The sequence below is a fragment of the Protomyctophum parallelum genome (genome assembly GCF_964188405.1).
Source record: "Protomyctophum parallelum genome assembly, chromosome: 9".
In the NCBI taxonomy this organism is placed as follows: domain Eukaryota; kingdom Metazoa; phylum Chordata; class Actinopteri; order Myctophiformes; family Myctophidae; genus Protomyctophum; species Protomyctophum parallelum.
In genome coordinates this window covers 14,726,783-14,870,961 of record NC_139706.1, presented here as the reverse complement: position 1 = coordinate 14,870,961, position 144,179 = coordinate 14,726,783, and the positions used below count along the sequence as shown (strand labels likewise).

The window sequence follows — 144,179 nt, the reverse complement described above, 5'->3', positions numbered from 1 at the left end:
CACCTATATGCTTTCTATGGCATATAAGCAGCCTCCGGCAGGATCCGCCTGGGGAGACACTACACGCAGCTGCAGGACATGAGACTAATTAGAGCGACAGAGAGAGAGAGAGAGAGAGAGAGAGAGATGAGTGTGCGTGTGTACGTCAATTTAACGAAGGTGCAGACGATCAGAAATCAGCAGGGAGTGAGCAACGTTTGCACTATGTCTGCCAAAATGACACTGTCTCCCTGGAAATAAAATCGTCTGGGTTTCCGAAGGCTAGGTGTATATACCAACCGGACACACTTGGACCTCTGTGTGCACGGTTCTCATTGGGCGAGAATGGAAGAAAATGGCGTTCAGCCCTGAGTGGGGCCTTTATAGAGTATATATTAATAGAGATGTCACCGAGAGGAAACACTGATTTAGCGCAATGGACATGGTGGTGGTGGCCCCGGAAGTGCTATTGCAGCTTCGAGCGGCATTGGGCCATCCGTGAACGTGCTGGCTCGCGACCGCGAGCCAATTACACAACCGGCTGCGCTCGTTTTATTACACGCTCGCACACGCACACACGCGTGGTATACACGTATGGCCCAATTCCATCCCAGAATGCACTCTGTTCAGTTCCATGGGAAGAAGGGGTGAAATGGCCTCATTCGCTGAGGTGAGCAACTCATTGCAAGTGGATCGTGGGAGGAGAAATCCAGTGACCTCTCTATTATATATATATACTCTTAAGAGTGGGGCGGCAGTGGCTCCATCTTGGAATCGTAAGGATCTCGGTTCCACCCCTGGCTCCTCCTGACTTCATGTTCAACTAAAATTGATAATATCATACTAGAAAGAGTTTTTGATAATCTGTTTTTAGGAGTAATAATAGATCATAAGTTCTCTTGGAAACCCCACATTAATTATATCCGGTCTAAATTAGCGAGAAATATTGGTGTCATGGGCAAAACAAGACATGTCCTTGAGTCTAAATCACTATACACTCTCTATTGCACCCTTATAACACCATATCTCACCTACTGTGTGGAAGTGTGGGGCAACACATACAAAAGCAACCTTCAGCAATATATTTACTGCAGAAAAAAGCAATAAGAATAGTCAATAAAGTAAATTACTATGAACACACAAATCCACTGTTTCTAAATTCACATACATTAAAGGTTTTTGATTTAGTTGATTTTAAAACAGCACAATTATTATATAAAGCAAGACCTAACCCTAAAGAGCATGTGTGTTTCTGTTCATGGAGTTAAGCTGTGGAACAGCTTGTCTGAGCCAATAAAGCAAAGCAACAACCTAAAACAATTGAAAAAGAGGCTCAAACAGGAAGTATTGCATAGATATAACCTGGAATGAGCGGGGAGCTGAGCCATGTTTATGCCATGTAGTGTTGGACTAAGGTATAACACTGTAGCTTTGTCTGTTTTTGTCTTTTTTTCCCTCCTTGTTTTGTTTTTCTTGTTGTCTGTTTTGTTTTTTGTTTGTTTAATTTTCTATTCTTCTTCGTTAAATGGCATTTGTTTGTTTTGTTTATATGTTGATTGTATATTCAACAGTATTTTGGAATACGTTGAGATAAGGATAGGCACTAATAAGCTTTAAGCTTCTGCCTATGCCTTTTCCATCACCTAAAAGTAAACAGTTTTTGTGTAATATCTCCCTCTCTAAAGATCGAAATAAACTATTCATTCATTCATTGTACCTGGAAGTTATGCGGGAACGCCCACTGAGTTGCAAAAAACTACTTTCTGGCCTTGACAGCCCATTCATCCAAACAGAAAAGTCCTGTCTGAATACATTAAACAATGTTGCAGCTATACGAAAAGCTTGAATTATCCTCTTTCTATCTGCAAAGTTTCTGTTTAATAAAAATCCACCATAGAAACGTTATGAGCTACTTTCTGTCAAGAAATGCCCTGCATTTGATTATTTTTGTAAGTGTCAGAGTTTGGAAGTGCTTGTTTTCTAAAATACAACATTTTGCTGCCTCCTGCATTATGTGACATTCAGAAACAGGTGGTACGCAGGTTGGTTGAGTGATTTCCAACGAGCGCTTCCAAACTCCAACACTCCATGCTGCTCAATGTTTTGCCACTCAGTCTAGATAAGGGGGGCGTGTCCTGATGGGAAAATCATGCATGTGCATATACTCTCTATATGTCAGAAGGCCATTCTGAAAAGTATACTGAAAATATTTTCTTTATGTCATTTATCTTGTGACGAAGGCTCTGACTCTCCTTCCTCCTCTACGCCAGAAGAAGGGGACACTGAGGATGACGGTCAAGCTGTGAGTATCTTAGTCTTACCACTTCACTGTTTGAAGCTATATACAATTCTGGACTTATTTGAAGTTACATAAGTAGCCTTGGGAAACAGCGATTATACTGCATGAGCCATGTGGCCCACAGGTGAGAAGCCTTATCAGGCAGCTTGATGTAGAAGTGTACACACCCCCTTGGAAATGACGCTCGTCTGTCGCAAGGACCTCCGACGTCTGGCTTTAAGAAATGATGTCATATGTAGTAGCCAAGTTTATGGACTTTTATATCATTTTTATCCCACGGTTTTGTAACCCATTTTCCACCCCTGTGTCAATTATCTAATGTGATCCTGGGCTCTACACACCCTCCGCCAACCTAGTCCCCATATATGGGGGACATGGCGAGAGCAACGGACTTGAACTCAAGCTTCCTTCATGCCTGAGTGTCCAAGTTGCTCCTTTGCACCTGACAGGGGGGAGTTTCCCTGGTTGGACGTAGCGCGTGGAAGGAACACGTTATTCCAACCAGTTCCTTTCCCCTCCATCAGGCGCCCCGGCTGGCCAGGGGGAGGCAGTTTAGAGACCAGGATTACTGCATGTTTTTTGTGAGGGTACCTACCCTAGGGGACACGGCAAACGAGCGGGAATCGAACCCTTCTAGCTGTGAGGCGACAGCACTACCAACTGTGCCCCCAGTCTATATGGACTTTTAATGATGTTAAAAAGAACGGGGGGCACGCGTTAGTCCGAATTCCTGTTAGTCTGACTATGTGGCCGGTTAAGACTCACCCGTAGCTACTGTGTGCGATTAGGGTTAGTCTATGGATAGGGTTAGTTATGGGGCTCTATGGATAGGGTTAGTTATGGGGCTCTATGGATAGGGTTAGTTATGGGGCTCTATGGATAGGGTTAGTTATGGGGCTCTATGGATAGGGTTAGTTATGGGGCTCTATGGATAGGGTTAGTTATGGGGCTCTATGGATAGGGTTAGTTATGGGGCTCTATGGATAGGGTTAGTTATGGGGCTCTATGGATAGGGTTAGTTATGGGGCTCTATGGATAGGGTTAGTTATGGGGCTCTATGGATAGGGTTAGTTATGGGGCTCTATGGATAGGGTTAGTTATGGGGCTCTATGGTCGGAATATTGGGTATAGTCGGATTTATGGGTGTCGGATTATTGGGACGTCACACAAGTGTCTCAATCTCAGGGCGGGACAGTCTAACCACAAGACCACTGATTTCATCCCGGCCAATCACAATTTGCGTCCTCACTTATGTTGGTTTTTATGCAATGTTTGTGTTAGGGTTAGGGTGCGCCGCGCTCGGGACTCATTAGTTGATTTGACCCCCCCCCGATCCAAGCCTTGATGCTGAGTGCCAAGCAGGGAGGCATTGGACCCCATTTTTACAGTCTTTGGTATGACCCGGCCGGCCGGGGATCGAACCCCCGACCTCCCAGTTTCAGGGCGGACACTCTATAACCACACAAGGCCACTGTCTGTCTGGTGGGCCACAGAGGTGAAAGGGAGAGAAAGAGAGGGGAAGGGGGGTGAACTCTGCATGCACTGCACATACTTGGGGTATCATGTCATATCCATGAACGGCGTTGAACGCGTATATATGGACCTAGTCATGGATACTAATGTAAAATGTCTGAATCCTTTAAAAGAGCTGGTTTGTGCAGATGTGGTCCAGTAAGTGACGTTGAAGTCTTATAGGCTTGTGTTATGATATATGTATAGACTATATGGCAGACTCCATTGGCAATGTCAGCTGTCACCTGCAGCAGGCGATCATATGCCACACACATACCCAGACTGAAGAGAGTGTCAATTAGCCCTCTATTGTGTGTGACAGCATGGACTTTCATTGCCACATACAGAGGAAGTGGAGTTTCACGGTTACGGTTGTGACGTACTGTACCTGATGACTTTTCTGCTTGTGTATGTTTGACACTGTTGAAAACCAACAGCTGTGAGATTGAAAGAGCAGCGGTAGAAGTTCCTTTTTCCAGAAGCTGAGTCTGGTGTTTCATCCAGGATCATGTTCACCAAGGCCAAAAGAGATGTAGGTACAGACTCCTTCTGACAGTTAGGATGGAATGAGCCATCAAAGTTTAACTTCTTGGAAAACATCTCTCTCCGTACCACTTGTGCTGCTCTCACTAAATGCATGGCATCACGGTTGTGATCACAGGCCTTCTTGAGAGCATCTCCGATATCATCCTGAAATGTTAATAGTGTGTCCCTTCCTTGTGTACAAGCCGTTAAATCAGGTAACTGAGACATAAGCCGGTTCTTCAGTCTGGTTGTGTGGACACGATAATCTACTGTAGCACCGAGCTGTTTAAGTCGTTCTTGGTACAGTTTACCCAGGTTTGCCAGTTTGAATACTGGGGCGCAGTCATCACCTTATACTTTCCTCCATAAAGGCCAATAACTCTGCGAAAGCAATACCATGCACCTGAGTCTCTTCCTCATGTCCATCCTTTGAATGAGCCTGTCTTGATTTGTTGTAGAGCATCCGGAGGCAGTTTCGATGATACTTTGCCTCGAGGGCTATCATGTCCCCAGGTGCAAGTTTGCCTAGTAACTCAGTGTCTTCCGTTTCCAAAGCAGCTTGTCTAACATTGAAGTCCAACTGTTTTGTTGAAGCCTCATGTACGTAGCACTTTTCTGAGTTTTTATTTTTTGAGAGCCTGCTAACTTGTTGCAGAAGAAGCACACCCTGTCCTTAGTACAGACATGGCTGTCAGTGTCAGTAGACTGAGTGTGAACTTTGGGTACTACAGACTGTTTCACCTCTTCTGGCAACTTCCGCCGTCGCTGCAGTTTGGTTTGATTGTATCTTACTCGAGAGGACTTGTGCCACTGTGCCCTGTTGGTCATCAATGTGGCTTCTATGCCATTCCCTTCATCCAGCCTAGCCCTTCTGATTGGGGTGAAAGAAGAATTGGGATGGCAGCCACTGTGGACCACCCTTCCAGAAGCCTCACAGAGCTGCTATGAACTGATACATTGTGGTTGTAAGAAAGGGTGCACGAAGCGATGCAAGTGCAAAAAGTCTGCCCTTTGTTCATGCTCAGGAGACTGTTAGGCCTCTCTAATAATGTCATTGCATGGTAGACACTCTTTTCTGCAAATAGAATATGTTAAGAAGAGATGTCAAATGCTCAATCCAATTGAACACAAATGGTTGAAAATCCGATTTTTGTGTCTGTGTTTATGTGAGGTGTTTGTGTGACCTAATGACCCATGAAACCCAATTGACATATCTTCTACTGTTAATTTAACCTATTAAAGCAATTTGATGATGACTAGTGGGTTCCAGAACTCTTCTTATTGATATATTGTCTTTGTGCCTGCAAAAAAGGGAAAAATGCATGTTTTTGACAACCCGATATGTGTACAGCCTCTAACGAGTTACAGACATCAACTCAGAACATCAACTCAGAAGTGGTTCCACGTCTGAAAACAAACTTCATAGTATATAGAAACACTGTAGAAAGTTTCATGCTTTAGTCATAAAATGCACAATAGGTTAACTGCCGTACTAAAGCTGTCTGCTAAAGCAACTAACTCCACCACCCTTCTCATGGAAGTAATTGACAATGTCTAAAGTCACAACACCAACTTTGATGAGGCAGTATTGCATCTTTTAAAAAATATAAGGTTTTATTAATTTCCTTTAAAACGTATATTTGAGTGCTGCAACCACTCCCTTACGGAGCTATGTGTGTGGCTGGGTTAGGTGGCTTGGTGGGTATGAGCACGAAAACAGCATGGTTGTTTTTCACCACCTATGCGCAACCTAACACACACACAAACACACACGCACATATTAACTGTATATATGAGGATTTCAGGTGTGCCAGTACAGTACCGTGACAGTACAGCACAGTACACTATAGAGGGTACAGTAGAGGGACCCCCACACGGTAACTCTGTCATTTCTCAACCGCTTCGGACATGGGGCGGCTTGCTGGAATCGGCCTGGCTCCCTGGGCGCGCGTTCCTGGGGGTTTGGATGTTCCCCGGGGACCCCCCGGGGTCCCCCGGAGACCCCCATTGGTAACTCTCTCATTTCTCTACCGTTTCGGACGCGGGGCGACTCACAGTCGGAGACGAGGCCCCCTGAGCGCAGTGGTTCCCAAACTTTGTCTTGTCAATGTTAATTTTGTACAAATGGAACCTGACAGGGTCCATTTACACTCTCAGAGTTACAGACCCATAAGGGTCCATTTGGTTCCAAACTATCATTTAGCTCTGGACCCCCTGGAACTCCCTCAGGTACGCCTGGGGGTCCCCGGACCCCACTTTGGGAGCCACTGCCCTAGCGGGTGGAGGCCTGGAGGAAATGCTCAGCAGTAATGTCAAGTATAACATTGACATTACAACAAGTGAAACCCATTTTTTTTTTTTTTTTAAGATATTTTTTTTTGCGGCTTACGCCTTTTATTGATTTTTGAAGGGACAGACAGTAGGCTGACAGGAAACGGGAGAGAGATGGGGGGATGACATGCAGTAAAGGCCGTGTCGGGTCCGGGAGTCGAACCCGCGGCACACTGCGACTGGATTACCAGTCCGGTGCCCAGACCGTTACGCTACGGCCTGGGCCAAGTGAAACCCATTTGAGCCATGTTTCTTATTTTGCCGATTTGCCGATGTCACTGCAGGGCTTGGTCAAGGCCATGGTTGCATGCAGGTGTTGCCATAGTTGCCAGAGGCCAAACCAGTTTTTCACTGTTTTCCTAGAGCTGTGGTATATCTGTATGGTATTATTTATTGTACTAGACTTGTACGTGCCCGTCGGCCACCGGCCTATACTGTACTTGAGCAAGATGCAACTTGGGAACCTAATAGCCTAATACCCGTTGTGAACTTGTCATAGCACCCGTTTTAAGTATGTGTCTGTGTCCCACATGGAGATCTCTGTATCTGTCTGTCTGCCTGTGCCTGTGTGTGAAGAGTGTAAACTTGACTGTGAAAAGTGTACTGGTTAAGTAATCAATTTGCAGCTGTGGGGTTGCCATGGCAATCAATTGGCTGAGGCAGAGGCTGGGAATTGCACAGGTGAGGGGATTTAGGCTGATTAGGCCCACTGGCAGAGGCTGACCAGAGCCTTTTGGGGTGGTTCTGGAGAACCGCGGGTCCGACCGACTCGATACCGGGAACTGCACTCCCTGCGGGGGTGTGGAACGCGTGTGTCGAATGTGAAGTCGGGGGGGTCTGCGTGCACGCACGCACGCACGCAGACACGTAGAGATGTGGTGCATTTATAGTAGGATGTAGCGATTTAGTCCTATCCTTTAGCTGCTACTCTTTGCCGAGGAAGTTTAGAAGTGTGTTCAAAACGTGAGTCCAAAACGTTTCCATAGAGTGGATAAATGATACGTAGCTTGTGGAGTTAGTTCAGTCAGATATACTCGAGGGGTTTCATGCTGTGCTCAATGGCGCATTCATATACTCAAGGGGTTAATATGCTGCATTACTATGTGGATGTATAGAGCGTCAAGTCCCGCCCCCTCGAGAGACCCGGAAAATAAATCCCTGTTCATTTTCCTCATAGACTTTTCAGAAAGTATTTATTTAAAGACGTTTACGCCGCGGACAAAGCCAACTCTTGTCGTGACAAATCATGACAACAAACAATTTTTTTTGGGCCAAACAAAGAATTTGAAAGTAGAAGAAATCGGCAGGTTACAACACTTTTGTTGTTGTTTTTCTTCTTTTTAATTATTTGTTTGGTCCAAAATATTGTGTTTGTTGTCATGATTTGTCACGACAAGAGTTGGCATTGTACGACGCTTAAAATGTATTTAAATAAATACGTTTTAAAATGTCTATGGGGAAAAATGCATTGGAAACTATTTCCTGGGCCTGGCGTCGTCACGAAAGGGGGCGGGACTGCGACGCTCTATTCAGTGTGTGCAAGACCCACATGTCATTCGCTGATGTGGCAGTCAGCTGACCAATTGGGCGGGCTACTTAAGCTCACTAGACTCTTCCTGCCTTCCTTCCAGGACAAATAAAGAGGATAGAGCACAGAGGCTCCTGCGGGAGGTTTGCACATGCTCAGTGTAAACAGGAACTGTGATGATGGAGTGTTCCAGCAGAGGTGCTAGATAGAAAGCTCATAACTTGTGTTGTAAATAATGAGATCCAGAACAGTTGATAATTAAACAGCAGTCACCCTTCCCCTTTCAAATGTTTTATATCATCCACAGCACTTGAATGAACAGTATCCATGTTTAGTAAATGTACTTGTCCTTTATCTTTCGTTTGTTATACACAAAATTTTTTCCATAGTTGAAATTGATATACTTTTTAAAATAAAAACAAAATCAACTTTGTACTATTCTCTTTTTTGATATCCTTTTTATTATTTCAGTTCAGGGTCAGCAACTCTCATGCACCTCTAGCACCTCTGCTGGAACACTCCATCATCGCAGTTCCTGTTTACACTGCACATGTGCAAACCTCCCGCAGGAGCCCTGGCCGCACCTCCGTGCTCTATCCTCTTTATTTGTCCTAGGTTGTTATGTGATGTTTGCTCCCACCACCACCCCAGCACCACCGGTGGGCTCTGTTATTTATGTTCCCCGTTGTTATTGTATATCTATCTCCTTAATGTCTTAATGTTTAACGACGGTGTTTGATTGTGCCGAGCAGGGAGAAAAATGTAGCAGAGCCGAATGCCAAGATAAAATATTTTATGACCACTTGTATTCTCATACCATAATAAATATTGGTTAAATCTGTTCGTGAGTTGTCTGACTGAAATTATATTTATTCTCTCTGTAGCTGCTGTCCAAACTTCAAGATGGAGTGTGTGATTTTTCAACTTTTTCTGTTTTGTGGTTTTGTTTTGTGGACCACGTGTGTCAAATTTGAAGTTGGTAGGGCGACCGGTTCTCAAGCTATACGTGGATTACAGACGTACACACATACGTACAGAGACATTTATAGATTTATTATTATACTATGTTACCCTCTATCCTCACCATTGTTTAATGCATTTGTGGTTTTACTTCGCCTTATACTTTTGTTTTAGTTTATTTCCAGAATATATTTTTATTTCATGGCTATTTTTTATCTGGGCCCACGTTAAAAAGATTATTAATTTTGTGCAGCTCTAATGACATACAGCCTGTGTCAGTCTCATACAGGAAGTGAGTCGTCGTCCAACAGCAGGAAGGAAATGCTTCCGAAACCCGTCACCATAGTGACCAGCGAGTCATCCTCCGCCTGCTTCGTGCGACCCGAAGAGTTCAGTTTTGCATCCGGCCATGCTGTCACCACTCAGACACCTGCCCAGGTACTAGACCACGCTGTCACCACTCAGACACCTGCCCAGGTACTAGACCATGCCGTCACCACTCAGACACCTGCCCAGGTACTAGACCACGCTGTCACCACTCAGACACCTGCCCAGGTACTAGACCACGCCGTCACCACTCAGACACCTGCCCAGGTACTAGACCATGCCGTCACCACTCAGACACCTGCCCAGGTACTAGACCACGCTGTCACCACTCAGACACCTGCCCAGGTACTAGACCACGCCGTCACCACTCAGACACCTGCCCAGGTACTAGACCATGCCGTCACCACTCAGACACCTGCCCAGGTACTAGACCACACCGTCACCACTCAGACACCTGCCCAGGTACTAGACCACGCTGTCACCACTCAGACACCTGCCAAGGTACTAACTAGACCATGGGTTCCCAAACTTTGAGATTCACAGATAATTTGGGGACCCAAATCCAAAATCACATCTCGCTGGTACTTCACACAAGTTCACAGAGACCACGATCCATTTTTCTTTTTTATGATTAGTTTTTTTTGGCTTTTGTGCCTTCATTGATAGTTACAGTGGAGACAGACAGGGAAGAGGGGAAGAGACATGCAGCAAAGGTCGCCATGAACGGGACTCAAACACGCGGCGCGCTGTCAGGCCAGAGCCCTATACATGGCACGCACTGTAGACAACTAGGCCAGCAGGCGCCCCAACCAAGACCACATCAATTTTAAAGTGAGCGACACAATGTAATGAATTACATTCATCTATCTGTTCCCAAGTTTGACTTGATTGTATAACTGCAGTGGTTCTGACCTCCGGGCCGGTGTTTCCAGACTACTAGTTCTATTCTACCAGCCAGATAATTATACTAGACCTGTACGTGCCCGTCGGCCAGCGGCCTACTTGGGAACGATGCAACTTGGGAACCTAATAATACCAGTTGTCAACTTGTCATAGCACCCATTTTTACTGTCTGTCTGTGTCCCACATGGAGATCACTGTATCTGTCTGTCTGTCTGTGTGTGAAGAGTGCAAACTAAGTGAAAAGTGGACTGATTAAGAAATCAATTGGCAGGTGTGTGGTTGCCATGGCAATCAATTGGCTGAGGCAGAGGCTGGAAATTGCACAGGTATGGGGATTTAGGCTGATTATAGGCCCACTGGCAGAGCCTGACCAGAGCCTTTTGTTGCTGTCCTGGAGAACCGTGGGTCCGACCGACTCGATATCATTCATCCATTCATATAGGTTATAAGGAATGAATTTGCGCTCATAGCTCATAGCGCACCACCGAGTGGCGCGCTATACGAGCTTGTAGGTCTGCTATTTTGGAAAAAAAAAGCTCCCGGTGTGTACAGACCAACTTCCTATAGTCTCACTGACACCCTGCTATCCATCCCCCCCCCCCTATTTCCAGTGTTGGCAAAATATTACTTTAACACTAATATACTAGGCTACTTATTACGTATTACTTAAAAAAAAGGAATAAAGTTACACTACTTATTACTCCCTGAGAAAAGTAACTAGTTACTTATTACTTTACTTATTAATTTTTTTCTCGCCCCCAGTAATTGAAGTGAAAATAGTAATAATATTACTTTTGGAAAAAAGTTAATGTAATATTATTACTCAAAATGTGAAAGTAACTAGTTAAGTTACATATTACTGGAAAAAAGTAAAAATATTACTGAAAGTAGTATATTACTTAAGTTACTTGCCAACACTGCCTATTTCCTCGTTCTCTCCCCCCCCCCAGATCCACGCCAGGCCCAGCATGCAGCACCACCATCTCACGCAACAAGCGACGGCCGCGTCGAGTCCCCCGACGGCGGCTCCCCTGTCGCCTGCCGCGCCTCCCCCCCCCACCGCCCCTCCTCCGCCCAGCAGCCCTCCCCCCGCCGCCTCGACGTCTCCCCGCTCCCCCCTGTCGCCGCCCACCTCCATCTCCCTGCTGGAGGAAGGGGACCTGCGCAGCCTGGACCCGTGCAAGGACCTGTGGGGCTCGCGGGGCTACGAGGACTACCGGCGCGCGGGCGGCGGGTCCACCGGCCGGACCATGGTGGGCGGCCTGACGGGCGGCGTGGTGGTGCCCGACAAGCACACGGAGCTCTGCGTGGTGCGCTTTATCGAGAAGGACCTGGGCGGCACGGGCACTGCGGGCTTATGTGAGGTGACGCTGAGCCTGGACGGCAAGGGCTCCTCGCGGCGCCTCTCCTCCTCCGCGTCGCCCACCTGCGTCGTCAGGTCGGGGTCGGGGTCGCCGCAGTCGGGAGGGGGCGCCGGCTCGCCCCGCGGCGAGGAGTCGACGGGGGGGAAGGGCGGCTCGCTCTCCTCCCCCTGCTGCATCCACTCCACGCTGGCCATGACGCCCCGCTCGCGGACTCGGAAGAGAGGAGGAGGGGGAGGAGGGGCCAGTGCCGGCGACGCGGGGGCCATCTCCCCGGACGACGACGACCACCACGGCGGCCCCTGTCCCATGACGCAGGGGGGGTCGTCGTGCTCGTCGACGCACCGCTGCGTCTACTGCCGCTCCGTCTTCAGCGCGGCGGAGAACGGCCGCGGCCGCTGCCGGGACGCCCCCGACCCGGCGCTGCGCTGCCTGCGCCAGTGGACGTGCGTGTGGTGCGCCGAGTCGCTCCTCTACCACTGCATGTCGGACTCCGAGGGCGACTTCTGGGAGCCCTGCTCGTGCGGCGACGAGGACTCGTCGTTTCAGCACGACGAGGGGGGAGGGGGGGGCGGGGGGGGCCCGGGGGGGTACCGCCCCGGGTCGCGCTACTCCACCCTCTGCTGCGCCCGCTGGCTGGCGCTGCTGGCCCTGTCGCTCTGCGTGCCCTGCATGTGCTGCTACCTGCCGCTGCGCGCCTGCCTGCAGTGCGGGGAGCGCTGCGGCTGCTGCGGCGGGAAGCACAAGGCGGTCCGGTGATATGAGGGGAGGGGGGGGGGGGGGGGGGGGGGGTTATCACTCTGACTGGTGGGGGGGGGGGACTGGGGGGGGGGTTGGGCGGCGAGAGCAGAGAGAGAGAGAGGCGGTACACCTGTAAGGAATGAGGATCGCAGTGCTTTAGATGTTGGGGGGGAGCTCTGACGTGGCCCTTTGAAGCCCCACATAATGGCCTTCCACTGCTTTCCGGTCTTTCTCTCTGTTGGCTCTTTTGGACTCTGAATAGGGTATAACGTGTGGAACCTTCCAGAACCTGACAGTTTTCTTTCCTCCCGAACCTGAAAGTGGCTTGAATTTTCTTATACCGGAACTACCCAGAGATTTAAATTAAATTAGGGATACCTCCTCATGCATGGCCTCCATTTCGGGTCAAAACCCCCCAAAAAACGTGCGGTTATGGTTTGAGGTCGGACTAATGAGCAGTCAGACCAGTGCCACGCTATACCCAAAACCCCCCGAAATGCATGGAAAACATTTATTATTATTATTATTATTATTATTAATTACCTGTGCTTGCTGGTGGTCCTGCTGTCAGCCGGCGTATGGTCATTTCCCTCCCGTTTGTATTTTATTTTTTATTTTTTACAAAAGACACGTGACTGTGATTTGAACCAATCGTAACTAACTGTGATAACTGACAGTCTGTCAGCCAACCAGAAACATGTTTTGAATTTAATTCGTCGTAGCCTACTGTATCCGGTATTTGTTTTTTGCACACACCATATAGGCAGTTGTCCGTATCCGGTCTAAACCGGAACTGAGCCCAGGCTGGTTCGTTGCGCATCGCACGAGTGGTGGTATATTCTCTCCGTTGAATAAATAAACACCGAACGCATGGATAATATGCCACCACTGACACAAACACACTGGAACAATTCAGAAGCACCTTATTTGAAAACTCAACTAATAACACTTTGTGTGTATTAATCTGGCGTTTAGTAGATTGTTTTCTTCTTGGACTTGGCGTTTGTGAAAGGAACTGGTCGGAATAACGTGTCCCTTCCACGCGCTACATCCGGCCGGGGAAATTCCCCTCTGTCAGGTGAAAAGAAGCAGCTTGGACTCCTCATGCATAGAAGGAGGCATGAGGTCAGTCCGCTGCCCCCCCAGGTTGGCAGAGGAAGTGTAGCGCCCAGGATTACATTAGATAATTGGCACTGGGTGAAAAGAAAACTGGGTTACAAAATCGTGGGATAAAAATTTAAATAAAGGATTTGGCGTTTGTGGCACTGTGGCAGGTTATATTTAAGATGGGATTTTGAGAGCTGTCGGCCCCTTTTCCTCAACGGAATAGCGTTCCGCCACTGAAACTTTTACCCGAACGGCGTAAATACCAAATACCCGTTCTGGCCCAAAGTTCGGTTCTGTCCCTGTTCTTTTTTCCCCAAGTTAATTGGTTTAGATCCCTAAAAAAAACGACTTCTTCCTCTTCTTCTTCTTCTTCTTGCCCCGAAGTGGGAACCAAAGTAGGCGTGTCTCTATTCAGGTTGGATCCATCATAATAAATAAAAAACAGAGAACAGAACCAGTTCTAGATAAGCTCTTTAAGTTCTTTTGGTGGCAAAAGGGGCTTGGTTCCCACACGTTTTCATGCCAAGGACCCCTAAATTGTCACTAATTAGCCCGCGGACCCCCCATTTGAAATGATATGCCAGGGACCCCCCCCCCCCCCCATAAGAGAAGACCTTTATAGCTCTATGTATATTGTAAAAACCCATTTTGGGCGGGAACCCCTTTTGGTGTTTAGCTATTGAAAAATAGCAGATCTACAAGCTCATAGCGCGCCACCGAGTGGCGCGCTATGAGCTTGTAGGTCTGCTATTTTTTTTTTAATCGGTAAAAAATGCGGCACAAATCTTTGAATAGCTATATATATATTCTTTCAGGGGGAACTTCTTTTTTAATTTCGACGTCAGGCCTAAATGGGTTCATTTAAAATGGACTCGTTAGGGAACCATTTGGTTCCATGTGTACACTCTCTGAAGTTACAGACCCATAAGGGTCCATTTGGTTCCTAAATATCGTTTAACTGCAGGGAGACCCCCTGGAACTCCCTCAAGGACCCCCTATAGGGGCCCCTGGACCCCACTGTGGGAACCACTGAGTGGCACGGCATATATAAGGTTCACTTATTTGTTCAGCCATGACAGTCCAAAAGAGCCAAGAGAGACGGCACCTGTATAAGAACTACAAAGTAGTAAAAGAACTACAATGCAGTAAACTACAAAGGAGCATTGCTTATAGCTGTTGAGGGGGGGGGGGGGGGAATATAGGCGGCGTCTGGGGGAAGAAGACCCGTATCTCTGCTATACCATGTGGCCCTTTGAAGCCGCACACACACAACATGGCCTTCCACTGCGAATTCCCGCTCTCTCTTTCTCTTCCTCTCTTCCTGCACCCGGTGGGCCTCTATAGCTTCCCTCCGCTGGTCCACGCCTGCTTTGCAGAGGGCACTTATATAAGACCATGCGGCTCTGTGGCGATTCACCTGGAGCCTTCATGATACAACCACGGATGTTATGCCGGAAAGGGTCAGCCAAAGGGAGCCTTTATAGGGCGGCGGGGGGCAGAGACATTAAAGTGATAGTTCAGATTTTTTTTAACTTAAGTTGTATGAAATACTTGCCATTAATATAGTGGTTGCAACTGTATTAATTGATTGCCCGAGTCCCGTGGTGGGAGTTCTGCTCTGGTTTTGGTGAAATATTAAGTACTTCCGGTCATTTTGTGGGGGGCACAGGGGGCCACGCAGGAAAAATAAATGAATCCACAAAACTAACGTCATTTGTATTGTTGACCTAGGCTATTTCTGAAATATTAGTGCAACTTTCGTTCTTTTTTTACCCCTCTATCACACGGAACTATGTTTCTTTGTGTCCATATCACTACGCCGAAAAAATAGTTCCATGTGATAGAGGGGTCAAAGTTCAACGAAAGTCGCGCTAATATTTTAGAAATAGGTCAACAATACAAATTACGTTCGTTTTGTGGATTAATTAACTTTTACTGCGTGGCCCCAGTGCCCCCCACAAAATGACCGGAACTACTTTATATTCACCAAAACAGAGCAGAACTCCCGCCACGGGACTCGGGCAATCAATTAATACAGTTGCAACCACTATATTAATGGCAAGTATTTCATACAACTTAAGTTAAAAAAAATCTGAACTATCCCTTTAACTAAAACCACATAGACGGAGAGAGGCAACGACGACAATGATGTGTATACACTGTTTCAAGATGTGTTTTTTTTGTTTTTGATTTGTTTTGTTTTATTATTGATTTTTTTCAATGATGATTTAGAGAGAGAGAGAGAGAGAAAAAAAAACTTAAACTTAAAAAAGATGTTTATATATATGATTGTTATCATTTTAACTGGTATATTTTAGTAGATGTAAAACTCTTGACTTAACTGCCCCCCCCCCCCTCCCAAAACGGCACACACAGCTCATACACACCACAGACAGACACGAGAGATTCTGCAGTTTCTTTTAAATGGTTTTGTTTTTCGTGTTTGTTTGACCTGACCTGACCCTCCCACCTAACCTAAACCACCACATGCACAGACGGATGTGTCACATCGTGTTATTATACCTCTAAATTTACCTCGGTTGTTATATATTCAAGCACTGGCTCAGGAGGACAGAGAAAGTATGTGAGCAAGAAGAGAGGAAGTTATACCTGAAAACACCGTTGTCTTTATTGCTTCAGGAAGTAATGTGTGCAGGCGCTGAAGGTTAGGAACTATCTGGCAGCGGAGACCGATATCATAATACATATAGGGGACACTTAATCATTAGGGAAGGTGCAATGACAACCACAAACACTTCATATAACTACGATTCTCTGAGGCTTTTGCATACCAACCAAACACGGTTATATACTCCACGTATTATACAAATTTGAGATTTTCACTTATACTACATTTGATTGGATAACCAATAGGCACCTCATATCTCAGTGCTCTCACCTTGCGGAATCAGTGTAGAGGCGTTTGACATTACAATTGCAATGACGTGCACTGCACACACAAATATGGGCCTCATTTATCAATTTTGATACGAATTTCGTGTGAACTTCAGCCACCGCGTTGTATAATGTATAGCCATGGTTCACCATGACACTCGTGTATACCTCACGAGCATCATGGCGAAACCTCAGCCTGTTTTTCCGCGGCTGCTACATTGTACAGAGCAATAACGTGTAAATAAAATGTTCAGATTTCAAATATAAAAGTGCTCACCAAAGGTGCCGAAGGATGTTACAATTTTTCTTGGTCTTGGCCTATAAAGCACCCGTGCATTCCGCGTTGTTCAATGAGATGCATTTTTATCAGAGCGCCGGCACTTAATCAGTTTTTTAAGCATTATGTTATGCTTTAGCTATTGAAAAATAGCAGATCTACAAGCTCATCTACGAGCTTGTAGGTCTGCTACTTTTGAAAATTCGTGAAAATGTGGCGCAAATCTTTGAATATATTCTTTCAGAGCGAGTGTTTTTAACTCAAATCTTTGCTTCTGGGGGGATCCCTGGAACTACATATTTTCAGTTGGGGGTCGGCGGCCAATTACATATAATTTCTGGGGTCCTTGACATGAAATATTATATTGAGCACCCCTGATATAGAAACATAGGTATTTCAGAAAACTGTCGACGCCAGGCCTAAATGGGTTAAACAACACACAGTGCATGGGTGCTATAATTAATAGCCGACCCAGCAAAATTCTAACATCCGTGGCACCTTGTTAAACGCTTTATATTTGAAACACGTTTGCTCTGTAAATGTATAGCAGCCTCGAAAAACAGGCTGCATGACATGAGTCTTCACGACAGCAATGTTCCAGTGATAGATAAATTGTCAATGGATAAATCCATTTGGCATTTCAGTAGGTCAATGGGCTCCTAGTTAAGTCCGGGTATACATGGTTAAAATGGTTGTGTTTAGGAATTAGCTTATTGATGGTTATAATAAGTTCAGGTATACAGTTAAAACGGTTAAAATGGCTATGTTTAAGCATAGTTTACGGATGGTTAAGTTCTATAGTATACCGTCAAAATGGCTGTTTAGTTCGATTAAAGTCATACTGTGTATGTTTTTCCAAAGTAATTTTTTTGCAAAAATACATAATGTCTATTAATGTCTATTTAGTCACCAGTGTCTGCCCCGTAGCAGGGTTGTTTTCGTCGACTAACTTTTTTCACTGACAAAAACTAAATGGAAACTAAATGAAAACTAAGCTAACATGGCGACTAAAACTAAGACTAAATATACTTTGACAATTTCGTCAACAAATAAAAACTAGACTAAAATGTTAGAAAGGGACTCAGATTCAGTATAAGTCATTTTACTATTAGTTGCATGCTGAAAATAGACAATCTACAAGTCATTACGTCGGCATCAAGGCCCGCCGAAATACATTTTGTTCGACCAAATCAACTGTCGATTTAGTCGACTAAAATCTTATGAGATTTAGTCGACTAAAACTAGACTAACACTAAAACATACCAGGTGACTAAATTGTGACTAAAACTAAATGAAAACTATTCAAGAGACTATGACTAAAACTAAAATAGAAATGTGCTGCCAAAAACAACACTGCTATAAACCAACATATTCAGGATGCCAAATCACTTCTAAGTATATCCGAAGAAAGCTTAGCAGGCACTAAATACTAGTACACGAGATGCATACTAGCTTTGCCACCAAATGAGGTATACTTTCCTAAAACCCTATACTGCATAATATAGGTACGAAACAGTAGGCTGAAAATACCATACATTATAGTGTGTGGCTTCTTCAGACACCAGATATATTACTTACTATAGTGAAGCCAGCAGCAAAAACCAAGCTATGAACAGATGATGTAAATGACACGAAAAATACTAAAAAAACAAACAAACAAAGGTATCAGTTGTGTGGTTAAGGTCAGGGTACGGATCTGGGAGGGCGTCTCATTGGTCGGTAACCAATGAGATAGTGCGACCTCAAACTCCTGGACTCAGTCAGAGCTTGTAGAAATTGTGTATAGTAGCCAGCTTTTAATTAACATACATTATGTTAAAGCAAAATTTCAGAAATATCATATAAGGTATAAGGAACTGCTGTGCATGATAGAAGTGAAAATAAAACATCTTTTATCATTGGCCATAAACAACTTATTACTTGAATGAAAAGATCCTGCTACTCCTGTGTAAATACCTGTAGTCGGGACATTATTTGTATCTAACTTGATAGATGAGGCCCATTGACAATTAGGCAGCCCCAAGGAAAGACAAAGAGTCCCCCATGCTGACCAATCAGTCAACCTGCAAGTCTTTGCATTTGAACGAGACACCACCGAAAATAATGCAATGTGCAATGAACAAAGTGTTAAAAGTACCACACGATGACCCCTAAAATGATGATAAGCAGTAACTGAAAATGTAGTGAACGGTAATAAGGTTGTGACACGAAAGACACAACAACATGTCTCGTGGGGCAGCACCGCTGAAGTGGTAGAAATTATACCATCGGTAAAACCACCTGTGTCCATTTCTATCCATTTGTTCCTTATTTCCCGGAGTCATGGAACATTTGTATAACTCTGAGAGTCACACGTGGATAGATTTATACACAGAGGAGTTTGCTTCGTATGGCGTTTTGAATTCTCGTTTGGAAAGAATGCTGACCCATGCGATGACCGAGAGACGCGTTAACTCGACGGCGAATGGGCCGAAAGGTATCTTGTTTTGTTGGAACCTCAACAGTCGCTTGTTTACTGAATGTTGCTTTAAATATGAAAAGCTGCTACTTTCCTTCCCACTACCTCTGAGTAATCAGTGAGGTGACCACGGGAGAACCGGAGACATTCCTTCTAGCACTGGCGTCACATTAACAGCCCAATTTATCACAATACTTTTTTTTCCTTCTTTTTTGTTGCTGAGAATGAGTTATTTTTTGTCAAATGACATGGTCACGCCACCAAAGTATCCCTCCTCCAAAAATATCTAACCCCCTTTGACCTTGCGCGTCCCTGTTTTTGCACGACACCGTTAAAAGTGCAACAATGGCCTTATAACTCCTGTGACGTTTCCTTCACTACCAAGAAGAGCCCCGCATAGTTCATAGTTTCTTATCACTCGAATGCAATGGAGCCAGGACGGGACCGGGAGGGTCGCCTGGAGCTGGCTGCGATTAGGAAACGTGTGGGAACGCAGAGACGACGGTCACGTTGTCCGTCTAAACCCTATAAATACAACCCTAACACGAACCCTAACCTCGGTCTTGTAAGTCAGTCATTTCCACGATGTTTTTGCTTCGCAGTAATTTCACTATCTGTGTTTCCTAAGCGTATAGCCATTATATACATGCAGTTATAGGCCTATAGCAGGCTCCACTATAGGCGAGCCTGCTGGCTTCATTGCATTCAAGTGATTAAGTAACCTACTGGCGATTATATCGGTTGATACAATTCGAAGCAGGAAAAAAGAATGTGTTGCAAAAATGGAGAATCAGGATGTCAGGAAGGCTGTTGAGACATGCCCCCACCGGGCGGTCGTTTATAACACCTCATCACCACTGCAGGACGCCAACCTGCCAACCAACCAACCAACCAACCGCTGACTCAGTCAGTTACTAGGCTACAGTGTCTCTCAACCCTTTTCAGGCCGTGACCATACCGCAATCATATTTGCAATCATATACCCTGACAATTAAGCACTTGTAGGAATGTAGGAGATGTTTGACTCGGTTCCACTGATAAATATTGTGAAAATAGCAGATCTATACAAGCTCGCGATGCTTCGCAAAACACGAGGCACTATAGTGAGCTTGTGGATTGTAGCTATTCTAAATTTTGTTTTTGCGTCTTAAGTTATTTGAAAGATTTGTCCAATGTTTGACCATTTTATAGTATAGTTTGTTCACTTTTGATGCAGTGATGCTTTTTGTTTCACTTCACTGTCATCTGTGTAAACTTGAACTTATGTGGACCCCCCCCCCAAAAAAAAAGACGTGGTGGTTCCCGACTCACAGGTTGTGAACCACTGAGTTACTAGACTGCTATACCCTCCCATCACACTCAGACACACGCACGCACGCACGCACACACACAACTCGCTAGTGCTGATTCAGAAACCATGTTGAGAGTACAGTACAGAGTCATGAGATCACATTCAAAGGCCCCCCCCCCCATTCTTAATCTTAATAAATGTGCCTTTTGATTTGATTAATCAATAACTATATGATTTCTGATGTAACTCTGTGTTAAGTACCATTTTACTTTTTGGTTATTGATTTTCTGCCGATGTGCATATTTTTAACAAACCGAGAAAAAAAGATGTACGTATTTATTATTAGTTCATTTCAAAGTAATTGATGAAAATATGACCTGTTAATTTATTTATTGAGATATTTATTCTGATTCCTTATTTATTTTTTTGGAGAGCGGTTTTTAATCTTCCGTGCTGTCTTACTTCTGACTTTGTGCCAACGTGCTGCTTTCAAGTGTTACATATCGTGGGTTTGTATTATTATTAAACCCTCACTCTATATTTTAAATGGATGTTAGTTTTCTCTTTATCGTGTGTGTAGTCAGTGTATGTTATTCGTTCAGTAACCATGTCGTTCAGCCCTGAGCTGTTAACCCATTTAGACAGTTTTCTGAAAAAAACAATGTTTCTATATTAGTGGTTCTCAAACTATTTCATGTCAAGGACCCCCAAAAAGTATTTGTAATTGGAAAATATTTGAGTTAACAATTAACGTTCGCTCTGAAAGAATATATATTCAAAGATTTGAGCGCATGCACATTTTCAAGATTTTTCAAAAATAGCAGATCTACAAGCTCGTAGCTTGTAGATCTGCTATTTCAATAGCTAAAGTATATCATAATGCGTAAAACCCCAAAAGGGGTTCACGTCCTGAATGTGTTGTCTGAAAACAATGTTCAGTGACAACTTCGATTTTATTCATTAACGCGTTGATTTGGACGGGAAAGCGCATATTGATAAACATTACATTATTTTGTAAAATGTAGTACACGGAAGAAGAAGAAGAAGAAGAAGAAGAAGAAGGTACAATTACAATAAGGGATGGACCATAGGCCATTTGGGCTTTTTCCCTTAAAAAAGGTACAATAACAATAAGGGTTCCTGATCCCATTTTCGAGATGTATCTGTCATGTCAGATTATTCAAACTCCTTTCCGATTGACTACAATTGGTTTTCAAAATTTGAGGGAGGGGCCTGTTTTGCACAAGAAAACACTGCCAGACTGATCAGTGAAGAAACGTTGCATTCCCACACTCCCAGTAGACCAAGAAAGAACCTCCATCCAATTATCTTTTCTCCAAATCACTCTGTGATAGCGCCGCCATGAGGCCGATTCTTTGCTAATATTGCCGCAGAGTTTGTCCAACTGTCACATCTCTGTCATATATAATATATTCCATCCTGATTCAATGGCTAAGATTTACTTCCAAAGTGGGAGTGGGCCATTTTGCACAAAATGCCACAAATCCTGTACGCAGTGGCTGATTGCTGTCAAACTTTTCACATGCACTCACAGTAGGCCAAGGAAGAACACCAAATATATCAGCCTACAACAAACCATATCATTGTCAGTATCATGGTCAGTATAATGTCAGCATCATTGTGAATGAATGAATGAAATTTTTATTTCCGTGTCATGCCACTTTGGCCCATCCGGATTATATGACACATTAAAGAATACACTGAATACAACTGACACTTCCAGTATCATATGGTCATTCACTCGCGTGTAATGATTAGCTAAAAGTTTGGCATGGCATAGCGTGCAACCGTATACACGCCACTGATGGTCAGTAGTGTCATGGTCAGTAGCCTACCATGTCAGTTACTGGACGTTCAAGTTCAAACATGCCGCGTTCCACTTCCAACAACTTGAGTTCTACTTAAAACAAATAGCACGTTCCACTTCAAAACGGTTACGTTCCACTTCAAATATGTATCGTTCCACTGACAAAAGGTTGTGTTCACGTTAGGTTCCACTTAAAAAAAAAAAGTGGAAAGATTTGTAGGTCTTGTATGAAGAAAGGTTGAAGGTCCAGACGAAGATATATTCTTCAAGTCAATGTATTGGTATAGGAGCAGATTACACGGCTTGTGGAGTTCTCCTATACCAGCCTGCCGACCAGGCCGTGGCACACACTGACTGAACATGACAAGCTTACAGTTGACCTACAGTATACTGTGGATGTTATATGCATGTAGGGTGAAGAAGAGAGGCCTGCCTCATCTGGACCAGAGACCAGCTGTGCTGGTGCTCCGAGGAAAAAGTGCTCCGAGGAGCACTTTTTCCAAGTTGGTTTCACTTGTCACGGTCCTGATGTGGCCCCCAACTTAGTATTTGAGGCAGGCTGGCAAGGTGTTTACATGTGTTTACATACATGTTCGTATGAATGAAAGGTTTTGTGAGTCACCACAGGCGACCATATAAGCTTAGGGATATTTTCCGCTAATTAGTCCAAAAGCACCACATTTTGCATACATGTAGATGTAGCCCAGGGCATGCTCTAGTGCGCTAATAATAACCAGGGCTGGACTGGGTCAATAATTATTCTGACCTGACATTTGGCACGGACAGGCCCACCACAACCAGCACACAGATAGATACTCTACCCGGTAGACTAGTATCTATCTGTCGACGAAGCAAGGCGGTAGATAGTCTATAGCCTACCGCCTTGCTTTGTCGAGGCTCAAACAAACAAACAAGCCCTAATACCACTGCTTTTATACTGAAAGTGCAGAAAATAAATGGAGCGGCCCATTCATTGGGCGGCCCACTCATTGGGTGGCCCACCGGGCATAGTACATCAAGTGGCCAGTCCAGGCCTGCTAATAACGTTGGAGCCGGGTCCGTCTAGAGTTTGAATGTACAGGTATCAGTCGAAAGGGAGACATCGAAGAGGAAGGACGGGTGGGGGAGGATCAACATATGGAATGTCAGAACAGATCAGCTCCATATATGGAGATCTAAGGGTTTGAGGTCAGATCATGTAGAGTTGCTGGCCAGCTCCATATGCAGATAGGTGATGATCCATGTATCGCTATCCAGGGTTTGATGAGGTCAGTGTCATGATCTTCATATATGGAGACGGTCATATAATGGAGCATGTCACAAGGCGTGACGCACTGACAGCCATACATGGAGTGTGTCACCAGGCATGACAGACGGACGGACTGACTGACAAGTTTTGCAGGTTTTCATATAGTAATCTGCGACCTATACGGTCTCAAAAAAGTACACTATTAGTGTTTAAATTGGAGTCAATATTTTGTGTTGTGCTCACAACACAGCTTTTTTCAAATAGCCAAAGTATTAAGTGATTAATTGACGTTTTGTATTAATAAACAAGAAAAGTGAGTAACGTGCACGTTTCTCTGTCAGAACCTCGCGGCCGTTCGGGGCGTTTGTTTCCGACGTTCTGTTCGTGGTTCAGTCATTGTGTTTTGTTGTGGCTCTTGCCTCTGATGCAGTTAGCTCATAACATTATCTGTGAATTGTCTGTTTCACCCGCGATATTTGCCGTTGCTTGCTGTCTCATTGGCCAGAGCCAGCCAATCAGGACGTCACTACTATGATGGGCAACCAATCACGAGGAGGTCGCTACTATGTGGATTAGGTCGTCTACATGTCATGACCTTTCATTAGTCAGGTTTCACCTGACAAAAAGCAAAGTAAAAATAAACTCAAGCTCTCAATGTTGTGGAGTAGAAAAGTAACAAAAATGGAAAGTAAAGTAAATTACCACAATGTTGTAGGCCTACTCTGCAGGAAGGGAACACACTGCCACTGGAGGGAGAAAAGAAAGAAAGAAAGAAAGAAAGAAAGAAAGAAAGAAAGAAAGAAAGAAAGAAAGAAAGAAAGACAGAAAGAAAGAATCACAAAGATGTAGACTAAAAACTAGAATAGCTATAGCTGCAAGCAGCGACAATAGGGGCCAAGGAATGCAGCAATAAAAATAAAGACTAGGCCAGTGGTCCTCAACAGGCGGACCGCGGTCCACAACCGGACCGCTGCACACCTCTCTGCGGACCCTGGAGAAATGATAGAATAAAGAGAAAAGGCCTGCATGGGCCGTGGCTCAGTGGGAGTGACCCCCCATCTCTCTCCCCATTTCCTGTCAGCCTACTGTCTGTCCCTCCATAAAAAATATAAAATAAAGGCGAAAGCCACAAAAAAAACATTTTTTTTTAAAAAGAAGAAAGAGAAGAAGAAAAGTCACCGCAACCGCGAGTTGAATTCTCCGTTGTATTCGATCAATGCCGAGTGTGTATTATGGGCCGTATGGGCCGGCATGTCATGATGACAATGTCTCGCTGACTGGCTCACTAGCAGACAGTGACACGTTCACACATTCAGTTGAATGAACAAAATTTTATTTTTGGAGGTGTGAATAATGAATATTTGTTAAAGTGAAAAAATATATTTTCATCCCACCCCAGTGTTGGTTGGGATGGGACCCGGTTTGTAGCCTATAGCTTGGTTTGACTGTACTAAACAGGCATAGTTGTTTCTAGGGGTGGGGGGCGAGGAGGGCAGCCCCACCCCGTGGGGCCTACGTGGCCCGCGGGCCGCGACCCGCAACTTTATTTGCGTGAGCATGAGACTGGACCATATTTGTGGACCTTCAACATTTCTAGTTGAGGACCCCTGGACTAGGCTATATGAAAATGCAATAGAGCGTCACAGTCCCGCCCCCTTTCATGACGACGCTAGAACCAGAAGTGAATTTCTCATTCATTTTCCTCATAGACTTTTCAAAAAGTATTTATTTAAAGATGTCGTGGACAAAGCCAACTCAAGTTGTGACCATAGACTGTAAAAAATATGGACAAAGCGTTCCCCGGGTCTAACATGGACGTAAAATTAAGCCTGTTATTCCTGCACTGTAAGTCGCCATCTTTCTAGATCCGTTTGGGCCCAGCTGGCCATTGGCTGGCTCCGTTTGGGCAGCTGGCCATTGGCTGCCCAGACAACGAGGCGGGACTTCCCCCCTTCTTCTCTGTTGGTTTTTATTTTGACTCGAGTGGGTGGGGACTCCCGATCATAGACTGTAACCGTAGCCACGCCCCTCAGAACATACGCGACTTTATGGTCATTTATTTTATAAATGGGACCATAATTTTCCAAAAAGAATATTATGACATTAGAAATGAGACTTTAAACTAGTGACTGGAAGAAATGTAGTAGAAGAAAGTATTCATGACCATGTTTATTAAGGTAATACAGTCTAGGTGAAGTTGGGCCCAAATACATGGACTTCTATGGGGCTATGGGTTTTTTTGGGTCCAGTGACAGCGCCACAACAGGCCATTATATGAACTTTCAGGAGTTTCAGGATTCACAAAATATCTGTCTGACTGCCCCCCTGGTTGTGACACATGCCATGACAATAAACACAATGTTTTTCGCTGATCAAATCATTTGTAAGAAGAAAAACAAAACAAAAAGTGTTGTATCCTGCTGTCTATCTGTCTCTGCCTCTGTCTGTCTCTCTCCATTAGGGCTAATGTCGCGCGGATCTAATGTCGGCGATCCATGTTTTTGGGGAACCTTTAAGAAACGCACCGGAAAAGGTCCCGTCGTGTTATTGTTCCGGGCTCCGTCTTTTGAGCTAATTTAGAACTTCCTGTCTGAGAGCTAGCTAATTTAAGACATCCGGTTGCCTTCAGAATAAAATAAGGTTATTTAATTAATAATTATTACATTACATTATTAGTATTATTATTACATTACAGTTATTGTAAAGACACACATTATGTTTCTGTGTAAAAATAAGTAATTAAATAACATCAAAAAGTTATCTAAATGGATAAATGCTATTCACTGGAGTGAATATTCTATTATATTCTAAAAACGACTTATAAATCCTAAAGCCTTGTCTATACTTCACTGTGCAACGGTCCTATGCTGGACAATAGCAGATATGCAAACTCACAGCACATCTCATTCAAGACACTGAACTTGCAGATCTGCCATTTTTGAACACACTATAAAGTTAACCATTTATCATGCTGCTCTACGTGGCACTGCATTCTGTGACATTAAACCAAATGGCATTTTCCACTCTATGACACTACTGTTCTACATTTTTGTCTAATAAAATAGGCTATTAATTGAATCAATCAAACTGCATTAACTAACAGAGATACTACTAACCAAGCTATCCATGTCAACATGCTCTATAGGAGTCTCAATAACAGGTATAAGTAACGTTTAATGTTTAGTAATTTTAATGTAGCAGAAGAGGCCATTCATTGAACAGAGTTTTGCACAATTTTAACATCCCAGATCGATTGAAATATGAATCTACTGTGCTGTGCTACACCATGATATATTAAGAGTACAATAACATTCCATTGTGAATAAAAACGTATTAACCACAGTGTAATGCTAAAGGTTTCATCACAGGGCTGTCTGCTTCATGTAATATCATTAAAAGTGTTGTTGGTGACAGTTATATGAGTTGGAAGCATTAAGACCCATTTTAACCCTCAATGGCTTCCTTTCTGACAAATAACGTTATTGTAAAAAAAAAAAAAAGATTCACGCGTTCATATGTAGCTATTTTGCATTTGAAGCGGATGGGACCAAGGGACCCGGATGTAACGTAGGGGCAATATGACTACAATAATTATGACTACAATAGATTCGCGGTTAAATCTCGCGGGCGTGGCCTCACACCGGAAGGAAGTGCCGCCGCCCTCAAATCAAGAAAGCTTAGAGAAGGAAAAGACACCACCGTCATGGTGTCACGTGACTGGACGCCAGGGCTGCGCCATGACACCCCACCACGCCCCCATGTGCAAGAACTCGCAGCGGAAGTTCGATGAATACATTGGAGTGGATGGGAGCCCGCTGGACATCTTGTAAAGAAACATTATTTATGAACGATAGCGACCTTTGTCATATAATCGGTCCAGGAATATAATAGAAGACATATCACAGATTGTTTTCCGACTGGGTGTTTTTCGACTTGCTAACTGTTTCATTTTATTCAGAAATTTAAAGAGCACAGGGTACGTTTCTGGGCTGCATGGGCTTAGCCTGCTGGTGGCAGTATTGGGTTCACATCACAATCCTGCCTTCAAAAGCCTATATTGTTTTTAATTCATCAACATTACAAACTAAATAACGCTTTAAAAATGTTGAGAATAAAGGATTTTGCAATATTACAAGTCAGTGGTGTTTGATGAAATACTTTTTTTCACTAAAGTAAAAGTTGCCTAGCAGTATCACAATGTAATATGCTCTACAAGTGGTTAAGTTTCAGAATAAATACGCAAATTAACAGTAGCCTTGGGACCAACCCACCTAGTATAATACAACAGTAGTTTTAAGTAGTACAATACAACTTAATAGTAGTCCAGTAATAACTAATAATTGTAGTGAAAGTATAATATTTGCATGTGAAATGTAGAGGTAATTAAACGATTTAAGAGTCATGTGTCCCTCAAAATATAGTAGGCATAGGCATACCTTAAAGAAGTTAATGCTTGCTCTATCAACTCCAGACATTGCCTTATTCAGTTTCAAGTTAAATATGAATGAATGACTGGATAAATGAAATTGTACTGGTACCACGGAACGTGACGCGCACGCACGCACGCACGCATCGCGGCATGCACACAGAACAGCTGTAGGCTATAGCCTAAGCCTAAAACACAAAAGTAGACTTAAAATGGTCAGACAAACATCCTTACTGGACACTAGCGAAACTAAAAGGTTTGCTTTGGACGAATATATCTGTAACTGTTATTTGATGGAGGAGAACACCACACAGCAGCAGTAGCCTACTGGAGCCATAGCAGTCACACTCCTGTAACTTAAGTCAAGTGTGCATGGCATGCTTACCGGCTACGTGCGCTCACAGTCAGCTCAGGTATATAAACAGTTAAAGCTGTTGTTATGCAAAGTAGTGGCTATTTGAATTCGGCACGGTACTTTACACGGTGTGAAAATAGGGGGAGGTGGGCGGGTTGGTCCTAAGGCTACTGTTAATATGAAAAAAAGTATTTCATCAAACACCACTGACTTGTAATATTGCAAAATCCTTTATTCTCAACATTTTTAAAGCGTTATTTAGTTTGTAATGTTGATGAATTAAAAACAATATAGGCTTTTGAAGGCAGGATTGTGATGTGAACCCAATACTGCCACCAGCAGGCTAAGCCCATGCAGCCCAGAAACGTACCCTGTGCTCTTTAAATTTCTGAATAAAATGAAACAGTTAGCAAGTCGAAAAACACCCAGTCGGAAAACAATCTGTGATATGTCTTCTATTATATTCCTGGACCGATTATATGACAAAGGTCCCTATCGTTCATAAATAATGTTTCTTTACAAGATGTCCAGCGGGCTCCCATCCACTCCAATGTATTCATCGAACTTCCGCTGCGAGTTCTTGCACATGGGGGCGTGGTGGGGTGTCATGGCGCAGCCCTGGCGTCCAGTCACGTGACACCATGACGGTGGTGTCTTTTCCTTCTCTAAGCTTTCTTGCCTCAAATACGGAAGAGACGGGTGGAGGTAGGTTTGGTCAGTGTTTGTTTGGAAGTGCGGAAGTGCCACGTCACCATCGGTCTTCGGAGCAAGTAAGTGATAAATGTTATTTAATACTTAACGCTGGTGTTGTTTGTGTGTTCAAACGTCTATCACTTGAAGTTACTTGTTATGATGTTTATATATGATGTTTGTACGAAACTGTAAAACAGTGTTTCAGTAGCCGAATGGTTAGTGTCGAAGGTTTATAAACAACTATGCCCGGCCTCAATGTTTACTAACCGTCGACAGTACCCACTCGACTACCGAAACACGGCTTTAAAGAGTAGTATTTACATATCTAAACACAACAAGTAACTTCAAAAGTGATAACATGTTTGAGCCACGGACCACCATTTCACATTAATAGACTCTCACAATGGTGGTCAGTGGCTCAAATGGGTCTGAGAGACTAGATGGCCTCAAATGTTGGTCCGTGGCTCAAACGCTGAATAAATAATCGACTAGAGGTGAGAAGAGTATTGTCTGGTAGGTAAAAGGACAAACATTCTGTGAAAATTGGCACGAAGCAACAAACATTCTTTGAAATTGGTGGGAAACGATCCCGGGCACTCATGTTAACAAAGCTGTCACTAACCACTATCGCTATGCTACAATCAGCATTATAAAATCCAAGGATCAAAAGTAGCAATCTTCTACATTCTCTAATTGTGTAGTTTTTTGGAAATTAAGCAGATGCTTAACAACAATTGAACTATTGAGAGTGTAAAGATCTACTATTGGGGTCAATTTGGTTACCTAAATTAAATTGCTCTGTATTGTGACAGTAATCATTGCTATAGAGTGTGTGTTCAGTAACAGTGTTAAATAGCTCTATAGTGTGACAGTAATCATTGCTATAGTGTGTGTTCAGTAACAGTGTTAAATAGCTCTATAGTGTGACAGTAATCATTGCTATAGTGTGTGTTCAGTAACAGTGTTAAATAGCTCTATAGTGTGACAGTAATCATTGCTATAGTGTGTGTTCAGTAACAGTGTTAAATAGCTCTATAGTGTGACAGTAATCATTGCTATAGTGTGTGTTCAGTAACAGTGTTAAATAGCTCTATAGTGTGACAGTAATCATTGCTATAGTGTGTGTTCAGTAACAGTGTTAAATAGCTCTATATTGTGACAAAATCATTGCTATAGTGTTTGTTCAGTAACAGAGGTCTCCCGGTCTCTCCAGTTTTTTGTTAAACACAGTCCCATAGTAACGGTACCTCTCATTCAGTCCCATTCACTCCCATTCACTTTTATTCACTCCCATTCAGTCACATAGTAACAGTACACCCCATTCAGTCCCATTCACTCTCATCGTATCAGTCCCATAGTAACAGTACCTCCCATTCACTCCCATTCACTCAAATAGTATCAGTCCCATAGTAACAATACCTCCCATTCACTCCCATCCACTCCCATGCACTCCCATAGTATCAGTCCCATAGTAACAGTACCTCCCTTTCACTCCCATTCACTCCCATAGTATCAGTAACTCCCATTATCTTGCAACACAGCAGCCAAGTATATGCAGAACACATATACACGCATTTGACACAAACAACAAGACAATTTACATACATAAAGACATGAAGACAAGAGCAATATCCACCGCTTAGATTATCCTGTGGCTACTACAACTCCTGATTAAACCCTTTTCTATTTATTAAAGAGCTGGAGAGACAGGAATATTCCTGTTACTGAACACACACTATAGCAATTATTACTGTCACAATAACTTTGTACTTTTGCTACTGATGTTTGTGTGCAACATTTGAGCTGGTGTCAAGTCACCTTAATTCAAGTGATAGATTATATACAGGGGCATGCCATATGGTCTACCTGCACAGCCTTTGTGATTACTGGTAGATCACGATGTACCTTTTGGGCACCCCTGCAATACAGGATTCCTGTCCAGAATTGTTTTTTATTAAATATAGAGGGTTTAAGTGTAGGGTTTGTCATGTTGGTGTTCTCTATATCTTTTCGTCCTGGGCATGACGTTAAACTGTCCAGTGTAACTCCAAGTTACATGGGGTGGTTATGGTTTGAGAGTTTGTGATGCTCAGTTCTTTTTTTGCGTCTCGGTTCCTCAGGTGGAAGCTGCATAGTTGGGTTTTTGATGGGTTGGGTTTCAAGTGGCTGGTCGTTTGTTTAGATATTGAAAAGGAGGGGGGCGAGCGCGCTACCTTGTGGGAGGCCGTTCTTTTCGGCTTTCCATTTACTCCTCTGGTCATTTAACTGAACATAGAAGCGCCTGTTGTTGAGGAGGCTTTTCCTGACCATTGTGCGGTGTTGGACAGTGTCGTAGGCAGCAGAGAGATCTCTGAATGCTGCTCCAGTTATTTGTTTCCCCTCAAACCCATCCTCAATGTGTTGGGTGAGGTTGAGCTCTGTCCAGCACAGGAGCGGCTGGGACGGAAACCAGCTTGGTCTTTAGTCAGCTTGGTATCTATGAGTGGCAACAAGGCGTTGGAGTAGCAGCTTCTCATATAGCCTTGTAGGTGATGCAGAGGGAAATGGGTCGGTAGCTCTTTGTGGATAATGGGTCTATGCCAGGTTTAGGGATTGCAACCACGTTGGCCTTTTCCCAGACAGAAGGGATGGTTTTCTGTGCTATGCATGTGTTCAGCATCCCCACAAGCCAGGTCTTTGCGTTGGGTCCCAGGTGCTGTAACATTTCTGCCAGTAGGTCATCAATCCCTGCTGCTTTTCCGGGTTTCAACTTTCCCATTGCAGTTTCAAGTTCTTCTAGGTCGAAGGGTTTGGTTTGAGGGCTGGCTGATTGTGGTTGGTCTGATACCACTGTGCGATGGTATTCTCCTGTGGGTCGGTGGCGGTCTTGGTCACAACTGGTGGCCAACAGTTGTAACCAACACCGCCACCGACCCACATAGAATACCATCGCACAGTGGTATCAGACCAACCACAATCAGCCAGCCCTCAAACCAAACCCTTCGACTTAGAAGAACGTGAAACTGCAATGGGAAAGTTGAAACCCGGAAAAGCAGCAGGGATTGATGGCATACTGGCAGAAATGATACAGCACCTGGGACCTATCGCAAGGACCTGGCTTGTGGGGATGCTGAACACATGCATAGCACAGAAAACCATCCCTTCTGTTTGGAAAAAGGCTGGAGTAGTTGCAATCCCTAAACCTGGCAAAGACCCATTATCCCCGAAGAGCTACCGACCCATTTCCCTCCTCTGCATCACCTACAAGCTCTATGAGAGGCACTACAATTTCTGAACAGACTATATTTACATCAATATGTCTGGGTCCCCACCTACTCACTCAGGGTTGACGTGTCACACCTGCAGTGATGGGAGGGGCACCAAAATGTGGTATTTTGATTGTTTAATGGGGGCACTCCCTTAGTATAAAAGTGTATGTTTTGTGTACACATGACCTGATGAAGATCAAATGGATCGAAACGCTGTCAGTATTTCAACAAAGAACGTCTTTCTTATACCTGTGGTGTGCAGGGTCCATCCAATACCTACACCAGTTGTGATGCAACAGAGTTTGCTGTGACCGTTGTGAATTATGGGTGGTGTGGTTTTTGCCAAGACGGTGGATTGTGGCCCATGCCTTCCTGCTGTTATTTGACATGTTGGTGTTCTCTATATCTTTTCGTCCTGGGCATGACGTTAAACTGTTCCGTTCGAGAGGACCAGCGACCCTCGAATGTAAACGGCCACGAAAGGAAATTATGTGTGTGTGAGGTGTTCTCTATAGGTTGGGTTTCAGGTGGTTGTATTGTAGTAGCTTGACATTTCTTGGAGGGCACTTTCAAGGACAGACTCAATCTTCTGGAAGTCTGCTTGTTGGGTCGTAATGCAGAGGTTGTCGGCGTAGATGAAACGCTGGCATTAGGCATTGGGTAGTGGCTGGTCGTTTGTGTAGATATTGAAAAGGAGGGGGGCGAGCACGCTACCTTGTTGGAGGCCGTTCTTTTGGGCTTTCCATTTACTCCTCTGGTCATTTAACTGGACATAGAAGCGCCTGTTGTTGAGGAGGCTTTTCTTGACCATTGTGCGGTGTTGGACAGTGTCGTAGGCAGCAGAGAGATCTCTGAATGCTGCTCCAGTTATTTGTTTCCCCTCAAACCCATCCTCAATGTGTTGGGTGAGGTTGAGCTCTGTCCAGCACAGGAGCGGCTGGGACGGAAACCAGCTTGGTCTTTAGTCAGCTTGGTATCTATGAGTGGCAACAAGGCGTTGGAGTAGCAGCTTCTCATATAGCCTTGTAGGTGATGCAGAGGGAAATGGGTCGGTAGCTCTTTGTGGATAATGGGTCTTTGCCAGGTTTAGGGATTGCAACCACTTTGGCCTTTTCCCAGACAGAAGTGATGGTTTTCTGTGCTATGCATGTGTTCAGCATCCCCACAAGCCAGGTCTTTGCGTTGGGTCCCAGGTGCTGTAACATTTCTGCCAGTAGGTCATCAATCCCTGCTGCTTTTCCGGGTTTCAACTTTCCCATTGCAGTTTCAAGTTCTTCTAGGTCGAAGGGTTTGGTTTGAGGGCTGGCTGATTGTGGTTGGTCTGATACCACTGTGCGATGGTATTCTCCTGTGGGTCGGTGGCGGTCTTGGTCACAACTGGTGGCCAACAGTTGTAACCAACACCGCCACCGACCCACATAGAATACCATCGCACAGTGGTATCAGACCAACCACAATCAGCCAGCCCTCAAACCAAACCCTTCGACTTAGAAGAACGTGAAACTGCAATGGGAAAGTTGAAACCCGGAAAAGCAGCAGGGATTGATGGCATACTGGCAGAAATGATACAGCACCTGGGACCTATCGCAAGGACCTGGCTTGTGGGGATGCTGAACACATGCATAGCACAGAAAACCATCCCTTCTGTTTGGAAAAAGGCTGGAGTAGTTGCAATCCCTAAACCTGGCAAAGACCCATTATCCCCGAAGAGCTACCGACCCATTTCCCTCCTCTGCATCACGTCTTTCTTATACCTGTGGTGTGCGGGCTCCATCCAATACCTACACCAGTTGTGATGCAACAGAGTTTGCTGTGACCGTTGTGAATTATGGGTGGTGTGGTCTTTGCCAAGACGGTGGATTGTGGCCCATGCCTTCCTGCTGTTATTTGTCATTATGGTGTTCTCTATATCTTTTCGTCCTGGGCATGACGTTAAACTGTTCCGTTCGAGAGGACCGGCGACCCTCGAATGTAAACGGCCACGAAAGGAAACTGTGTGTGTGAGGTGTTCTCTATCATTTCATTCCAGACTTCACTGTCTATCTCCTGTGTTTTCCATTCATCTTGAGCGTTACACAGTCGTCTGATGTGCGGGGGGAGGTGCCGGCTAGCGCATAAAGGCACGGACGGGACAGGTGTTTTCTTGACCCATCCCGTGATGATGCGACAGGTGTCATTTAGGGCTGTGTCGACCAATTTGGTGTGACGTGATCGGCTCCAGCTTGAGCAGGAATACTCTGCTGTAGAGAAAGACAGGGCCATGGCAGTTGCACGGATTGTTTGTGGGTCTGCGCCCCACTTGGGAGTTCACTAGTTTTCACAGGATGTTATTGTGGGTGTTGACCGTGGCTTTTGTGTTCTCCAGGTGTTTTTTTTGAAGAAGAGTGTCCTGTCCAGTGTAACTCCAAGATACATGGGGTGGGTATGGTTGGAGAGTTTGTGACCATCCCAAGTGACGCTCAGTTCTTTTCTTGCGTCTCGGTTCCTCAGGTGGAAGCTGCATAATTGGGTTTGTGTGTGTCTTTCTTTTTCTGTCTTTCTTTCTTAGGACGGAGATCAAGGTAGACGCCATAGGAAGGCTCAACACTAGCCGATGCCCCTAGAGATCCATCCCAAAGCTTCCCTCAGGGAGCACAGCAAGCCAGCTAGCCAGCAAGCCTGCCCAGTCAGCCAACGCAGCCAGTCAGCTCCGCCAGTCAGCCAGTGTAGAAAGTCAGGCTGCCAAGCCAGAGCATATCAGCCCTTGCAGTCAGCCATTGCAGCCATACCAGCCTTGCTCAGTAAGCTCAGCCAGTCCTCTCTTGAGGCCTGGCTCTCTGTCTGCCTGGCCCGGTCTGCCCTGCCCTGCCTTGCAGCAACAGAACCAGCCTTTCTGGAAAGCCAGCCAGCTCAGAATGCGAGCTGAGCAAGCCAGTGCAGCAGCAAGCCCAGACTAGGTTACCGCAGCCTTACTGTGCAGCCACAGCCACTCAGTCTAGACCAGCAGGAGCTGGCCAGGCTCCAACCCTTGCAGCGCAGCCTTAGGCCGGACAGTCCCCCTGCCTGCACTTTGTTGCCTTCCTGGCCTGTCTGCCTGCCTAGGCGCCTCGGTCTTCCTGTCTGTCTGCCTTGGCCTGCCAGTCTGAAACTGGTTTAGACTAACTGCGTGCTTGCCAGCTGCGCTGGCTTGCTGAGCTCGTATTCTGAGCTGGCTGGCTTGCCAGCAAGGCTGGTTCTGTTGCTGCAAGGCAGGGCGGGGCAGACCGGGCCAGGCAGACAGAGAGCCAGGCCTCGAGAGAGGCCTGGCTGAGCTGACTGAGCAAGGCTGGTATGGCTACAATGGTTGACTGCAAGGGCTGATGTGCGCTGGCTTGGCAGCCTGACTTTCTACACTGGCTGACTGGCGGAGCTGGCTGGCTGCGTTGGCTGACTGGGCGGGCTTGCTGGCTAGCTGGCTTGCTGGACTCCCTGAGGGAAGCTTTGGGATGGATCTCTAGGGGCATCGGCTTGTGTTGAGCCTTCCAACGGCGTCTACCTTGATCTTCGTCCTAAGAAAGAAAGACAGAAAAAGAAAGACACACACAAACTCAACTACGCAGCTTCCACATGAGGAAGGCAGGCAGGCACGCACGCACGCAGGCAGGCAGGCACAAGCTGCCTGCGTGCTTGCTTCGCCCTCCAGTTGCTGCTCCAGTTATTTGTTTTCCCTCAAACCCATCCTCAATGTGTTGGGTGAGGTTGAGCTCTGTCCAGCACAGGAGCGGCCGGGACGGAAACCAGCTTGGTCTTTAGTCAGTTTGGTGTCTATGAGTGGCATGAGGCGTTGGAGTAGCAGCCTCTCTTGTAGGTGATGCAGAGGAGGGAAATGGGTCGGTAGCTCTTTGGGGATGATGGGTCTTTGCCAGGTTTAGGGATTGCAACCACTTTGGCCGTTCTCCAGACAGAAGGGATGGTTTTCTGTGCCATGCATGTATTCAGCATCCCTACGAGCCAGGTCTTTGCGTTAGGTTCCAGGTGCTGTATAATTTCTGCCAGTATGTCATCAATCCCTGCTGCTTTTCCGGGTTTCAACTTTCCCATTGCAGTTTCGAGTTCTTCTAGGTCGAAGGGTTTGGTTTGAGGGCTGGCTGATTGTGGTTGGTCTGATACCACTGTGCGATGGTATTCTCCTGTGGGTCGGTGGCGGTGTTGGTTACGACTGTTGGCCACCAGTTGTGATGCAACAGAGTTCGCTGTGACCGTTGTGAATTATGGGTGGCTCCCTGAGGTCCTTGATCCCCATGGGGTCCAACAGTGGTCATTGAAGCGTGCACAGACATGCACAAATGCACCTACACACGCACAGGCGCACATGCGTATGCACACCTGGACCTGTAAATGAACAACAACACAAAAACTAAGGCACTGGTGTCGGACTTCTGGTTTACCGGAACGGGGTTCAACTCCCTGCAGTGCCCTGCTCAATGTGTTATATTTACATGGTTCATTGGTCCATGGTCTCAGGTCATTGAGCGGCGCGCTATTGTGTGCGATTCTTCATCATTGTTGAGGATTTAAAAAAAAGGTGAAAATCAAGGAAAAGCGAAAGGCTATAGTCCATGGTCACGGACCGCATACTGGTCAAGGTAATTCATACTGGTGAAGATCATTTACTAGTCTTATGAAGGTCATTTATACTGGTCAAGGTCATTTACTAGTCTCATGAAGGTAATTTATACTGGTCAGTCATATACTGGTCACGGTCATTTATACTGGTCAAGGTCATTTGTACTTGTCAAGGTCATTTATACTGGTCAAGGTCATTTACTAGTCTTATTGAAGGTCATTTATACTGCTCAAGGTTATTGATCAATATCAATGACCTTGATGACCCCAAGGTCATTAAGTGGCATGCTATAGTGCGCGATTCTTCATCATTGTTCACGATTTGAAAAAAGGTTAAATCGCGGAAAAGCGAAAGGCTATAGTCCATAGTCTCGGAGGGCATACAAAAATGTGTGGTGCTATACAGGCCGTTCTGGAAAATTTGGGACAGAGGTTCATCGTTGGCATCCAGGGAGTGTGTGTGCAAAATTTGGCATCGACCGGGTTAATGGTGCTGGAGATTAGCTGTTAACAAACTGACGGACACACACACACACACACACACTCACTCAGAGTGCAAAGCATACTCTATCCCCATGGCTTTGGCCTGGTGCCATACCGTTATTAATTATTGCCTACAATGTCAATTGTGAAATTACTTTACCGTTGCAATGCAACATTTACATTTCAACGAATGGACCTCGTAAAACAAAACAAAAACCAAGGCACTGGTTGTGGTACTTCTGGTTTACCGGAATGGGGTTCAACTCCCTGCAGTGCTCTGCTCAATTTGTTGTATTTACATGGTTCATTTTTATTTTCTGCTCATTGTGTTGCCTTTTCATAGATGATAACCCCCAGGTTCTTTAATGTGTTTGCACTCCCTACAGTTAGGTTACCAAGTCTATTTATTTATTATTTCTGTTCACTAGAACTAGAACCAATTACCAAAGTAGGCTTTCTAATGACACAACTCGCCTTTGTTTTTATGTGTAGCAAAAACGTTCTTTTTATTTACGCCAAAGAGTAGAGGCTGGTCTGCATTCATGCGAGCGGGGAAGTTTAGAGTAACATAGCTCTAAATGAAACGCATTAGAGCTATGGACCAGAGCTAGTAGTCATAGCACTTCATGGTATATGCATAGTTTATATAGTTTCATTATAGATATATTAAACAGAGAGGACTGGAGTCAATTGGGTTATATTATGTTTAACACTAATTTGAAGCTGTCAAAATCTGACAGACTTCTGGCGGCCATGGCCACGCCCACCTTTTGGTAACGCCCACTTTCGGCCAAGCCCACAAAAAGGACCCCCCATGTAATTTGCCAGGCAGGCTCCACTCTCAGACAGATATTTGGCTCCGTCTTATGAGCTAATTTAGAATTTCCTGTCTGAGAGCTAGCTAATTTAAGACATCCGGTTGCCTTCAGAATAAAATAAGGTTATTTAATTCGTTAATTAAATAATTGTCAATGCCCCAAGGCACAGCACTTTTTTGAGCGTTGACCTCAGTAGAAGGTCTGCTGCCGTGAATTTTACACCTCTCCCACTTAGCGGAGAGTGGGGTGTGGTACAGGACATCTCCCCGAACGCGTGGGTATACTGCATCTACAAGTAGTACAAGATAAATTGAAACCATTGACACCTACTTCGATGGTTCAGTTGTCATCTATGCCGGGGAATTTAGCAGCTCTCATTCAAGCGTTTTTTCAAAATCCAGGTCACACATTTGATTGCAAAACAATCTGTGGTGTCACTCAACAACTAGTGAATAGCATCTTACTTGGCCTTAGGAATGCACAATGACCCATTAGATTTTATACACAAACTAGTAGTTTGGTTGAGTATGTGTGGTGTCCACACAGTTGTTCAAGCAAAACATACAGACATCTGTACATTCTGTGCCTGGACAGTTGAAAGCAATTAACAGAACAATAACGGAGGACAATTTGGAAGAAGATGATGATGATGTGGTTTTATGCAATGAAAGTCTAAATGACAATATGTGTGAAGCTATACCATTACCAATTCTAACATTTCTACAACAGACATCTGCTATCAAAAAATGTCACACACGGCTTGAAGAAGCAGCAGCGCAGGACTCAACATTTAGACGGAAACTTGAGAAATTCAATCTAGCCAACACATCAGTGTCATTAGTGTCTCAGAAATGTTCTAGGACAGAAGAATGCACCATATTAAACAGCTTTGTAGAATACACACTTCGGTCTCCTTTCCTTGGAGATGACCTGCTTTGCCTGAAAAGTCTTAGTCTGTATAGTTGTACTCAATGTGGTGACAAGGCCTTACCATCTACAAAGAACATGTCACAATTCATAGTGCAGCCACTTGACGTGTCACAAAAAGGCATCTTAGACACTATTGCACAAATATTACCTGCTCAATCTGAACAATGTGAAACATGTCAGCAGGAAAAGAGCTTATCAACATATGAAGTAATTAACAGCCCACAGACTTTACTTCTCCTGTTAAGAGCTGGCACAAAAATTCCAAAAACGTTCAATTTATCCTGTCTGTACCACCAAAATGAGTATGCTTTGACCAGTATGTGTGTATTTTTCGACAGGCCACCATATGCGTCATTGTACATCCTTAAAGATCATAAATGGCATATCTGGACAAATGAATCGAATGACACAGCAGGCTATACCTTTGATGCAAAGAACATCCGCTCGACAGCACACAAAGACAGTAGTCACAAGTAGTTTCTATGTCGTGTCATACGAGAAAATAAACAGTCGAGAAATAATCAAGTTTCGTCAGGACAAACAAATGCATAAATGCACAGACAGATGCAATCAACGCACACAAGTGACACCCATTCCAAAGCTAGAGGTAACTCCTTGACCTGACTTAGCTTGCGTAGAGAAAGTGATTTCATGTCAATGCCCCAAGGCACAGCACTTTTTTGAGCGTTGACCCCAGTAGAAGGTCTGCTGCTGTGAATTTTACACCTCTCCCGCTTAGCGGAGAGTGTGGTGTGGTAGAGGACATCTCCCCGAACGCGTGGGTATGTCCAGATAGTTGCCTCGCGGAGGCCTCTTTGTCCAGTGTCCATTCTGGGTCCGGAAACGGTACTTTTTTCAGCGTTGACCACAGTAGAAGGTCTGCTGCTGTGAATTTTACACCTCTCCCGCTTAGCGGAGAGTGGGGTGTGGTACAGGACATCTCCCCGAACGCGTGGGTATGTCCAGATAGTTGCCTCGCGGAGCCGTCTTTTGTCCAGTGTCCATTCTGGGTCCGGAAACGGTACTTTTTGTCAGCCTTGACCCCAGTAGAAGGTCTGCTGCTGTGAATTTTACACCTCTCCCGCTTAGCGGAGAGTGTGGTGTGGTAGAGGACATCTCCCCGAACGTGTGGGTATGTCCAGATAGTTGCCTCGCGGAGGCCTCTTTGTCCAGTGTCCATTCTGGGTCCGGAAACGGTACTTTTTGTCAGCATTGACCCCAGTAGAAGGTCTGCTGCTGTGAATTTTACACCTCTCCCGCTTAGCGGAGAGTGTGGTGTGGTAGAGGACATCTCCCCGAACGTGTGGGTATGTCCAGATAGTTGCCTCGCGGAGGCCTCTTTGTCCAGTGTCCATTCTGGGTCCGGAAACGGTACTTTTTTCAGCGTTGACCACAGTAGAAGGTCTGCTGCTGTGAATTTTACACCTCTCCCGCTTAGCGGAGAGTGGGGTGTGGTACAGGACATCTCCCCGAACGTGTGGGTATGTCCAGATAGTTGCCTCGCGGAGCCGTCTTTTGTCCAGTGTCCATTCTGGGTCCGGAAACGGTACTTTTTGTCAGCCTTGACCCCAGTAGAAGGTCTGCTGCTGTGAATTTTACACCTCTCCCGCTTAGCGGAGAGTGGGGTGTGGTACAGGACATCTCCCCGAACGCGTGGGTATGTCCAGATAGTTGCCTCGCGGAGCCGTCTTTTGTCCAGTGTCCATTCTGGGTCCGGAAACGGTACTTTTTGTCAGCCTTGACCCCAGTAGAAGGTCTGCTGCTGTGAATTTTACACCTCTCCCGCTTAGCGGAGAGTGTGGTGTGGTAGAGGACATCTCCCCGAACGTGTGGGTATGTCCAGATAGTTGCCTCGCGGAGGCCTCTTTGTCCAGTGTCCATTCTGGGTCCGGAAACGGTACTTTTTGTCAGCATTGACCCCAGTAGAAGGTCTGCTGCTGTGAATTTTACACCTCTCCCGCTTAGCGGAGAGTGTGGTGTGGTAGAGGACATCTCCCCGAACGTGTGGGTATACACTGACACGAAACAAGACAGGAACGCCCAAAAACGTCACAGCCGGTTTTTTAACAAGACAGGAACGCCCAAAAACATCACATCCGTTGTTTTACCCCGGGCAGAATTTTCTATGGCTGCCAATGCAACTTTTTCCAATCCTTAATCACATACGGCAAACACCTATGCCGATAATATCTAACTTGCGGAGGTAACGTGCCTTGTCCGCGGGCAACAGATCTTTCAACGTATGGCATTGCAAATACGTTAGATAATCGCTACTCTGCGCAATATTGTTTTGAAAATGCCGCAAATTGCATTGCAGTGAACGAGAGCAAATCACAAATCACAAATCTTACCCCGTGGGGTGGGCGGAGCCGCGGAGTCGCAGCTGACGCCCCTCCCTCCGCTCTGATGACGCGTTGTTATGTCAATGTATGTCCAGATAGTTGCCTCGCGGAGGCCTCTTTGTCCAGTGTCCATTCTGGGTCCGGAAACGGTACTTTTTTCAGCGTTGACCACAGTAGAAGGTCTGCTGCTGTGAATTTTACACCTCTCCCGCTTAGCGGAGAGTGGGGTGTGGTACAGGACATCTCCCCGAACGCGTGGGTATGTCCAGATAGTTGCCTCGCGGAGCCGTCTTTTGTCCAGTGTCCATTCTGGGTCCGGAAACGGTACTTTTTGTCAGCCTTGACCCCAGTAGAAGGTCTGCTGCTGTGAATTTTACACCTCTCCCGCTTAGCGGAGAGTGGGGTGTGGTATAGGACATCTCCCCGAACGCGTGGGTATGTCCAGATAGTTGCCTTGCGGAGCCGTCTTTTGTCCAGTGTCCACTTTATAAAGTCCATGCACTCCAGTGAATAGCATTTATCCATTTAGATAACTTTATTATTATTATTATAAGGATTTAATTACTTATTCTTACACAGAAACATAATGTGTGTCTTATAGCATCATATAGCATCATTTAAATGCTTAATTTGTAGTTTTAATGTGCAAATTAAACTTTTTTTCAATACTCTAGAGGGTACTCTTATTTTGAAGAGATCGTCCACCGGAAGTCTTAAATTAGCTCACTAGATTAGCTCACTAGACGCTGCCATTGTTCCGCCAGTAGTCTTTTTGGATGTATTGAACAGGCATTGCACGCATTTAACTGCAGAACGCTGCTGCTCTAGCATAAAAAAACCCCGAAACGAAACCAAACTGAACTGACCTAAACTAATCTACAACAATTAATAACTTCGATATGGAACACGTACACGGTTAAGTTTTGAATAGACATTGTTTGTAATAATATGGAATGGGACTGGGACAGTGCACAGTGTCGTGCTCAGCTGAATGAGATATTTTTCCGTCAACATGATTATATTCAAGCAGGTAAGTTAAAGTTACCTAAACTCACCTGTCACCACTGCTGGATTTATAAAAACTACTGATGTGTTAGCTGCAATTTGCAACTCTAAATTTAATAATGGGAATTAATCTAGAGTTGCAATACCCTCCATTGACTCCCCACTCATTTGCTTTTGCGATCTGCTTGTATTAAACGACGTTTAACAAACAACTCACCAACATTGCAGCTGTAGGGCAAGCTTGTTGTTATCTTCTTTCAATCTGCCAAGCGTTTGTTTCATAAAAATCCACCGTAGACATGTTGTGAGGTACATTTAAAAAATAAACTGTTACTTTGTGATAAAGCACTAAGACTTGTTTACAACTATAGTGTCCACCTTTTTCATTTCATCAGAACAGAGACGTACAAATATACACTTCTATAGAAATACAGGACATTATCATATAAAGAAAGTAAAACAGGGGAAAAACATGAACAGTATGGGGAAGTGTGTGTGTGTGTGGCTGTGGCTACACTAGGCAGGCGTGAAGCGTCAGAAGTCCGTCGCGTCAGGTCTCACTTTAAATCCTTCCGGGGCTTTGGGCGGTTCCTAGAGGAGACGCACACGGAAGCCTATTTAAACGCCTGTAGTCCTCTATTTCTTCGTTAGCGAAGTGGGCGTGAGAGGGACGTTTGAGTGACAAGATGTTGACACAGACAAAGGCGCATTCTAGTGTAGGCTGTATGGTGCTGTGTTGCTACTTGGCTATGGACTTATGACTGTCTAGTCGACTGGTTAACATACGTGCCTTTGGAACGGGGGACCCGGGTACGCCTCCCGGCCGAGGAGTTTTAAAACTAGTTTTGTTTTCGCCGACGACTTGCGGACGGACAACTTACATCTGACGCTCTCCTCCGCGCGGCGTCAGATGTAAGCTGCCGACAAGCGTGTGTCACCCGGCGGTGAGAAGGAGAAGGAGATTTTTGATTGATTGATTTAAATATTTATTAACAGTTTGCAGAATTACAATACATTTCAAGCACAAACTCAATACAAAGACTGCATGTTAACTGTGAGTGGACGAACCAATTAAGCATTACACTTGTTTACAACAGGGTCCACATTGTTCAATTCATCAAAACATTAAAGACGTACAAATAGACACTTCTATATAGTTAAAGAACAGAACAGGAATTCATCATAAAACAGTGTTCCCTGACCGGGAATCGAACCCGGGCCGCGGCGGTGAGAGCGCCGCACCTTATCCACTAGACCACCACGGAGACGGATAATGATGATGAGAAGAGCAGCACATGATGAAGAGAACGGGCTATTTTATAAAGTATAAAAAAAAGTTATTTTCAATGTCATGGATCAGGGTTACAGTAAATGACAATGTAATTCAGCCAGGGGTGCCATGGATGAAAAGATTACAGGGGTGATCTGAAGCAAACATGAGAACCAATGCTTTACTTTATTTCTTCAGACGATTTTTCAATGTTTTGTTAATAATTTGGACATAATGTTACTTCGAGCAGTTCGAGCTGCCCACTGCCCAGATGTCTTCCTGTATCCCTTGACATGGCTTCACAATTCCCTCCCAGGGGGCGTTTGACAGCGTGAAAGAAGACAACTACAAGTATAACTCCTCCCAGTGGACGGGCTGCAGGCTGCATCTGTTCCATTGGCTAGTGCCTATCACTGCCGGGTGACGCGCTTCATTTTCACGCTTGTGCGCGGCTTCCATTTGAGTCTGTCCGTCGCGTCCATTTGAGACTGTCCGTAGCGTCCGTCGGACGCGGAGGTGGAGCTTATTTTCCATCCACCAGCTGTCTAAAAAACCCACGAAGAAGAAAAGTTGAGCTTCAAGTTCACGCCTGCTGATGGCTAGATGTGCTCACAGGGTGTGTGTGTGTGTGTGTGTGTGGGGTGATCATAGTCTAATATTTTCAGTGGTGAGGTGACCACCGAAAATATTGAGAGGGCCTATTCATAGTCTGGTAAAAACAGAGAGAAGGGCTGGGGAGAGCGGTGGTTTGCTCTTTACCGCGGCTCCGTATCAGTCAAAAGGGAGACATCGAAGAGGAAGGACGGGTGGGGAAGGATCGACATGTGGAATGTCAGAACCGATCCATATATGCAGATCTAGGTGATGATCCAGTCTTCTCCATGTATGGCTATCCATAGGGTCAGTGTCGTGGTCTTCATATATGGAGAAGGCCCATATATGGAGCGTGTCAGGAGGTGTGACGGACTGGCCGCGCTAAGACGCACTAGGCACAAGAATTGTCATACATATCTAAATATGTATGACATTTTCCCAATTCCATAGCAACCATATTTAGCCCTAGTTGCTATCGTGATCAATTTACCATATTAGGGAGGTCAGCACGCATCGACATCCTTGATTGGTCAAACCAAACCATCTTCACGGATTGGCCAACAATTTATACGATTTAAAAAGATTGCAGATCTACAAGCAAAATATTGCAGATCTACGAGCTCGTAGCGAGCTCATGCGCTATGAGCTTGTATATCTGCTATTTTTGAAGAGCCAACATATAAAATAATGGTTAAAGTGGTTAAAAAATAGCTCAATTCTAACATGACACAGGTGCTTTCCCGGTCTTAAAATGGGTTAAGTGACCTGACGTTGAACCTTCCATGTTTCCAGGTAGTCCAGAACACCGGGAGTTCTGGAACTTCTTCGAACGCTTCCAGCGGTTCAAGACGAAGAGGGACAGCTCCGGGCACGGAGCACCGGCCGACGGGAGAGAGGAAGAAGAGGGTGGAAGAAAGACGGGCGGAGAACGGGTCGACCTCGGCCTTCCGGACGAATACGACGCCCGCTACCGCATCAACGTGTCGCTGTGCACCCGGGACGTGGAGGAACGCCTCGGCAGGTACAAGAGTACAGCATCTTGCAATGGGTCTGGTCCACAAGATTCGATACACCACCAAGATACCTATGTATACCTGTCTACATACTTCCTTAATGTTAACGAAGTCCACACCCACAACACCAGAGGGAGTGCAACAAACCATGTACAACCCAGATTCGGCACAAACAAGGGACTAAATTATTTTCCTATGCCACCAAAATGTGGAACGCCCTACCAACAGTCATTAAGACATGTGAATCCCTTGACTCCTTCAAAACTGCTCTCAAAGGGCACCTACGGACGGCTGCAATTCGAAACTGGCCCACGTAAAATCTGAATCCCCCCCCCCCCCTTTTTCCCCTCACTGTATATGTTTCTTTTCCCTTTTTGCTTCCTTTATGATGAATTCCTGTTCTGTTCTTTAACTATATAGAAGTGTCTATTTGTACGTCTCTAAATGTTTTGATGAATTGAACATGGTGGACCCTGTTGTAAACAAGTGTACTGCTCAATTGGGTCGTCCACTCACAGTTAACAGTCTTTGTATTGAGTTTGTGATTGAAATGTGCTGTAATTCCGCAAACTGTTAATGAATATTTCAATCAATCAATCAAAAGGTCAACAGAACAACAGCACAGACCCGACAGGCGACGCTCCTCCTCGTCGGGACCTCCACCTCCGGGGCCCCAGGAGGTGGCGGACTGTCGCCTGGCCCTCCTCCACTTCCTGGACTTCAGCCAGAGGCAGAGCTTCGGGAAGCTGGCCAAGCTGCGCCGGGACCAGCGGAGCCTGCCCATCTTCCAGTACCGGGAGCGCATCGTGGAGCTGGTGCGGCGCCACCCCGTGGTGGTGGTGGCCGGGGACACGGGCTGCGGGAAGTCCACCCAGGTTCCCCAGTATCTCCTCCAGTCGGGCTTCACTCAGATAGCCTGCACGCAGCCTCGCCGCATCGCCTCCATATCGCTGGCCAAGAGGGTCAGCTTCGAGAGTCTCAATCAGTACGGCTCAAAGGTACGTTCGTTTTGAACCCGTTTGGGGCCTGACGTCGAAATAGAAAAACGTTGACATATATATTAAAAGATTTGTGCCGCATTCTTACGATTTTTCAAAAATAGCAGACCTACAAGCTCGTAGCGAGCCACTCGGTGGCGCGCTATGAGCTTGTAGATCTGCTATTTTTCAATAGCTAAAGCATAACATAATGCTATCACCAAAAGTGTGTAATTGTATTAGTCCTTAGAGTCCTGTTATTTTGTTTAGTTTTATTGTGAATATCAACTAGGGGTGCAAAATAAAAATCCACTTCATAAATTGATAGTGACGCGGACATGGGCGATTATTAATTGATTCACAATGTCAAAGATGTTTTTATTTACATTTTGTTTTGAATGTTGGTATATAATTATTTTTTTTATTTATTTATTTTTAAAGAAAGCTGCTTAATGTTTTTGTTTTGTGTAGTGTAATAAAAGATAACGGAAGTAAATCAGTTTTCATTAGGGATATTTAGAAAGCCAGTCACACAGTGAGGGGATTAATAAATCATGTATAGAAATCAAGATGCATCGGTAATCGATTTATAATCGAATTGTAGCCGTCTGAATCGGAATGGAATCGTCACAGATATACCTCGAGATTTCCGCCCCTAATAACAGAGTGCCCTCACGTGGTTCACGGTCCAGATTCTGTCATACTGTACACCTCCTGTAAAGCATATTATTGATACATTCCTAATTAGAAGGCGACCGAGTGATTGTTCAAGACATATTACATAATCTCAGACAATGCTTAAAGGACAACTTTAGTTTTTTTCAACCAAGGTTCATGTTTTAGGTTTTTATGAGAGAAATTAAAAGGTGAGTTTTTTCATTTGCTGCTTTCTTTCGTTTTAGGGATTTTAGCTGTTTTTTACAGGGGGGCGGGGGCATTCGAGCATGGGGCTAAATATGTCTTTTTTTACCAAAATGTTATAGCGATTTATTTTTTTTATTCTTTACTATAGTCCTACTATACCCCAAGAAATTACATTTGGCCACAAAAGATCACAGGATCTATTGAATGTGTCAAACTGGCAAATTGAGCCTATGACACACAGTGCTTCCCCCCAGTAGGCTACCTTCACATACAGTAGATCCTGGGATCTTTTGTGGCCAGATGTCATTTCTTGGGGTCTAGTAGGACTATAGTAAACAATTAAAAAAGTAATCGCTATAAAATTGTGTAAAGAAATACATATTTAGCCCCATGCTCGAAATCGAATGCCTCTGCCCCCTGTCAAAAACAGCTGAAATCCCTAAAACGAAAGAAAGCAGCAAATGGAAAAAAAATACCACTTATCTTTTACTTTCTCTCATAACAACCTAAAACATGAACTTTGGTTGAAAAAAACTAAAGTTGTCCTTTTAAATTACCAGCCACAGCTTTAGTTGGTGAATGCTGTTCCAATTCCCACCCTGCCGGTGTGGTAGAACTCAAATTGTATCCCAAAACCAGCCAGGTGAGCCTTGCATAGTGCGTAATAATCTGAGCCTTGCATAGTGCGTAATAATCTGACAGCAGCACACACCTAGGCCGGGTAGGCCCTGGGACTAGGGCTGCAACGATTCATCGATTAATCGTAATCAAATCGATTATTCAATTAGTTGTCAACTAATTTAGAACGGTAATCGATTAATCGAATCGGCAACTAATCACTACTTGTGTATCATAGGTGAGCCATCTCTCTTCCCTTACAATCTGATGATAATTGCACAGTAGCGACTGCAAAGCAAAATATGACACATTAGTACTGCGACAATGGCCCCCAGAAGTCGGCATACCCCTACCGGAGTTAGGACCAAACACAACATCGTTTTTCCTCATCTCTAAGGCCTCCCATACATGAAATGGATTCTTGTATAAAAATATTCTACTGCAAAAGTGGTGAAATTGTTATTTAAAGTTATACACCTCAAACTAAAAATAAAGCCTGTCCGTCTGGTGGTTGAGGCACTTAAAGGCATGTAGATTCACAATGGAAGCTCTGAGAGGTTCAAAACTTGGCATACTTGAAGCCAGAACATACCTCTACATTCTAGAAAAGACTGAATGTCAATATCTGAATGTCAATATGAGATATAGTCATTTGAACACATACTTACAGTAGGCGGAATTGTACATCTATGTAGATGTCTTCTCTACTTTGAAGTGACTCTGGAATGGATTGTCATAGCAACACATATGATGGCTTGTAGGAAAGGTGAGGTTCTACTGAATCCAGCAATACCAATTGTGTAAATGTAGCTTGCATAATCGTGGAGTTATGCCACAAAACATATATGGTGTCCCAAACGGGGGGAAATAAAACTAATGAAATCTACAGTATCAAATTAGTTATTTTTTCTTCACTTATCAAGGGTGGGAAAACATAAACAAATCACTTGAGTAGAAGTCCCTAAAATGTATGAAATGTCTCAAACTTGAGAAATGAGAAATTGTGAACAAATAGATGCCGCTTCAATAGAGAAATATGCAAGCCTAGATTGGAACTACTAACTATTATTATGTTGCAGCACATGACCTGGATGTTCCCTCATCAAGCTCAAATCTCAATATTATCCCCATAAATATAAATAATCAAGTTATTCATTTCTGTTATTTGAGTTATTTGGTTACAGTCAAGTTATACTACAGTATTTGGCTCCACTTGCATCTTATTGCCTACAGTATGTGGCTTTCTTCATAAAATGACAGGTAAAATAATTTCACATATTTTGGAATGTGAAAAGATGAGATGAACCTTGTCAAATCAAGTAGCTATTTAGCTGACTGGAGTGGAGAGTGACCTAGCATTTAGTTCTCTTTAGTGTAACAGAGCCTACTGCCTGTCCAGTAGTCTACACTGACAATAGCAGAACCCTGCCCTGACACTATTTCACCAGAATGGAAAATAGACTTAATTAGTATCACTTGTAATATGGTTACTGCACATATACTATAGCCTAAAAATAGTGCGCGCAATGCACAACATAGATACTGTACAAATTCTGAAGTGTGTCTTTAAAATTTTACCAAAATGGAATATTGGATCCAAATCTTTGTATCATCTTTGCTAAACAGTTGGAAAAAGGCACGAAACAAGACCCATAATGTATAAAGCCCACGGCAGAAGACCTTCAACACATACTAACTGTTGTTCAACAGAGAGATGATGTTCATAAAACCCTGGCAAACCCAAATTCAATATACTCTCCTCTCCTCATCATATACTGTATCATGTTGAGAAAACTACTCCAGTAAGACCAGAGTGAGAGCATGCCGTCTCGTCAAGAAGACTGAATAGGGTACAACATTGTTGAATAGGATACAACACTGTTTAATATACAAATATATTGTTTCATTTGTGGGAAGGCCAGCACAATTGATTGATTGATTGATGGATTTAAAAGTTTATTAGACATAAATGTAAAAACAGCAACAGAGTACAGTCATACAATCAGTCCAAAAGGGATAGCACAAAAAAGTCCTTGCGGTCTTGTGCAATCAGTTCATAGACAAAACCAGGACTACTGGTCAGAGTACCAGAGACAGGGCCTTCACATGGTCAGTGGTCAGAGTACCAGAGACAGGGCCTTCACATGGTCACTGGTCAGAGTACCAGAGACAGGGCCTTCACATGGTCACTGGTCAGAGTACCAGAGACAGGGCCTTCACATGGTCACTGGTCAGAGTACCAGAGACAGGGCCTTCACATGCAGCATCAGAAAGATTGATGAAGTTGTACATCGGCTGCTCTCGTACCCAGATCTCTTTGCATATGATGACAAATATCATAAATGCTACCTAAAACACTAAATATCTAAACGAAATATAGCAGCTATAAAACAAAGAATTAGAACAGCAGACCAGTATCTATGTCAAAGCTTTTATTAATCTCACTGAAGTAGTTAACATCTTTCTTTAAATAAATGAAAGTGATGACATCACTTTCAATAAATAAGAGTTATGACATACTGAAGACACTGGTCCATGGTTTTCTTCATCGATATATCTGCAGGTCTATGTAGTAGTTCTGGATTTTCTTGGAGATTTGCATCTTCTCTCATTGTGCCCATTTCCCATGGGCACACTTTTAGAGCATGCAACATCAGACTTTCCATGTTCTACAAATTATAATGCTGTATGTTTCCAGGGTTTGTATTTAGACAATATCATCTTCTTCCTCAGAGTTAGTGTCTTCAGTATGTCATCATAACAGTCAAGGAGTTTATATACCGTAAATGGAAATTGGTGCATTTACAGTATATAGAGCTTTTATCCAAAGCACTTTACATAGATTGTGCATTACATTCACACATTCAGTCACACACCGATGGCAGAGGAAACCATACAAGACACCGACCTGCACATCGGGATCAATTAGGGGTTCAGAGTCTAACTCTGGGGGAGCCCTGGATCGAACTGAGAATATGGTATGATACAGTACTACCGGTATATTGTTAGTTCACACTGAAATTTGTCTTGCGAACCTCACGGTTCTCCATCCAACCGCTCTATTGGCCACTCTATCCCTGAGGCACTGCCGCCTCTGCATATTACCGGTATTATACTGTATATTGTATATTTGTCATCATACACAAAGAGATCTGGGTACGAGAGGAGCAGATGATGTACAACTTCATCAACCTTTCTGATGCTGCATGAAGGACCTTAAGTCTCTGGTACACATACCAGTACCAGCCATAATGGCTGTCAGATGTTCTGGTCTTGTACTGGCCTTCACACAAATCTCTTTGTATGTTAAACAATGTTGTATCAACCCTATTCAGTCTTCTTGATGAGACTGCTGCAGGCATGCTCTCACTCAACATTTGCAACTTGCTCATTACTGCAGCATATTGTCTGTATATAGAGCCACGGTTTTATGAACATCATCATCTCTCTGTTGAGCAACATTTAGTAAGATCATTTTAATTTTGAGTATCTGCTGATACCGATTTTTCCCCATCTGAAAATTATATTTTTATGCAACTCCTCCAATATCACAATAGTACAATATCCCAAATCACGGACAATATACAGTCTAATATCATGATATGGATATCATATTGATACTAGGGATGTCCCAATCACATTTTTGTGCTCCTGCTCTGATCATTTAAAAATGTCATGATCGGCCCCGATTTCCGATACACTTCACATTATAAGATCACATAAGATGCACATAGGTGGAGCCAAATACTGTAGTATAAATTGACTGTAACCAAATAACTAAAATAACCGAAATTAATAACTTGATTATTTATATTTATGAGGATAATATTGAGATTTGAGCTTGATGAGGGAACAGGCTTTCGCCTTTGCTGCCCCAACCCTGTGGAATGCCCTCCCTAAGGCACTCAGAGATGCCCCTACCCTTCAAACCTTCAAATCCACCCTCAAAACCCACCTCTTTAATATTGCCTTCCCTAGCTAACCCTTTTCACTGTCTTTTAATGTTCTTTAGCTTTTAGTGTTATTTTTCCTTTTTCTATTAAAGTTGTTTTTACTTTGTTGTTACCTCTGTAAAGCCCCCCCATGTAAAGCGTCTTTGGGTACTCAGAAAAGCGCTATATAAGTTTGAGATATTATATTATTATTATTTAACATCCAGGTCATGTGCTGCAACATAATAATTGTTAGAACTTAGTAGTTCCACTGTAGGCTTGCATATTTCTCTATTGAAGCGGCATCTATTTCTTCACAATTTCTAATTTCTCAAGTTTGAGACATTTCATACATTTTAGGGACTTCTACTCAAGTGATTTGTTTATGTTTTCCCACCCTTGATAAGTGAAGAAAAAATAAAACTAATGTGATACTGTAGATTTCATTAGTTTTATTTCCCCCCGTTTGGGACACCATATATGTTTTGTGGCATAACTCCACGATTATGCAAGCTACATTTACACAATTGGTATTGCTGGATTCAGTAGAACCTCACCTTTCCTACAAGCCATCATATGTGTTGCTATGACAATCTATTCCAGAGTCACTTCAAAGTAGAGAAGACATCTACATAGATGTACAATTCCGCCTACTGTAAGTATGTGTTCAAATGACTATATCTCATATTGACATTCAGATATTGACATTCAGTCTTTTCTATAATGTAGAGGTATGTTCTGGCTTCAAGTATGCCAAGTTTTGAACCTCTCAGAGCTTCCATTGTGAATCTACATGCCTTTAAGTGCCTCAACCACCAGACGGACAGGCTTTATTTTTAGTTTGAGGTGTATAACTTTAAATAACAATTTCACCACTTTTGCAGTAAAATATTTTTATACAAGAATCCATTTCATGTATGGGAGGCCTTAGAGATGAGGAAAAACTATGTTGTGTTTGGTCCTTACTCCGGTAGGGGTATCTCGAAAACTAAAGCACTTTTTGACTGTTTGTTGCAGGACTACATAACGATTATAGTATCAAGAACAAAACATGGCTTGAATATTTATTTTTCTGTGGATGTGATGACAAAGTGCGCATGCAATATTATCAGTGATTTGTGCTCCTACAATTTCTCCCGTGATAGTGCTCGATGGTGGGGTGTCTATTTTAAGTGTGTGAATTGAGGGGGGAATGACTAGTGGTGTGTGAAGGGGTGTGATTGTGGAGAATTTGGTGGTGGTTAGTGATGAAGTGGGGAATGTGCGGTGAGTGACATTGGTGATGGTGTAGGATGTGTCTGTGTAATGTGTCTATTTGTGTGTCCCAGAGTGTGAGTTGTGTTTTGTGTGTGGTGTCTGCAATTTCAACGAGTTGTAAATTAATGTGTTCCTTTGTGCGTGTGAGTCCGGGTGTATTTTGATGACGGTGAAGTTGATCTGTCCAATCTGATGAGAAAAGAAAAGACATAAGTATATTATTTAGTTACACTTTTAATGGTCAGTGTTGTATAGCCTTGGAAACCCAAACATTTATTTCCAGGGAGGAAAAAAAAAAAAAAAAAAAAGTATTGGACAGAGTCCACTTCAATTCAGCATAGAGTAGGGCAAATGTTGATCATTCTGCGTCAATTTAACAAAGGTACAGACGATCAGACCAGCAATCAAACACAAATGTTTGGTCAAACTATGTGTCCCATTGGAAAAGCATTGTGGTGTCCTAAACATAACGACCAAATAATTGCTTGATTGGTGTTTGAATGAGGCCTAAGAAGCCATAAGAAAAAGTGAATAGGCATATTCATTGTTATTTGCACTGCAGTCTTGGCCAAGTTAAGCTATGCCTATTGGCTATTAAGTCATCTTAGCTTAATTGCAGTGCTTATTCTTCAAACAAACAGAAAACAACAGGCCTACTCTATCAAAACTATTGTTAGAATCCACCTTCAGAATTACATTTCATTATGTGAATGTATTCTATATTGTGGTAGTTAGAATAACAAATAAACTCAGTAGGCCTACTTACTTTCTGCTGGTTTGGGAGATGTTTGACTTCTTGGAGGGTTATTGCCTGGATTTGTGATGGGGACTTTCTTGGGAAGAGGGGGGCCGAGGTGAAGAGAATGTTGCTGCTGCTGGAGAGTATGATGTTGACTTTCTTGTTGACTGTAAGACAAAATGCACACATTGTATTTATTATGGTAATATTTGGTAGTTATTTTACTGCAAGTCAATAGGCATATAAAATAGCAAATGTTAAATGAGTGAATGTAGGCAATTCAACTTACATTTGTTGATAGACTTTTTAATGTTAGTTAATTTTGTTGCTGTTTTGTCCTGTTCCAGTTGAGAGATTATTGTATGGTGTGATGTGAGAAGCTGCAGCAGTCAGTGTAATCGTCTGGTCCGGTCTGTATTATGAAGTTTAAGTATTTTGTGTTGTTCCGGCTGATTTTTATTGTTGATGTGTCAAAAATGAATCCGAGTGCTGTCTGGTCTGGTTCTTCATATTGTGGTTTTTTGCTGCCGTTGCCATTGTCCTTGCTGTGTTGGTTCCTTAGTTGGTGTGTTATTTATAGTGGAACTGTGAGATGGAGGATGACTGATTTAAGCAGTCACACCTGGCCTGAGTCAAACTAGAATTGGGCTCAGAGGTGGGTGTGGCTGTGCACCTGTTGTGCATGGAGAGCTAACTGCTCTTCTGTGTAAAGTATTATTAATGTGAATTATTCCATGAACTGAGAGGAATAAACCAGTGTATTTAAGAAAGCTGCACTGTGTTGTGTCCTTCCTTGCCCTGGGTAGTGACTAGGTGATTTTCTAAATCATGTGTTTTTAAAAGACATATTATAAGAAAAAGGTTAACAAACAAAGTTTGTTTTATTTTGGGCATCATTTTCAAATGTTCAACTTACTATTTTGTAGTGTATGTAGTGTATTGTAGTGTATGTAGTGTATGAGGGTGTAGAGAGAGAGAGGGAGAGAGATAGAGAGAGATGGGGGGTGGAGAGAGAGAGAGATAGAGAGAGAGAGAGAGGGGGGTAGAGAGAGAGAGAGAGAGATAGAGAGAGAGAGAAGGGGGGTGGAGAGAGAGAGAGAGAGAGGGGGGGTGGAGAGAGAGAGAGAGGGGGGTGGAGAGAGAGAAAGAGAGAGAGGGGGGGTGGAGAGAGAGAGACAGACAGAGAGAGAGAGAGAGAGAGAGAGGGGGGGGGTGGAGAGAGAGAGAAAGAGAGAGAGGGGGGGTGGAGAGAGAGCGAGTGGGGGTGTAGAGAGAGAGAGAGAGAGGGGGGGAGGGGGAGAGAGAAAGAGAGAACAATATGAGATTAGATGAGTTGAGATATACTTTATTAGTCTCCCGAGGAAGAAATTTGTCTTAGACAAAGGGCCCGCATGCAAGCGTAGCCCTAGTCCATGTCGCCACAGTGCAGCGCCAAATACATCTTTCTTGCATCATAGAAAAAGAAAGTAAGAAAAAGAAGGATGGGGGGGGGGGGGGGGGGGGGGGGAACATAGAATAGGTGAGGGGTATTGACAGAGAGGGAGGGGGGGAGGGATGGAGACATCATATCACATACAGTTGCATTGTGTAGGCACGGAACTTGGGAGGGGGGGTGGGGGGTTGGATTTTTGGATCTGCAACAAAAAAAAACAAATAAGAATCACAGGCTGAGTTATCACTACCCGGATTTGAACCAGTGACCCTGTCGTCCAAAGTTGAGAGCTCTACTGACTGAGCTAAGCAGACACTGTCAGTTGACTCATTCTATACAGTAACATCATGCAGTATAGGTATTAGCTCTACCAACCGTATTTGGTAGACGTATTGGGTGCATGAGAGGTTTCACAAAACAGAATTTTTTTATTGGCTCATAAAAACTTCATTTTTTCATTTTTTTTGTGCATTTTGAGATATGCACATTCAAAGTTTGCATTTTCAACTTAATTTTCAATTTTCAGTGCTATAGTGCCATCATTTGGCCAATGGTCATGGGCTTCACATAGTCACCGTTTGGCATGGCCCTCTACCAGATTACCAAGTTTCACGAAAAGCGACTGCACGGTTCAGTCAGAACAGCTATTTTTGGCAGAAGGAGAAGAAAAATAAACACAAAAACAATAAGTGACCAAAGTCACTGCGTGTCTTCTTGGTCCCTTAACTAAACTATAATGAAAAAAAATAAAAAAACGTATAACCTTGCTTCGCATAGGTGGGATACCAGATCCGCTTCGAGACCACCCGCACGGCCTCCACCAAGCTGCTGTTCCTCACCGAGGGCCTGCTCCTCCGGCAGATCCAGCAGGACGGGAGCCTGGCCCAGTACCAGGTGCTGATCGTGGACGAGGTGCACGAGAGGCACCTGCACTGCGACTTCCTCCTCGGCGTGCTGCGCACGCTGCTCGCCCGCAGCCCGGACCTGCGCCTGGTCCTCATGTCGGCCACCATCAACATCAAGCTCTTCTCGGACTATTTCGACGGCGCTCCCGTGCTGCAGGTGCCGGGCAGGCTGTTTCCCATCCAGGTGAATGAATGAATGAAAACTTTATTCCGAACATAACAATTAGACAAAAAAAGTAAAATAATTTAAATAAGTGCAATAAAGAAACAATCAAATAATATTCCCAAAGCATAAACAACAACAACAAAAAACGAGCCTCACTGGCCGGAAGTATAATTATTTTTTCTTTTTATATATTCGGAAAGGAGTAGGGAGAAGTAAAACACTTATATAACCCTACCCCTTTAAGGTGAGGCAAGGGGGGGACAAGAAGCATGGCTTGTTTCGCTTAGAAAGTCATTGTGCCGATCATACAACACTTGATGGTTTGCAAGTTCACATACAGTATATTCCAAGCGATTTAATTTCTGACCATTTATTTTCTCAAATATTCCTCCAAATATCAGTGTGCAGTCTTGACACTCTTGGATTTTTATTAAAATGTAATATGTAAAAATTATGTTATGGTAGCATACATCTCATAATAAGCGAGGGCGAGAATATAAAAGCCATTTTGCAGTGTTCCTATAAAATGCGCCTCCGGTCTTCATCGTCCGTGTCCTATGTGCTCCGGCCGTCTTAAAGGTGTAGGGAAACGGAAATGGTGATCATTTTATTTTGACGTTTCAGACGGTTTCAACATGAAACACCGGTCTGAAGTTTCTGAACCAATCGGAGCGTCTCAACCCTTCAGGCGATGGGACGGTAGTTAGGGACGGTAGCTATGCTATACGCAGGAGCATGCGTGTGTGTTTGTTTACAAGTCAGATAGTCGGCCAGCTGTACCAGTTTACTGTTCTCTGGCGTATTTCTACCCTATGTTTTCAGATAGATATTTTAGCGTGATTAATAAATACAGAGGATTTCTGTAATCAGTAGCAGCTGTGCTGAATTGCACGGGAATTACACGGGTGAGCTTCTACGGGTGTGTATCTCTACACGTCATCAAATTTTTAGTTTTCAGGAAGTCATAGAAAAATATTTTTATGGACCTTTGATATAAAAACACACATAAATGAGAATTTGCCCATTTCTTTTTTTGGCATCCATTGTTAGGTATGCCCATATGACGACCACGGATATGGTCTGAAAAAGTGTGAAAAACGTATTTTTCATTTCACTTTAAGTAGTTCTGGTCATTTTGTTGGGCGCACTGGGGCCACGCAGTAAAAGTAAATTAATCCACAAAACGAACGTAATTTGTATTGTTGACCTATTTCTAAAATATTAGAGCGACTTTCATTCAACTTTGACCCCCCTATCACATGGAACTATTTTTTGGGCGTAGTGATATGGACACAAAAAAACATAGTTCGGTGTGATAGAGGGGTAAAAAAATAACGAAAGTTGCACTAATATTTTAGAAATGGGTCAACAATACAAATAACGTTAGTTTTGTGGATTAATTTACCTTTACTGCGTGGTCCCCAGTGCCCCCCCACAAAATGACCGGAAACTACTTGATGATGATAATGATATTTCACCAAAACCAGAGCAGAACTCCCACCACGGGACTCGGGCAATCAATTAATACAGTTGAACCACTATATTAATGGCAAGTATTTCATACAACTTAAGTTAAAGAAATCTCAACTATCCCTTTTAAGGTGATCTACCAGCCCATTCCGTCCGAGGAGCAGCCCTCCCGCCAGGAGAAGCTGGACCCCCGGCCCTACCTGCGCGTGCTGCAGGGCATCGACCAGCGCTACCCCCCTGAGGAGCGCGGCGACCTGCTCCTCTTCCTCAGCGGCGTAGCGGAGATCTCCACCATCCAGGAGGCCTGCCAGGTCTACGCCACGCACACCCGCCGCTGGATCGTGCTGCCGCTGCACAGCACGCTGTCGCTGGCCCAGCAGGACAAGGTTAGAGGATGGCGTTTACACCGTTTTCTTTTTCATTGATTTTATTCCTTAGTGGGTTTTTGGGTTTCTTTTTTTTTATTTTTTATCCATTTTGACCTGAGATCAGATTATAAAAATGTCTTCTAAATCCTGACAGTTTTCTGAAAAAGCTATGTTTCTTCGATGTTTCAAAAATAGCAGACCTACAAGCTCGTAGCGCGCTATGAGCTTGTAGATCTGCTATTTTATTTTTGAAAAATCGAACGACTGACATAGAAACATAGCTTTTTCAGAAAACTGTCAGGATGTAGAAGACATTTTTAGAATCTGATCTCAGGTCAGAATGGGCACAGTACTACACCAGTTACTAGTCGTTTTGGCACTGCCGGGCAGGTGCCAAATCCAGCTGGAAAGGAACATCAGCATCTCCATAAAGCCTGTCAACATACAGAAGCACAAAGTGCGCTAAGCATATCCTGATAAATGGCATACTGTATATGTTTCACTTTTTGAGTTATATTACGGAAGAAATGATGAACCTTTGCAAATAATTATTTGTGTATATGTATAGGTGATCTTCACTATTCCTCTCCTACTACTACCATTTTCTATAATCTCTTTACTTTAAGGTGTTCGACATCTCCCCTCCGGGTGTGAGGAAGTGCATCATCTCCACAAACATCGCGGAGACCTCCGTTACCATCGATGGCGTGCGCTTTGTCGTTGACTCAGGTAGGGAACTAGGACGTTGGCTTTTTACAGATGGCTTTGTTCTTTTTTTTTAATGATTTTGTTTTTGGCTTTTTGCCTTCATTGATGGTTATTAGTGAAGACAGACAGGAAAGTGGGAGGGAGAGAAGAGAGAGAGACACGCAGCAAAGGTCGCCATGAACGGGACTGGAACACACGACGCGCTGTCAGAGACCAGAGCCTATATGTGGCATGGGCCTGGACCACTGGGCCAGCGGGCACCCAGAAGGCTTTGTTCTTATTCCAGGGTTAGTTTAACGCATTTAGGCCCAACGTCGAAATTAAAAAAAATGTCCTGGCAGTTTTCAGAAATGTTTCTGTCAGTGGTGTTCAATATTTCACGTCAAGGACCCCCAGAATTATCTGTATTTGACCGCTGACCCCTATCTCAAAATATGTTGTTTCAGGGACCTCCCAGAAGGAAAGATTTGAGTTAAAAACGTTCGCTGTGAAAGACTATTGGCTGTATTTTGCGTGTCTTAAGTACCAGGTCTTATTCCCTAACTTGAGTAAACTAAAGACCTGGAGGCGTGGTCAATGCTCTTTGGCCACTCAGAATAGCCAAATGGCATTGATCACGCCTCCAGGTCTTTAGTTTACTCAAGTTAGGGAATAAGACCTGGTACTTAAGACACGCAAAATACAGCCCCATATATTCAAAGCTTTGTGCCACATTTTCACGATTTCTCAAAAATAGCAGACCTACAAGATTTTTGGAAATTATGAATCGATTTTGAATCGTTCATAGCTGGAATCGCGATTCATTTTTTTGACACCCCTAATAGCCATGGACTTACTCAATGTGAAATTTGCTAATTTGAGACAAAGGGCATTTACCTGGTCCTGTAATGTATTATTGGAAGGAAGGAAGAGCATTTTGATGGAAATGTTAGCCTGTGAAGTAATGGAAAATAAAGTGAACCACACATTATCAGCATGGGGGGCCTTCCCAGGAGTCCTTGAGCGGGTCCCCATGATTAAAATACATCAATACATAAAAAAACCGTATAGCAGATCTACAAGCTCCCGACGCTGCGCATCGCAACACGTTGTGACTGTGAGCTTGTTGATCTGCTTACTATTTTCACTATTAAATAGGACATTCATAATAACATTTGTGTCCGTTTGTGTCCCGGGGGGGGGGAGAGACACAACATTTCTTCTTTGAGTTAACCCATTTTGGGCGTGAACCCCTTTTGGTGTTATGCTTTAGCTGTTTGAAAAATCCGTGCTACAAGCTTGTAGATCTGCTAATTTTGAAAAATCGTGAAAATGTTGTCTATCTTTGAATATATTCTTTCAGAGCGAACGTTTTTAACTCAAATCTTTGCTTCTGGGGTGGGGGGGGGGGGGTCCGCTGGAACAACATATTTTCAGATGGGGAATCGGTGGCCTGAAGGAGGGGAAAGGAACTGGTTGGAATAACGTGTTCCTTCCACGCGCTACGTCCAACCCTGTCAGGTGCAAAGGAGCAACTTGGACACTCAGGCATGAAGGAAGCATGAGTTCAAGTCCGTTGCTCTCCCCATGTTGGCGGAGGGTGTGTAGAGCCCAGGATCACATTAGATGATTGACACAGGGGTGAAAAATGGCTTACAAAATCGTGGGATAAAAAAGAATAAAAAAAAAAAAAAAAAGAACCACTGAAAAACGTGAGGTTTTTCAGTGAAACCGTCAGGATTTCAGAAGACAAACGTTTGTGTGAACGCTCTGCTCTCTCCCTATAGGGAAGGTGAAGGAGATGAGTTTCGATCCCAAGGCCAAGATGCAGCGTCTGCAGGAGTTCTGGATCAGCAGGGCCAGCTCCGAGCAGAGGAAGGGCCGCGCGGGGCGCACGGGCCCCGGGGTGTGCTATCGCCTCTACGCCGAGTCCGACTACGACGCTTTCGCCCCTTACCCCGTTCCGGAGATCCACAGGGTGGCGCTAGACTCCCTCGTGCTGCAGGTATAGGACATTGTTATGGCTGCAACAACTTGTCAAATGTATTATTATTATTATTAACCCATTTAGGCGTGACGTCGAAATAAAAACAATAGTCTTCTGAAAGAATTTTTCAATAGCTAAAGTATAACATAACGCTTAGTTTAAACACCAAAAGGGGTTCCCGTCCAGAATGGATTAAGCAAGTCCAAAGGGCGTAGACCTCTTTTGTTTTTTCCGTGAAACTTCCGCCATTTTAGCTGTTTTGGCAGTTCTGAGCTCTCGTTCTTCTTTTTTTGGCCACGTCAAAGAAATGGCATTTCCATACATGGGAATGGAGTCTGACTCGGGTTACGGGACAACAGCGTTGACAGGCGGCTCCTTGTATGATGATAAGAGCTGCCCCTCACTTCTTTTCTTTCTCTTTTTGGGCTTGACCCTGTCTTATAGCGGCTTGCAGCTATATTTATTACTCTTGTTGTATTATTATATTATTAGCAGTGTTGTTTTCGTCGAATAATACTGAGACGAAAAATGTTCGTCGACTACCTTTTTTCACTGACGGAAACAAAATGGAAACTAAATGAAAACTAAGCTACGACGACTAAAACTAAGACTAAATATACTGACAATTTCGTTAAAAACAAATAAAAACTAGACTAAAATGTTATGAAGGGACTAGTGGACAAGAGATCCAGTATAAGTCATTTTACACTTGGTTGCATGCTGAAAATAGCCAATCTACAAGCTGCGACGCGTTGTGAGCTTGTAGATTGGCTATTTTCAGCAAGTGTCATTAGGACGGCATTAAGGCCCACCAAAATACATTTTTGTCGACTAAATCAACTGTAGATTTTGTCGACTAAAATCATCTTATGATAATTAGTCGACTAAAACTAGACTAACACTAAAACATTCCAGGTGACTAAAATGTGACTGAAACTAAATGAAAACTATTCAAGAGACTACGACTGAAACTAAAATAGAAATAAGTTTCTAAATGTTTTTTTTCTTCTTCCTGTCCCTATAGATGAAGAGCATGGATGTCGGGGATCCGCTGTCGTTCGTTTTTATCGACCCACCTCCCGCAGCCAGTATCCAGACCGCAGTGACCTATCTGAAGGAGCAGGGGGCGCTGGATCACCGCAGTGAGCTCACCTCCATCGGGAGCCTGCTGGCACAGCTGCCTGTGGACGTGGTCATAGGTATGTGTGCCCTCTGCCATAAAAACCCATTTTGGGCCCGGGAACCCCATTTGGAGTTTTAAGCATTATGTTATCCTTTAGCTGTTGGAGAATAGCAGATCTACAAGCTCATAGCGCGGCATGTAGGTAAGCTTGTAGGTCTGCTATTTCTTTGAAAATGTTTTGCAAATCTTTGAAAAAACATTCTTTCAGAGCAAGCGTTTTTTTTTTTACTCAAATCTTTGCTTCTGAGGGGTTCCTGGAATTAAAAAAAATGATGGGCGGGTTGGTGGCCTACAAGCTCGGTGACCTACTACAAGCTTGTAGGTTTGCTATTTTTGAAAAATCGTTAAAATGTGGCGCAAATCATTGAATATATATTTCAGAGCGAACATTTTTAACTAAAGTATTTGCTTCTGGGGGAGGTCCATGGAACTACATATTTTCAGATGGGGGGGGGGGGGGGGGGTCCGTGGTGGCCCAATAGAGAGAATTCTGTGGGTCCTTGACATGAAAAAGGTTGAGCACCACTGACTGACATAGAAACAGAAAAAAGATTAGGATTTTTCTTTTTAATCGACCTCAGTCCAAAATGGATTAAAACATGGTTGGTGTTTTCAGGGAAGATGTTGGTGCTGGCGTCTCTCTTCAACCTGGTGGAGCCCATGCTGACGGTGGCGGCGGCGCTCAGCGTGCAGTCCCCGTTCCTGCGCAGCGCGCAGCACAACCCGGACTGCGCCACGGCCCGGCAGCCCCTGAACAGCAACATGGGAGACCCCTTCACCCTCCTCAACACCTTCAACGCCTGGGTGGAGGTCAGTGAGTAGTAGCAGCAGCAGGGGTAAATAGATTGTTTGTCGAGGTAACCAATTAAACCCTATATGCCTCCTTTTTTATTTTTTAAACTTTAACCGTTAAAGGACCACTTCACCACTTTTCAACCTATCTTCATATTATAGGTCCTCACTAATAATCATGATAAAATGGCAAGATTTCTTTCTACTCAGTCTGTCTCATAGGAGAGCTGTGGGCAGTTTAGAAACCGTCCTAATAATTCCCATAATGCTTTTGTGCACTGCTCCTCCTTGTGGATAGGGGGAGGTCGGTCTTACTGAGACAACATGTAGTCCAGGAAGGAAGTGAGCCCAGTGTCCATGACATCAGAGACACTGGGCTCACTGCTAAAATGTAAAATATGTAAAACCACACATTACACACATAAAGACCCCCAGGGAAGTGTTCTAGATCTTCTAAACGTCATTAACATATAATTTTTGTGTTGCAAAAAGGGTGAAGTGACCCCTTTTAAGCTGTGTTATGTGTTCAACAACACAGCCATGCAAAAAATACCACTGACCGCCATGAGGTGACGGAAGCTATGCCATCCTTGGCAACGGTTGCTAAACTATTTGGACCGGCATTGGACAGTAGTGGCCTTTCAGGGCGGGGTTTTTTAGCCAAGGGCTAAGGAAAGGAAAGGTACCATCTTTACCCAGGGTAACTGGACTAAGCTCAAGAACTTGTTTACAGCCAGGCCCTGCTCATAGAACATTTCATGGTAGGGGTTCAATGCCTTGTCCAAGGGCACTTCAGCGGTGGTCATTTTAACGTTCCGGTCCGGGGATACGAACTAGCGACCTTCCGATATCAAGACCGCTCCGCAAACCGTTCGGCCACCGCTGCCTCTAACGAACTGACCGCTGCTCTGTGCAGGTGAAAGGAGAGCGAGGCGGAGCCTCCAGGAAGTGGTGTCGGAGGCGGGGCCTGGAGGAGCAGCGGCTCTATGAGATGGTGAACCTGCGACGGCAGTTCAAGGTTAGTCAACGACGCACCGACGGTGGCGGGGAAACCCGCTCGGATGTTTTGCTTAACCCATTCTGACCTGAGATCAGATTCTAAAAATGTCTTCTACATCCTGACAGTTGAAAAAGCTATGTTTCTATGTCAGTCGTACTTCGATTTTTCAAAAATAGCAGATCTACAAGCTCATAGCGCGGCACTCTGTGGCGCGCTATGAGCTTGTAGATCTGCTATTTTGGCTAAACGATAACATAATGCTAACACCAAAAGGGGTTCCCACTCAGAATGGGATCAATACTGCAATATCGAAATACTCTGTTACAAGTTGAAGTACACAAGTAAAAGTACTCATTATGCCGAATGTCTCGTATCAAGTTTTCAAATGTATGAAAAAAATATTTTGAAAATTGCAGATCTACAAGCTCACAATGCGTCGCGGTAGATCTGCTATATTCAAATGGCCCAAGTGTATATGTGGTTGAAGTTGTTAATGTATGTTTTGGGTTACAAAATCGTGGGATAAAAAGTATTTAAAAAAAAAAGTACTATAAGAAAAATCTACAAAGTAACTGGTAACTAAAGTTTTCAAATAGGAGTAAAAGTACAAATACCTCAAACACTTAGTTACTTTCCGCCACTGGTCGACGTAGCACAGAAGCCCAAATATCCCCCAGTCGTGCTCTGTGGAGGGCCTGAGCTTACACCAAACCAATGATTTCAATCATTACTATTAGTTAGTAGTTGGTGTAGTCGGTGCCCGATGACAAGATTCAGCATTCAAGACAAGTGAAATGTTGGTATGGCAATTATATACAGCAGTGGTTCCCAAAGTGGGGTCCAGGGACCCCCAGGGGGTCCTTGAGGGAGTTCCAGGGGGGTCCCCCAGCTAAATGATAGTTTGGAACCAAATGGACCCTTATGGGGTCTGTAACTCTGAGAAGTGTACAAATTGTGTACATTTGGTTCCATTTGTACACTCTCAGAGTTACATTAACATTGATTTTACAATATAAAATGGGGGTCCAAGAGATAGAAATGTCATCAAATGATGAGAATGGGTTAAATAACAAAACAATATACTACTATACCTAGATAATGCCTAGAGAATAATCAAATAAAACTGAAAAATAAAGGACATTTCTATGTCGGCAATAGTACTGTCAAACACACGTCAGCAGCATTGAGGAATGTGCAGATTATGTACACTAACCCATTTTGGGCGGAAACCCCTTTTGGTGCTATCGTATAGCTATTGAGAAATAGCAGATCTACAAGCTCATAGCGCGCCACCGAGTGGCGCGCTACGAGCTTGTAGGTCTGCTATTTTCTTTTAATCGAAGAACGACTGACATAGAAACATAGCTTTTTCAGAAAACTGTCAGGATTTAGAAGACATTTCTAGAATCTGATCTCAGGTAAAAATGGGCTAATGTACATTAGTGAACATGACAACGTTGTGTCATCTTTAAAAAAAACGGCGACGCGCTCTCTCTCTCTCTCTCTCTCTCTCTCTCTGTGTGTGTGTCAACCCAGGACCTGCTGAAGAGCCATGGCCTGCTGGAGTCCGTGACGAGCGCCCCCTCTGCTGGCGACCGAGGGCAGCGCAGGGAGCGGCTGACGGAGCGGAGGAAGCTGCACCAGCTGAAGAGGGAGCACGACCTGCAGGAGGGCGGCCGGCGCAAGGTCCTGAGGCTGGGGGAGGGGGAGGAGGCGTCCTCGGGGGAGGAGGACACAGAGGGGGACGCAGCGGCCAGAGGCAAGAAGGACAACATGGACATACAGGTGAGACACAGGTGTCACATTCTCTCTCCCCCTCAGTCTGTGGCCACTCCCACATTCATTTCCACCACACTGCAGTCCCATTTACACACCTGTCTTCAACTCCCTCGTCATGCCACCTGTGAACACTTTGCCAATCAACCTGCTCCTATAAAACGGGAATCCACAGACGACGTCAAACTATGAACTGACAATGAGAGTTTGTGAAGAGTCCAGTTTTATAGGAGCAGGTTGATTGGCAAAGTGTTCACAGGTGGGCTGACGAGGGAGTTGAAGACAGGTGTGTAAATGGGACTGCAGTGTGGTGGAAATGAATGTGGGAGTGGCCATGGTGGAGTCACAGAACTGAGGGGGAGAGAGACTGTGACAGTGAGACACAGGGAAGGGTTGGGGTTCATGAATTAACCCCATTTTGACCTGTGATCAGATTAAAAAAAATGTCTTCTACATCCTGACAGTTTTCTGACAAAAAGCTATGTTTCTATGTCATTCGTTCTTCGATAAAATAAAAGAAAGCAGACCTACAAGCTCGTAGCGCGCCACTCGGTGGCGCGCTATGAGCTTGTAGATCTGCTATTTTTCAATAGCTAAAGCATAACATAATGCTAACACCAAAAAGGGGTTCCCGTCCCAAAATGGGGGTTCGAGGGCAGCACCGCGGTCCTATCCGGAACCGAATACCCCGAGAGCCGAAACCGATTTCGGGCCCCGAAATATTGACGTGTCCCTCTCGGGGCGAGGGTCTGGTGCATTCCCAAATTGCCGCTGGTCGTCTGGGTCGTCTGAAATGCAGTTAACCTGAAATTACCCGTGAGGATCCGAGCTTTATATATTAAAAATTGGTTTAAAAAATAGACATGCATGCGTTGTAATTATTTCATTCTAAAGTCCATATTGTCTGTTGAACAGTCAATGAGGGCTGGGTCTCGTCATGCACCTCGACATGAGCGAGAGCGCTCTCTCTCTCTCTTTCGCTTTGTCTCTCACCCCAATCCTGACAGCGCACGCGCACACACACACACACCGCTGGCTATATTAATGCAATCACGGCGGCCCCCTTGAGCGAGCGAAGTGAAACGCAAAGCAACGAGCAAATATGTGGGACTATAACCTCGCGTCACCAGGCTTTTCCACCTCGGAGGAGAAATGTGGGACAGTTTTGTTGTGATTGTCAAACAGCTCTGGTAAGAATGTCGTTTTACGCTCAAATGCACTAACATTAGCCTATGCGAGTTTGAAACCCTCCGCTGCACTGTCTGGAGAGAGACGGGGTGCACGCGTCGCTCATAGAGAGCAGTCTCATGTCACGTTGAAGCGTATAATATTGCACAGAGTGTTGCTAACGGTGAGGGTTTGACTGTGTTACCGTGGTTTGGCCGTGGTGTGTGACCAGGAGGTGAAGTTCAAGTTGCGCCACAACGTGTCGGAGCTCCAGGTCGCGGCCAGCGCCAGTCAGGACTTGCCGTCCCGCCAGCAGGCCCTGCTCAAGCTGCTGCTCTGTCGGGGCCTCTACCCCCAGCTGGCACTGCCCGACGACCACAACGCCACGCGCAAGGACTCCGAACAGGTCAGGTTATTTTTTTATTATTATTATTATTATTTTTAATCCATTCTGTACGTATACGGGAACCCCTTTTGGTGTTTTAACTCTTGAAAAATAGCAGATCTACAAGCTCATAGCGCGCCACCGAGTGGCACGCTACGAGCTCGTAGGTCTGCTATTTTTGAAAAGTCGTGAAAATGCGGCACAAGTTCTTTGAATATATATTCTTTCAGAAGACTTTATTTTAATTCTGTATGGGTTAACCCATTTTGAGTGGACCTGAGGACGAAAAGGCCTTCTAAAATCCTGAGTTTTCTCCCCCATGTTTCATTTTCATTTTATCTTGCAACGGAGCAGTTCTACATTGCAGTATTGCTACTTTTTTGAGTGGTGCAACCACTCCAAGGAACAGCAATGTCCGTGTCTAATGTCTGTGTGGTTAACCTATGTGTTAATAGGGGCGCTGTTGTCTGTGTGTGAGAGAGAGAGAGATAGAGAGAGAGAGAGAGAGAGAGACAGAGAGTGTGTAATGCTTTAAAACACCAAAAGGGGTTCCCAATATGGGTTAAATAGTCACATTTACAACTACAACCTATCTCAAACCCTCACCCTAAACCTAACCTCCCCAGAGAGAGAGAGAGAGCCACTCAGAACACACGGGTGTGATTTTTTTTAATTATTCTTTTTAACCCATTTTGAGTGGACCCGAGGACGAAAATGCCTTCTAAAATCCGGAGTTTTCTGGAAAAAACCCCATGTTTCATTTTCATTTTATCTTGCAACGGAGCAGTTCTACATTGCAGTGTTGCTACTTTGTTTTACTTCAGTAAAACATACGAGTGCTTCTTCTTTCCCACCACCACCACCGTGTAGATCTTCCACACGAGGAACAAGCAAGGCGTGGTCATCCACCCCACCAGCGTGTTTGCCAGTGACCCCGAGGTACTCCACGTCCCCGAGGACGAGACCAGAGAGATGGGTGAGCCTTAGAGCCGTCCACCACCTGGGGTGTCACAGTTCTCCTCGTTATACATGCACACAATAGAGAGTATGCACATGCATGATTTTCCCATCAGGACGCGCTCCCCTCATAGTCTAGTAGCCAGTCCATAGAGCCCCATTGTGAACCCGGACATGTTGAGTACACCAAGGTTTTATGTTAGAAATGTTGAGTATGGGTCCACTCCCCAGCATGTAGAAACTGCCGGATGCTACCTTGCATATGTTGAGCAATTTTCATAATTGGGCTAAAAACGGCCAATGCCGTCATCACAAATTGATGATGTCAGCACATTTGGGCAAGTGGGCATGGCCGTTTTAAGCCCAATTAGTGTTTTTTTTGCTAAACTAATGCTTGGAATGGATTCAGCATCATGAAATAGAACTCCCTAGTTTGACACGTCACATGCTACATAAAGCATGATGAAACTTTGACTATTTTGCCTTCTATAGGTTGTTAATGGTATGGTCACATATTATGCCAATTATGAAAATTGCTCAACATATGCAAGTTATCATCCGGCAGTTTCTACATGCTGGGGACCCATACTAAACATTTCTAACATAAAACGTTGGTGTACTCAACATGTCTGGGTTCATTTTTTGGCTACTAGGCTATCATCTAGACTGAGTGGCAAAACATTGAGCAGCATGGAGTTTGGAAGCGCTCATTGGAAATCACTCAACCGTCCTGCGTACCACCTGTTTCTAAATGTCACATAATGCAGGAGGCAGCAAAATGTTGTGTTATTGAAAACAAGCACTTCCAAACTCTTGACACTTAGAAAATTTTTTATCAAATGCAGGGCATTTCTTGACTGAAAGTAGCTCATAACGTTTCTATGGTGGATTTTTATGAAACAAAAACCAGATAGAAAGAGGACAATTCAAGCTTTTCGTACAGCTGCAATGTTGGTGAGTTTAACATTGTTTAATGCAATCAGACAGGACTTTTCTGTGTGGATGAATGGGCTGTCAAGGCCAGAAAGTAGTTTTTTGCCACTCAGTCATGCGTTCCCGCATGACTTGAATGAATTCTCTCTCTCTCTCTCTCTCTCTTTCTGTTCTCCTGTTGCAGGTCCAGAGAGTAAGACTAGCAGCAGACACCAGCTCCTAGCCTTTGTCACTCTGCTGGAAACCAACAAGCCCTATGTGTCTAACTGCGTCAGGGTGCCAGCGCTGCAAGTCAGTAGTCTCTCTCTCTCTCTCTCGCACGCACACGCACGCACACACACACACACACACACACACACACACACACACACACACACACACACTAAGGCTGTCCCCAAACATTCAAGGTTCGAATGTTCGCTCGTTATGGTTGTCACTCGAATCTTATGTTCATGTTGTGTTTACAATAATTTGAAAGTCTTACATGACAGCAGAAGAGACAAACAGTGACACACACACACTCAATGTGCTTCTGAGAGTAGCCTACACAGGTGGAACAAAAAAAGAGACAGCTAACGAGCAAGCTACACTCTCGTTTTAGCTGCCTGCCAGCAAGCTTGCACAGAGACATTGGGAAGCATTTTTGGTCTGACAAAAAATATGGACAGTCGTATACAGGTACTCACAATTACCATGTTTTGGGGGCTGTGTCGTGTCCCTCCATAGCAGTGTTGTTTTCGTCGACTAACTAAGACGAAACATTTTCGTCAACTACCTTTTTCCACTGAAGAAAACTAAATGGAAACTAAATGAAAACTATTCTATGGTGACTAAAACTAAGACTAAATATACTGACAATTTCGTCAACAAATAAAAACTAGACTAAAATGAAGGGACTATAGTGGACAACAGATCCAGTATAAGTCATTTTACACTTGGTTGCATGCTGAAAATTGCAGATCCGCCCGCCAAAATACATTTTAGTCGACTAAATCACCTGTAGATTTAGTCGACTAAAATCTTATGACATTTAGTCGACTAAAACTAGACTAACACTAATACATTCCAGGTGACAAAAAATGTGACTAAAACTAAGTGGAAAACTATGCAAGAGACTATGACTAAAAACTAAAATAGAAATGTGCTGCCAAAAACAACACTGCTCCATATATATAGGCTCTGCTGCTGGTGGCCAACTCGGTGGACTGCAACGCCGACTGCACCCGCCTGGTGGTGGACGGCTGGCTGGAGCTGGAGCTGCGGGACGCAGACGGCGCCCTGAAGGTCCTGTCCACGGCACTCACGCTCCGGGCGTCCTGGGAGCGCCTGCTGCACGTCCAGCTGAGACGGGGCACGGAGGTGGAGGCGGCGCTGGCGGCGGCGGGGCCGGCGGCGGTGTCCCGCAGAGAGCTGGAGAAGCTGAGCGAAGGCCTGGTGCGCTTCCTGCTGTACACGGAGGTAATGTGACTGAGCGAAGGCCTGGTGCGCTTCCTGCTGTACACAGAGGTAATGTGACTGAGCGAAGGCCTGGTGCGCTTCCTGCTGTACACGGAGGTAATGTGACTCGGGAGGTATAGAGCAGGTCGTCCTGTCCACATGTCGAAGTGTCCTTGGGGCAAGACACTGAACCCTACATTGCCTCCAATGAGTCGATCGGTGTGAGCTCGCCACCATTCGTGTGTGAATGTGGGAAGTGAGGACGCTGGCGTCGACTGTTCGCCGCTTCACCTCCCAATGTCTGAATGAATGAACCATTGTAAAGCGCTTTGAGCACTTGGAAAAGCGCTATAAAATGCAATTCATTAAACCAGCTACCACCTCCTGGCTGGAAAGGAAACTAATAACATTAGGGTTTTCTGCAGATCCTTCTTAGCCTATTTTTAGGAGGACGGGGGAAACGCATCTGTGTCGTCCCGCTTCATTATTTTAAACTTCAGCTGTTGGAAAAAATAGCAGATCTACAAGCTCGTATCTATAAGCTTTTTTACCTTTTTAAAGACACAATCTGTGAGATGTGTGTCTTTTTCTGAGATTCGAATCGAGGTCTCCGACGCAGGACACAAGAATGACTACCGGTGTGCTAAGACGGGACGCCCTCTTGGCCAGGGGAGGAGATATTGTGCTGTTATGCTTTGGGATTGAGGCAGTACCGCTTTTTAACCAGTAGATGTCCTACCAGACACCAAGAGTGTACATTTCTCTGTGCAGTGAGCCAGTTGTATTGTATTTAAACGTACTCTGCCATACATATTGGTTAAAATAACGTATCATTAAAATAAATTATGGATTAAAAAAATGTCCCACAATCTGGGAAAATGTACTTGTGGTGTCTTCTAAGACAGTTTTCTGAAATACCTCATGTTTCAGTGGTTTTTGGTTTAGACTACCGGTAGTCATTTGGTTAGACCAGGCATTAGTCCTACAACTACATCTCAAACCCTCACCCTAAACCTAACCTCCCACGGGGCAGCACACCTAAACCTAACCTTAACCCATGTCTAACCAACGACTAGTCTAAACTAAGTATGCACACCCACCCCCCCCCCCCCCCCCCAAATCCTGCTTCTGTGTTTTTGGCAGCAAATGGTGTTTTTGGCAGCAGATTTTAGTTTTAGTCATACTCTCTTGAATAGTTTTCATTTAGTTTTAGTCACATTTTTGTCACCTGGAATGTTGTAGCGTTAGTCTAGTTTTAGTCGACTAAATGTCATAAGATTTTAGTCGACTGAATCTACAGTTGATTTTGGCGGGCCTTGATGCCGTCGTACACTGAAAATAGCCGATCTACAAGTTGTGAGCTTGTAGATCTGCTATTTTCAGCATGCAATCAAGTGTAAAATGACTTATACTGGATCTCTTGTCTCTAGTCGAGGAAAACAACACTGCGTTCTGGCCCCCCACCTCTTTAGGTCAGTTACAGTCTGCGGCGACTCACAGCGTTCCAAACCCAGAACCTGTATGTGGGGCCCCAGCCAGAGTCGGACCTCCCTGAGACCCCCAACCTGAAGCCCCTCTTCCCTGGAGCAGAGGCCAAGCCGGACCCCATCAAAGGAGGCCTCCGGGTTACCAACTTCTTCACCTACAACTGTCTGGCTGTAAGTGTTTGTCTGTGTGTTTGTCTGTGTGTGTGTATGTGTGTGTGTGTGTGTGTGTGTGTGTGTGTGTGTGTGTGTGTGTGTGTGTGTGTGTGTGTGTGTACTGTGTAGTCAGAACAATTGATTGATTGATTGTTCTGCGTTTCTCTGACATAGTGTCGATCAGGGGGCATGCACAGACATTTAGAGGGGCAGGTGCTCAAATAATGCAGCGCGTGGAACCGGCTGGTTGCCTTTATCGCAGTCCCTCCCCCTTTCAGAACAACGAGTGGCCCAGGAAATGAATCCCAATGCATTTTTCCCATAGGCATTTCTTATTTCATTTATTTAAAGACCTTTTAAGCGTCGTACGAAGCCAACTCTTGTTAGGGATGTCAGGGGTTAACCGGTTAACCGGTTAGCCGACCGTTAAGAAACATCCGGGTATTTTTATCAGCTTTAACGGTTAATTTGCATAATAATAAATGCGTGTTCTGATCTTAAATCCCTTTATTTTAGATCGTTTTTAGTAATAGTACAACATAAACATTACAGAGACTGTAGTTGTCACTGTACAATACTTTAAAACAGTTGTCATGTTGCACACATGCCTAAAATTGCTATTTGCGCCGCCCAGCTTGTCGCACTCCAGGCTGCATGAACAGCGCTCGGGCTCTGTTTTCTGCCCCCTCAATGTCCCCGTTCTCTGTTGTACTTCAATGGCTAGTTGGCTACAAGTTACAACGGTAGCTTTGCGGTAGTCAAAATGTAAGCGAGTGACAGCGAGACGAGATGAACACATGTCGACCGTATCAATGCAGAGACCTACATTATTAAATCCATTATTGGCCATTTGGCCTGGAGGGAGAACGTTTACAGCCGCCGCTGCCCTCCTATCCGTCTCCATACTGGCACGGCTTACGGCTATCAAAAGTTAGCCATGTGCTATCGATGTTTGAGGGTTTTCTCGTCAGCGAAAAGTCAACAAACGGAACACGGTGACATGCATGCTGATCTTCCTTAATAATAAAAAAAGGCTTAGCCCATGCGTCCAGTGGCTTTATAGGTATAGGTTGCTCGGACCTGGACTGGATTTATTTATGTTTTGTTGGACTAGAACCGGCGGACCTCTGTACTGTAGACGCGCAGATGCATGCATCATGCAGATGCGATGCGTTGTTTATTGATGATTAAGCCAGAAGCCTACAACAATTTATTTATATTGTTAAATGTTGCTTTTTTGTTTGTCTTTTATAAAAGGAGCATAAATAAATGTATGCCATTCGTCTAACAACTTTAATTATGTAGCCTATACATGCATATTACATTTGGGGTAGCCTATTAAAAAAAGAAAAAAATCAACCACTATCCGGTAATGAACCGGTTAATCCTAACGGGTAACCGGTTGGGAAACTATCCGTTACTGACATCCCTACAAATCATGACAACACACAAAAAACTTCGGGCCAAACAAAGAATTAGAAAGTAGAAAAAAACGGCAGGTTACACTTTTTTGTTTTTGTTTTTCTTCTTTGTAACCGAGTGCCGCGCTTGTAGGTCTGCTATTTCTGAAAAGTCGTGACAATGTGGTGCAAATCTTTGCAATATATATTCTTTCAGAGCAAACGTTTTTAACTCAAATCTTTGCTTCTGGGAGGGGGGTCCCTGGAACAACATATTTTCAGATGGGGGGGCCAAATACAGATCATTTCTGTGGGGGTCCTTGACATGAAACACTGAGCACGACTGATACAGAAAACACGAGGGTATTTCAGAAAATAAAAATAAAACTAAAAATCATAATAATTTCCCGACAGGACTCGAGGGACCTGTACAGCGAGTGCCTGCGTTCGTTCTGGACCTGTCCACACTGTGGCCTCTACATGCCTCTGACGCCGCTGGAGAGGATGCAGCACGAGGCCTCCTGTGGGCCGCCAGGGGAACAGCAGGCGCCAGACAATGGTGTGAACAATCAGCTCGTTAGTTTGGCCCCCATGATGATGATGATGATGATTAGCCTTGTGATTTATAGATTACAAATACACGTTCAGAACGGGAAACCCCTTTTGGTGTTTTTAAAGGTGCAGTGAAATGAAAAAGACGTTTTTCACACTTTTAGACCATATCCGTGGTCATTATATGGGCATACCTAACAATGGATGCCAAAAAAATGTGAAAATTCTCATTTCTGTGTGTTTTTATATCAAAGGTCCATAAAAACGATTGCATTATTTATTTATTAAAACGAAAACGTGCTGCGTGATGACGTGTAGAGATACACATCGATAAAAGCCAATAACAATGAAGCTCACCCGTTTAATTTCCCATATTTGTGCGTCCGTCCATCACAGCTGCTATTGATTACAGAATACTCCGTTTTTATTTCCATTCCAGATAACATCCAGACAGTGTATTACTCGCTTTCAACTTAATCATCACGCTAGAATATGTATCTGAAAACATTATATGGAAGAAATAAGCCACATAACAGTAAACTGGTTGTGCTGGCCGACCATATGATTTATAAACAAACAACACCACGCTGTTGCGCCTAGCATAGCTACCGTCCCTAGCTACCGTGATTGGTGATTGGTTCAGAAACTTCAGACCGGTGTTTCATGTTGAAACACCATTTTCATGTTGTTCACCATTTCCGTTTCACTGCGCCTTTAAAGCATTATGTTATACTTTAGCTATTGAAAAATAATAGCAGATCTACAAGCTCGTAGTGCCGCGCTACGAGCTTGTAGGTCTATTTATTTATTTTTTATTGTGGCTCAAATCTGGAATGTATATTTACTTTCAGAGCGTTTTAAATCAAATCTTTGCTTCTGGGTGAGGTCCCCTGGAACTACGTGTTTTCAGATGGGGGGGGGGGGGGTCCGCAGCCAAATGCAGATAATTCTGGGGGGGTTCTTGACATGAGAAAAAGGTTGAGCACCACTGACAGAAACATGGGCTTTCGCTTTTCAGAAAACTGTCATGAGAGACAGAGAGACATTTTGTAGAATCGTCCTCAGGTCTAAATGGGTTAAATTGAGCCCACAATTAGACGAGCTAGAAAGTAAGATATTCTTTGACTATTTTTTTGCCTTTATTGATATATTCACAGTAGTGAATATATCACTACTGTGATTTATACGGCCTGGACCACTCAGCCGGCCCAGGCCGGTAAGCCACTTCTACTTGGGGGTCTCCGGACATCTATATATGCCATCTATTCAAGTATGGTTTTTTTAGTGCTCCAACCACTCCAAGGAACAGCAATGTCCCTATGTTTAGAGTACCAGTAGGGGCAAAAGTGGCGCTGTTGTGCTAGAGAGAGATAGTGTTGCACTGTTGCCTGCTAATTACAGAGAGAGGGAGAGGTGACTGCTAAATGCTAATTCCCCCACACAGTAACTCTGTTATTTCTCGACCGTTTCGGACGCGGGGCGGCTCGCCGGAACCGGGCTGGCACCCTGGGCGCGTTCCTGTGGGGTCTGGAAGTTCCGGGGACTCACCGGGGACCCGCACACGGAGCTGCACCACTCAGTTCACACGGGTGTGATTTATTTATTTTTATTTTTTAAATCTGAGATCCATAATTTATTTTCTTCGTCATTCACGTTTGTGTATTTCCAGAGCCCGACGACATGAAGGCAAGCTCCTCGTCCTCGTCCAGCCTGACCAGGCTGTACCACTGTGACGTGTGCGACGAAGACTTGACTCTCACCTCCACAGAGATCCTCAAACATAAGAAGAAGCACATGTATTCTTCTAACCGCTCCTAAAATGCCACGGCTCACCTTGACTCGAAAGACTCTGAAAGCTTCGTTCAACTATGAGACTGATGACCATTTCCCAGTCTTTATTGCAAAGATATTGGTGGCAACAGTTAAAAACTAGAACTGCACTCTGTCGAGTGCATACTTGCTTGTTGCACACTAGTAGGCCATAAATGGTCAACTAGTGCGCAAGCAGAGCGCGCAAGTACTTTCGACCGCTGTAAACTGTGAAATCTCAGTATCTCTGTGAAGGAACGTTTGAAATGTCTAATTATTAGGTGTAACTATTTTCTACCTACCTACTTTATGCATGTAAAGTTGTAAACATAATGTTGTAATGAATACGTAAGTGACGACTTTGGATTGTGACGTATATGTCAATCAGTGCCTCCCAACACTAAAACATATCGTCATTACGTCACCATCGAAAACCAATTACACTCTGGCATTGGGTCCTTTAATCCACATATTTCTTACGTCATCATTGAGAGCTAGTTATATATATAATATATATGTAATTTGTAAGTTGATTAGCGGTATACTGTGGTTACTTTGCGCCCAGCCAACCCGCCACTTTTGATGCGTATGCAAATAAAACAGCAAATTGTGCCTGATTTGCTGGACCAGATTACATACATGACCATATTTCTTACGTCATCATTGAGAGCTAGTCATACATATACTATATATATATGTAATTTGTAAGTTGATTAGTTGTATACTGTGGTTACTTTGCGCCAAAAACAGTCCCAGCCAACCTGCCACTTTTGATGCGTATGCAAATAAAACAGCAAATTGTGCCTGATTTGCTGGGACCAGATTACATACATGACCATATTTCTTACGTCATCATTGAGAGCTAGTCATACATATACACACCATGTACTCTGGTCCCAGCAAATCAGGCACAATTTGCTATTTTAATTTACAGATTATATATATAGTATATGTATGACTAGCTCTCAATGATGACGTAAGAAATATGGTCATGTATGTAATCTGGTCCCAGCAAATCAGGCACAAATTTGCTGTTTTATTTATTTTATTAGGCAAAAACTACAAAAAAAACTACAAATTGCTGGTCCCGTGATGCGGCATCTTCAACCGGAAAGTATTAATCGCAGACGCATCTTGAACGCTGCTGCCAGATTGCTGACCAGGTCCAGGAGATCCCGCCACATCACCCCCATCCTGTTTTCCTTGCACTGGCTCCCAGTAAAGTATAGAATTAAAACCCTTGTCATCACACCATAGACTGTAAAAAAAATATGGACAAAGCGTTCCCCGGGACTAACATGGACGTAAAATGAAGCCTGTAATTCCTTGCACTGTAAGTCGCCATATTTCTAGATCCGTTTGGGCCCAGCTGGCCATTGGCTGGCTCCGTTTGGGCCCAGCTGGCCATTGGCTGGCCCAGACAACGAGGCGGGACTTCCCCCCTTAATCTTCGTTGGTTTTTATTTTGACTGAACGGGGGGTGGCTCCCGTTCAACGGTAGCCACGCCCCTCAGATAATTTTTTTAATAAATGGGACCATAATTTTCCTAAAAGAATATTATGACATGAGAAATGAGACTTTAAACTAGTGACTGGAAGCAGAAAGTATTCATGACCATGTTTATTAAGGTAATACAGTCTAGGTGAAGTTGGGCCCAAATACATGGGCCTCTATGGAGCTATGGGTTTTTTTGGCCCAATGACAGCGCCACAACAGGCCGTTATATGAACTTTCAGGAAGTCCCGATTTCCTTAGTGGCTTCACGAAATATCTGTCTGACTGCCCCCCTGCATCACACACAGAACCCTCCATGGCCTGCAGGCACCCCCATGTATCTGTGACTTACTCCACCCATTATGTTCCCAGAAGGTCTCTGAGATCCTCATCCCATGAAGCCCTGCTGGTCGTTCCACCCACAAAACATAAGAACTAAAGGTGTCATCGAGTCTTTGCTAGTTTCGCCCCCAGGCTATGGAACGACCTCCCGGACCACCTGAAATCTGTGGCCTCTGTGGACCTTTAAAAAAAAAAAACATTTAAAGACCCACCTTTGTAGATAGGCCTTTGCAACATAGTGCTGTATTGATCTCTTGATTTTGACCAGTGCCGTTTGTTCTATATAATATTACTATTGTTAACTATTGTTTTGTTTTATTGTTGTGAAGCACTTTGTGACTATGATGTCTGTGAAATGTGCTCTATAAATAAGATTTACTTTACTTACCTGTCCACAGCTCAATCCGGCCCTAAACTAGCATGAAACGGGCTAATCTGCTAACCGGAGCGACGCGTGAGGTCTTTTATTGACATCCTAAGATCATACTTTATGTCATAATATCGCCTCATCTGAGCTTCAATTTCCCGAGATAAAAGCGGCTGGAGATCACGACCATTACAGGACTCTATGGAGCGCAGATGATCGTTACTTTAATTTTTTAGATTTTTCTTTTTCACCCGTTCAAGATTGATGCCGGTTCTTAGGCGAGGGGTACAGGCAGAGCCGGATTTACCTTGCTGAGGGCCCCCGGGCTGGAGCAAATTTGAGGGCCCTGCGATTTTGGGGTACCCAGGGCCCCTAAAAAGAGAGGCAGGCACACCTTTCACTTGAATTGGATTTCAATACTTATATCATTTTTTATTTATTTTTTCCAATATTTGTCGAGGGCCCCCGGTAAGTCTGGGTACAGGTACAGTATCACTCTTAACCGGCTATACGTGTGTATGGCATTAAAGTGAGTATTAAAACGTAAAAAAGTACGCCTACAGAAATTGATTTGATGACGACCATTCGCCATTTATTATATACAGACCCAGCGGACGACAGAGCGGCGAGAGTTGACAGCCATATTTGTTTGTTGCTTTGTCATAAGCTAAATTCCAATACTGCAACTTTCACACTCGCTCACTCTCCTCACGTCCTCCACTCGCTCCTCGGCTCCGCCCCCAGCGAGGAGGAGAGGAGGAGGAGGAGGAGAGGATTCGATTCGAGGACAGAGTGGTGGTCGAATTTTCCTCTAGAATCGGAATGTACTACGCTGTCATTTCAAAGCGACGGCACATTCTGCGATCACTAATGACGTGTATCAATTCAATTCAATTCAAAGGGCTTTATTGGCATGGGAAAACATACGTTAACATTGCCAAAGCAAAAGTGGTGGAACAATACAGTGTCACACAGCTGGATCACTGTAGCTCTGATCCATATAAGCCTTCTACTGCTTCTACGATTCTGCCCTTAGAGCTATGGACCAGAGCTAGATCACTGGAACTCCGAACAGAGCCGTATATACGTCTACAGAATAGACAATTCATCATTTTGTGCATGTAACCAAGGGTCCGAGGCCAATGTGTATGTATTGGTAACATGTGCAAGTATTTATTCCTGAAATAGTGAATAAGCGCCAGGATGCGCACATGTATAAATAAATAAATCACCCCCCCCCCCTCCTCCTCCGACAGTCAGTCCTCCTCCGCGGTCTTTGCAAATAACGGACACTATAACAGGAATTAGGTATAGTCTCTCTGACTTACATAATCAGTTCAGTCCACATATAAATAAATAATTTTTTGTCACCCATTCATAGCAGTCTGTGCATTCAGGCATGCACAGAGATACATTAACTATAGCTTTTGAGGTGCGCACAATATAGCCGGCCTAATTTATATATCCTACTTTTATTATGCTTATATCACACAACGCAATAAAGCCAGTGGCTTGTTGTGGTCCTTTCACTTTCACATAATATGTAGGCTAGATAGGCTACTTTATCATTCTGAAGCTCTATTCATTCAGCGAAAATGTATCTCTTCAACTAACAGTTGAACAGTGCGTGCATGTGTGTGTTGGCCGTTGGGTCAGCGACTTCAGCCAGTCAGCCGGCCGGCAGCTAGTGGATGGGATGGGGGGGGGGGGGTGCATAGTATCGGGTTTCAAGCAGTGTTTTTGTGCCACATGTGGAGGAGGCGGACTTATGTCACTGGAGAAGGAAAGAAACAAATACACGTGATGCGGAAATCCGCTGCGAGGAGACAAAATACCCCACCGAGCCTGCACCTGATGTACACTCGCTCTATGCGGTCTCGGAGAGCCCACTCGGCTCCTCCACTCGACTCCACTCTCCTCCTCGATGGAGCACTTTAACAAATGGAACGTTAACCATTTCCGGGTCACACTGGAATTACCCCGAGTGAGTGGGAATGAGCGAGTGGCCGAGATTTGGGGTATTGGAATCAGGGGGGGAGTCAGACAGATATTTCGTGAAGCCACTAAGGAAATGAAAGTTCATATAATGGCCTGTTGTGGCGCTGTCACTGGACCCAAAAAAACCCATAGCCCCATAGAGGTCCATGTATTTGGGCCCAACTTCACCTAGACTGTATTACCTTAATAAACATGGACATGAATACTTTCTGCTTCCAGTCACTAGTTTAAAGTCTCATTTCTAATGTCATACTATTCTTTTTGGAAAATTATGGTCCCATTTATAAAAGAAATTACCATAAAGTCGCACATGTTCTGAGGGGCGTGGCTACCGTTACAGTCTATGATCGGGATCCCCCACCCACTCGAGTCAAAATAAAAACCAACGGAGAAGAAGGGGGGAAGTCCCGTCTCGTTGTCTGGGCCAGCCAATGGCCAGCTGGGCCAGAACGGATCTAGAAAGATGGTGACTTACAGTGCAAGGAATTATTGGCTTCATTTTACGTCCATGTTAGACCCGGGGAACGCTTTGTCCATATTTTTTACAGTCTATGATTGGAATTTAGCTATAGTTAACTTATGTCTGGGGGTGGGGCATAGTGGGGGATGGGGTCTTTCCACTTCCCGGTAGGCGTTTATCTCCAAGTGTGCTGACTGAGGGTGTCGGGTACTTGTCCTGTTCTTAACCTATAGCCAAACCCCCCAAATGGAAAGAAATAGCAAATCTTGTGAAAGGTACAGAGACAAAAATAACTTCTTGACTCTAGTTCGGGGCAAGAATGTTAAAAACAAAGTCCTTCAAATCAAAGACATTCCACAAATGCTTGTTTTAAACAGCTTTTAGGTGGTTCTTAAAAATGTCCACAGATGCTGTAGCTTCCGAAGACCTGTGAAACAGCATTTCAGAGTTTCTGTCACCTTTAGTACTTCTTTAACTTTTTGTTTTTTGGCCTTCCACTATGACCGTCCTGCCCACATGTTGAACATAATGACACGAAGCCCCTGCCTCCCATTCTCTATATGATGACACAAAGCTCCACCCTAATTTGTGACACATCAAATTCAGTTACCTTCATAGCCTTTGTCAAAAGGCTCATGGAGAGTAACTCCCATCCAATCAAGCTTGAGTGAGTGGCAGCTTGTCCATTGGCCACGCACAGGTGTTGGAGGCTATAAGTAGACCTGTCCTGCACAGCACTCATTCCCCCATTCAAGCTGAAACAAAAACCGAAATGAGCAACTACCTGAACATTGCAGGAAACAAAATGTAGTAGACAACCTGGTCACTAAAGACAAAAAGAACGTCATAAATCAGAACATTGAAGCAAACAAAAAAACCCACAAACTCTGGGAGGCAATTAACCAATTAGGCTGTAGCAATACAATTCTGACGAAATCTACAAGTTTCAGCATTATTTCAGGTGGCTCGCTCACCACTGACAAACTAGTTGCTAGTTGTTTTTTATCCCACGATTTTGCAACCCATTTCTTTCACCCAGTGTCAATTATCTAATGTAATCCTGGGCGCTACACTGACCTCATGCTTCCTTCTATGCATGAGGAGTCCAACCTGCTTCTTTTCCCCTGACCGAGAGAGAGAGCCTTAAGGGGCATGTTCCCTGTGTACCATGCAGGGCCGGATCATCCATAGGCCTTACGGGGCATGTTCCCTGGGTACCATGCAGGGCCGGATCATCCATAGGCCTTACGGGGCATGTTCCCTGGGGCACCAGCCAAGGAGGGCAAAAAAAGCTTTACCATGATCTTTTTTATTATTATTCTTTATTCGTTATTTACCCAGGGAAGTAGCTGAGCACAGGTGCTCATTTTCAGCAACGCCCTGCACATAGAAAGACACAGCCTTACCAGCATTCCATCACAGTATGAATTATCAAACTCCAATCACTTTCAGTTCAGCACAGCTGATCGAGGTGTGGGTGTCACTGTCCACTGTCTCGTTGGCACTCGTAAATTCAATTCAAGACTTTATTGCCATGTCAACAGAGTTGATTGGAATTTGTTTCAGTGCACTAAAATCATACATACGATACATACACATATTCACATCACATAATCAGACAGAACATGATACAAAAGTACAGACATCATATGAGGGGGACCAATAAATAAGAAGAATGCAAAATGTTACTTGCATCAAGGCAATTATGTTGTGTTTCTGCAGAATCTGAACAGTTATTTCTTATAATGAACACATAGTGTTAATCCTGGCCTGCATTCCACAATTTGCTTGTTTAAACTGTTAAGTGGTTCTTAAAAATGTCCACATAACAAAGGCTGCAGCTTCCGAAGACCTGTGAAACAGCATTTCCACAGGTGTCCCGTCACCTTTAGCACTTAACCTTTTTGTTTATTACCTTTTTTGGCCTTAATTCCTGCCCCCATTCTCTATGATGACACAAAGCTCCGCCCTCATTTTCCAAAGCTCCGCGCCAGACGCTCTTAATATAATGTCTTGCCATTTGTCTCACATATGACAAGGAACTCAAGAAGCTGAACTGAATCCAGAAGAACATACATTTTGACTCCAGGTAAGAATATTGTTTTTTTTTCTTGTGTTTTTGTTTTTACATGTTAGTAGTCAAGTAATGTGCAAAGCTTATAGAGTAGTAGCCTCGGAAACCCAGACGTTTTATTTCAATAGAGTAGAAGAAAGAAAAAAAAGCGCGGAAATGGTAGATGTACAAGCCACCACTTCTTGACCCATTGTAAGCTTGTAGATCAGCTATTTCTGTTTTTGAGTGCCGTACAACCATGGTTGTTTTTCACCACCTGTGCGCAAACTAACACACACGCACATATTAACTGAATATATGGTGATTTCAGGTGTGCCAGCCAGCACAGTACAGTGACAGTGACAGTACAGTAGAGGGTACAGTAGAGGGACCCCCACATGGGTAACGTGCCGTGGCACCCTGGCCGTGCTGCTGTGGGTGCGGAGCTTCCGGGGATCCCCCGGGGACACACACCAAAAGTTGCACCACTCAGAGTAGAAAGTGGGGATGTCGTGGCCATCGGTACCACAGTTGCTTCATTGATTCCGGAGCACCCTGATGCAACTGATCGCCAGTGCATCATTAAAATGAGCAACCATAGTTCCCATACACTCTTCAATGCCAGGTATTTGTTTATTTTTTATTATTAAAGTAATTTCCATTCCTTTTATTAATGATTAGTTAAGTCTGGAGCTCTCTGGTGGAGTTGTTGCCCCTGTGACCCTACTACGGATAAGTGGTTGAAGATGGATGGATGGATGGATGATTATTATTACCGTTTTCATCAGTTCCTCCGTCATTTAGGGTCTCCCGGGATGACAATTGCTGTCCCCAAGTGTTCATATTTAACCTCAAATTCAGTTATTGTAATACATAATTATGTTCCCCAACTCTAATTTTTTTTGTTATTTTTGCCGACCCCTATTTTTATCCTCAAAATTACGCCTCTGGCTCTAACGTTCTTTTTTTCCCCCTTTCCCACTATTAATTAAGGTCGTATCTTAATAGTGCAGGTTGTACCATTTCTTTGCCATATCAACTCCCCCCCGGACACGAGTGCACGGTTGCGTTCCAGAAGACAAAATTCAGAAGAGGCTGTTGCGGCGTCGTCACCTACGAGCTCCATCCGTCCGGGACGACTCCCGGCCGTGGCGTATGCACCAAGCAGGTGGCTTACATGTTCAATGTGCCCTTTGACTACAACATGTTCAAGAACTATCACGCGGGGGGGATCTTTGACAAGGACAAAGGTTGCGATAAAGCTCTTTGGGGCGAGATGCTATGCCGCGATAATAACGAGGAATTTACAAGAGAAAACGGAGGCAAGGAGTCCTCTCACTCTCAGGATGGTTTTAAAGTGGTCGCCACTATGACAAACAAGCCCATCAGTGTCTGCACTGTGCAAGTCTTTGACAGCTCCAGGGTCATAGGAGAGTAGAGTCCAGAGTTGTTGAATTGCGAGCTGTCCGACACACAGAGGAGACAGAAGACACAGAGAACTGAGAAGACACGCGTCTCTTATGTGTGAGCGCCGGCGGAGCCTTATATAGCCAGTTTGTACTAGCAATGTAACAATTCTGATCTCCCAGTATATTGTAATGTTTTTGATCCTCATTGGTGGAGGCTTTGTACACAAAAGAAAATAAATTTACTTTTTTGTTTGATTTGTTGGTTCTTTGATTCTTTGTATTACATGACTCAATATTACCGTACATGTGTACAGGAACTACCCATAGATCCGAAGTCCCGTTAGTCCGAACATGCACTGCTCCCGTGCTTGCGGTTAGGTTTAGGTTTGCTCCCGTGCTAGCGGTTGGGTTTAGGTTAGGGTTACAGAGATAGGGAATTAGGGATAGTAATTTCGGAACAATGAACCTTCTGACTAATGACACGGCCTGCTTCTTTTCACCTGACCGAGAGAGAGCGAGAGAGAGAGCCTTACGGGGCATGTTCCCTGGGGCACCAGCCAAGGAGGGCAAAAAAAGCTTACCATGATCTTTATTTACCCAGGGAAGTAGCTGAGCACAGCTGCTCATTTTCAGCAACGCCCTGCACATAGAAAGACACAGCCTTACCAGCATTCCATCACAGTATGAATTATCAAACTCCAATCACTTTCAGTTCAGCACAGCTGATCCAGGTGTGGGTGTCACTGTCCACTGTCTCGTTGGCACTCGTAAATTCAATTCAAGACTGTATTGCCATGTCAACAGAGTTGATTGGAATTTGTTTCAGTGCACTAAAATCATACATACAATACATACACATATTCACATCACATAATCAGACAGAACATGATACAAAAGTACAGACATCATATGAGGGGGACCAATAAATAAGAAGAATGCAAAATGTTACTTGCATCAAGGCAATTATGTTGTGTTTCTGGAACTTTCTGCAGAATCTGAACAGTTATTTCTTATAATGAACACATAGTGTTAATCCTGGCCTGCATTCCACAATTTGCTTGTTTAAACTGTTAAGTGGTTCTTAAAAATGTCCACATAACAAAGGCTGCAGCTTCCGAAGACCTGTGAAACAGCATTTCCACAGGTGTCCCGTCACCTTTAGCACTTAACCTTTTTGTTTATTACCTTTTTTGGCCTTAATTCCTGCCCCCATTCTCTATGATGAGACAAAGCTCCGCCCTCATTTTCCAAAGCTCCGCGCCAGACGCTCTTAATATAATGTCTTGCCATTTGTCTCACATATGACAAGGAACTCAAGAAGCTGAACTGAATCCAGAAGAACATACATTTTGACTCCAGGTAAGAATATTGTTTTTTTTTCTTGTGTTTTTGTTTTTGTTTTTACATGTTAGTAGTCAAGTAATGTGCAAAGCTTATAGAGTAGTAGCCTCGGAAACCCAGACGTTTTATTTCAATAGAGTAGAAGTTCTTATTTGTAGGTGCATACCAGGACTGTCACAATTATTACATAATCGACTAAACCCAATTATTTGAGATAATCCCAATTATTTTTGCATAATCGTAAAAAGAAAAAAAAGCGCGGAAATAGTAGATGTACAAGCCACCACTTCTTGACCCATTGTAAGCTTGTAGATCAGCTATTTCTGTTTTTGAGTGCCGTACAACCATGGTTGTTTTTCACCACCTGTGCGCAATCTAACACACACGCACATATTAACTGAATATATGGTGATTTCAGGTGTGCCAGCCAGTACAGTACAGTGACAGTGACAGTACAGTAGAGGGTACAGTAGAGGGACCCCCACATGGGTAACGTGCCGTGGCACCCTGGCCGTGCTGCTGTGGGTGTGGAGCTTCCGGGGATCCCCCGGGGACACACACCAAAAGTTGCACCACTCAGAGTAGAAAGTGGGGATGTCGTGGCCATCGGTACCACAGTTGCTTCATTGATTCCGGAGCACCCTGTTGCAACTGATCGCCAGTGCATCATTAAAATGAGCAACCATAGTTCCCATACACTCTTCAATGCCAGGTATTTGTTAGTTTTTTTTTTAAATGAAATTTCCATTCCTTTTATTAATGATTAGTTAAGTCTGGAGCTCTCTGGTGGAGTTGTTGCCCCTGTGACCCTACTACGGATAAGTGGTTGAAGATGGATGGATGGATGGATGATTATTATTACCGTTTTCATCAGTTCCTCCGTCATTTAGGGTCTCCCGGGATGACAATTGCTGTCCCCAAGTGTTCATATTTAACCTCAAATTCAGTTATTGTAATACATAATTATGTTCCCCGACTCGAATTTTTTTTGTTATTTTTGCCGACCCCTATTTTTATCGTCAAAATTACGCCTCTGGCTCTAACGTTATTTTTTTCCCCCTTTCCCACTATTAATTAAGGTCGTATGTTAATAGTGCAGGTTGTACCATTTCTTTGCCATATCAACTCCCCCCCGGACACGAGTGCACGGTTGCGTTCCAGAAGACAAAATTCAGAAGAGGCTGTTGCGGCGTCGTCACCTACGAGCTCCATCCGTCCGGGACGACTCCCGGCCGTGGCGTATGCACCAAGCAGGTGGCTTACATGTTCAATGTGCCCTTTGACTACAACATGTTCAAGAACTATCACGCGGGGGGGATCTTTGACAAAGACAAAGGTTGCGATAAAGCTCTTTGGGGCGAGATGCTATGCCGTGATAATAACGAGGAATTTACAAGAGAAAAGGGAGGCAAGGAGTCCTCTCACTCACAGGGTGGTTTTAAAGTGGTCGCCACTATGACAAACAAGCCCATCAGTGTCTGCACTGTGCAAGTCTTTGACAGCTCCAGGGTCATAGGAGAGTAGAGTCCAGGGTTGTTGAATTGCGAGCTGTCCGACACACAGAGGAGACAGAAGACACAGAGAACTGAGAAGACACGCGTCTCTTATGTGTGAGCGCCGGCGGAGCCTTATATATAGCCAGGTTGTACTAGCAATGTAACAATTCTGATCTCCCAGTATATTGTAATGTTTTTGGAGGAGGCTTTGTACACAAAAGAAAATACATCTTTTTGTTTGATTTGTTGGTTCTTTGATTCTTTGTATTACATGACTCAATTACCGTACATGTGTACAGGAACTACCCATAGATCCGAAGTCCCGTTAGTCCGAACATGTACTGCTCCCGTGCTTGCGGTTAGGTTTAGGTTTGCTCCCGTGCTAGCGGTTGGGTTTAGGTTAGGGTTACAGAGATAGGGAATTAGGGATAGTAATTTCGGAACAATGAACCTTCTGACTAATGACACGGCCTGCTTCTTTTCACCTGACCGAGAGAGAGCGAGAGAGAGAGCCTTACGGGGCATGTTCCCTGGGGCACCAGCCAAGGAGGGCAAAAAAAGCTTACCATGATCTTTATTTACCCAGGGAAGTAGCCTAGCTGAGCACAGCTGCTCATTTTCAGCAACGCCCTGCACATAGAAACACACAGCCTTACCAGCATTCCATCACAGTATGAATTATCAAACTCCAATCACTTTCAGTTCAGCACAGCTGATCGAGGTGTGGGTGTCACTGTCCACTGTCTCGTTGGCACTCGTAAATGTTACTTGCATCAAGGCAATGATGTTGTGTTTCTGCAGAATCTGAACATTTCTTATAATGAACACATAGTGTTAATCCTGGCCTGCATTCCACAATTTGCTTGTTTAAACTGTTAAGTGGTTCTTAAAAATGTCCACATAACAAAGGCTGCAGCTTCCGAAGACCTGTGAAACAGCATTTCCACAGGTGTCCCGTCACCTTTAGTAATTAACCTTTTTTGGCCTTCAGTCCTGCCCCCATTCTCTATGATGACACAAAGCTCCGCCCTCATTTTCCAAAGCTCCGCGCCAGACGCTCTTACTATAATGTCTTGCCATTTTGTGTCACATATGACAAGGAACTCAAGAAGCTGAACTGAATCCAGAAGAACATACATTTTGACTCCAGGTAAGAATATTGTTTTTGTTTTAGTTTTTACATGTTAGTAGTCAAGTAGTGTGCAAAGCTTATAGAGTAGAAGTTCTTATGCGTAGGTGCATACCAGGCCTGTCACAATTATTACATAATCGACTAAACCCAATTATTTGAGATAATCCCAATTATTTTTGCATAATCGTACAAAAAAAATAAAGCGCAGAAATAGCAGATCTACAAGCCACCACTTATTGACCCATTGTAAGCTTGTAGATCAGCTATTTCTGTTTTTGAGTGCCGTACAACCATGGTTGTTTTTCACCACCTGTGCAAACTAACACACACACACAAACACACACGCACTATTAACAACTGTTTAAGTGCCAGGGACGTTATCCCGTCTTTAATCCAACTATGCACTGGTAGCCATGCCCGTCAAGACGTCTTTTATCACTTTTAATTGGATTTCAATAGATGGGACTGTTGCGCAACTTGTGACTGTGACTTTAACTCGCATATATGGTAGGAACACTCACGTGCTAAAAAAAACACCCCCAAATGGTTGCTTTTCTGCCGCCCCCTTGTTGTTGTTGGTACAGGAAAAGCACCTGAAACAGGTTGGTTTGAGAGAGAGCGAGAGAGACAGATGAGTGAGCCTTTCTGTTCCCTGTCACAAGAAACAGTTCTCTTCATTTCGAGCGTCGCACACACACACACACACACACACACACGGGGGGGGGGGGGGGGGGGTGTCCTCCATGCCTGGGAAGAAGGCGTGTGTGTGTGTGTGTGTGTGTGTGTGTGTGTGTGTGTGTGTGTGTGTGTGTGTTTTTTTTTGAGAACAAGTACTGTGTGATATCACTGAAATCAAAAATAAAAGTCTTTAGTGAGAATTCAGAGTGAGAAAGTACCTCACACTAAAACGCAGTTTTCTCAGCTGTTTGTTTCCAAGATGGCCGTTTTTATGAAACCAAACTTTATACAACGGCCAATAACTTCAGAACGGTGAAAGCAAACGACTCACTTCTTTTTTCTGGGCAAAGTAGAGTAGTAGATCTTTCATTTGAGATATGTGACATTATATTTTGGTATAGCACAACATATTCTGTGGGTCTTCAAAGATTTCTATATCGGTATGAAAAACTGGCACCAGTGAGAAAGATGGCTGACTGACTGTGGCACTGAAAGAGTTTTAACTGAATATATGGTGATTTCAGGTGTGCCAGCCAGTACAGTACAGTGACAGTACAGTACAGTAGAGGGACCCCCACATGGGTAACGTGCCGTGGCACCCTGGCCGTGATCCTGTGGGTGCGGAGCTTCCGGGGATCCCCCGGGGACACACAGAAGTTGCACCACTCAGAGTAGAAAGTGGGGATGTTGTGGCCATCGGTACCACAGTTGCTTCATTGATTCCGGAGCACCCCGCTGCAACTGATCGCCAGTGCATCATTAAAATAAGCAACCATAGTTTGCATACACTCTTCAATGCCAGGTATTTGTTTATTTTTATTAAAGTAATTTCTATTCCTTTTATTAATGATTAGAAGTCTGGAGCTCTCTGGTGGAGTTGTTGCCCCTGTGACCCTACTACGGATAAGTGGTTGAAGATGGATGGATGGATGATTATTATTACTGTTTTCATCAGTTCCTCCGTAATTTTTAGGGTCTCCCGGGATGACAATTGCTGTCCCCAAGTGTTCATATTTAACCTCAAATTCAGTTATTGTAATACATAATTATGTTCCCCGATTTATAAAATTTTTGTTATTTTTGCCGACCCCTATTTTTATCCTCAAAATTACGCCTCTGGCTCTAACGTTCTTTTTCTCCCCTTCCCACTATTAATTAAGGTCGTATGTTAATAGTGGAGGTGGTACCATTTCTTTGCCAAATGAACTCCCCCCCGGACACGAGTGCACGGTTGCGTTCCAGAAGACTTCAGAAGAATTCAGAAGAGGCTGTTGCGGCGTCGTCGCCTACGAGCTCCATCGGTCCGCGACGACTCCCGGATGCACCAAGCAGGTGGCTTACATGTTCAATGTGCCCTTTGACCGCAACATGTACAAGAACTGTCATGCAGGGGGGATCTTTGACAGCGACAAATGTTGCAATATGGCTCTTTGGGGCGAGATGCTATGCCGTGACAATAACTTGGAATTTACAAGAGCAAAAGGAGGCAAGGAGTCCTCTCACTCACAGGGTGGTTTTAAAGTGGTCGCCACTATGACAAACAAGCCCATCAGTGTCTGCACTGTGCAAGTCTTTGACAGCTCCAGGGTCATAGAGTATAGAGTCCAGGGTAGCCCTACAAGTCAGAACCCAATGCTACTGAAGTTTCTGACATTTTTGAGACCCAGATAGCATGGGGTCCTATTCCACCTCCACCCTGCCACCGGGTACGCACACATAAATAAACATAAATACCTTCGGATACGTCCTTCTGCGCTCTTTGAGGGCTTTTGTTCGTTTGAGGGCTTCTGAATGTGTGAACTATAAGTACCTATAAATACCGCTGTGAATATCTCCTGTGGCGCGGAAGCCGTTAAGTATTTTTAATCTTTGTTTGACCGATTTGGTCGCTTTGATTCTTCTCTTCCTTCCTTGTTTATTGACACCTCATTGTACCGCCTATCTGGCTAGTGGCGCTATAGATATGACAGAGCAGATCAGAGGCAGGAACGTAGCCGGCACAAGCCAACCGCACATCGGGAGGCGGTACAATAAACGGTAAATAAACAAAGTACTTAACGGCTTCCGCGACACAAGAGAATTTGCAGCGGTATGTATAGGTACTTATAGTTGACACCTTCAGAATAACGCAAACGAAAAGAAGACGTCAAACGGCGCAGACACGATGTTACCGAGGATTTTTATGTCCGCGTTCCAACATTCCCATACGAAAACAAAGTAACGCACAGGGACCCTACGGGTCAGCCCGGTTCGGTTCGGATTGGGCTGACCCAGGGGGTTCCGAGAGGGGCTAGCGTCTCTTATGTGTGAGCGCCGGCGGAGCCTTATATAGCCAGGTTGTACTAGCAATGTAACAATTCTGATCTCCCAGTATATTGTAATGTTTTTGATCCTCATTGGTGGAGGCTTTGTACACAAAAGAAAATAAATGTACCTTTTTGTTTGATTTGTTGGTTCTTTGATTCTTTGTATTACATGACTACTCCTCAATATTACCGTACATGTGTACTGTGTAGTATTCTTAAATATATATAATAATAAAAGCACATTATAGGTCACTTGTGTACCAAATCATTATTATTATAATTATTATTCATACAATCCTTCTTTCCCTAACATCTCCCCCAAATCCATCTTAGGTGCCCCGTTGCAAGTAAAAGTCCTTTAGTCTTATATCTATAATATTATTTCGGCCTGGTGGAGAAAACAAAGTCCTTCAAATCAAAGACATTCCACAAATGCTTGTTTAAACAGCTTTTAGGTGGTTCTTAAAAATGTCCACAGATGCTGTTGCTTCCGAAGACCTGTGGAACTAGCCTGGGTAAACCCACTCCCCCTGCTGGACAACATTTCATTCTGCCAGGAGGGGTGAGTCTGGCATAATCGCCTGTGTGGCTGTTTAGCCGTGGGGCGGGAGAGTAGCGTTGACGGACAACCCCTTCAGCCAATCAGCGTATATCAAAACAAGAGGCGTCATCTAAACGCGTTCCGTTCCTACTTCCTCATTCCCATGTTTGTTGTTGTGAATGAGTCGAGGAGTTCACACGTCATCAACTGCTCAAATCGTTCCTGATTGGCCAACGTGCGCTGTCAATCACAGAGCCCTGAGCTCGGTCGCGGATTGGCTCGTACCAAAGCTGATACAATCTTAAGGACTTTGTATTACCATTTAGCCAGACTCACCCCTCCTGGCAGAATGAAATGTTGTCCAGCAGGGGGAGTGGGTTTACCCAGGCTACTGTGGAACGGCATTTCAGAGTTTCTGTCACCTTTAGTACTTAACCTTTTTGTTGATTGTCTCTGTGAGATGGAGGGTGATATAGGCCTGGGCTATACGTCTCTAGGTTTTTATAAAACGGATATTTTCGTACTCCGTTGTCGTATGGGCAGTGACCTCACGTTCACCCCGGAAGTTGTTCGTTTTTCAATCCATGAACTGATGCGCATGCTCAGTGTTAAAAGCAACAACGGGCCCAGGCCGTAGCGTAACGGTCTGGGCACCGGACTGGTGATCCAGTCGCGGTGTGCCGCGGGTTCGACTCCTGAACCCGACACGGCCTTTACCGCATGTCATCCCCCCATCTCTCTCCCGTTTCCTGTCAGCCTACTATCTGTCCCTTAAAAAATCAATAAAAGGCGTAAGCCGCAAAAGAATATCCATGCCAAACTGTGCACATACACTCCCTGGATGCCAATGACGAACCTCTGCCCCAAATACTCCACAACGGCCTGTTATAGCACCACCATGAGGCCGATTTTGGCAAAACACATTTCTGTAGATTACTCATAAACATTGTATCCATACATCACACAATTCGGTATACACTATCTCCATAGTCATGTGATCAACACGGATCTGCACCATTTCCCATCTTCCATCCTGATTGGCTACGATTGGCTTCCAAAGCTCACATGATTGGTCCGTTTCGAACAAAATGCCACAAATCACAAACAGTGTGCAATTTCCGTGAAAATATACACGCACATTTCCACTAGGCCGAGGACAACATGCCAATCATTTTTTCCCAAATCAGCCTCACGGTAGCGCTATAACAGGGCAATTCCTGTTTTTACCTATAACTGCATCGATGTGTGTACAACTTATGTATGCGCACTCCCTAGAGGCCATGGAAAAACATTTTCCCTGCATCCCTCCACATCTGCCAGATATAGCGCCACCATTATATTAGTCGCACAGATGTAATCCAAATCTCACGCAAATCGGTACACATGATCTCTGTAGTCATGTGATCAAGACAAGTGTGTTGGACTTCTCAGATTCTACACTGATCGGCTAAGATTGCCTTCCAAAGTTTTCAGGAGTGGCCCCGTTTTGCTGCAAAATGCTGCACATGTCCTGCTCATGCAGAATTCTATCCTCTATGCTATGAGTGATCTGGCTCTGCATTTCCTCAACAAAATGAAGAAGATTGTTGCAATTGTTTTTATATTACTCCTAAACATTTTGCCAAACATCACACACACACTCCTATCCTCCTGGTGGATCATGTGCCCAGAAGGGCACTTTTTCTAGTTACCTTTTTTTTGGCCTTCACTATGACCGTCCTGCCCCCATGTTGTACATAATGACACAAAGCCCCTCATAACTCCACCCTAATTTGTGACAAATCGAATTCAGTTACCTTCATAGCCTTGTCTCAGCCCTGTTTCAATGGTTATTATATTTAATTAACTTCCTTGGAAACTAGCTGGGGGATCTGCGTCCAAATAAATAAAATGTTGGGGGTCCTTGGCATGAAATGGTTTGATAAGCACCGGTTCAGAAGGCATTTGTAGAATCTGCCTCAGGTCTTAATGCCTGGCTTAAGTTCCATACATTCAATAAGTTCCATACGTTTAACAAAAACGTCCTTACTGGAAACTCTGCTGTGTTTGGAATGTGAACCGACAGCGGATTCCTGTAACAGTGACTGACAGAAACCATGATTGACAGCTCATCATGTTGCATTGTGACTTGTGAGTTTGTACAGGTAGATCTATCCATTATACATTTGTTATTTAAATTTAATATGTCAAGAATGTTCATGAAGGTGTGAATTAGTATTTAATAAAAAAAATTACAGAATCAAAAGGTTGACCTATGAATCTTACTTTGTGGTACTTAGTCAATAAGTCAATACTTAGTCAATACTAAGTACTCTGAAAGTGGTTGGAACACGGTGACGGAGTTGATATGGAGATTGTCAAAGAAGAAGTGACCGTGTCTTTTGAAGTTTCAGACTGGCAGAAAATGGTCAGAGGTGAGTTTACAATAGAATAATCACGTGTTATCGGAAACGCACAGCTGCAATCCATCATTTCAGTGTTTTGAACAGGAGTCCCATGTGTTGAGACCCGGTTTTGGGTACCGTAAAGGATAAATTGCGTTTTGGCCTTTTAAATGCCTACCAGGTAGACGGTCCAACTAATACAATGACCACTATTCTATTAGTTACAGGTATATACTTGCCCACCCAATCAAAGATTATGGAGTGTGTGTGTGTGTGTGTGTGTGTGTGTGTGTGTGTGTGTGTGTGTGTGTGTGTGTGTGTGTGTGTGTGTGTGTGTGTGTGTGTGTGTGTGTGTGTGTGTGTGTGTGTGTGTGTGTGTGTGTGTGTGTGTGTGTGTGTGTGTGTGTGTGTGTGTGTGTGTGTGTGTGTGTGTGTGTGTGTGTGTGTGTGTGTGTGTGTGTGTGTGTGTGTGTGAGTGTGTACAAACTACTGTAATGAAGTAATTGTTAATTTTATTACCTGTCCTACGTCAAACTGAATATCAGTGCATGGTCAAAGGACGGCAGTGAAGCAAGACTTGAATTGCAGTGAATGGAATGAAGTTGGCACGGACGATCATCTTTTAGGGAACTGTGTTGCTGTTGGACAGATTAATATAGATAGATAGATAGATCTTTATTTGCAACGTGTACAACGAAATTAAAAGTGCCAACCAATCAGTGTTGTTATTGCACAACCCCAGCAGCATGCACTAATGCACAAACATGTAATTTTAGCTGTTATCGCACAACAAACCCTTATTGCACTTAAGATAGCAGAGAAAACTAAAATGTACAGATCATTTTTTAGCAGCTTTGAGTGCAACTGCCGCTGTGGGATAGAAGCTGTTACTGAATCTGTTGGTCCCTGACTTGATCACTCTGTACCGTCTGCCTGATGGCAACAGTTCAAACAGTGAGTGACCGGGGTTATTATATTTAATTAACTTCCTTGGAAACTAGCTGGGGGATCTGCGTCCAAATAAATAAAATGTTGGGGGTCCTTGGCATTTGTAGAATCTGCCTCATGTCCATGATTGACAGCTCATCATGTTGCATTGTGACTTGTGAGTTTGTACAGGTAGATCTATTTTCAGAATGAGGTCAGCATAAGAGAGGTCATTTAGCCCTTTGAGATGCAGCTTCTCGTTTTAGAGAGGGTCCTTTACAAACACGGACACGCACACGCATGCACGCACGCACACACACAAAGAGAGAGAGAGAGATAAGAGAGAGAGAGAGAGAGAGAGAGAGAGATAGATATGCGTATCATTTGATGCAATGAATCACCTATAATATTTATAGGCTCCATATAGCATTCCAGGCCTCTGACTATAGTTTGCGGGGGCATTTGAAAGCATGCCTGCCCTCGATGCAAGTAGGGCAGGCCCAGAGTAGCAAGGTATGTCAATTATGAAGAAGTGAGAGGAGAAAATGTGTGGCATGTGGCGTGCAAAGGTGTTAATACTTGGCAGCCCTGTTGCAATGGTTATTATATTTAATTAAGTTCCTTACTGGAAACTAGCTTCTGTCTTTGGAATGTGAACACAGAGAGCCTGAATTCCTGTAACACTGACAGAGCGGGGTTGACAGATCATCGTGTTGCATTGTGATTCATTGTGAGCTTGTACAGGTAGATCATCTATGTTCATAATGTGGTCAGAATGTGTTTGATTGATTGATTGATACATTTATTAACAGTTTGTAGAATTACAGTACATTTCAAGCACAAACTCAATACAAAGACTGTTACCTGTGAGTGGACGACCCAATTAAGCATTACACTTGTTTACAACAGGGTCCACATTGTTCAATTCATCAAAACATTTAGAGACATACAAATAGACACTTCTATGTAGTTAAAGAACAGAACAGGAATTCATAATATAGGAAGCAAAAAGGGAAAAGATACATATACAGTGAGGGGAAAAGGGGGGGAGGGGGGGCGGTGGGGGTGATTCAGATTTTACAGAGGCCAGTTTCGAATTGCAGCCATCCGTAGGTGCCCTTTGAGAGCGGTTTTGAAGGAGTCAAGGGATTCACATGTCTTAATGACTGTTGGTAGGGCGTTCCACATTTTGGTGGCATAGGAGCGAAAATAATTTAGTCCCTTGTTTGTGCCGAATCTGGGTTGTACATGGTTTGTTGCACTCCCTCTGGTGTTGTGGGTGTGGACTTCGTTTACATTAAGGAAGTATTTAGACAGGTACATGGGTATCTTGGTGGTGTATCGAATCTTGTGAACCAGACCCATTGCAAGATGCTGTAATCTGTCGTCGACCCTAAGCCATCCCAGCCTGTCAAAGTGGGCTGGGGTGAGGTGGGTTCGGGGGGTGAGGCCAAGTAGGAGCCTGACCAGTTTGTTTTGGGAGGTCTGGAGCCTTGTTTTAAGGGCCTTTGAGGTGCTGTGGTACCAAGAGGTGGATGCATAGTCAAAGAAACCTTGTACGAGGGCTCCTGTTAAGGTCTTCAAGGTGTTTTTGCTGACCAGTGAGGAGATCCTGTAAAGGATGTACAGAGAGGTCATTTAGCCCTTTGATATGCAGCTTCTCATTTTAGAGGGGGCAAACGCTGTGTTTCCCCTCAAAGTCCCCCATGTCCACCCTCAGCTCATACGTTCTGAAAATGGTGAGGAGATGCATGTTCTCCAGTCCCAGCCAGTACTCGCCTGATGCGTCTCCAAACCCAGCTTGGTACTGAGCCCAGGGTCTGTAGAAGTTAACAGTGCCGTCTCTGGATGACTGTCCACTTCCCTCCATCTGTGTCCATGTCACAGTAGACCTTGACAGGTGTAGTGGTGGGGTAGATGGAGTACACACCACTCTGTGTGGAGACGTTGTTGTAGATTTCATCGCATTTAATCGGTTTTCGATGGTGACGTATATGTCGATCAGTGTTGGGTGGATTAAAGGAAAGGTGAAAGGTGGAAAGGAAATGCCTATATGTATATGTATATGTAATTTGTAAATTGATTAGCGGTATACTGTGGTTACTTTGCACCCTGTCTGATGCGTATGTATCGTACAAGCATATGACGTCAGCGTATAACTGATATAACTAGCTCTCAAATATGACGTTATGTAATAAAGATGTGGATTATAGGACCCAATGCCAGGGTGTAATTGGTTTTCGATGGTGACGTAATGAGGATATGTTTTAGTGTCGGGCATGTGATCCGTATGCCAGCCCATCGCCTACCCCGACAGATCCTGTATGGCCAGCTTCAAGCCGGTCAAAGGGCTGCCGGAGGTCCAAAAAAGCGGTACAAGGACCACATCAAAACCCTCCTGAAGAAGTGTGACATCAGACCACCAGCGCTGGAGTCCCTGGCTGTTGATCGTCACACCTGGAGCTCTACCTGCCACCAGGGAATCGCTCACCTTCAGGAGAAGAGCACAGCGGCGCACACAGCGGCACCAGCGTACCAGGGGTCCACCGACCACCGCTGCTGCCTTCCCCTGCCCCTCCTGTGACAAAATATGCAGATCACGCATTGGTCTGAGCAGCCACCAGGCTATGCACAGACGACAGACACAACAGTGATCATCCCATGAACTTTATTTCGAGCAACGTCATCATCGACATCGATGGACTGCCATAAGCAAGTAAGTGTGTGTGTGTGTGTGTGTGTGTGTGTGTGTGTGTGTGTGTGTGTGAGTGTGTACAAACTACTGTAATGAAGTAATTGTTAATTTTATTACCTGTCCTACGTCAAACTGTGAATATCAGTGCATGGTCAAAGGACGGCAGTGAAGCAAGACTTGTATTGCAGTGAATGGAATGAAGTTGGCACGGACGATCATCTTTTAGGGAACTGTGTTGCTGTTGGACAGATTAATATAGATAGATAGATCTTTATTTGTCATTGCAACGTGTACAACAAAATGAAAAGTGCCAACCAATCAGTGCATCATATCACAAACGATCTTCTGTGCTGTATTTATGACCCCCTGGACGGCCTGGAGCTTTTTCCTTTTATCTACTGCATAAACAATACAAAAGCATGATTATCAAAAGGACAAAGGACACTGTAATCATCTGCAATAAAAGCCCTTTGACCCCTTTGATATTCACCGTTTGACGTGGACAGTCAATAAAAATGAACAATTACTTGATTACAGTATTCCATAATACATTTGTTTTGGCCTCACATTAACTTTATGCACCTCCCTGAAGCGCTGGACAGACTCTCAATTCAATTTATACACAGTATATTCTTTCTTTTTTCTTCTTTTTTCTCCATTAATTTATGATTTCTTACTTTTAATCAATGCTAAATATCTCTGTATTCCAATATGCCGGTAATCATTGCCATAGTGTGTTTATTTCAGTAGCAGGGGCCTCCCAGTCTCCCCAAGTTCCACCAGGGCTGGTTCTGGAGCGGACAGGGGTGTGTTTATTTCAGTAGCAGGGGCCTCCCAGTTTCTCCACCTCCACTGCAGGGCTGGTTCTGGAGGGGACAGGGGTGTGTTTATTTCAGTAGCAGGGGCCTCCCAGTTTCTCCACCTCCACTGCAGGGCTGGTTCTGGAGGGGACAGGGGTGTGCAGAGTACCCACCGTAATGTGCGGTGCCCACCCAATCAAAAGTTATGGAGAATATTTATTTGTAGCCAATATAAAACATACCACAAAATATCAGTACCATTTATCAGTTCTGATTGGGTGGGCAGAATCTTTAGAGAAATTGAACCATCTGAACACTGTTTGCCATAAGTGCTGTTAACCGACAGGAAGTGGCGTGCACATAAGACACTGGGTGGTGCTAGAGCACCTGCCCTTTTGCCCTCTGGACAGCAATGTGCCCTTTTTTAATGTTCTTTTTTGATCATTTGATTTTTGTTTTGTACAGTGTACAGTATGTGGCCATGGTGACATTGATCAATTCTGGATTAAAAGCTTCCAATATATTATTTATGCCCCAAAATCTATAAATCTCACACACTATTAAGGCAACCGGTGGTTCCACACGCTCCACAAGGTGCCCTTTTTTTTCTTCACTTGAGCACCTGCCCCTCTAAATGTCTGAATGTGCACGCCACTGCCAACAGGGTGCGGATGGAAATTGGGTTACTATTGGTCAAAGAAGGAGAAGATAGATAGATAGATAATCTGAGATGATATAGCATAGTTCTGTCAGAGCAGCAGCATTATTGGATTAGGAATGGATTTTAGACTAGAGTAGGCCTACATCATTGTTTGTGTAAACAGGGCTGTAATGACTTGTATTGGTCCCCTAATGCGAATCAGACTGCAGTACCTATTTCCCACCTTTAGAAGTCAGGCTTCACACAAATGTGGTTTTAAGAACGTAGCGGAGGATTCGAATGCCATAGCCTACTAATGCATTGAAACTTTCATTAAACGTTATTAGAAAAAAGCTTGAAAACCAGTTCTTGTAGACATTATAGTGATAGTACACAGAAATATAGGCCTAATCCCTAAACTGTCCCAGAATGCAGAACTGCAGCTGCAAGGCTGCAAGGCTGCAAGTCAGGAATACCAGGTTCAAGTTGTACAGGTTACAGTACACTATCTAGATGAGATGACAGTGTCAGCCAGACAGCCAATAGGGTTTCAGTAGAGCTGGAGGCAACTTTATAGATAGTTAAATACAAGCCCTTTGCTAGGCAGTGGGCACACACACAGGTGATACCGACCAGCAGCTCACGGGCTATAGCATGTCCAACCTGTCAAAGATCAGGTCAGACCTGCAGGTATCACCCCAGACATTGCAGGAAGGAGTGGCTATAGGACTGCATGACATGGGTCATGGGTCATGGGTCATGGGTCATGGGTCATGGGTCATGCATGGGTCATGGGTCATGGGTCATGGGTCATGCATGCTCACGTCTGCAGACCACCACCTTGACCCTGGATCTTTGCAAAAAGTTATAAAATCTAATCTTTATTTACTGTATTGAGCACATTTAACCCATTTTCACGACTTTTCAAAAATAGCAGACCTACTAGTTCATAGCGCAGCACTCGGTGCCACGCTATGAGCTTGTAGATCTGCTATTTTTCAATAGCTAAAGTATAACGTAATGCTTAAAACACCAAAAGGTGTTCCCGTCCAAAATGGTTTAAAACAACAGAACCTGACCAAAGTGCTGTAGCCTACGGGGTTGAAACAAACAAAGCATCAACAGGCACCCAACGGCAGAAAAATATACAGAGTTACTTAAAAACACATTAGATATAGCATATAGGATCAAGTGCGATTGAAAGCCAAGGAGAATAGGTGGGTTCTTAAAAAGGATTTGGACTGCATGGGCAGATCGGAATGGGACGGGGAGAGGCAGGTCGTTTCCAGAGCCTGGAGCCAGGCGGCAGCCGCAAAGGCCTATGGAAGTTGCATACATCTGTGTATATAGGCCTATAGCCTATATCTGCATTCTGTTTGCAATCTGTGTATATAGGCCTATAGCCTAGGTCTGAATTATGTTTGCAATCTGTATATATAGGCCTATAGCCTAGGTCTGCATTCTGTTTGCAATCAAATTACTTCTATTCAAATTTCAAACCACTACAGGATTGTGTTGACTGATTCATATATTGATGGGTGAGGTACAGGGCCGTTTCTTCTTTTTAGCCTGCTGCACTTAGAGTGTGCAGGAAGAAATTATTTGTATTTTATTTTTGGTGTGTGTGTGGGGCATAGAAAACTATGCATTTTGGCACAGTTATACCTATAACACACACAATACAAACAGATACCTGCATTAGGCTACTGCAACACGCTTACTGTATTATTGTGACAAGTCAAGTGCTATTCATCATCCAGGACAGAAACTGGACAAACTGGTCTCTATAGAGCCATTTAAGGCACTACTTGAGGATGCCACACATAGCGACTGTACCTGTTTGGTTTTTTTTTGTAACCCCTGTGTATTAGCATTATGGTGATTTGTTTTATTTTGCTCACTATATTTCACCTTATGTGAAATTGTGTTTTTGTTTTTTTGTACGTTGTCATCAAATTGTACTCACTCAGGGTGTCCTTGCAAAAGAGAGCTGTGGTCTTCCCTGATTAAAACATAAATAAAAAATCATACCATAATCACAAGGAAATGAAATTTAAAGTTCAGCCATGCACAAGTAGGCATATTGTGTTTACCAGTGTACCTGAGTACTGCATGTGTACACAGAGGAGTCGCCCTAAAAAAGGAGAAAAAGGCAAAAGTGGAATGAAATATTTATATTACTACAGGTATATTTCTTTTGACCAAAGCAATTGGTTGAAATAGGCTAGATTGAAATAGGCTATCCAGCCATGCTGAAAAGAGCTTGACAGCACACCTATAGCCGTTAATAGAAGATTTGAGAACGGATTTAATCACATTAGAAATATCATCCGTTGTGCTGATTAGTGATTAGACTGAGTTCTGTCAGAGCAGCAGCATTATTGGATTAGGAATGGATTTTAGACTAGAGTAGGCCTACATCATTGTTTGTGTAAACAGGGCTGTAATGACTTGTATTGGTCCCCCAATGCGAATCAGACTGCAGTACCTATTTCCCACCTTTAGATGTCAGGCTTCACACAAATGTGGTTTTAAGAACGTAGCGGAGGATTCGAATGCCATAGCCTACTAAATGCATTGAAACTTTCATTCAACGTTATTAGAAAAAAGCTTGAAAACCAGTTCTTGTAGACATTATAGTGATAGTACACAGACATATAGGCCTAATCCCAAAACTGTCCCAGAATGCAGACCTGCAAGTCAGGAATTCCAGCGTTCAAGGTTCAAGGTTCAAGCAAAGGGCCCGCATGCAAGCGTAGCCCTTATACCCATGTCACGACAAAATACATCTTTTATGCATCAAAGAAAATGAAAACATGGGGGGGGGGGGGGGTAAATTGTATACGGTACACAGTATACGGTACACTATTTAGGTGAGATGACATTGTCAGCCAGGCAGCCAATATAGGGTTTCAGTAGAGCTGGAGGCAACTTTATAGATAGTTACAGGGGCGGAGCTACCGGGGGTGTAGGGGGGGTGGTCACACCCCGGCCCGGACCTCCTGAGGGCCCGGGCTGTCAGCTGACCGATTGACGATTTTTTACACAGTCACTCACGACTGATAAAACCAGCGGGCCCCCGCGAATCCCGCAATTAACCAGATACAGAGCTTATATAGCCTATATAATAGCCTACACTTTAGCAAAATATCACGTCTGATGAGAATGTACTGCGCTGGACTGTACAAGCACCGTGGAGTCTGTCTCACACTCTCTCCAACAGACATCCTCAGCCACGCTCCAAAAGTGCAGCACCTGTCACTCATTAGTAGGCTAATCACTCTGTGATGATTTAAGTGCATATGTGTGGATAACTTCCTTTTCTCCACAACGGACTGTTTAGATTCTAAACCCCTTCTTGTTTCTTTTCCCTGTGTGCGATCACTCACTAAGGTGAAACAGAACACAAAGATGAGTAGGAGCCTATTTATTTTTTAACACACTGAAGCACGCACCTCTCTCTCTCTCTACGTCTCTCTCTCTCTCTCTCTCTCTCTCTCTCTCTCTACGTCTCTCTCTCTGTCTCTACGTCTCTCTCTCTCTCTCTACGTCTCTCTCTCTCTCTCTCTCTCTCTCTCTCGTGTGTGTGCACTGCTGCGCAATGTCACAGACACAGGCGCGATCAATAATATATAGCATAAATAATAGGCAAAATATAGCACTTTCCCTTTCCCTCTATCTGTGACTGTGATCAGCTCCTCACACACAACTCCTCTCTCGACTCTCGTTCATGCACGCCTGCTCAAATTAGCAGCAAGCAAGACAGAAAAAAAGTGAAGAGAAGTGACAAAACAGTGCAATACAGTTCAGGGTGCAGCTGTTCAGCAGCCTGACTGCCTGGGGGTGGAAACTGTTACTGAGACGGGTGGTGCGAGATTTGATGCTCTGATAGCGTTTTTTTGGAAGGGAGTAGTTTGAACAGGGTATTTGCGGGATGGCTGGTGTCTTCCATGATGTTGTGGGCTTCTTTTATACAATGAGTGGTGTAGATGTTATGGAGACTGGGTAATTCTGTGCTTAAACAACATTAAATAAGAAGGTTGCCTCTGGCTATATCACATTTTTCCGATTTAGATTCTGGAAAGTTATGCAAAATCTGGCATGTTTTCCTATATAATGCCTAATTTTAAATGTATTTAAATGTACAATTTCAGAAAACTGGGGAAGTTTCATGGTGATCATTTCTTAAAATGTGTCATCCAATTCACCGAATTGGATGACATGTAAATAACATGTAAATATCAAAAAACTCCTGTACAAGGGTCATCATACAGTACTTTACTTGAAACAGTTTAAACTATATTTAGGCCTAACATCAAAATTTTAAATTTGTCTTCTATGGCTTTGCCTACTCATTTGGTAATCTCGTCTCAAAAACTCCTGGGAACCCAGATTAGTTAAAAAAAGAAAAAAAGAAAAAAAGCCCACATTTTGAGCTTCTGACTTATGTTGGTATTTTAACACCTGAAGGCAATAATGTAAAATAATTTAAATAATGTAAACCAACCAGAATCTCAACTGAGAATACAGGTTCTGTAGACACAATCTGACCATGCAGTTTCACCCTGCACTGAGCCACTATAGACCTCATAGACAAGCAGCTACAGAACAACAGCAAAGCCCTCGATGCCCTTTTAGTGACCAGAATCAGATCCAAACTGATGTCTCACATTTTGTTTTAAATGCAAATTTTGGTCATGGGTGGTATGGTCGACTTGGTACCATAGCCTAGGGGATATTTTAACAGACATAATAATAACACATTTTGCAGGAAAGAGGCAAGAGAGCCAACTATTTGGGGACTAACTATTAAGGCATTTCAGCAGTGAGGCCTGCCAGTCACAATGTGGGACAGGGTCTCAATTTGTGGGACGCCTGAAAAGTCCTGGCAATGAGGGACTGTCCGACGCAAAGGGGGACATCTGGTCACCCTACTTGACCCAGGAAAATGGCAGGTAAGACGACCGTTTTATTACCTATAATTAGGCAATAATATAGGTAAAGACCACAGGTTCATGCCTAAATGTTAACATTGGGCTGGAAACTATAACCTATTTATATTTTTTGCACCGCTATCGTTATTGCCAAATAATCGAAACAAAAATGTAGGTTTAATCTGGTTTGGTTTTACTTTCACTTTAATAATAATGTCCAACTCACTGATGTATTGTCATGTCTGAGTAATGTCTGAGTAAATGAAAGGAAAAAGGAAAGAATTATAGTTATTTAGCCTAAACCACATTTAAATAAAATCAGTTTATTTTTTATTATTTGTACATTATTAGTCAATTAATAAACAATAATTGAAATTGATTGATTGCTGAAAATAGCAGTGCTGGCAAATAGGAAAAAAGAGAGAGATGTTTTAGGTAAACTTTGTAATGCCACTCTTGAAAACAAAGTGTTGCATTTTGGGTTTGCCTTTTTTATTTCAATCAATCAGGGCTTGTGTAGCCTAAAGTGATATTTTTTGGTTAAAACAAAAACATGTTAGTTAAAAGGTTAAATCACTACATTCTGAAAGTAACCATTGTGTTTGTTCAGTAACAGAGCTGGTCTCACTGTCTCTCCAGCACTTTATTAATAAACAGAAAATACAGTTTCAGGTAGGCCTATAGGCCAATCAGGAGAGAGTAGCTATAATTTTATGAGCTACATTTTTTATAGTGTTTGTCATTTCTTTATGGCTCTATGATCTCTTACAATTCCATTTGTTTAATGATTAAACAAGTGGAATTGCAATAGATGCCATAAAGAAATGAGCAGACAAACTTTAATCTGTATCCTGGTCCTGATTAGATATAAATTGATTTCAGTTTCTGAAAATGCATTTTGTGTTATTAAAAAGCTGGAGAGACATAGACGCATGTTTCTGCAACAAACACTATATAGCAATGAGTAGGCTACTATCACAATATGTAGCTTTTTAACACTTATTTTATTAAGAAAAATCACTTACACTACCTTTAAAGGTGTATATATATATATACATAGGCATTTTTACCCTCCATCATCCCCTATGTTGTGACTCAGGACGTGCATGTGTGCCGTGTGTGTGTGTGTGTGTGTGTGTATGTGTGTGTGTGGGGGGGGGGTGCAGAGGTTGTGTTCAACAGTAGCAGTTTATAACTAGAAAGGTCGCAATCTTTCAAAATTGCAAAGTGTGGTTGCCACAGTCGCTTACATAGGCCCCTCCCACTAACATTGCCAGCCAATTACAATGTCACGTCACCCCTGTGATCATGCATAACTATTTATATCCCAAAAATCATGTTTTTGCGACAAACGGTAAGGGCCCCAGCACGAAAACGGCCGAAAACGGCCTGTTTTGAAACCGAATACAAAAGATATTTTGACACTACTTTTCTTTCACTTAAAGGAGGAAACTGATGACAAAAAGAGAGAACTATGACTCATTTCGACTTCATGTTGACATATCCGTGGTGCAGTAGATCATATCATGGAGATGCGGTCCGGTCCCATTTAGACCTGAAGACATTTCTGCAAATTTTTCTGAAATCCTATGTTTCTATGTCAGTCATTCTTAAAGTTTTTCATGTCAAGGACCCCAAAAATATATGTAATTGGCCGCCGACCCCCATCTGAAAACATGTTCTTCCAGGGACCCCCCATGAAGCAAAGATTGAGTTAAAAACGATCGCTCTGACAGAATATATATTCAAAGATTTGCACCACATTTTCACGATTAAAAAAAAATAGCAGACCTACAAGCTTGTAGTGTGCCACTCGGTGCCTTGTTATGAGCTTGTAGATCTGCTATTTTTCAATAGCTAAAGTATAACATACTTAAAACACCAATATACTGTACAGTACTATGCTGCATGAATAAACATACAATTTGATAGCATACAGTAGAATAGATCACCCAGGTTTTATGGTTTTTCAATCCCCACACGTGTGCGTGCGTGTATGTATAAGTGTTGCAACACTTAAAATGTAGAATATGAAATTTTAACGGTAATATCGTATAACGTATCGATATCACAATATTTGGCATAAATACAGAGATATGAAATACAGAAGTTTACGGAATGTATTGTAATCGATAGGGCTCGTGTGAGTACATAACCACGTGACCGGGCTGTTTTCTGCCCCCTCAATGTCGCAACTCTGTCTATACTCTATGGCTTGTAATCCAAACGTACACATGTGTGGGTATAGGGATAGGGTGGCCTGGCTGGGTGTATGACTTGACTACCGCGGCCTGAATGATTCAGCCCTGCAGCCCTGCTGTGAGATAATGATCTGGACAACAGATTTCAATATGAAGTTGAGGATAACGTTGACCACTTCTCTCTCCTTTCTTTTGTAATCTTTTTTGTCATCAGACGGACAGCTTGGTCATATACTTCTCTCTTTGTTGACGTTTTGTTAACTCATCCTCCTGCCGTTGGCACCACCCAGTGGTGGAAAGTAACTAAGTACATTTACTCAAATACTGTACTTAAGTACACTTTTTTAGAGTTATTTGTACTTTACTTGACTGTATTCCAATTTCCAATACATTTACATCTACTCCACTACATCTCAGAGCCAACATTTGTACTTTTACTCCACTACAATTATTTGAAAACTTTAGTTACTAGTTACTTTGGAGATTTACATTTTGATTAGAAAAACATACATTACTGTAACCACTTCAACCCTATATACATTTCGACCATTTGAAAATAGCTGATCTACAAGCTCACGATGCGTCGCGATGCATTGTGTGCGACCTCTCTTTTCTATTCAAATATGAATATAAACTAGTAGTCAATAGGCCCCTCCTGCTAATTTTGCCAGCCAATTACAATGTCACGTCACCCCTGTGATCATGCATAACTACTTCGGATGAGATTTATCTCCCAAAAATCATGTTTTTGCGATAAACGGTTACATTTCTCGCATTTGCGGCGCCCCCTATGGATGAAAATGGAATTGCCTTTGGAACTTGGTTGATTGAACCACCCAAGACATGCGATTCAAATTTGGAATGGATCGGACATTCCGTTTGTGATTTATGGCATTTTTTGTAAAATAGGCCCCCTCCTACTATCTTCGGACGACAATTACGGCCAAACGATACGCACTACCAAAATTCTGCAGTTGGTGTTTTAATCAGATAGGTCCGGAGATCATGTGTGCCGATTTTGTGAGATTTGGACAAAATCTGTAGGAGGAGGAGTCAAAAGTGTGTTTTGGAGAAAATTCAAATTTGCAGGAATTTCTTTCCTGACGAAAATGGTCATGGCCTATATGTGGAAATGCATCATGACCCAAGGAATCCATGGAAAAAGAAAATGTGATGTTACGACTTACGGTTCAAGAGTTATAGGGAAAAACGTAAAGTGGGCTGTTATAGCGCCACCATGAGGCCGACTGATGTAATTCCTTTTCAATTAATTTTCATAATTATTATGAACCTCCCTCCCAAGTCCCCCAATATGGCGCTTACGGTCTCCAATGGAAAAAAAATACTTACATTTAGTTTTCGATTTCCCCATTATAAGTCTATGGATAACTAATTAATTAATATCAATTAAACTATACAACGGATCTCTTAGAAAAATACAAGCACACGATTCCCGATGAAGCCGGTCAATTTGACAATTTGGCTCGAGTGTGTGCGTAAAAAACTTTGGGAGGAGTAGTGCGGCAAAGTATCGCTCATTTACAATAACAATAGTCTGTTTGCCCTGTTAGGGCAACCACACTAATGAAAGCGCGATGGGAATGGAATCTGAAAAAGGTATATCTTGACCACAGAAATATAGGCTACCAATTTAAATGTTTTGTACAAGTATAGCAAAAGTACATAAGTGACTGTATAGGCCTACAAGAGCTGTCAGTTCAAAGTTGCACATGCCTGGTCACAGCCTACAGGCTACAGGTAGCTCAGAGCATTTCATTCTCCATGATGTAAATGCTTACATTAGTACAAGCTTGACACAGTTTAAGCTGAAGTTTATCAATTAGACTCAACAGGGTGTAAATGTTTTATAGATTGATGTATGTCTTATTTAACTGTTGTATCTCTCTCTCTCTCTCTCTCTCTCTCTCTCTCTCTCTCCCCTAGATAAACTAATCAAGATCCGGAGTAAATTTGTAGATAAAATATCACTTGTAATCCTCAAGCAGCTCCTGGATGACCTCTTGGAGGATAAGTGCTTGAACGATGGCGAGAAAGACTCAATACTCGAGGAGAACTCTTCCACGGCGGACAGGGCACGCCGTCTTGTTGACATTCTTAAGAAGAAAGGAGACAGGGCTGCCAACTCACTCATCACTCATCTTGAGGAGAGAGACCCTGAACTGTTCTCAGAGCTGGGTCTGTCCTGCAGAGCAACCAGCTCAGAAAGGTCAGTTCAGGCCTGTGTTTGTTTTTTAACCAATAAAGGATGTATGCTTTTCAGTTAGGTGTATACACTTGACTATAGCATTGTAGGTCTTTCAAGTAGCCACCAGTGGTGGAAAGTAACTACGTACTTTTACTTAAGTACAATTTTGAGGTATTTGTACTTTACTTGAGTATTTCCAATTTCCAGTACTTTTACTTCTACTCCACTACGTCTCTGTTGCAATAATATATAATAATTTATCATTGTTCTCAGATACACATCATTAATGTATATTTACTTTATTATCAATGTTGAAGATTTAATTGTACTGTGGAGCTATAGCTATCAAATGTAGTAGACGGATCATGAGTTAATGTTTTGTGTTGTATTGTTGTGTTGGATGAATGTTGTATGTAAATGTATGTAATAATATGGAAGAAATGTTGTAATGATGATATTGATTATGTTTAAGACCCCAGGAAGAATAGCTGCTGTGTTTCAAAGTAAGCTAATGGGGATCTAATAAATAAATCAAATCAAATCTCTATGATTGCAGAATTTGGGGACTTGGTAAAGCAGTTGCTGCAACAGCTGGATATTCATATACTGATCGCCAGTGCCACATTACAATCAGCAACCATAGTACCCATACACTCTTCAATCCCAGGTATTTGTTTATTTTTTATTAAAGTAATTTATATTCCTTTTATTATTATGATTAGAAGTCTGGAGCTCTCTGGTGGAGCTGTTGCCCCCGTAACCACCACGATGCTTTTCCAATGGGAGTCACATGGTTTGACCAAACATTTGTGTTTGATCGCTGATTGCTGATTGCTGATTGCTCCGGGACCTTCCCATAGATCCGAAGTCCCGTTAGTCCGAACATGCACTGCTCCCGTGCTTGCGGTTAGGTTTAGGTTTGCTCCCGTGCTTGCGGTTAGGTTTAGGTTAGGGTTAGAGATAGGGATAGTAATTTTGGAACAATGAACCTTCTGACTAATGACACGGCACCATCAAACAAACATGTTTGGTCAAACCATGTGACTCCCATTGAAAATGAATTGGAGCCGCAATCAAAAAGCAATCGGGCATCACACACGGACCGAACATTTGTTGTGTAGGTGTGTACGAAGCCTGAGGCCTCATTCACACGTACCAAACACTAATCAAGCAAATGTTTGGTCGTTTTTTTTAGTTTTTTTGGGCCACCACAATGCTTTTCCAATGGTTTCCACATGGTTTGATCAAACATTTGTGTTTGATTGCTGGTGGTGTTCTGCCCCTCCCCCCTCATCAAACTAAAATGTTTGGTCAAACCATATGTGACTCCCATTGGAAAAGAAGTGACACATATAGACATGTTTTCTTGTTTACAGTGCATGTGGAACAGACACGTGTTTTCTGTTCTGCAACCCTACATTTATTAACCACGTTCAACCTGGCATCCCTATTTTGGGGGCGTGTCTTTACAGGCGAACATTTTCAAACATTTTCTCTTTCCCAACCCCAACAAATTGAATATGATCGAAAACTATTTTGGAAATGGGGTCTAAATGGTTAATTATTTTTGCCGACCCCTATTCTTATCCTAGAAAATTACGCCTCTGGCTCTAACGTTCTTTTTTTCTTCCCACTATTAAGGTCGTATATGTCAAGTGGCAGTTGTACCAAATCTTTGCCGCAGCGAGTCGTCCCCGGAAAGGACTACACGGCTGTGTTCCGGAAGACGGCATACGCCCCAAGAGGCTGTTGCGGTGTCTTCACCTACGAGCTCCATCCCGGCGAGACTCCCGGCCATGGCAAATGCACCGAACTGATGGTTTACTTTTTCCATGTGCCCTTTGACTACAACTTGTACAGTAACAATCATGCGGGGGGGATCTTTGACTTTGGCAGCAAATGTTGCAATTCAGATCTTTATTGGGAGATGTATAACAATGATACCGGTACTTGCAGGGAATTTACAAAAGAAATTGGAGGGACTCCCTTCTCTCACTCACTGGGTGGTTTTAGAGTGGAAGCCACTATGACAAACACGTCCATCAGTGAGTGCATTGTGCAAGTCTATGACAGCTGAGTTCAGGGTTGTTGAAGTTAAAGGGTGAGAGTGTAAATGTGTTTTTTTAAAGCTCTATTATTGTGTTAGTAATAATTTGCTATAGCGTGTTTGTAGTAGCAGGCAGTGGTGTGCTGTGGATTATTTTAACTAGTAGGGCTGTATTTTAATGACGTCACGTGCACACGCATGCATGTGCACATAACCACTCAACTCGTGCTAGTTATATGATGGAAAACCAGCTATTCAAATGTAATTATATTTCTTATCATTAAGTTGCCTTGTAATGTTTTTTTTTCAATTAATAATTTTCCTTTTAGTTTTATATAAAAGCCCTTTACATATATACTCACCCTTAGATTATTTTGCTTTCAAAACAGTGGTTTTAAAACAATAACAAGAACTTCCAGCAACAGTCAGAGATAACCATATGTGAGTTTCAGCTTTTGAACTGATCAGTAGCCTAGGCCTAGTAAATGAACAGATTTAGGCCTGAGGCTAAATGGAAAGAAAAAATAAACTTGTCCATTCACTTAAGTTTTGTAAATAAACCAACAACACGTATGATGCATAAAAGCGTTGAGCTTCAGCCTAAAGACTCATTCATTCATTCAGTCTGGATTATGGGGGGGGGGGGGAGTGGGGGTGGGGGCGGAAGTTCCAGACCCAGGGTGCCGGCCCGCAGACAGAGTTACCGTGTGGGGGTCCCTGTACTGTACTGTACTGTACTGTACTGTACTGTACTGCCGCGGACAAAGCCAACTCTTGTCGTGACAAATCATGACAATAAACACAATGCTTTGGGCCGAACAAATAATTTGAAACAAGCAAAAAACGGCAGGTTTGATCCTCATTGGTGGAGGCTTTGTAGACAAAAGAAAATAAATGTACTTTATTTTATTACAGCTGGATTTGTTGGTTCCTTGAACTTTGTATTACACGACTATACTTCTCAATATTACGGTACTTTAGTATTCCTAAAGATTGAATATAATAATAAAAGCACATTATAGGTCACTTGTGTATACCAAATCATTATTATTATCATTATAAGTCAGGCCTTAGGCTTCACTCACACCTTTCGATCTAGCATACAACATTGATGCATGCTAGATGTAAGCAAAGGGTCTTGCCCCAATGCATTTCCAATGGAAGTCACAACATTGTGTTGTACGGCTTTCGCCCACCCCCCCAGACAACACAAATGTTGTGTCAAACTGCATGTGACTCCCATTGGAAATGCATTGTGAGCTTGCATCAGTCAATAAGTCTCAAACAGCTATACAACAATCTGTTGTGCAGGTGTGAGTGAAGCCTTGGACATGTGGACAGGAGGAGCCGGGATTCGAACCGCCAACCCACGGGTCATTGGACGACCTGCTCTACCTCCTGAGCCACTAAGCATGTTTACCAAGCATGCAGTTCATGTACATTATACGTGTTTTCCGCAGTGAAGTCAAACGTAAAGAATAGTTAAGTCAAAGAACAATACAATTTAATTCATTGTGATTTACAAGGCTTATTTACAGACATATATACAACATCATACCAACAAGAAATATATTTACAATCCTGCACAACCAGCTACAGTGTGTGTACACACATACAAAGAAAGTGAATCAACACTTAAGGAGGTTCTACATTAAACTGTAGTACAAAAGGCCAGTCAATATTCAAAATGTACTGAATTAAAACAAAACTATTCAAAAGTGACTCATAATTTGTGCACAGTATTTGTGCATTTTACATATCTCAGCCAATGCCAATTACAACAAAGAACAATTGATAGAAGGCACTCTGGGCAGATTGCACTGGATCTACGTATATAGCCCATCAAGAATCCCATTGACGCCTGGTGCAACGTATAGGTTGTTCTACCCTTGATGCCGGCGCGCTCTCTGTGTCTCATCAGCTATTGCTATACATGTAGCAACATAACTATTAAAAAAAAAATCATCAGAATTTGAAGGTTTTCAGAAACCTTAGGTCAGGCCCTAGAAGGCGTTCCCAGATTCGGCCTCAGGCATCAATGGGTTAATAAAACACAATTTTAACTTCATTCAAAACACACATCATGTCAAATAATGTGTGGGTCTCCCCACTTAAAGTGCTTAAATAAATCCATCCATTGTAAGAAGCACAGCTCCTCCTCCTCATTGGTCATCAGTGCCCATATGCCCGAGGCGGGGTTGGCGAAAGGGCCTTTCTGTGTGGAGTGTGAACGTTCTCCCCCTGTGTGCCCTAACAAAAAACATGCAGTGGTCCTCCACTCTAAACTATACCAACCCCCTGGCGGCTGGCCAACTGGTCGGAATACCCTGTCAGGTGAAAAGAAGCAGCTTGGGACTCCTCATGCATAGAAGGAAGCATGAGTTCAGTCCCAGTCGCCCCCCCCCCAAAAAAGGGTTGCAAAATCGTGGGAAGGACTCCCCAAATTGACACTAATGAGCCCCCATTTGAAAACATAATGCCAGGGACCCCCCTGAGAGGATTTATACGGCTCTAGCAGTGATTCTCAACCCGTTTAATTTCAAGGACCCCCCCAGTTTGACATGCATTAGTCAATGGACCCCCGTTTAATGGCATTTCTATCTCTGGGACCCCCAATTTATATTGTAAAATCAATGTTAATCTAACTCTGAGAGTGTACAAATGGTACCAAATGGAACCATTTGGTTCCATCTGTACACTCTCCGAGTTCATTTGGTTCCAAAGTATCATTTAGCTGGGGACCCACTGGAACTCCCTCAAGGACCCCTGGGGGTCCCCGGACCCCACTTTGGGAATCACTGCTATAGGCCTTTGGACTTGCCTGACATTAAACAATAAATAGTCCTTAATGGCATTAATGTAGCACAGACCTGATATTTCACTTTGTCAGACTCAAAATCTGTTCCAGTTTGCTGAATCATTATGAAACGACATGCATGGCTCTAGGGCATCTGAGCCTTTTGTGTAAACTGTCTTAATCTATCTATCTATGAACTGACAAGTGTGAACGCAGCTATACTGATCACCACTGTTTAGTTAAGCTGCTAGCCTTTTTAAATATAATTCCAATCTGTGTTTGTTGAATGGTATAGTGAACACTTCACATGAAACAAAATAAAAATCATGTGAATCGTGTTCTTCTCAGTGCGTAGTACAATACATTATGGCATTAGATCACATACAGGGACATTTCTGCAGCTCTGAAGAGAGAGCTCGTATAAGCATTGAGTCTGTCTCGTAGAGCTTATAGTCTGTCAACCCACTGACAGTTACATATTTCAATATTTCCCCTGAGATAAGCTCAAGTGACTGAAATGGCACGTATAAGCCTCACCTGAAATACATCGTAATTACAATTAGGTGCGGTGTACAGTATGCATTTTTATGTTCATGAATGCCATGTCTGCACGTGTTTTGTTTGTGCATTACGTGTGTGTGTGTGTGTGTGTGTGTGTGTGTGCTGTCGAGGTTCGGTGTGCATCAATGTTGATGTAGCCATTTTGGAAGTTCCTCTGCTGTCACTTCCACATTCTGCAGGAATCAGGAATATTTCTGTAGGGTTGAAATTGACATTGTCCAGGTTAAAGCCACACATTACATATTTTAGTTGGTTTATTTATTATGATTTACATGGTTTATTCATAGATTTACATGGTTTATTTATACATCTTCTCTCTCTCTCTCTCTCTCTCTCTATCTCTCTCTCCCTCTCCCTCTCCCCCCCTCTCTCTCTCTCTCTCTCTCTCTCCCTCTCCCTCTCCCTCTCCCCCCCCCCCTCTCTCTCTCTCCCTCTCCCTCTCCCTCTCCCTCTCCCTCTCCCTCTCCCCCCTCTCTCTCTCTCTCGGCCATAGAAACGAGTGCCTTTTTCAATCTGACTGGTTTTCCAATTATACTTTCACACACACACACACACACACACACGCACACGCACGCACACGCACGCACACCCGCACAAGCACACGCACACGCACACACACACACACACACACGCACACACACACACACGCACGCACACACATAATTTTCACTTACCCCAATAACTGTATGTATCCAGTTCAGCAGCTCATCAATGTTGGCATAGACCCCGGGTCTTCCCTCCCTGGCACAGCCGACCCCCCAGCTCACAACGCCCACCAGGTTCCACCGGGAGGAGGTGAAGTAGACCAAGGGACCCCCACTGTCTCCCTGCAGGACGCACAAGAGTATACAAGAGACGTCTGTTATTTATCCCATTCTGACCTGAGATCAGATTCTAAAAAATGTCTTCTACATCCTGACAGTTTTCATTCTGACCTGAGATCAGATTTAAAAAAAAATCTTCTACATCCTGAGAGTTTTCTGAAAAAGCTGTTTCTATGTCAGTCGTTCTTCGATTTTTCAAAAATAGCAGACCTACAAGCTCGTAGCGCGCGCTATGAGCTTGTAGATCTGCTATTTTTCAATAGCTAAATCACGACACCAAAATGTGTTCCCTACCCAAAATGGGTTATTTATATGGAAACACTGGACAATCTGCCCCAGTCTCTAGTAGTCTACAACGCAAGTGAATGTCCAGTTTCTTAACCTTTCCTATACAGAAAGAAATAATAATATTGAAATATATTTGTACATAAAAGCAATAAAACCAATGAACAATTGTTAATGGCTGGTGGTCCGTTTTTGTACACTCCTCTGAGGTACAGACCCATAAGGGTCCATGCGGTTCCATTTGTATACACTGTCTGAGGTACAGACCCATAAGGGTCCATTTGGTTCCATTTGTATACACTCTCTGAGCCATAAGTGGGGGAGATAATAGACTTTTGGTTAGTGGGTTTGTCTGTCTATGTCTGTGTCTCTTATACTCTAACTCGCCATTAGGCCTATACTTAGTAAACCAACAAGGCTAAACCTTTTATTTATTGCTTTGTTAGAAAATGACCTGTAAACTGTTTGATAATGAAAAACCCTCTTTCAAAATGTCAAAAATGCACCACAGGAGGCTGGTGCTAGGGCAGGTCACAGAATCGGATGGGTTACCAAATACTGTGTAACACCAATACACCATGCACATGCACCTCATTCCTGTCTGAACATTACTGAATCTAAACCACTAGCTAATGTAAACTGAGTTTCCAGTGCCATTAGTCCAGTGGTCTGATATGGGCTGGGAGAGGAAGAAGGGGAATGTAATGACCAACATTTTTCAGTCAGCTGCTATAGCTCCCCAGCTAATGTTACTAGCCAAGAGGTAACTATCAAACTATATGGCTAACTGGTGTTCCTTTGCATTTAGGATATTTACACTTTATATACAGTATTTATAGCAGTAGATCCTTATTGATGGAGGAGGAGGCTCAATGACCTACAGTAGCAATGTATGCCTATATGATGTGACTTGTTTGGATCCAGACAGACTATAGGAAGATAGTAGCCCTCCAAGCAGGACCCAATGCTACTGAAGCATTGCGTCCTGTTGCAGCAGTATCCTGCCACCTGGTACGCAGACTACATAAAACATAAACAACGTGTTTATGGCCTGTCTGCGCTCTTTGACGAATTTTTTTCGTGTGAGGGTTTCTGAATATGTGAAGTATAAGTACCCATACATGCCGCTGCGAATATCTCCTGTGGCGCGGAAGCCGTTAAGTATTTTTAATCTTTGTTTGACCGATTTGGTCGCTTTGATTCTCCTCTTCCTTCCTTGTTTATTGACACCTCATTGTACCGCCTATCTGGCTAGCTAGTGGCGCTATAGCACAAGCCAACCGCACACCGGGAGGCGGTACAATAAACGGTAAACAAACAAGAAGAAATAAAGCGACCAAATCGGTCAAACAAAGTACAAAGTAAATACTTAACGGCTTCCGCGCCACAGGAGATATTCACAGCGGGATGTATAGGTACTTAAAGTTCACGAATTCAGAATAACACAAACAAAAAAACGTCAAACGCCGCAGATACGATCTCAGAGAGAATATTTACGTCCGCGTTCCAGAATTCCCATACGAAAATATAGTCATGAACAGGGACCCTACATAAAACTCTTTCAGAAAAGCTTTATGGAGGGTCCCGAAAGGGGCTAGGAAGATAACTGTATAAGAAAAGACCTGTGCGTGTGTGTGCATGTGTGTGTGTGTGTGTGTGTGCGTGTGTGTGTGACACGGAGGTTAGGGTTAGTGACCTATACGTGGCCGGTTAAGACAAAGGTTAGGCGTCGGAGTAATAATGACCATTCTAATAAGATATTCCGGGTTATGACATGGCTCAAAATGGACTCTTACCTGACATGCATCTACTTTGCCCTCCAGGAAGCCAGCACAAATCATCCTCGGGGTTATGGCGGCGCCGTACACTGTGGGATTCGAACACTGCTCTCTGGCGATCAGAGGGATGGCGGCCTTCTGAAGTGACGGAGATACCTTCCCTGTAGGGATATAGAGGCATGGCATGAGTGACAGGGACTCTGGAAGACATTGAACCCATTTAGGCCTGACCTCATCATTTAGATCTACAAGCTCAAAATGCGTCGCGCTGCGACACGTTTTGAGCTTGTAGATCGGCTATTTTTGCTATATTCGAATTGAAATCTTGAATTATTTTTTGCTATTTTTGAACTGGAATCCTGAAAATTTACATTTTCATGTAATTTCAAATGCCTTTAGTTATACTTGTGTTGAGCATTGAGCTGCTAATTTAGACTGAAGTAATTAAAACATGTTTGCTTGTTGTGGAATTGTAAACAGCTGAAACCAATAATATATCAGTATTCTGACATTAACCTGAGGGCCACATTAAGTGAAGGCGGGGGCCGCATGTGGCCCCCGGGCCGCCAGTTGCCCATGAATGTGATCACGACTCACGAGATGTGGTCTTGTCTGCTCCAAGTGCAGCAAGGACCGACATGGGGAAGAAAGCTTGTATGTGCATGTCTGATTTTAAAATGTAAAAGTTCAATAGTGAAATGAATCTGCTGATTGATACTTGACGCTGCCTGTGGGTATCTTATTTATTCCGAAGCTTTGAAAGTACATTAGGCTATATTATATATTCTATGTGTATACGTGTATTTGTGTTCTACTTGGCCAAGTCTATCCCGGTAAACGAGGTAATCTGAGCAAAACGTGTATACTATTATACAAATAAACAAATGAATACAAACGACATAACGCACCTTTCTCGTCTAGATATCCCCAGCCAGTCACTTGCATGGAGGCCCCAGGAGCAAGCGCTAAGGCTTTGGGGGGCAGGCACACTGGCATGCGGTTGTCTATAGAGGAAGGAGACAGAGTTATTAAGGCTCGAGCAGCATGAGAAAAAAGACATTTGATATAATGACCACAAGGGGGCAGCAAAGTACAGTATTTTGTGACGTGTATAGCCTCAGGATAACATGTGGTCTCTGAGGCTATACCTCAGGATTGACTATTCATGTTTTTAACCATTGAACGCTAATCATCCTTTTTTTTTTGTCACACCATCACTGAACTCGGGTATATTGTACCCAATGTAAAATATTCCATAAAAAAATATTTCCCATCAAAAGAATATTGAAGTACATGGTAATACTGTAGAAAAAAATCACACCCGTGTGAACCGAGTGGTGCAACTACCCTCTCTCTCTCTCTCTCTCTCTCTCTCTCTCTCTCTCTCACTCTCAAAAAACAGGGATGTGGGCAGGGAAACAAACCTATAGACCGATTCACAGAGGGTTGCCTGCAGGGTGCGGCCATTACTGAGGTGTACCATTAAGCGCAACAGCACTGATTAGCTACACCTGGCCTATGGAGCACCCGCTCCACGGATTACACCTCAGTAATGGCCGCGCCCTGCATGGCACCCCTCTGTGAATCGGTCTGTACCTGATGTCACTGCAGCATCATGAAGCTAACTGAACCCACCTCAGATCATAATGACAAAAATAAAAATGTCCGGGTGAAAATCACCCGTGTTTTAGTGTTCTATAGGGTTAATGGTTTAATAATCATAATATCACAGTTGACGGAACCATGGTTTCCTCACCCCCCACTGTGATGGGACTGTAGAGCCTCATCATGGCTATGTCGTAGTCGTTGCGCGCTGCGTTGTAGTCGGCGTTGACTATGATCCTGTCCACGTAGGAGCCTCCCAGTGTCCCCATGTAGGTCCGACCGGACACCACTCTCCAACGGCTCACCTCCTTCTTAGCGCTGTATAGCAGAGAAGAGAGGGAGAGAGAGAGAGAGAGAGAGAGAGACAAGCACTGCTGTCAATTTAAGTGACAAAGTGTCACAGTGTTATGTTTAACTTGTGTACCTTTTATTTTGTAGTATTGTTTTGTGCCCTCCTGTCTGCCCCTGTAGTTCTGTACCTGCCTTGTCTAACCTGTATTGTGATTAGTCTTTGTTTTCCACCTGTGTCCTCTTAGTCCCCCAGCCAATCCCTGTCTTGATTTTGAGTTTTGTTTCACCTGTGCCTAGTTAGTCTGTGTCTATTTATACCCCCCTGTTTGTTCAGTTCCCTTGCTAGTTCGTCACTTAATGTCAGTAGTGTTCAGCTCCTCATGTATCCATGATTTAACTCCTAGTGTATTCCTGATATATGTACTTCAAGTTCCTTGTATTCCTTGTGTTGGTTTTTTGGAATGAAACCTTTGCATTGAAGCTCATCTGCCTGTGCCTATCTGTCTGCAATTGGGTCCTAATTGCTCCTGCCTTTGCACTGTGACACAAAGTACATTTTCATTCCATTTCCGGGTAATATATATATATATACTGACCCCGTGAAGCAGTGGGCGGCGGTGACCACCCAGCGCGGCGACACCAGCGACCCTCCGCACGTGTGCTGTCCGCTCTGCTGAAGGCTGACCTGCCACGGCCAGTCTTCTATGACGGCGTCCGTACCGCCCACGATGCGGTCCTGAGCCCCGAGCTTTCCACACTCTGTCAAAATGGGTACAGTCACGCTGTCATCATCCGCCATTAAAACACATTTTGGGGCGGGATTCGGGAAACCCCTTTTGGTGTTTCAAGCATTTTGTCGTGCTTTATAGCTATTGAAAAATAGCAGATCTATACAAGCTCGTAGCTTTTAGGTCTGCTATTTCTGAACATGTATTCGTGAAAATGTGGTGCAAGTCTTTGAATATATATTTCAGAGCGAACATTTTTCACTCAAATATTGGCTTCTGGGGGGGTTCCTGGAACTAGCCTACATATTTTGAGATGGGGGTCCGTGGCCCAATAGAGATAATTCTGGCGGTCCTTGAGATGAAAAAGGTTGAGCACCCACTGACATAGAAACATGGGTTTTTCAGAAAACTGTCAGGATTTAGAAGCCTTATTTTTTAATTGCCATCAGTCCAAAATGGGTTAAGAACACTAGGGTCGGGACCATTTGTATGGGTCCCTTCATGTATTTTTTGTTTTAAATTTTTATTGTTTACTTTAACCCATTTAGACCTTGGAAGCCAATCTTAACCAATCAGGATGGAGTGTGAGAAATCTGAAAGACCGGTTTGGTTGAATGGCTCTAGAGAGACTGTGTACCAATTTGCGTGATGTTTGGACAAAATCTGTAGGTGTGCTGTGCAAAAACTTCGATTCTACAAAATGTTTCTATGTCAGTTAGACCATCTCATTATTCCGTTCGCTTTATCAGAGTTTTTATCCGTCAGACTTTTCCAAGGCTAATAGGAACAGTAGGCCAGTCAGATTGGATTACAAAACATGGGGAAGTCAATGTACTGTATACCATTCAGAGACGTATTGTTTTTTTGCTCATAAAGGAAGGCTTCGTATGACGGGGTCACGCTGAACATTACATAACCGAGTTTTGCTTTTTCTATACACACATTTGTAAATGTTTGCCTATAATGACAGCAGGTTGAAAGTGGTTGCATGGGGAATGGCCTCACCTGAGCAGCTCAAGGAAATGACGGTCCGTGACTGGCACACTTTACTGTTGGGACACACACAGACGTATATGTTAACACCAGAAATTACCAACACGCAGTGGCGTGCACAGATAGACACTAGGTGGTGCTGTAGCACCCCCTAGTGTCTATCTGTGCACGCCAGATGCCCTTGCCCTCTGGACAGCAATGTGCCCTTAAAAGAAATCACACCAGTGTGAACCAAGTGGTGCAACTCCCGTCTATTGGTTCTCTGTATCGTTCCAATTTGTATCGTTTCAATTTCTTCTCTGTATCGTTCCAATTTCTTCTCTGTATCGTTTGCGTCCAGCAGGTGGCAGCCATGTCTCATACTTCTCTCGTTCCAATTTCACGCATGCGCACACCACTCGTGCTCACACAGGTACACACATCACAAACAGGTACACAGGTACACGGACATTGCTGGATGTAGAAGTGGTTGCACCACTTAACAATATATATATATTATTTATGCCCCCAAAATCTATAAATTCTCACACTATTAAGGCAACCGGCGGGTTCCACGCGCTGCTCAAGGTGCCCTTTTTCTTTTTCACTTGAGCACCTGCCCCTCTAAAGGTCTGTGCACGCCACTGCCAACACGGTTAAGACACAAATATGGACCTATAAGCCTCCCCAGGTAATCGGTGTGTGAGTTTTGTCTTTGCCTATAAATACAACTACTTCATCTTGTTCCCTCGCGTAGTAGTGGAAGGGATAACAGAAAGGTAACAGAAACTGGAATTTTTCCATGAAACTCCATGACGGTAAAACAGTATATGATATAATAAAACACATGAATTCTGGGTGTTACACAACGGCTATAGCATAAAGAAAGAGCACAACAATGGTCAATAAAATAAAGCAACAAAACATATACAACAATAGATAACGGCGTTAAACTGTACTCGCTTGGAGTTACGACCACACACACACCCAGTCATCGACATACTATACGTCGTTTTTACCTATATGGCCTATATGGGGCTACTGTATCACTATACTGCTTTCACTTTGAACCACCCATGTATGCTGGAAAGGCAAGCCCTGGGAACAGCGTTTCAGCTTCATGCTCTCTGTTCAGTGGTCTAAAAGTAACTAAGTACATCAAGTACTGTACTTGAGTACAATTCTGAGGTATTTTTTTACTTTACTGGAGTACTGCCGATTTTCAGTAGGCCTACCTTTACTTCTACTCCGCTACATCTCAGAGGCAAATTATTTGAAAACTTTAGTTATTTTGTAGATTTTTTTTAGATGATTACAAAAAGAATTACCCTCTTCTATACACTTAGCTGATCTATCTTCAAAAGAAGTTAAATACATTTGAAAACGTGTGAAACGTGTGGACATTCTGCATAATTCATTCTTTTTTACCGCATGTATATTTCGATGCTGATACTTTTGTATACTTTTGGGGGTTTTTTTAAGTACATTTTGAACTGGAGACTTCTACATGTAACAGAGTAAGTAAGTAAGTAAGTACATTTTATTTGTAAAGCACCTTTCAAGACAAAGTCACAAGGTGATGAACAGAACACAGAACAAGCAATCAACAAGTTAAAACCAAACAGGAAAACATATAGCACAATAAAGTAAAAATACAATAAAGAATTGAACAAAACCAATAAACAAGTCAAAAACTCAAAACATAAGCATGTAAAATAGTAAACTAGAGGCAGAATCACAAAAACATAGGTATGTAAAAAAATAAGTCAGGTAAGAACTACATCAGGGGTGGGCAACTGGCGGCCCGGGGGCCACATGTGGCCCCCACCTTCACTTAATCTGGCCCTCAGGTTAATGTCAGAATACTGATATAATATTGGTTTCAGCTGTTACTATTCCACAACATGCAAACATGACCCGCTTTTATTACTTCCGTCTAAATTAGTAGCTCATTGCTTCAACACAATTATAATTAAAGGCATTTGAAATGACATACAAATGTACATTTTCAGGATTCCAATTCAAAAATAGCAAACATTCAAGATTTAAATTCGAATATAGCAAACTTTGTAGATCAGCTATTTTTGCTACGACAGTAGTCACTAGGGAGTGAGTGTGGAAATATAGTGGCCCTCTCCATCGTCAAAGTTGCCCACCCCTGAACTACATGGAAAAAATAAATACGGAATAAATGTGTCTTATACATTGCAGTATTGTAATGTATTGTAGTACTTGTAGTCTCTTACCGGTCAATGGTTTTCAGATGCAGGGGGAGGAGCCCCGGCGCTGTGCGCGTGGCTGTGAAGGGCCCCGCCCTCAGAGAGGAAGTCATCTCTGCCACTGGGACCAGGGTGCTGTGAGGTTTACTACGATATGACACAGAGGAGGAGAACCCGTTGAGAAACTGATTTCAGAAGTGATTACGTCATTATTATTATATAGTTAACCCATTTAGGCCTGACCTCAAAATGTAATCCAGTTTTCTGAAATAAATATTTTCACGATTAAAAAAAAAATAGCAGACCTACAAGCTCGTAGTGCGCCACTCGGTGGCTATTTTTTCAATAGCTAAATTATAACATGATGTTTAAAACACCAAAAGAGGTCCCCGCCCAAAATGAAAACTTACGAAATAACGAAAACAAAAATAGCTTGAACATGTCCGCTAACTGAAAGAAATACAAACTAGAATATATATATATATAATTGTATATATATTTACAATAACTAACTGAACTAAAACTATTAGCAATTCCAAAATGTAATCCGCAAATCCGCTCTATTAAAAACGGAATTAAAAAAAAAGTCAAAACGAACTTAAACTAACATTTAAAACTCCTAAAACTATTCCAACCTCCAGCTCTGTCCTTTTACGAAACTCAAAGCTGTTGATTTTTAGCCGATGGATTTCGTTCATGGACTCGTTCATCTCGGCGTCGGTACAAGGACATGGTTCGGTATATACCTCACATTCCACAGTCCATTCATAGCTATGTTTAAAGGGACACTTCACCCTTTTTGCAAAATAATATATGTTAATGACGTTTAGAAGCTTTAGAACACTTTCCTGGGGGTCTTTATGTATATGTAATATGTGGTTTTAGATATTTTAGATTGTAGCAGTGAGCCCAGTGTCTCTGATGTCATGGACACTGGGCTCACTTAAAGCCGTCATTAACATATATTATTTTGCAAAAAGGGTGAAGTGTCCCTTTAGGTTCTTTTAAAATGTGTTCACTCACTTGGTGTATCCCAGTTGCTGACACGCGGCCTGCGTGTGCGCTTCGGTCCAGCCCTCGCTGCACACGCTCCTCCATCCTAGGCCCGTGCTGTACACCTGCACGATGCGCTTATCGGACACTAGACGCACTGGACGGAAGAATAAAGGCGAATTATATAATCCATCGCACAACGGTTTTGGTTACCCAAAAAGAGCTGATCTACTAGCTAACAATATAGCGTGAAGATCAGTTCTTTCCGGGAAACCGACACACATCGTACGATGGAGTATATGAACATGGCTTATGAGGGAGACAGGACAGACAAGTTATCAATCTTCTCAAAGTGAGTGTAGGTATAGTGTAGAATAGATCACTGGTTTCCAAACTGTTCCCATTTTGTGGGTAGTGGACACAGATCATGGGACCCTTTATAGATTTTTTTAATTATTTCAAAACATCATCTTGTTTTTTCAGTAGCCTAATGTCATGAAGATAATGAAAGAAAATCTAAGAAATTCCAAAAAATTAGAAAACAAAGAATCAGTGAAAATAGCTGATTTAGAAGCTCAGAATATCGCTTGTAGATCGGCTATTTTCACTACTTTGGTTCCCGGTTCTCTGTCTTTTGGGTCTTGTGAGTTCAAAAGGTTTGGGAACCACTGCTGTAGGTGGAGACAAAAAGAGTGCCATGAGTTTGTCCGTGTGTTCGTGTTCTACCTGGGAAGGTGCTGTTGACCTTGAAGCTGGACACACAGGTGACCTCGTCCTCCCCCGACGTGCAGTCCTCTTTCCCATCACAGGCTTGGTCTATTGGGATGAACTTCATCGACTGCGAGCAGTAGAAGTACTTGGCCTCAATCAACTGTTTGGCTGTGGGATTAAGGGAAAGAAGGGCACACAGCAGGAGGGAAAACAGAAAAACGTTAAAGTGACTGACGTGAAAGTTTTTCATGACGGGTGACTAGAATTTAGCGTTCCTATATTGAGGGGGTGAACATTAAATGAAGACTAGAACTGCACTCTGTCGAGTGCCGTTACTTGCGAGTTGCACACAAGTAGGCCATGTGGCCTACTAGTGCGCAAGCAGAGCGCGCAAATTTGTACTGCCGAATTTTCAAATCTCAGCCTCTCTGTAACACATTGAAATTAAATACTAAAGTCGGGTTATAACTGGCTGTCAGCCTGTCAATGGTGACGTACTTACAATATGTTTCAATATTGGTTGGGTAACAGGCAACGTATACATATAATGTAAATTGAAAGTATACTATACTGTGGTCTGCTGGCTTTTATTTTTATTTTTAGATATAGTTTTTTATTGCCATCTGACAAGAAAATCTTTGCAGTCACCCATTTCTTTTTCTTTTTTAAAATCATCACAAACATCAATAAATAACGTACACCACAAAGAAATAAAAAATAAAAAAATAAAAGTAAAAACAGGCTGGCGTTTTTATGCGTATGCTCGGAGGTATATATGAATCCGAGAGGAGGGACAGGTCGGTGCAATACTATGATAGCTCATCAATATTGGTCAGTTGCATTTTACAGGGGTTTCCAAACGTTTCCATGCCAAGGACCCCTAAAATGTGGGGGGTCTAATTAATAGTCAGCACTCGGCACTAGTGGCCCACACTTTGACAACATGTGTGTTAGAACCATGGAAACACGTGCTGTTCTGTTCACAGGCCGTATAGCAGACAGTAACATGTAATACATGTGTGTTCTTTGTGACCTGGGAGTTGTGGAGGATGAGTTTCATCCTTTAAAGAATGAGTTTCATCCACAGAGAAGGCATGGCAGTTGCGTCGGGGAACGATGTATCCATAACTGTTTGTCTTTTGTTTGTAGTGTATCTTGGTGTATGCATTCTGTGAGTGTTGAAATTAAATACTAAAGTCGGGTTATAACTGGCTGTCAATGGTTTACGTAATTGCGATATATGTTTCAATATCGGTTGGGTAACAGGTAACGTATACATGTATGTAAAGCCCAACACACACCGTCTGTGAAGCGGGTGCGCAACAGGTGTTGCCGCGCGGCAACGCCTGGAAAATAGAACAATGGCGTATCGGAGCGTCAGGCGAGGCGTGCCGTGAACGAGCGCCAGTGATATGTTTCAATATCGGATGGGTAACAGGTAACGTATACATGTATGTAAGCCCAGCATGTGAGCAGAGTGGAGCGGCCGATAATTCCGCTCTTCGCTCTCGACGGCTTTTGTTACGCTCGCTCCGCGCTCACGTTCATCTCCCCCCACGCCGCTCTACGCTCGCTCCGCGCTCACTTCGCGCTCCGCTCCGCTCACATGCTCTACACACCGTCTGTGAAGCGGGTGCGCAGCAACGCGGCACAGGTGTTGCCGCGCGGCAACGCCTGGAAAATCGAACAATGGCGAATCGGAGCGTCAGGAGAGGCGTGCCGTGAACGCCTCGCCTGACGCTATACTTATTACTTGCACGCTCTGCTTGCGCGAGTAATAACAGTTAGTTAAAATAAAAGTGACTCACTGAAGAACACGGCCGTGGCCAGTATGCCGAGCACCACTATGACGGTGACGACGGTGAGCACCACTCGCTTCCACGCAGACGGCGATGAGGCCTTTTGAGGTTTCTGAGCCGTCATGGGCCTTCGGTGACGGCCGGGCCGTGGTATCACTGGAAGGAAGGAAGGAAAGCAAGTGTCATGTGTGGGTGAGGTAAGGACCCAAACGCAGGACAGCCAGGCATGCAGTGTTCAAAACCATGAATTGGTGATTTAATTCAGAAGACAGGTGAACATGAACAACTTGAAACAGGTGACAGGATACAATGACTCAACAAGGACTGACTGGGGAACAAGATTGATATACACATGACATGAGGGTTGATTACAAAATGAGACACAGCTGGAGCAAACAAACGTAGAACCAAGAAAACTAGACCAGGGAACAATACATAGAAATACAAGACTGTACAATGAATGACAAAAGTCTATGACTGTGACAGCAAGAGCGGAGTGGGGATGATTGGTTGGACAATCTGCTAAAAACCCAAATCCAGTATACATGACATCAAAAAACAAGAATAAAAAAATTCCAAAGAGGTAGCACATCCAAATTTGTAATAAATGGCGGCCAAAAGTACTCACATTTCCATTTCTTTATTGGCACACACCAAAAAGGAACGCTTACGCGTTTCGGCTATATCAGAGCATGCTGCATAGCCGAAACGCGTAAGCGTTCCTTTTTGGTGTGTGCCAATAAAGAAATATTAAAAGGGTCAAAGATCATGGAATTCTCAGTGGAGTCAAAGGACAATTAAAACTCTATCAGCGCCACCTGGTGGTCACCATTTTTGGCTTTGCCAATTAGCCCATTATAAAAAAAGAAACAAAATGTAATTCTATTATGCATGTAATGTGTATGTCATCACCTGCACACCAGATTTTATTTTTCTCAAAAAACTTGTCTTATCGTCCATGGCAATCAGTGCATAATTGGATTCAACTCGTCTCAACGTTTCTGGCACTTAAACTGTTTTAAGGGAGATATGGCGACGGGAACATATACGACAAAAACACCTTTTCAGGGCAACTTAACTGGAATTCATACATTACTGACATGTTACCCACTTGCATCACTAACGTGAACTAATCTTTGTCTTACCTTGCTGCGCAGGATTCAGCGGCTTTGTACTTTCCTCAGCCTGCTGGGTGTCTGTCTGCTGGGGGAAATGGGAAAACATGCATGAGACGAGATATCATGCCATACGTTATAGCCGTCGCATGAACAATAGCACGTGGTTTGACAGAAAAAAAACAAGCCCCTCATATGTCTGTAATGTACACACTCAAGTCATGTCTATACGGTGAGACTGTAGTATAATGTTTTAATCTCTGCGAGTTTGTCCCAATAAGGCGTGGAAGGATATCGGAGACATGGAACACGGAACACGGCGTGCCCCTTAATGGCTTTTACTGTAGTTATCGTGTGGCTGCAGGCATGTTCCCATAATCTATTAATGTGGTGGTCTTTAACGGCTTTCCACAGTACAGATGGACTCAGCCTGGACAATAGGCTATTGTGCCAACAAGCTGGGAACAATTGAAGCTATAATCAGGGAAGATTACCTTTCAGTTGGATGCAAATCTGCTGAATATGAACGCGAGAGGAGGGACAGGTCGGTGCAATACTATGATAGCTCATCAATATTGGTCAGTTATACATTTTACAGGGGTTTCCAAACTTTTCCATGCCAAGGACCCCTAAAATGTGGGGGGTCTAATTAATAGTCAGCACTCGGCAGTGGCCCACACTTTGACAACATGTGTAGAACCATGGAAATATGTGCTGTTCTATTCCACAGGCCGTAGCAGACAGTAACATGTACTGTACATGTGACCTGGGAGTTGTAGAGGATGGGTTTCATCCTTTAAAGGATGAGTTTCATCCTTTAGGGAAATCCACAGAGAAGGCATGGCGCAGTTGCGTTGGAGAACCATGTATCGATGTTGGAGAACGATGTAACAACGATGTATCCATAACCGTTTGTCTTTTGTTTGTAGTGTATGTTGGTGTATGCATTCTGTGAGTGTCTTGTAAGCCTCTTTATATAAGCATCTTATATGACTATAATAAAAACACTTTGAAACATAGTGTGCCAGTTTAAAAATAACAATGAAACAAAAGAAAAATTAATACGTTTACTAAATCAGTTAAAGCGCAAATAACGTGCATTTTAAAACGGCTTTCAATATTTAATATGATATTGTCTATGTCCCTCAAAGTTATTTCTAATGGTTTGAGCCTCAATCACCACTCCGATATAACCAGGCCTTGTCATTTCTTTCTGGACTTTGAAAGCAGTTTTAGCTGCAATACCACAATGTCCTGAGGTGGTGGGGGTGCTGATATGCAGATTATTTAATATTTGAGTCATTATAATACTGATGCTAGATAAAACCAGGCTTGTTTCCATTCCATGCCAGCTTGGAAAATCAACAATGGTGGACATTGTGAACAAAGTGGAAATGCAAATTTGGAACTGAAGACTGAAGAAGAGGAGGAATTATACAAAGTAGGGTGACATTGAATTCCCATTAAAGCACCTATATGATATGAAAGCCTGATTGTTCAAAATTGGTTATTTGTGGGGATAGAAAACACATATAGGAGCCCCAAAAACACAAAATAAATTGAAAAAATTGAATTTTATGTTATAGGTCCTTTAAAAACAAAACTCTTCAACCTGAAACCGTCTGGGTTTTGTGACGGTTCCCTATATTGTGCGTTATATTCTTGGGTTATCTGGTTTAGGTATATAATGTGTCTCGCATGCTCTCCTAATAATTTGTATGTTCTCTGTCCAATAGGATTGGGGAGCAGAGCTACTCATGGTGATCAGCCTAAGTGGCTCACACCTGGGCCCAGGTGTCGACGCCCTATAAATGCCTGCTTCCCCAGATCTGTTCTTTTCATTTGCCTCCTGCACCTTTTCCAAACTTTTCAACATTTCTGTCAATACATACAACATGCACACACATATACATTTCACTCATGCATACACACACTACACCACTGAATACTGGTCTCCACACTTCATCTGTTCAATCATGATTTATTCCTTACATTTACTTATTTTTGCTTAATCAATAAACTATTTATTTGGTAAACTGCGTCTCCCCTGTTTTTTGTTGTGTATCTTGGGCTGGCACCCCCTAGGCCAGGTACATGACAGTTTCCACTTTCCAGTCAGTGAGCGAATCAAACGCACCTCGTTCACACTGTGGTAGGCTACTTCACTTTGTCAAAACAACTCTGTTGTCTCCTGTAGAACAGAACAGGTCTGACACTCAAGTGTGTTTTTAAACTGGCAGCTGGGTTTGCTGCCATTTTGTTAGCGGTGAATGTGACTCATTTTGGTGTTGTTGTCTGGTGTCTGTCACAACAACCTGACTAAGTGTTAAGCAGGTGATAAGTATCTCAGACGGCTACCTGCTGTTAATAGCCCTTTTGTTCTGCTCATTATTCAGGTTTGGGTAAGTTCCCCCTTTTGCATAGAGTGTCCCTGTCATGGCCAGCCTGGTGTTGTTTTCTCATTACAAAAAAGGGGAAGCACGCATGCACGCTCACACGCACGCAAGCACGCACACACAGCAACCAAAGTTGGTAGAATGAGTTCTAGGAAACAAGTGGAACATTAACCTATCCTGGAGTGCATATAGGCCTTACATTAGCTAAAGAATGCGGTGGGACTGGCTGACTTGCCTGGGCAGTTGTTTAGGTTTGGCAGGGTGGGGGTTGGGGCAGGTATGGTGGGGGCAGGTAGGGCGGCGGCCGGTCACTCTATACTCTTAGGTTAACTGCTCTGCTAGCAGACACACTCTTACATAACCCCAGTCTCAGAGATGGATCCAACAATGTGTTTTTAACTGGTCCATAATCTTTATGAAACACAAAGGCTGTGTGTGTGTGTCCTCCTTCCGGAGAGATCCATTCTCTCACACAGCAGACTTCACTTGTCTGCGTTACACCTCAGGATGCCTTTTATGCAACACCAGTATTATATTCTAAAAAAGCCTATTGTATTTCAATATCATATCATTATATTGAAGTGGAAAATATCGTTTGGTTAGACAGCCATGCTTTTTCTTTTGTGTAAAAATGGTGTCAAGAGAGAGAGAGAGAGAGAGAGAGAGAGAGAGAGAGAGAGAGAGAGAGAGTGACCTCTTAAGACTACCGGTACTCCTTTCTCTATCATATTCATTGTTTGATTGTTATATGAAACGGATTGTGAATTGTAAATTGTAAACCTCATTGCAAGCCACCACGAGGAGGAACTAGGTCATCAGATTATGGATTATTTTAGGAGCGATAATGAAGGCTGTTGAATAAAGGAAGGATGGATGACTTGGTATAGAAAAGTGGGACGTTATAGTCATAGAAAATGGGAAAGATGGTTATAGTTAAAGGAATAGTTCATCCCAAAAAATCATATTTATCAAATTCCTAAAACAATAATTTGATGACCAGCAGTGGTTCCTTATGGAGACACAGAGAGTCTCCTTTGTGTCTCCATAGGGAGTATAATTAGGGAGCAGAGCTGGTCATAAAATGATTGGCTTAGGAATGTGACAAAAACTAAAAAAAGAATATCCATGAATTCCAGTCTCCATGGGGGGAGTAATGGACAGACAAAGTCATGTTGGGACGTGAACTATCCCTTTAAATTAACACTCGAGGAGTTTTACGGCGCAGTGTTGTTTTTGGCAGCAAATTTCTATTTTAGACTGTTTTTATTTACATTTGCTGAAAATAGCCGATCTACTTTCAGCATGCAACCAAGTGTAAAATGACTTATACTGGATCTCTTGCCCACTATAGTCCCTTCCTATAACATTTTAGTCTAGCTTTTATCTGTTGACGAAATTGCCAATAAATTTAGTCTTAGTTTTAGTCATCACAACCGAGTTGTTATTTAGCTTCCATTTAGTTTTCATCAGTGGAAAAAGGGTAGTCGACGAACACTTTTCGTCTTAGTTTTAGTCAACGAAATCAACACTGTTGTTACCGTGTATATTAAGGTGTGGTGAAGAAAACGAAACTGCCAACGGTGTGACATAAGGTCTGACTCAGGGAGGCTTCTTGTCGGTCCTGTTTGGTCTGTTGCTAAAGGCAGGCCTCAGATGGAATAGCACAGCTCTGATAGCATAACTGGGTCAACGTTTCAACACCACAGCCTGGGTAGCACTGTTGTTTTTGGCAGCATATGTTTTAGTCATAGTCTCTTGAAAAGGTTTCACTTAGTTTTAGTCACATTTCAGTCACCCGGAATGTTTTAGTGTTAGTCTAGTTTTAGTCGACTAAATATCATAAGATTTTAGATTTTAGACTAAATCTACAGTTAATTTGGTCGACTAAAATGTATTTTGTCGGGCCTTGATGCCGTCGTAATGACTGTTTTTACAAATAGCAGATATTAGTATAATCAGAGGCTTTAAATGTGAGTTTGCCGAGTTCCTTCCCTTTGTTTAAGTCTTTCCTGTTGCCTACTACTCAGGCAAAAAAGAGCCATTATCTACAAGCTCACAACGCGTCGCGCTGCAACGCGTCGTGAGCTTGTAGATCGGCTATTTTCAGTGTAAAGTGTAAGTGTAAAATGACTCATACTGGATCTCTTGTCCACTAGTCCCTAACATTTCAGTCTAGTTTTTATTTGTTGATGAAATTGTGAATATATTTAGTCTTAGATTGAGTCACCATAGCTTAGTCTTAATCCTTTAGTTTTTGCCAGTGAAAAAAGGTAGTCGACAAACAGTTTTCCTCTTAGTATTTAGTCGACGAAAACAACAGTGCTTCTCAGCTCTGTAGCGTGTTGAACTGCACAGAGGGAAGTCATAATAAAAGGCCTGTCTGTGTGGTAATGGGACGTGACTCTAATCAAAGGTAGAGATCTGGGACCAGCGTGCACGCTGCACAGATGTCCAAAGATATACAATCACATGCAAACCGCATATACGTGCAGTATCATTTGTGTAACATGTGCAATGTATGTGTGTACGTACGGTAATGCTGCAAAGTTATAGCTATGTTGTTGTTTTAACTACATTGTTGTTAGTGCTGCTCTAGGGTAGCCAACAACAGCCTCAACCGGTTACCACATCCGCATGTGAACGACGTCACGTTTAACCCATTCTGACCTGAGATCAGCTTCTAAAAAAATTCAAAAATAGCAGACCTACAGGCACCTATGAGCTTGTAGATCTGCTATTTTTCAATAGCTAAAGCACGACATGATGCTAACACCAAAATGGGTTCCCGCCCAAAAGTTTCAACAAATCTACAGAATATCATATGATCAATCGCAATACAGTACATCAGAGAGACAAATACAGCATGCTACACACCTAATATACTTCTACTGTACATCCTCATCACACAAAAACAGAGAAAACCCACACGTTGCTCACAAGCAGAACTCAAATATTCCACGTCATTAAGTAATAGGAAGCATTTCTGTGTCACCACCGTGCAATTTAATATACTGTATATATAGTGTCATCCAAGAATATAGATGGTGTCATGTAGCAGCAGCATTGTAACCACCAGATTTGAATTACAGTAATAAAAAAAAGAAAAATGCTTTCCATAAACGGAACGACGACGACCACATTCAGCTGCATAGTTACCCCCCCCCCCCCCCCCCCATACTGTATACGTACTGTACGAATGTTTCTATATAGTCTCAGCTCCACTCACCCACATGATGCAGATGTCCGCTCTTTAGTGGGCCAGATTCACCTCGCTGGACACGGGTGGGGGGGTGGGGGGTGGGAACAGAGGGGACACTGTCCTACCTCTCACTCTACCTATATAGTCCCCAATATCACTTTTCCCTGATCCCCTCTGCTCCTGTGCTGCTATATGACTTATCCAACTCCTCTCTCTGTCTCTCTCTCTCTCTCTCTGTCTCTCTCTCTCTCTCTCTCTCTCTCTCTCCCCACCACTATCTCTCTCCCTCTATGTGTCTCTCTGTAGGCCTATCTCTCTCCTACACTCACTCTCTCTCTCTGTCTGTCTCTCTCCAACTCTATCTCTCTCCCACTCTCTCTCTCTCTCTCTCTCTCTCTCTCTCTCTCTCTCTGTCTGTCTCTCTCCAACTCTATCTCTCTCCAACTCTATCTCTCTCCCACTCTCTCTCTCTCTCTCTCTCTCTCTCTATCTCTCTCCCACTCTCTCACTCTCTCTCTCTCTCTCTCTGTCTCTCTCCCACTCTATCTTTCCGTATTATCTCCCTTCTTCTTTGTACAGTAGCCTGTAACTGTATCCACGCTGCGTGGTGCCTGCAAGCTGCTGTACTTCCTATGAAATCCCGAGGCTGTAATAAGGGTTACCGTGTGCTGCTTCTTTTGTTGTGTTGACACTCTGCCTGCCAGTGTGTGTGTGAGTGTGTGTGTGTGTGTGTGTGTGTGTTTTTGTATGTGATGACCCAACCCCTGCTGGCAAAACAAACGCAAAACTATTCCACGTAACCTGACACTTTGAGCCCTCCTCTCTACCTGTGTTAACTCCATTCTCTCTCTCTCTCTCTCTCGCTCTCTCTCTCCTCCTTCCCGCTCCAAACATTTTCAAATCAAACCTGCATACCTGTCTGTCTGTCTGTCTGTCTGTCTGTCTGTCTGTCTGTCTGTCTGTCTGTCCTCTCTCTCTCGCTGTCCTCTCTCTCTCTCTCTCTCTGTCCTCTCTCTCTCTCTCTTCGTTGACTAAAACCTACCTTTTTTTCACTGACGAACACCACATAAAAACTAAATAAAAACCAAGCTACGATGACTAAATCTGAGACTTAAATATATTGACAATCCCATCAACAATGTTACGGAGGGCCTTGGAGAATCATAAGATCAGTAGAATTAAAAGACGAGCCATTTTACGCTTGGTTGCGTACTGAAAATGGCAGCTCTATATGTGGGCTTGTAGCTCACAACTGTGGAACCATTATGATGATATGAGTTTATTGCTTATAATAAATACAAACTCTGCACTTTGACCTTTTAGTTTTCCTTCTTTTTGTTTATTGCCTTTCATGCCTTATTTAAAGCAATTTTAATTGTCATCGTGGCGGAAATGAGCTACACAAATAAAGTTATACATGACACACACACACACACACACACACACACACACACACACACACACTAAAGTCTCTTGGGTGTGTTTGAGTTGTTGTTTAAATTGTGACACACTGATGATCAGAAGTCCGTTGGCTATCCGCCAGGAAACCTTTTGAACCATGACTCATATTGTATCGTGTCAGAAATCAAAACCGGTAAGGACATTTCTTATCTGTCAACATTATTAAGGTGTGGGCAGATACTGATACTGTACCTCCTACCAAACCGGACTAAGTGTGTGCGTGCGTGCATGCGTGCGTGCGTGTGCGCGCGTGTTAAAAAAAAGTATGAAGTGCCGTGCAATTAATTGACCACCCCGCGTGTTGCCAATAGATAGATATGGTCCTTTCATGCATTGCTATGGTCACTATATCACAATGCGTCAACAGTGCTCAAGGACAATAAGGGGACCGGTTATGGGAGACTAGGCAAAAAGACATAAAGAGAGGAAAGGAGACCGCTTGGGAGGGCAAGAAACAGACTGCCATCTTTGTCCCACAAAGTGAATAAGCTATTGTTTTAAACAGCACCTGATTGTATACGTATACTGCATGACCTGGGCTGCTGAAAGCGACCTCGCCGCACAATGCCTCGACCGCTCTGCAGTCAGACCAGAGACAGACGGTGGACCCCGTTGGTTATCCCAGAATCTTTATAATGCTCCGCTGGGATCACTTTGTCTTTGTGTAAAACATTATGAACAAATTGGTCAAATGACCACGATGGGACTGCAGATTGTGTGACCTATGTTTCAGGAGTTTATATAGGCCAGTGTGGAGGGCCAGCGATCCAGGAATCCCGAGTTGGTGTACGTTGGCTAGACCTCAGTCTCGCAGTCGCAGTAACTAACTAATAGGTACCACAGCACCTCAAAGGCCCTTAGGGTTAAATGTATTGCGGCCCGCTTGCATATCGGTGGCAAACACACCAATTCTATAATGGAAGAAAAGGGGCAAGAGTGTCCCGTTGCGGGCCTTGCGGCACGTTGGAACAAGCGGCAGCAGCTGAATCCCACCAAAGCCCATGCATTGAAACCAATGCAATCAAGGATCCGATAGCAATCGGGCTCGCATTTCCGCCCCATTCTCTGTCGGACATAATGCGAATGCATGGTGTGGTGTGACAGACTAGAAAACACACCTGTTGTGCATCAACTTAATCGATGCACACAGGTTGGATGCAAGAATGTGTTCTTTCATAGAAATGGGTATTGTACTGTAAATATGACAGTTGCATGGATGCAAAGTAGTGAGTGACGTCTGGACAGGCATGCTGTTGGTGTTGTGCATGGTGAGATGTGTGCAAACGGTGTGGTTTGGTAGGAGAAGGCAGACAAAGGATGGGGGTGTTGCGCTGGCTATTAGTGTGGCTGGCTATTAGTGTGGCAGGATGCAAGTCTCAGGCCATTGTTGTACTAGTCAAACCAAACGTTCCCCCCCTGCATATCCCCACTGGCCACCGGAGCCTAAAACACACATACGCAGTTATTCAATATCGGAGAGATCAATATCAGACAATGTGCATAGACTACTGTAGGTAGATTATTAATTAGAAAGAATGTAAATACATGCTAATTGATATACAAAAAAAAAAAAGGAGCTCATACAAGTCCTTTGGAACACCACTCTTACTACAGTCGGGGAAATATGATGGCTAATATGTAATGAATTAATGTATTATAAAGAACCACTTCACCCATTTCATGGTCCTCACAAATGCTCATTATAAGATGACTCAATTTCCGTCTACACTCTATGGGTCTCATTGGTGGGCTGGAGACCGTTCAGAAATCTGCCTATAACTGCCTTATAACTTGTCGATATTGGCCGCCAACCCCCATCTGAAAATATGTTGTTCCAGGGTCCTCCCAGAAGTAAAGATTTGAGTTAAAAACGCTGTGTTTCAAAGAAATATAGTCTACCTAGACCACACTTCTACAGATTTCTGCAGGCCCGGCATTATGTGAGCTCTATATTACCTGGCTTCCCTAATAAGCCTAATGCTAACCCCATTGATTAATTTCTGTCTTTTGACCCAACGATTAAGGGCGCCATTTCAATATTATATTACATAATTTCAAATTCGAGGCCAGCGCCCTTAGATAAGATAAAGGCCGACTGGGAACATGATCTGGGGCTCACACTGTCTGATGAAGTATGGGATTCTATTTTTTTCCTTCTATACACAAGTCCTCTCTTTGTGCACGACATTGCTTTAGTGCAGTTTAAAATAGTCCATAGAGCTCATATGTCTAAGGCTAAACTGGCTAGTATTTATCCTGACGTAACTCCTATACCTGTGACAAGTGCAAGAGCGGTGATGCAACTTTGATCCATCAGTATTGGATGTGTCCGAAATTACAACCATTTTGGGGGAATGTGTTCAATACTCTATCCAACATTCTACACCAAAATCTAGACCCAGATCCCTTAGTGGCTCTCCTTGGCACTGCTGGAAGGGATGACCTTCCTCTAACACTCATAGAGTGTCGTATGGTCGACTTTGCCTTATTGCTCGTAAATATTTAGTAATTATGTATGCATGTATTTTGTGTATATGTGTATATAGATATATTTATTTAATTTAATTTTCTACTGACAGTTTTTCCGACTATCCTTGGGATTGTGGGTGGGGGGTGGGTGGGATAGGGGATTGAGTTTTATTTTTTATATTTTATATGTCTGTTTAATACTTGCCCTGGGTTTAATACTTGCCCCCTGGGAATAAAAAGATTTTGAAAAGAAAAGAAAACGTTCGCTGTGAAAGAATATAATAATCAACGACTTACGCCACATTTTCACGATTTTTCAAAAATAGCAGACCTACAAGCTTGTAGATCTGCTATTTTTCAATAGCTAAAGTACAACATGTAATGCTTGAAACGCCAACAGCCAGTGACCCGATGCGATGCAGGAGTGCGGACTATAGCCAACCCCAACTCGGGACTCCTGAATCGCTGCCACCCACAACCTCCACCCCAGCATCAGGGTCTTGAGCTCTGCAGTCGGCTTATAGCTCCGCTCACAGTGTATCTGTATACGTACTGTAGGTGGTGAGCCTCTGGGCTCATGAGCCCTGGGGTATAGTTGACTCCCACAATGTCCGTTTAACTTGCCAACAGTTCCGGCAGGCCGCGGGCGGGTGTGCCTTGGCTGGCTCTGTTGCCCAACCAAGCCTCATCCTTCTCTCACTGACCTTTGTCTGCATGTGACCCTGTGGTATAGGTCTGCAGCCATGTTGACATTTGATTTCTTTATTCAATTCTCAATTGTATCATGTCCCTTTTCTTTGTATGTAATAATGTTGGATAAACCATGACCGAGACAAATAAACTATCTATCTATCTATCTATCTATCTATCTATCTAGGTCCCCGTAGGGGTCCACCACGTGTCGTTGCTGATGTGATCCATGTCATGTGACACCAATTAAGTGCCACAGCAAGCATGCATTCTTGTGTGGGATGCATTTCTTTGCTGTCCTGTTGAGTATCCATGTTTCGGCCCTAAAGGGCATGTACCCACCGACTCCACTACTGTATGAACAGCCGCCTGTTGAGGTCTTCTCCCATGTCGGATTTCCCCCAGGGCATTCTGGGCCCTGGATCCGTTGCGCAGCAGTACAGGCCCAGAGATATTCTGAAAACTCGATGTTCCGTCCCGTCGGCAGTGGTTTTGTCCTATACTACATGTTAAATGCCAATACTTTTGCTTTCTTCTTGGCATTGAGCTTGCAGGCCGTTTCCTGCACTTCGGTTTCTATACTGTCGGTAGTTTAGTTCTCTTCCTTTCTCTGTATATATCCAATAAAGCAGGTTCACTAAAGTTTACCAGACACATTGATAAAGTGGGTTTACTAAAGTTTAGCAGACGTGCTGATAGTTTACTGAAGTTTAGCACACACACATAAGCTACTGATAAGGTGGGGGGTTACTAAAGTTTAGCAGGAATCTTAATGGGAGCTATATCAAAGTTCTTCACAAATGTAACCCGATTTGTGAAAGAAGTACTGAGATCTTTGACTTAAGAAAAAGTATAGCAATAACACAGTTTCTATTCCTGTGTTCAAATCTTTTTTTTTTGTCTTTTTATAATTTTTATCCCACGATTTTGTAACCCATTTTTTCAAAGAAATTCAACCTACATAGTCCCCATATATGGGGGACATGGGGTTTCCCTGGTTGGACGTAGCGCGTGGAAGGAACACGTTATTCCGACCAGTTCCTTTCCCCTCCATCAGGCGCCCCGGCTGGCCAGGGGGAGGCAGTTTAGAGACCAGGATTACTGCATGTTTTTTGTGAGGGTACCTACCCTATAGGGGACACGGGGAGAACATGCAAACTCCACACAGAAAGCCCCTTTCGCCAACCCCACCTCGGGTATGGGCACTGATGACGCAGAGGAGGGAACATGCCGCCAGCACCCACAGCGCCCCGAGCGGGAATCGAACCCAGGACCTTTCTAGCTGTGAGGTGACAGCACTACCAACTGTGCCACCGTGACCCCCCCTGTGTTCCAATCTTACTTAAATAAAAGTATAAGCATACTGTGTATTAGAAGGAAAATATACTTACTTAAAAAAAAGGGCATTGGGCAGAATTGTACGATATTGCCGCTCGTTAAGATGAAGCTAATTCTAATTACTTTAAATGAAATTCTGGGAAATGTACAATAACCCATACAATTAACACAACGTATTAGGCTAGTTGAGTTATGATTTGTAATCATAACTTTAGTCTGCAAAGTTACTATAGTAGCCTAAACCTGTCAACTAAATGTCGCGGAGTAAATGGTAACCTACAACCTACCCTCTTAAAACCCATTCTGGGCGGGAACCCCTTTTGGTGTTTTAAATAAGCATTATGTTCTACTTTAACTATTGAAAAATAGCAGATATACAAGCTCATAGCGTGCCATCGAGTGGTGCGCTACGAGCTTGTAGGTCTGCTATTTTTGAAAACTCGTAGAAATGCGGCGCAAATCATTGAATATATATTTCAGAGCGAATTTTCTTTACTAAAATATTTGCTTCTGGGGGGTCCCTGGAACTACATATTTTGTATACGAACTTGTAGGTCTCAATTTCTTTTTAAATCGTTAAAATGCGGCACAAATCTTTGAAAATATATTCTTTCAGCGCCAACTTCGACATGGGTTAATTGCAGTGGAGTAGTTACGTGAAACGGCATGCACACAAGTAAAGTACTGCGTACTGTATTGACTGTATAGTGATTTTCCTTGATAATCAGATCCTTGTGTCTTCTATGCTGTAACGCTCATGTCTCAATCTATACCTTATACGTGAACTTCTATGAAAAATGTTAATGGATTCAGGACAATTGAAATGATAAGTTAAACTAATCTCTATTGGTCATTATCAACATGGTACTTACGTGATTGGTGTGTGTGTGTGTGTGTGTGTGTGTGTGTGGCCGTCAGTCCTTGTCAGCTGATGGTCACTTGAGGCATAGAGAATAAATCCTTCGCTGGTTTTGTAGATGGAAATACTCCTGGTGTGTCTTGTTAAGTCCAGTGTTATGACCGCACATCTGTAATAATACAATAATGATTCCCAAAATGCCAAATGATCCAACTATAGTATAAGTAAAAAATGTCATGAACATTGTACAGCTGCTTATCCACTCCACACTTTGTCCTCCTCCTCTCTCTCGCTCTCTCTGAGTTTGCTTGATCTTTGCTCTCCCTCTTGTTTAAACAGGGTAGTTAGTACACACCCATGGGACAAATACCATGTCTCTGCCTACACGGCCCCCATTTTCCAATCATCCTCCACCCCCTTCCTCAAATCTGTATACCATACCAAGTTACTTCATCTTGTTACCTCATGGCGACCCCATTAGGTAACCACGGGTTAACACTTACACTTCACTTATGGACACGCCTACTACACACAATTTGGCTTCTCAAGAAGTGGCACTTTGCCAAGCTTTATCCCTTTGTCCGAAAGATGGAAATGTTGGGGAAGGAACGAGGAAATATCTCGACTTAAGTAATAAAGCCCGGGGGCGATAACCACGCGGCACATTGCCAAACTTTATCCCTTTTGTCCGAAAGATGGTCTGTTTGGGAAGGAACGAGGAAAAAACTCGACTTAAAAGATAAGACCACAGGTTTGGGTTGTGTAGTTACTTTGCCATGATGCAACTCCAAATGTGGACAAGAAATAAAAAAATACTGCTCCAGTGATTAGAAATTGATAATTCAAAATATGCTCCTCATTGACTTACATTGTAGCTAAACAGCTCTCAAAGTCACTCTTTTAGTACGTAAACAAACACAAACAAAGTTGATTCAGACAATATAGAGCATCACCAAAACTAATTATTTTTTCATAAAATTTTTAGATTCCTGTTGATTTTACTATTTGAAGATCTGGATCCGGAACCACGGATCCAGTCCGGGTTTTCTTCCCAATAAAATGGACAAATCAACAGGAAGATAAAAATTGTATGAAAAAATAAAACCACATGAGTTTTGGTGATGCTCTATATTGTCTGAATCAACATTGTTTGTGTTTGTTTACGTACTAAAAGAGTGACTTTGAGAGCTGTTTTAGCTACAATGTAAGTCAATGAGGAGCATATTTTGAATTATCAATTTCTAATCACTGGAGCAGTAATTATTTATTTCTTGTCCACATTTGGAGTTGCATCATGGGAAAGTAACTACACAACCCAAACCTAAAAAAAAGTGGTCTTACCCTTTAAGTAATAAAGCTTGGGGGAAATAATAACCACGCGTCTCGCGTTCCTTCGGGGAAACACAATCCTTCTTTATACTGTGTCACTGTGATATACCGCCGCCCTCACCCACTGAACTGATATTAAATGTAAAGAAGTGGAGCAACTTAAGTTATGCAACAAATCTAGGTCGCGGCTTCATTGTTTTCGATTCAATAACGTCGGTAACTATTATATATTCCATGACCGTCAAGACATCATGGACACTTTTGTACGGGTTTCGTTTTAGTTTTTATGTAGTGTGTGTGTGTGTGTGTGTGTGTGTGTGTGTGTGTGTGTGTGTGTGTGTGTGTGTGTGTTGTGTTGTGGTGTGGTGTGGTGGTGGCTGCGGAACTGCGGATGCAAATTAGCATCTTTGCTAAATACGGTGTTTTTTTACGTTACATTGATATGTATTGTTCATTAATATGCTGTGTCCATTCTAAATAAACAAATAAAGTAAAGTATAAGTACACCGCGGTGATTCAATAATGACTCAACATACCCGTAATCATGACAAGCAAAGTGGACTGACTTCCTTGTGTTATGTAATAATAACTCAAGGAAGCATCCGCCCCGTGAACCTACTGTATTTTATATCATATCATACGATATCATTCGTACGTACACTTCCATTGTGCACACGAACCGATCCGACAGCGATCGGTCTCGCATTTCGGACCCATTCTCTATATCGGACATGTATATCGGACATGTGAGCGCACATGTGACATATGTGTGACATGTGTGACATGTGTGAGCCCACTGCACGGGAATGCTTGGCGTGACTATATATACACATGTAATCGATGCACGCAGGATCTTTATGTAAATAGTTATATCATTTCATGTTTATTATTACGTCCATAATGAATTTAAAACAATCACAGACAGCGAACGAACTATGCACATACGCGTGGAATCTATACCAACTGAATCGATTGAATTGAATCGAAAACAATGAAGCCGCGACCTAGATTTGTTGCATAACTTAAGTTGCTCCACTTCTTTACATTTAATATCAGTTCAGTGGGTGAGGGCGGCGGTATATCACAGTGACACATGAGCCCATGAGCCAAAACTACTAGTAACTGGTGTACTGACCATGGTATTACTGTGTTTAACTGACCAGCCAACTGGCCTGACCTGAACCCCACACAGAATCTATTGTATTGTCAAGAGGAAGGTGGGAAGGTGTGAGACAAGACTGAACAATACAAAAAAATGTACGGCTGTTATCAAAGCAAACCTGGCCATAACACCTCAACAGTGCCACTGGCTGATCACCTCCATGCCACGCCCCATTGATTAAATTATTTGTTCAAAAGTAGCACAGACCAAGTATTAACTGCATACTGTACATTAATATACTTTTCAGATGGTTGACATTTCTCGTTTAAAAAAATCATTTTTTAGTGGTCTCGTAAAATATTCTAATTCATTGGGATGTACGACATAATCATCAAGATTAAAACAAAAAAAGGTTTTAAATACTTCACTTTTTGCACAATGAATTGAGAATATATGAAAGTTTCACTTTTTGAATTATATTACGGAAGAAAATGTACTTTTACAAAATATTTTAATTACATGGGATGGACCTGTATATGTTATGTTATGTTATGTTATGTACATTTTATGAGTCCCACTTCAACAACGTTAGGAGTCATATTTTGCCATTTTTACAAATTGCAGCATTTAACTCCCATTTAATTTTATATGGTTTTAATGTGGTTATATTCATGTATACAGAAAACAGAGGAAGAAATGATTATTATAACTAAAGATGGCAAAATAAATGATATAATTAAAAACAGTACAGTAGTCACTACTGTGTACAGTAGTGCATCCTGGGGGTGCAGAGGTTGTTGTTTTATTGCGTCCCTTAACTATGAACTGCGTTTTGGGATGCAAAATGCACCCTATTTTAATCTCTGTATTATATTGGCTAACTTGACTCAATGCCAGGCAAACGTGTACATCCAGGCACACCTACAGCATGTATTCACTGTTCTCACTGTTATGCCATTACTGGTGACTGATGACGAGAGACATAGACTTAGTAAGGGGTTAGATTATGGAATTTCCACCTGCACAGGTGCATTGAATCAATCAATAATGTCAGTGTCCAGAGTCCGCGACTCCAGCTATGGGAACCCCAGTTAGAGCATATAGCGTTAAGTGCCGTTAAGTGCCGCAACGGAGGGCGAGAGAAATTTCTCTCTTGCGTTGCGTCTGTTATGTATTTCTAAGGGATACATAGCCCTAATTATGAAGATGAATATCCCCAACACCATAATGTCGGAGGCAGCACCCTAAAGCCGTGGTTAAAGTGGATACACTGAGACCATTTCGGCATACAAAGTTGTCCTCCGGGAGGAGACCCTGGTACAGGATAATTGTGAGAAATGTAATAGAGTACAATTTACAATTTAGGCATTTAGCAGACGCTCTTAATCCAGAGCGACTTACATTAAGCAAGAACAAAAAAGCATGGGAATACATCACATAAAAACATTTATCAAGAAACATGCGTAAGCTAAGAAAGTAACAGTGGAATATCTATATAATGAAGCTATACATATAAACTATACATCTATACTACTATGCTATACATGTGTACTATGACGTGCTATGACTACATACAATGCAATTATAGTGCTGTCTACATAATATGCTATAAGTCTGTATCAAATGCTATCTAAGTCTATAGAAATGCTATCTAAGGGGGTGGGGTAAGTGCTATGGGCCATGATGGAGTCTGAAAAGGTGGGTTTTCAGACTACGGCGGAAGATTGGGAGTGATGCTGCAGTTCTGACTGCAATGGGAAGTGCATTCAACAGTTTTGGAGCCAGAAGGGAGAAGAGTTTGGGACGTGTGGAGCGTTGTCCCGGCGATTTTAGTGAGGGTACTTCCAGCTTCCCTGCGTTGGCTGATCTGAGTGCGCGGGAGGGTTTGTAGGGTTCGATCATACTTGCAAGATATGGGGGAGCCATACCTTTGGTTGCTTTGAATGCCAGCATCAGAGTTTTGTATTCTGTGCGGGCAGCGACCGGGAGCCAGTGGAGGGAGCGGAGCAGGGGGGAGACATGTGAGAATTTTGGCTGGTTGAAGACCAAGCGAGCTGCGGCATTTTGGATCAGCTGGAGAGGCTTAAGTGCACATGCTGGTAGGCCAGTAAGGAGGGAGTTACAATAGTCGAGTTTTGACAAGACTGTTGTCTGGATTAGGAGCTGGGCTGATTCCTGGGTGAGGAACGGTCTAATTCGTCGTATGTTATAGAGTGTGAACCTACAGGATCGAGTGACAGCTGTGATGTGAGTTTTGAACGAGAGCTGACTGTCCAGGACAACACCAAGATTCCTGGCTGTTGGGACAGACGCTACCAGGGCGTTGTCTATGGAAATAGTTAGCTCCCGCATAGGGCAGGACTTAGCTGGGAAGAAGAGAAGCTCAGTCTTGTCTGGGTTCAGTTTGAGGTGGTTGGAGGACATCCACTGTGAGATGTCAG

General features: G+C 43.4%; 3 protein-coding genes across 3 annotated transcripts; 2 read left to right on the top strand and 1 right to left on the bottom strand.

Moving 5' to 3' along the window:
• Positions 1–9,392: 9,392 nt before the first annotated feature.
• spred3 (sprouty related EVH1 domain containing 3) lies at positions 9,393–12,484 on the top strand (the record flags this gene model as incomplete). Its single annotated transcript, XM_083773122.1, has 2 exons — positions 9,393–9,572; positions 11,315–12,484. 2 exons carry the CDS (start codon positions 9,393–9,395, stop codon positions 12,482–12,484), a joined length of 1,350 nt encoding a protein of 449 aa, XP_083629248.1.
• A 29,758-nt stretch (positions 12,485–42,242) lies between these two features.
• Positions 42,243–75,963, top strand: dhx34 (DEAH (Asp-Glu-Ala-His) box polypeptide 34). Its single transcript, XM_083772554.1, has 18 exons — positions 42,243–42,480; positions 45,112–45,340; positions 45,937–46,330; positions 55,929–56,240; positions 57,824–58,078; positions 58,687–58,789; positions 60,535–60,752; positions 61,759–61,933; positions 62,534–62,727; positions 63,626–63,727; positions 65,246–65,494; positions 66,885–67,058; positions 67,908–68,013; positions 69,112–69,218; positions 70,104–70,385; positions 71,837–72,022; positions 73,819–73,963; positions 75,626–75,963. The coding sequence occupies exons 1-18, from the start codon at positions 42,399–42,401 to the stop codon at positions 75,772–75,774; spliced, it is 3,462 nt and encodes a 1,153-aa protein (XP_083628680.1). The 5' UTR covers positions 42,243–42,398; the 3' UTR covers positions 75,775–75,963.
• A 37,311-nt stretch (positions 75,964–113,274) lies between these two features.
• Positions 113,275–132,618, bottom strand: tmprss4a (transmembrane serine protease 4a). Its single transcript, XM_083772575.1, has 13 exons — positions 132,518–132,618; positions 126,926–126,980; positions 125,790–125,936; positions 123,997–124,149; positions 123,301–123,427; positions 122,305–122,424; positions 120,092–120,135; positions 118,955–119,117; positions 118,219–118,385; positions 117,371–117,466; positions 116,481–116,623; positions 114,250–114,402; positions 113,275–113,769 (listed from the first exon to the last, which is right to left on the bottom strand). Exons 1-13 carry the CDS (start codon positions 132,521–132,523, stop codon positions 113,758–113,760), a joined length of 1,386 nt encoding a protein of 461 aa, XP_083628701.1. The 5' UTR covers positions 132,524–132,618; the 3' UTR covers positions 113,275–113,757.
• Positions 132,619–144,179: the final 11,561 nt, after the last annotated feature.

Bases quoted from the DNA above. Each gene is read 5' to 3' on its own strand.
- dhx34 (XM_083772554.1), top strand. From the start codon at position 42,399: ATGGAATGGGACTGGGACAGTGCACAGTGTCGTGCTCAGCTGAATGAG. The intron at 46,331-55,928 runs GTACGTTCGTTT...TGCTTCGCATAG, and splicing joins TCAATCAGTACGGCTCAAAG to GTGGGATACCAGATCCGCTT. The intron at 73,964-75,625 runs GTGTGAACAATC...GTGTATTTCCAG, and splicing joins ACAGCAGGCGCCAGACAATG to AGCCCGACGACATGAAGGCA.
- tmprss4a (XM_083772575.1), bottom strand. The intron at 125,937-126,925 runs GTAAGACAAAGA...CCTTCCTTCCAG, and splicing joins GCTGAATCCTGCGCAGCAAG to TGATACCACGGCCCGGCCGT. The intron at 123,428-123,996 runs GTAGAACACGAA...TCTTCCGTCCAG, and splicing joins GGTCAACAGCACCTTCCCAG to TGCGTCTAGTGTCCGATAAG.